At 44.6% G+C, this 144,179-nt stretch overlaps 1 long non-coding RNA gene and 1 other non-coding gene across 2 annotated transcripts; both read right to left on the minus strand.

Moving 5' to 3' along the window:
• Positions 1-44,372: 44,372 nt before the first annotated feature.
• LOC130358403 (uncharacterized) lies at positions 44,373-113,911 on the minus strand. The gene is made up of 3 exons (XR_008889512.1): positions 113,698-113,911; positions 111,435-111,531; positions 44,373-44,512 (listed from the first exon to the last, which is right to left on the minus strand). It is a non-coding gene; the product is annotated as an uncharacterized LOC130358403 (long non-coding RNA).
• On the minus strand, positions 76,024-76,130 carry LOC130359707 (U6 spliceosomal RNA). The gene has a single exon (XR_008890402.1). It is a non-coding gene; the product is annotated as a U6 spliceosomal RNA (small nuclear RNA).
• Positions 113,912-144,179: the final 30,268 nt, after the last annotated feature.

Below are 144,179 nucleotides of genomic sequence, written 5' to 3' on the forward strand. Positions count from 1 at the left end.
AAAAAGAATTAGAGACACAGTTCCAGAAATGGGAAAAGGAGATCCGTACAATTAAACAGAAAAAATTCCAACAGGATTTACAAGACCTAGAGCAGAACCAGGTCTATAGATGGCGACAGAATGATCTTAGCTCCAGATCTAGCTCTAGATCTTCATCTGTATCATCTAGAGTCTCTATGGATGAACCTTTGAGATTAAATGAACGTAGACCAAGTAGTGAGAGCCAAACTCATTCCCAGGCCCTGAACAATTGGAGAGGTCGTAGCACTGAAAAACAGAAAAAAAATCACCTCTGGGAAAGGGCGGAAAAAAAGACTAGGAATATGGAGGTAATTAATTTGTCTTCGCATGTCCTCACCGATGCCCAATATCAAGTTCTGTGTAAAGGGTTAAACTATTCACCCTCTAACCGCTTTGATTTTTTTCATTGCCTTAAAGGATTCGCACCTCTACTCAAGGAAACTCTTCCTTAAAAGAGTACATTACATAGTCCTGAGGAGAGGGAAATATTCCAAATATTGGAAGAGCTCTTATTAGAACAGCAATCCACAGGTGAGCCAGATCGCTTCCCAAAGGAAATCTTACATAGATCAAAGACATTTCCCCCCTTGTCCTTATGTCCATTGATTGATATCTTTACTAGATTAGTAACAGAATTTAAGAAAATCTCTTCCAGATTAACACAAGATAATTTGACAAAACAACAATTTGAATTAAAAGAATTACAGATGTATGATGATGTAGTGATAAAACCGGCGGACAAAGGGGGAAATGTCATGATCTGGCCCACAGTAATGTACGAGAGGGAGATCTTCCACCAGTTAAAGGACAAACATACATATGAGAAATTACCTTGTAACCCCCTCCCTAGATTTTCTAGGGAATTGAAATCCATACTCGACACTGCTTTAGATCAAGGAATTATTACCCAAAAAGTGTTTGATGGGTTGTGTAAAATGTACCCTCGAGTGCCAACCTTTTATGTGATCCCGAAGGTCCATAAAGATCCCCCTAACCCCACAGGATGTCTGATAGTATCGGGAGTAGATCGGTTATGTGACCCTGTTTGTAAGTTTATTGATTATTATTTAAAGCCTTTAGTGGAATGTGTACCTTCTTTTGTTAAGGATACAACGGATGTCCTGGGTAGGGTAGATGGGATCTTTATGGACTTGGACATGATTTAAGTTACAGCTGATGTAGAAGCATTGTACACCTGTATCACACATGAACACGGGTTGAGAGAAGTGGAGTTCTGAGGCCAGAAACTGGGATGCCAATCTCTGCAATTTGATTTTGATAAGATATATTCTCACTCACATTTTTTTACGTTCAAAGGCTATTTTTATTTACAGAAATACGGCACTGCGATGGTGGTGCCTGTGCCCCGTTGTATGCAAACCTCTTCCTGGGGTGTTTTGAGAGGGGGAGTTGCAGTGCGACGGGGCACGGGCCGTGGACCATGTGCACTGCAGGTTCCGCTATATCGATGACATTTTGGTTTTTGTGGCAGGGATCGGCATCCCAGTTGGAACAGTTTATACAAGAACTTAATCATAATGATATGAATATTAAATTATCATACATATACAGTAGTCAGATGATTTTTTGGACAACCGAATTGAGAAGGAATGTGATGGCTCTCTATCAACAGATGTGTACAGAAAATCCAGCTCAACCAACTCACTGCTATATGCAACATCAGCTCATCAACAATCCACAATTAAAGCAGTCCCAGTGGGACAGTTTTTAAGAATGAAGAGGGTCTGCTCCACTAGGGATACATTTGAAAGACAGAGTGAGGATTTGATCCAATGTTTCCTGGAAAGGGGCTACAGCAAAAGATCAGTAAATAAAGCGTACCACAGAGCAAGGTACACCCCTAGGGCAGAACTATTAGTGGCTAAGAGGTGGGAGGTGAAGCAGGGGCAAAATGTGACTAGGTTCATAAACTTCCTTTAATTGTCAATATGATGCAATGAGATAAGAAGTGTGTAAGAATAATCACGTAGCACTCACCATCCCCATCACTGAATACAGTGCTGGTAGCAGCAGGGAGGGTAAACAGATGTGGGAGGGAGCGAGACGACTAGTGTTGCTCGCGAATATAGCACTATATATTCGTAATTACGAATATTCTTTTTTTTTTCCACAGTAAACATCACAGTGATCATCCCTCTCTGCTTCCAGCTTGTGTGGTGTAAAGAAGGCTCTAATACTACTGTGTGAGACTGGCATGCGAATTTTCGCATATGCGAAAATTAGCATATGCTATTTTTCGCATATGCGAATTGTCGCTTATGCTAATTTTTGTATATGCTAATTTTCGGATATGTAAAAAAAAGGGCAAATATTTTGAATATGCGAATTTAGCGAATATATGCCGAATATTCGTCCATATATTCGCGAAATATCGCAAATTTGAATATGGCCTATGCTGCTCAACACTAGAGACGACAGAACTGTTTTGTTTCAAGTGACGCTTCTTCCGGCCTCCTCCTTTGGAGAAGTTTAAAGACAGATGTGAGTGCTACATGATTATTCTTATACACCTCTTATGTTGTTGAACTGTTATCCACACGTATCGCACCCCATACCACAGCGCTGGAATTACCGCACCTGGTTATCACAGTTGAAAGTCTTTCTGTGCCGAGGCTATATTTCCTGCTTTTGCCTTATGTTTGAGGGATGCAATTAAAGGGGTATTCCAGGCAAAAACTTTTTTTTTTTTTAATATATCAACTGGCTCCGGAAAGTTAAACAGATTTGTAAATTACTTCTATTAAAAAATCTTAATCCTTCCAATAGTTATTAGCTTCTGAAGTTTTCTGTCTAACTGCTCAAAGATGATGTCAAGTCCCGGGAGCTGTGCATGATGGGAAAATATCCCCATAGGAACTGCACAGCTCCCGGGACGTGAGTCATCAGAGAGCAGTTAGACAGAAAACAGCAACTCAACTTCAGAAGCTAATAACTATTGGAAGGATTAAGATTTTTTAATAGAAGTAATTTACAAATCTGTTTAACTTTCCGGAGCCAGTTGATATATAAAAAAAAGTTTTGGCCTGGAATACCCCTTTAACCCCTTAACGACGCAGGACGTATATTTACATCCTGCGCCGGCTCCCGCGATATGAAGCGGGATCGCGCCGCGATCCCGCATCATATCGCGTCGATCCCGGCGCTCATCAACGGCCGGGACCCGCGGCTAATACCACACATCGCCGATCGCGGCGATGTGCGGTATTAACCCTTTAGAAGCGGTGGTGAAAGCTGACCGCCGCTTCTAAAGTGAAAGTGAAAGTGACCCGGCTGCTCAGTCGGGCTGTTCGGGACCGCCTGTTCGAGCCCTTACCTGCCTCCTCGGTGTCCGATCGGCGAATGACTGCTCCATGCCTGAGATCCAGGCAGGAGCAGTCAAGCGCCGATAACACTGATCACAGGCGTGTTAATACACGCCTGTCATCTGTGTAAAAGATCAGTGTGTGCAGTGTTGTATAACAATGCAAAAAAAATGTAAAAAAAAGTGTTAATAAAGGTCATTTAACCCCTTCCCTAATAAAAGTTTGAATCACCCCCCTTTTCCCATAAAAAAAATAAAACAGTGTAAAAAAATAAAATAAAAATAAACATATGTGGTATGGTATGTCCGAACTATAAAAATATATAATTAAACCGTACGGTCAATGGCGTACGCGCAAAAAAATTCCAAAGTCCAAAAAAGCGTATTTTGGTCACTTTTTATACCATTAAAAAATGAATTAAAAGTGATCAAAAAGTCCTATCAAAACAAAAATCATACCGATAAAAACTTCAGATCACGGCGCAAAATATGAGCCCTCATACCGCCCTGTACGTGGAAAAATAAAAAAGTTATAGGGGTCAGAAGATTACATTTTTAAACGTATAAATTTTCCTGCATGTAGTTATGATTTTTTCCAGAAGTGCGACAAAATCAAACCTATATAAGTAGGGTATCATTTTAACCATATGGACCTACAGAATAATGATAAGGTGTAATTTTTACCGAAATATGCACTGCGTAGAAACGGAAGCCCCCAAAAGTTACAAAATGGTGGTTTTTTTTCCGATTTTGTCTCACAGTGATTTTTTTTTCCCCTTTCGTCGTGCATTTTTGGGTAAAATGACTAATGTTACTGCAAAGTAGAATTGGCGACGCAAAAAATAAGCCATAATATGGATTTTTAGGTGGAAAATTGAAAGGGTTATGATTTTTAAAATGTAAGAAGGAAAAAACGAAAGTGCAAAAACTGAAAAACCCTGAGTCCTTAAGGGGTTAAAGGATCATTAATCTTGGTATGATGGCCCCGGGTGGCCTAAACGAGCAATTGAGTTTTGCACCATTTTTATACTATGCATCCACCTTGATTTTGACTTGTTTTCTCTTATGTTTTTAGTAGTTTCTATGATTCGATTATTTTGTGATCTACTATTGCCCATGTTACAGATAACTTGGAGGGGCTGCCGGAATGGACGACTATAATGATAAAACAGGGGATGTGCAATAACTTTTTTAATATTGAAAGAAATCATGTTTGTTATGTAATAATAGAACAATCTGTACTGGGTGGTTTTAAGCTGCTGTATTAATGAATGGTTGATATGCATACTCTCTTTGCCATCTTTCATTTATTTAATATAATTCTTTTTCCCTTCTCTTTTATATACATATTTGATTTTTCACTTGCACTTATTTCACTACAAATTATTGACTTTTTCTATCACTTGGGTGTAATTGATTATTTTATTTATATTTTTATTTTTTTCGTTTGAGATGACAATTGAGTATGTAGTGGTTCACATTGTATGATTATAATGCCTGATAGGGTATGTTGTAGATTGAATGATATGGAAGGATATTCCGCTTATGACACATTTATGGTCACTGATATTTGTGTACATTGGTTTCACCTGACAGAATACATTATAGTTAAGGTATATCACTTCACTGTTAATGTGAGTTTATAGTAAATCTATATGTGTATGTATGTATATATGTATGTATGTGTGTTTATGTATGTATGTGTGTATGTATGTATATATGTATGTATGTGTGTATGTATGTATGTATGTCTGTGTATATGTATGTATGTATGTATGTGTGTATGTGTGTATGCATATATGTATGTGTGTATGTATGTTTGTATGTATGTATGTATGTATGTATGTGTGTATGTATGTATGTATGTGTGTGTGTATGTAAGTATATATGTATGTATGTATGTGTGTATGTATATATGTATGAATGTATGTATGTATGTATGTATGTATTTATGTATGTATGTGTGTATGTATATATGTATGTGTGTGTGTATGTATGTACGTACGTACGTACGTGTGTATGTTCCACAAAAACTTTCAAACGGCTAAAGATATTAACATGAAACTTGGCCACATGTTACTTATATGTCAACAACAAACATAGGATAGGTGATTTAACCCTTACGCACCCCCATTTGCCAGGGGCGGGGTTTATGTTTAAAGTCCCATGCAAGTCAATGGGAAATAAATGTTAGTGCATAACTTCCAAACAGCTGGAGATATTTCCATAATACTTGGTCACATGTTACTTATATGTCCAATTAAAATATAGGATAGTTAATTTAACCCTTAACTACCCCCATTTGTGAGGGTCAGGGTTTTTTTTTTTTAATGTCCCATGCAAATCAATGGGAAATGTATGTTCCCATCTAATTTCCGTTAGGCTGGAGCTATTTCATTACCTGGTACACATATTACGGGTCAGGATATGAGGACGGGATGGGAGGTCGGGATAGGAGGACGGGATATGAAAACGAGATATGAGGTCAGCATAGGAGGTCGGGATAAGATGTCGGGATAGGAGGTCGGGATAGGAGGACAAGATAGGAGGACGGGATATGAGGACGGGATAGGAGGTCTAGATAGGAGGTTGGGATAGGAGGTTGAGATAGGAGGACGGGACAGGAGGTCAAGATAGGAGGTCGAGATATGAGAACGGGAAAGGAGTTCGGGATAGGAGGACGGGATAGGAGGTCTGGATAGGAGGTCAGGATAGGAGGTCGAGATAGGAGGATGGGATAGGAGGTCAAGATAGGAGGTCGAGATATGAGGACGGGAAAGGAGGTCGGGATAGGAGGTCAACATAGGAGGACTGTAAAACAAAAGAAAAGACAGGCGCTCCCTTGTGGAGTATCAACGGGATCACAGGTGTGAGGGAGAAGAGGGTAAGCTAGGAAGCTCGCCCTGTCAGGTTGTGTACCAGCCCACACAACAAGGATAGTCGTTAGATTTAGAATGTAGAGGTCTGTAGCCTTCCTGAAGACAATAGGCAAACGTGGAGGATACTTCAAGATACCAGGAGTATAGGCGCTGACCAAGGAGAGGACGTGGAAGCCAGGTAGATTACAAACGGGTTTAATCCAATGTGACGCGTTTCACTGTGCTTGCGCGGTTTCATCAGACATAGCAACCGCTTCTCAGGGAGGGGTTTATATACCAACAGGTATTAACCCCTACCTGACATGGTGGGAAATAATTACAATATAAAACATTTCAAAGTGTAATATAAAATATACAGATTATACAATTATAGAGTGTTTTTATAGAGTATGGAGTGCTTTTTATTATTTTTTATTAGTTTTTAGTTTTTGTAGATTTATATATTTGTACACTCTATAATTGTATAATCTGTATATTTTATATTACACTTTGGAATGTTTTATATTGTAATTATTTTCCACTATGTCAGGTAGGGGTTAATACCTGTTGGTATATAAACCCCTCCCTGAGAAGTGGTTTCTATGCCTGATGAAACCGCGCAAGCACGGTGAAACGCGTCGCATTGGATTAAACCCGTTTGTAATCTACCTGGCTTCCATGTCCTCTCCTTGGTCAGCGCCTATACTCCTGGTATCTTGAAGTATCCTCCACGTTTAACATAGGAGGACGGGATAAGAGGTCGAGATAAGAGGTCAGGAAAGGAGGTTGGGATAGGAGGTCAGGATAGGAGGTCGGGATAGGAGGTCGTGATAGGAGGACGGGATAGGAGGTTGAGATAGGAGGTCGGGATAAGAGGTGGAGATAGGAGGACAGGATAGGGGGTTGAGATAGGAGGACGGGATAGGAGGTCGGGATAGGAGGACGGGATAGGAGGACGGGATAGGAGGTCGAGATAGGAGGTCGGGATAGGAGGACGGGATAGGAGGTCAGGATAGGAGGTCGGGATAGGAGGTCTGGATAGGAGGTCGAGATAGGAGGAAAGGATAGGAGGACGGGATAGGAGGACGGGATAGGAGGTCGGGATAGGAGGTTGGGATAGGAGGATGGGATAGAAGGTCGGGATAGGAGGACAAGATAGGAGGTTGGGATAAGAGTTAGGGATAGGAGGTCAGGATATGAGGACGAGATGTGAGGATGGGATATGAGGTTGGGATATGATGATGGGATAGGAGGTCTGGATATGAGGACAGGATATGGGGTTGGGATATGACAACAATATATGAGGACTGGATATGAAGTCAAAAGCCTTTGTTTTATTTTCCTCCACAACAAGGATTAGGAAGGAAAAACCGGGCAACGCCGGGTACTCAACTAGTATATTAAATACACTGGTATTTGTGCAATATATATATATGTTGAGGAGAAGGCACAGTGTTCGGCACAAAACCACAGGAAAGCTTAGACTACACACCTGTAAATCGCAACGCACAAGGGTGCACACAGTTCCTTTAGAAACCGCCGGTGAAATACTGTTATAATGGGTGCTGAACCAACCAGAGAGTACAGTCAATACAAAATTCTATAGAAGAAGGTGGCAGGACTCAGTAGAGAAATATTCTTCTTTATTTTAAAGGGCAGAAGTGAACATTCAGTGCAGCCGGACATGGATGCCAAACATCGATCAGCAGGATGGGTGACAGCTGTTGCGCATGCGCAAGGTACGCTTCATCAGACCCTGCCTCCTTAGTGCATGCCACACACCTATGAACTCCTCAGGTGTGACGTCAGCAAAGGTAGGCTTACAGATTAAAAAGAAAGTGTAGTGAAACATTGAAAACAATAATCTGTAGGAATAGATAACTTCACAGGAATACACTATAGTTTAGTCTATCATTAAGACCTAAATTTCCTTGCGCTTTAGTTTGCAGAAGGGCTCTATGTCTATCTTGACCTTCTTTAGTATTAACCCTTTCTATGATGTGAAAGACTATATATATATATATATATATATATATATTTATATATATATATATATATATATATATATCTTAGGGTATATATTGTAACATTTTGTTGAAGTAGGAGTTATATAATTCTAAATGTGCTTATCTATTGCGGCATTATTGGTGTAGTTATGATATTTAGGATTCTTCCTTTACAATTTCTATTAAATGTATAGAGGTACAACAAGCATGGTCAATATATAAGTAAGGCAATGACTGAAACTGTTTAAGCACTTCTCCGAAGTGGGCATGCGCAGTGTACCATTGCTGGAGCGCTGTCACTCCCAGCGTCTTGCATCGCAGTTCACATGTCTGTGTTATGGGATCGTGACATGCGCACTGGTATGGTGACGCCGAAGGGGGGTCGGCGTGATTCTCCAGCGGGGGAATCTGTACGTGCGCCGACGTCACCGGAGAACCGGAAGTAGGGTTAGGATTCTGGAAGTAAACAGAAGAGGGCCATACATAAGGAGGTAAGGAAAAAGTGAAAGCCAGCCCCCTGAGACAGGAGCGAAACAGCAGCTGTAGGGGTCCACGGTAGCGCTGGTCATATTATTACCATGGGTGAGTGTAATTGAGCTTACATGTTGTTTACTATATAGGATTATTCAGATGCCGGCAGCCTTACTAAGGATCACAAATTACTTGAGATAGACTGTTTGCTAGATAGTACACAAGTTAAGTGGTTATAACTAATATAGATTGTACCAAGCACTGTCTATTCATTGTGGGATATCTTCACCTAATCTTTATCCAGAGTGTTTACGCACCTTTATTAACCCCTTAACGACCCCGGATGTATATTTACATCCGTGGCCGGCTCCCGATCTATGAAGCTCGCTTAGAAGCTGAGCTTCGTATCTGCGGGGTCCCAGTTGCTATCAGCAACCAGGACCCATGGCTAACACTGGACATCGCCGATCGGGCTGATATCCAGTATTAACCCATTAGACGCCACAATAAAGTTGATCACTGTGTCTAAAACGGGAGAATACACTGCTGGTAGCTTTCGGCGACAGCTGAGAGGACAGCGGGAAGTTTCTTACCTTCTTCCCAGCTGTCCGATCAGCATTTTATTGCTCCAAGCCTGAAATCCAGGCTTTTGCAATCAAGCGCAAAAAACACTGATCAATGCATTTCTATGACAATGCATTGAACAGTGCCTGCAATCAGTGTATGCTGTATTATAGCCCCTAGAGGGGGCTATAACACTGCATAAAAAAAGAACGCTAACCCTACTTCCGGTTCTCCGGTGACGTCAGCGCACGTACAGTGCCCCGCTGGAGAATCACGCGCCCCCCCCCCCCCCCCCCCCTATAACACTGCATAAAAAAAAGTTTTAAAAAAAAAGTTAATAAATCAGAATCACCCCCCCCTTTTCCCAATTAAAAAAAAAGTGTGTAAATAAAATTAAAAACAAACATGTGTGGTATCGCCGCGTGCATAAATGTCCGAATCATAAAAATATATCATTAATTATTTCACACGGTCAATGGCGTATGCGCAAAAAAATTCCAAAGTCGAAAATAGCGTATTTTTGGTCACTTCTTATACCATAAAAAAAAAATGAATAAAAAGCAATCAAAAAGTCAGATGAAAACAAAAATGGTACCAATAAAAACTTCAGATCATAAAAAATGAGCCCTCATACCACCTCGTTCGTGGAAAAATAAAGTTATAGGAGTCATAAGATGACAATTTTAAATGAATTAATTTTCGTGCATGCAGTTATGATTTTTTCCAGAAGTACGACGAAATCAAACCTATATAAGAAGGGTATCAATTTAATCATATGGACCTACAGAATAAAGATAAGGTATCATTTTTACCAAAATGTACATAGGAACGGAAGCCCCCAAAAGTTGCAAAATGGCGTTATGATTTTAAAAATGTTAGGAGGAAAAAACGAAAGTGAAAAAACTGAAAAACGCTTGTTCCTTAAGGGGTTAAAATGTAAAAGTATTTTACCTATAATCTGTAGCCCAGAGTTACTCTGCTGTTTCTATATTGAAGAGTTTTTGTCTGTTTTACCTCAAATGCGACATTTAATGAGATATCAATAAACATCTTAAATTTACCGTTTATTGGAGTTTATAGCGCTATTCTTTTTCTTGGTGTAAAATAAAAAAGATCATTTAATTTTAACCAAGAAAGTCTGCCACCGCCGTATGGTGCCCAAAGAAAAACATACAAAACTGTGCACTGACTTCACTGCATGCATCCACTATCCAGACTTCCAATTGAAAAGAAGTAAAAATCAGTCCTTCCAGGGCAATTGACCACAATGATTTTTATGGCCCCCACCACTTCATCATGCACAAACAGGCCAGCCTCCATGCATTTCATTCACCCATATTACAATAAAATACCGACCCCTCTCCATTTCCCCTCCTTTACTACTCCAGCTTAAATACCCTTCCTCCTCTCTCCCTCTTACCTTCCCTTCCCATTCTATCCAATTCACCCCCCTCCCCCCAACCCCTCCCTCTCTGTCTTTTCCTAGACCCCCCCCCCTGCACCTCCCCCCCCCCTTGTCAAGACCTGTCAGGTTTGGTTTGGTTACCTTGTTGTTTTGTTAGTAGGCTACTTACGTGTGGATAGTGACCTTCCTCCCTCCTCTCATTTTCTTTGCTTGTGTGCTCATTCCGGTTCCAGACATATGGGGATATTTACGAACTGTTCCATTGGGTCTCTAGCTTTTTGTTTCATTTCTACCTTCAATAGTCACGTATTGTATAACTGAATCTGCCGAGTTTTTACCTGTTTTACTTTTCTATTGTTATGGAAAGCCTTCAATAAAACTTGAATTTGAAAATAACATGTCCCGACCTCAGTTCTCATGACCCAAATTAACATTCCATTAGTTTGGGTCATCACACCCACGGTTGAGTCGGGACCTGCATCAGTAATACAGGCGTAGAAATGTGCCTGTATTATGCTCTTGTGCAACTGGCCTATACCTGGACTACATACTAATAATTTCACAAACAGAATCCATATATCCCATGCTGTATTGTGGATGCGATTAGTAAAGTTCCCCGGGACACTAGTTCTTAGGAGAAAAAAGTCGGTGTCCAGAAGCGCTCTCTCCTCTGCGTCAGCTCATAGGTTTAGGATTCAGATGGTGGTCATATGAAGAAGTAGCCAGGCTCAGTGGAATAGGTTAATAGTTGGATTTTATTGATAGAAATCAATAAAATCCAACTATTAACCTACTCCACTGAGCCTGGCTACTTCTTCATATGACCACCATCTGAATCCTAAACCTGTGAGCTGACGCAGAGGAGAGAGCGCTTCTGGACACCAACTTTTTTCTCCTGAGAACCAGTGTCCCGGGGAACTTTACTATTTGCATCCTTCAGGCGTCCCGGATCCACAGGACGCCACGGTGTGAGCTGCACCTCCTAAATTCAGTGATTCCCGTCTTACCGGGATACAAGCGCTATATGGTGTTGTGTCCAGTGCACAACACCCCAAAGTGAGCAAGTTTTTCACATTTTGCTCTGTCTATTAAGAATAACATTTACGGCACATTGTTGCGCTATTTTTTGTGTTTCTATTTTTTTCATATATTGAGTATGCTGTATTATGGAGGTATTTTACTTTTCTTCAGAAGTTAGTTGACAAAATGTTGTGCGTGGAGCTTGTACAGCAGTGAATGGAGACTGTGCATTTTCCTGTTATGAAGCCAAATGGCCTTGTGGGCTTCTGTACAGGATCCAGCACATCCCACAAATGATTGATTAGATTGGGATCTGGGGAGTTTGTGGGCCAAGTCAACACCCTGATCTCTGTAATTTTCCTAAAACCATTCTTAAGCCGGAATGTGGCCAGTGTTGCCAGACGCAATATCCTGCTGAAAGTGGCCACTGAAGGGGATCCTTCTGCCATCATTGGAGAGGGGGGGTGGGTGGGCAAATTGGTCTGTACAAATGTATAGGTAGGTTGTACGTGTCTCAGTAACATCGACATGATGCCAGAATCCAAGGCTTCCACCTTCTTATATTACTCCATGATCCAGTTTTGATGCTCATGCTGGGTGCCTTGAGTTTGGAGGTTCTCTAACCACAAACCAATTCTCCTAGGGGAGACTACTTCCTTCCATGTGGAGCAATGGAACAGGCCACAATTTTGTTTTCTGTTAGATTTGTCCAGATTGAAATTCGAGGCACATGAAGGTAGAGTAAAACCTCTATTGGAGCTGTTTTGATTTTATCCACAAAAGACCCACAATACAGCTTGTATCCTGATATAACTTGATATAACTTGGGTGATATCACAATCCCATTTATCTAAACAAACATCCTTGAATCGTACAGTATGTTGACTTGTCATTGTGCTGAACTTGGAGCAGGGATTCCATGCACTGCTGCCTTTGTTCAGCTGTTCCTGTGATTTACTAAGAGACGACAAATGCCTGGTTAATAGATCTGACTAATTTATAGCAAGCGCCCTTCTGCTCATCTCCTGAAGACAGATTAGAGAAGCTTTTATCTATGTTTTCATAGACTTGGGATCAGAATATATGGGGCCTTGGTACGATGCTGGTTAATTCTGCTACATCACGCACACCTTTCAGAGGTGCAAGTTTCTGATTTGCCTTTATTTTCAGCACTATGTCACACCTGATATATTTTCAGACCAGTGACATTAAAGTTACGTACAGATCAAGGAGCTTCATGGGCTTCGTTTCTGTTATCACATCATTCCCTTTTAATACCAAAGTGATGCAATCAGTATATTTTACTGCAGTGCGGTGCCCAGAGAAAAATGAGAACCATAGTCCAGGGCAACTGAGCATAGTAGCCCCTCGAACAAAGCTATTGGTGCCACCTCTGTCCATGTCAGGAACTGTCCAGAGCAGGAGAGGTTTGCTATGAGCATTTTCTCCTACTCTGGACAGTCTCCTGACATGGAAGAGGCAGAGAGCATTGTGGTCAGACTAAAAGGAACTACACAACTTCCTCTGTAGTATACAGCAGCTGATAAGTACTGGAAGGATTAAGAAAACATTGAAAACATTTATTTCTTCCACAGTTCCCCTTTAAGGCCTTATTACATGGGCCGATTATCGATTGAATGAATGTCCCACGTAACATGGGCAGTGATAAAGTGACAAGAAAGTGCTCACTCATTAACTGATCACATCTTTTGTGTGGCCAATAAAATCATTGTACACAAGGGGATGTGTGGCCGACAATGATTGATCGAGCCTTTTGAGAGCTTAGTAAACAATCACTGATATTACTGTGATCAGCAGTCTGTTGACCCATGTAGACGGCCATTATATACCAGACTCTCTCTCTCTCTCTCTTTCAAGACTCTACTCTAAATATGTTGCAGTTTGGATTTTAAAGCTGATCTATTGAACTGAATAGGGCATCAGAAACAACAACATGTTGTAGGCAGATTCACACATTATAGTTCTGAGTCTTAACCTTATGAGTCCTGAGAGGGACAGGTTGTCACTTATTGAGTGAGCCCACCCTACAGACTCTTATTGAGTGAGCCCACCGTACAGACGCTTATTGAGTGAGCCCACCCTACAGACTCTTATTGAGTGAGCCCACCCTACAGACTCTTATTGAGTGAGCCCACCCTACAGACTCTTATTGAGTGAGCCCACCCTACAGACTCAAGAGTGTACACAAGTTCTAATAAATTATAGACATCTAGGTCCTGATGCAAAATCATTAAAAGAGACTCACAACTACATGTCATTTATAATATTGGTATCCTCAGAGCTGTAGATAGGTTGTCAAAAGCAAAGACTCAGTGTGCCCCCCCCCCCCCTTCCTGCACACAAAATCACACACACCTAGAACCTAAACTGGTAACCCTGATAAAATGTAATATACATAACCCCAATAAGTGTATCTAGTATTACACGTAGAATATAAGAAGGACGTGGCAGAACTGGAGAGGGTGCAGAGGAGGGTGACAAATTGATGGTATGGGAGTATTACAGGACCAAGACAGGTTATCAAGCTTGGGGTTATTTAGTTTGGAGAAAAGATGTCTTAGGGGCGATCTGATCACATTGTACCAATTTATGAATGGACAGTACAGATATCTTTCTAGTGATCTTTTATACCTAGGCCGGTAACATGACAAGGGTTCATCCTCTACGTCTAGAGGAAAGAAGGCTTCACCATCATCACAGACAGAGATTCTTTACTGTAAGAGCAATGAGTCTATGGAACTCTCTGCCGCATGATGTTGTGATGTCTGACTCAATAAACAAGTTCAAGTGCGAACTGGATGCTTTTCTAGAGAGTAATAACATTACAGGTTATGTATACTAGATTTATGGGGATAGAACATTGACTCAGGGATTTATTCTGAAACCATATTGTGGTCAGGAAGGAATCTTCCCCTGTCATGGGGCAATGGGCATCACCCTTATGTGTTTTTTTTTTTTTTGCCTTTCTCTGGATTAACACAGTAGGGTTTTAAGTTGAACACAATGTGTGTGGTAATGGTGTAATTAACATTATCGTGACGCCAGGGCATGGTTGACCTATACACAACCCAAGGTAGGTCAGCTTCTACTGTTCCAGGCACGGGGCAAATAATCACTCCAATGCAAGGTTAAGGTTAACTTGCTTGCTGAGGTTGTAAAGATGGTACAATCCTGTTACAGCTCAGATTAGCGTGAAGCGTTGGCGGGTGAACTTATAGAAGCTTATCGGCTTGCTGGGACTTATAGTTGATTGTGCTGCACATGACTGATTCAGCCCACGCTATACTTTAGAGATTTATACTTGATTAACTTGCTGGACTTGACTTGTATAATATCCCCAGGACTGTAGGCTTACCGCAAGGCTTTAACTGATAGAAGATGCTTGGTTGCTGGACTTAGGCCTCAGGCCTCCTTTAAGATCCACCTCACAGACAGACTTCACTCTTATCCAAACTGTACCTCAGCTCAACACTAGTCTGAACTCTGAATTTTAGCTACAGTATATAAGGGGACAAATTTGAGCCTTCCCATTGGCCGGATAAGTCACATGTTCACCTCGGCATACTCCCCTAAACAACAAGGACCTTAGCAACAATAGATTTACGGCAACAGATGCATAGATAATACAAATACATTAACCCTTATATGACAGTACATTAAATAGTGCTTTATATAAAGTTCTGAAAAGACGGGACCCATGACAGACATTGAGCAACATCTGCCACACAGGATGGGCAGGAGCACAGAAGAACATGTGATTCTTACAAACTATGTTACTGAATACAATATCACACATTCTGGATATCACTATATGGTACTAAACACAGTCCCGCTGTACTGCACACATATTTAGCACTGCTAACACTTACACATTGCTTAAAGGGGTTATCCACCATAAGGTGATTTTAGTACTTACCTACCAGAACTGGGTATTTCCTGTTGAATTTTGTTCTCTAAACTACACATCCCACAGTTCCATGCTTGAAAGTTTGAGATCACTTTCCTTCCTCCCATACATCAGCCACTCCACCCATTGAAAGTGTTTTTTTTTTCCAAATTAAAATGTTTTTATTTGTTCACATAGAATAATATTGACAATATCACAGAGCAAATGATAAGCAATAGTACATAAAGAGGGATTCAAATGAAATGTTTAACAACAATAGAAACAAATATGACATAGTAACAGGGAGCAGTAGTCCAATAGATCAAACACCATCCTCCATAGGGAATGGGAAGGGGAGGGGGGGTATAGGGGAGGGAGGTGGGCATAGTGAGGGGTGGGAATGCAATGGGTCCAGGAGAGACAGGAAGGGAAGGGGGAGAACATAAGAAGAGGGTAAGGGGGGGAGGAGAGGCAGGAACAGCATAGCAGAGAAAGGAAAGAGAAAGAATAGATGAAGAAAAGAAAGAGGAGAGCAAAACCACAGCACATACATGAAATAGATCAAGTAAACAACTTACCCCCTGTGAAGATCTTAGCTTCGAGTTCCCCCAAGGCTGCACTGGTTAGGGGAGACAGCTCAAGGCAGTCGGGGCGAGGAGTGGGCAGAAACCAGTGGGGGTGTGCAAGCAGGAATGTGAAGATAAAGATCCCTGAAATCTGAAGAAATTATCAAACCTATCCATGGGGTCCAAACAGCAGTGTATCTGGTTAACGTGCGGCGGGAATCCGCGAGTACTTCCTCCATTCTATGTAAATGAGCCACCTCCTGAAGCCAGGACGAAAGAGTAGGAGAAGTAGTAGACCTCCATAGATGGGGTATAACCATTCGAGCTGCGAGAAGTAGAAAACATAGAAGGGTCCTAGTCCCCCTAGGCACTGAGCTCGGCAATATAGATAAAAGCAGGGTGGCAGGGTCAAGGGTCAGGTGGACCGCAGTCATGCAGTGGATAAGATCCAGTACCTGGGACCAGAAAGAAGAAAGAGAAGAGCAGTCCAGCCAGATATGAGTGATAGTCCCCCCACATCACCAGGACACATTAGGTACCGATGGGTAGAAGCATGAGAAAAGGGCCTCCTCTCTATACCACCTGGTAAGAAGTTTATCATTTGTTTCCTGTGCCTTGCAGGAAATGGAGGTTTTATGACACATAGTGACCGCTTTTGTGCACCAATGGCCATTTCCCAGCTACGCCAGAAGGGGAGTTGCGAACCCTGAGTGAATTCAAGAAAAGATTATATATTACACTAATCAGGCAATAAACAGTGGAAGAAGAAGCACAAAGACGATCAAAGGGAGATAACGTGCGATGCAATTGCAGAGATAATCTAGAGGCCTCGTAGAAATAACTCCGCTGCACATGCTGAAAATTAGCAGCAGGGGATGGAGCACTGTCTTCCAGGATCATGTCAAGCGGTTTCAAGCTAGAGACATCTAATCTAATAGTCCATGCAATAGTCTAATAGTCCATGCAATTTGTGGGTGTCTTTTAGCCCAGACGAAGCCCGATAGAAGCCGTGCAAGTAATTGGGTCGGGATGCAGGAGAATAAACATAAGAGCCGAGGTAGAACATTCATCTTCAGAATGTTAATCCTCCTCAACCATCAAAAATCTTTACGCTCCCATCTGGCTAGGTCTGATCTAAGGGACTGGAGAAGGGGAGAGAAGTTGAGTTTGTAGGAATCGGAAAGGTTAGAGGGAACCTGAATGACTAAATACTGAAGAGCATATGATGTTCTTACTTGGTGGACCATGTGATAGTGGAGCGATATATTAAGGGCCTCGCTATTAGTTGGGATAGTTTTTTAATTGCTATACGTAGAGTTTCGGTGGAGGGAGGCCATCAAAGAGGGGAGAGCGGTAAGGGGAGAAGAGAGAAAGAGGAGAAGGTCATCTGCGAAGGATGAGCATTTGTAATGGAACGAGGGAGTGACAAGTACCTTGATGTCTGGGTTCTGATGAATATCATTGAGGAGATGTTCCATACAGAGAACATAGAGTAGCAGAGATAGTGGGCAGACCTGCCTCGTGCCATTATGAATCTCAGAGTGGAGAGTAGACCGTTTACCCTCAATTGGGCCTGGGGATGGGAATAAAAAGCCATTATTCGAGCCATCATCAGGGAACCCATACAAATTTCTGACAGGGTAGTCTCCAGGAATCCCCAATCCACCCAATTGAAAGCCTTCTCTACATCTAAAGAAAGCAGAAAAAGGGGGATCTGCTTTCTGAGAGCATGGTGTATTATCGAGAACACTCTCAAAGTATTATCTCGGGCTTCACGATTGCGTACAATGCCCACTTGATCAGGGTGAATTAAGGCCCCCAGGTGGCCAGCCAGCCGGCTGGCGATCAGTTTAGCATAGATCTTTGTGTCCGTGTTGAGCAGGGAGATCGGGTGATAGCTAGAGCATAGGGAGGGGTCTTTCTCTTCCTTAGGGATAACCGTGATGAAGGCACAAAGAAATGACTGGGGTGTTTTTTTTTGTTAACATACGAAAAAAGAGAACGGCTACTGGGAAAAACATAGTATTCTAGCAAATAGGTAGTCGTGGAGTTTCAGACATCAGTGTACTCAAGAAAAACATCCGCAGCTTACAGATTCATAGAAAAAGCACAGGTGCCAGGAAAGTCTCAGGTCTTGCGCTTTTGGCGCTGAGGTTCAGGAGGCAAGTCTCTGGAATTCTGCAAGACCGACAATGAGGTGAGTTGTGGTGGGCCAGAACGAGTCAGTCCTGGCAGCAATGGAGGCATCAGTGGAAGATACATTTGCTCCCAATAAGGCAACGGAACAGGAAGCAGCTTAAAAGTCTCCAGAAAAGCTTGCAGGTCTCCAGGATAGCGCAGTGTTGCAACAGTTGATCCATAGTGGACAATGAGGGAAATGGGGAAGCCCCAGTGATAAACAATGTTGGCATTCTGTAGTATGAGGAGAAGGGTGCATAAGGTTGCTCTAAGGTGCTGTGAGAGAGCAGGGAAAAGGCGGATTTCAGTCCCATTGTAGGTAACATGTTGAAGTGAGTGAGCGAGCGAGCATTTCTCATGATTTACTCTTTGATTTGATAGTGGTGCACTCTGCAGATAACATCTCAGAGCATTTTAGGATCCGGGTGTTTAGCTTTCAGGGCCCTATGTGCCCTGTCCAATTCCAGAGGTGTATCAGCCGGTTTCTGTAAAACCTCATTGACTAGTCTCTGCAAAGCACCGTCTTGACAAAGCACCGTCTCAGGAAGACTCTTGACCCTGATATTGTTCCTCCTGTTGCGGTCTCCTGTGGCGGTTGTCTAGGTCCTCAATATGCACCATAGTGGAGGCTTACCATGGATAGATGCAGGCAGGGGAGTGGAGATCAGCAACTTGCGTGGTAATAGAGGAGTGGAACTGTTCAAGCTCTTGAACTCTCTGCTTAAGTTGATTAACACTGATTTGAGGTCGTTCTTCCAGGCCATTTTAAGATCTGTGGCCAAGGTGAGCAAGTCCATCTTTGTGGGAAGTAGAGCCAAGAAAGTTTGGAGCTCAGAGTGGTTATGTAAGGTATGAGCCACCATTTCAGGTGACGGCAGTGGAGGAACTGGAGCAGAGAGAGAACTTGGTGCATCATCCCTCACAGGGGCCGTAGGTGTATGATTAAGGGAACGTCTACGATATTCTGGGCCCAGTATTCTAGAATTATCTGATGAGGAATAGTCCGAGCCACGTCTCCCTGAAGGGGGTTGTTTCAAGGGCGTCTTGAAAAGCTTCTTTTTCACTGGGGGGCTGGCACCCCAATATTCAGGCGGACTGGTACCATCTGATGAGTCGCCACTAGAAACGGAGGCTCCCGAATCCATATGCACAGCAGATACATTAGCTGCCACATAAGGAGAGTAGAGAGATGGGGTGAGGTGGGATGAAGCTGCTGAAAATCAGGGTTCCTGTTCAGATATGCACTGTGAAGGAGATGCTGAGCCGAAGCATGAAGCACAGCAGGGGCGGCAACCAGAGGCTGAGAGTGTGCAGGAGTGGAGGTACACCCGAGCCTGGGGGACAGAGCTGTTGGTGAGGAGAGGAACGAGCTGGCTGCAAAGCCTGGGTGGAATGGCTGTCAGAAGCAGGTGAGAGCTGTGTTGAGGAGGTGTACAGGACATGCCCCCCCCCCCTGTGCTCCCTGTGTCATGACTGTTGACTGCACTCTCTGTGGGGCTTGCAGCCAGGGAGCAGCTGTCTGGAGGGAGGATGATATAGGCACTTGAGGCTCCACTTGCTGGCAGATACAGAAGGCATCAGAGGTAGGTGTGGAGGGCTCCTGACTATTCAATAGAGGGAGGGAGCGTGGTATTATTGCCGCGGCACCTCCGGTTTCAGCAGTCCCCGGAGCTTCAGGTCCGGCGTTTGGTGCGCTCTGCAGTGGGATGTGAGTGCTGGGCGCCGCCATGACATGCTGCGCTATGCTCACAGTGCTGGGATCCGCCTCCAGCTCTGAGGAGGTGAGCGGTGAGGGGGCCCGATGCATTTGCGGGCAATTTTGTGCATCCCACTGGCGGAAGAAGGCCGCAATGTTGCCGGCAGATTCCTGGCAGTCGGAGGAAGGTTTGTCGGCCTTCTTATGTTTGTTCCTGCCGCTCATTATGCGTAAGGAAGTACGTGAAGCGGTGGCCTGGTCGGAGCTCTCAGCAAAAGCAGCCGCCCGCCAGCATGTGCTTTCTAACCAGGGGGGCCTACGGCTGTTGCAAAATTGAAGCAGTATAGGCTCCCTCTGATCACCTGACTACTGATGTCAGGTCTTGATGCACTGCAACCGGGGAAATCCTGAGACATGAGTAATTTTGTATGCTGTTAAAAATAAATATTGAGGCGATAATCACAGGAGAATTGTGAGATCACCGTCACACACAGGTACAGACACTATATTATCAACTACACTAACTTTACAGCCCCTGTAGCATAGTAAAATACAAAAATTTCCTGGAATACCCCTTTAAACTCACATTACAAAAATGTATGCATGCACTGTACATACAAATTACAAACACATAAATACACACATATACATTACACATATACTATACAGTCGTAGCTTTATAGCTAACATCATTTACTGTATCACAAAAAGTCACAAAACAGAGGAACATGGTAACACAGGGCTCAAAGTAAAGACTCTCCAGAATGGTTCTCTCATTTGTAATACAAGTATTTACTATAACAGGCACGTCAGGAGAGGTGACAGGTCTTCTATAAATCAGTGACTCACAGGTGACATCTTTTCTGATTATAGATATTACCTTTCCTTTTATTCTCAGAACAGCATGAAGTCTTATCCTGAAGACTGTAGAGTTCCCTGCCTAGACATCTTTAGCCCCTTACTTCTGCAGCGCAGCTTTCCTCAGCCTCAGACCAGACCCCTGAAATAATGCAAACCCCACTCCTCAAAGAAATTTATACCCCAAGTCAGACCCTTTAATTAATCCAAACCCCAGACCAGACACCTATAAAATATAAGACCCTAAACCAGATTTCCTAATAAATTCAGACCCTAAACCAGACACCTAACATTTAGTTTAAATGGAGGGCTCTATGCGAATGGATTTCACCGAGGGGTCATTGGAACAACCGACAGTAGTCTCGGAAAGTGTCTGTAAGCCCTTCTAATGGCACTGGTACAGTGGTGTGATGTTGTCCAGCCAGAGCCATAGTTTTTATGTATTTTGTATGTTTCTAATGTCTTATACTGTTTTGCAATGTTTTCACTGTAACTACCTCTGTGCCAGGTATGGCTGGGAACACGAACAGTTAACATCCACACTAGTCTGAAAACAAAAAGTTAGGCAGTAGTCTACTGTAGAGTATGGAGGAGAGAGGAGCACACAAGCCCTCTCCCTGTGTGACCTGGTCAAGCATGAAGGATAGTTTGGGGCACAACCTGCTATGAACATTGTCTTGTCATAACTTTAACCTGGTCCTACCTGAAAGCAGAGAAAGAGGAGAGGGGAAATATGAGGACCAGCTGAGGTAGTGGATCCACTGTACCTGTGTGGAAGATGACGTGGGCCGTACCAGGGAGAAGAGTCTATGGTGCCGATGGTTTTCACCAGAGCCCGCCGCAGAGCAGGATGGACTTGCTGCGGCAGGCGGCTCCCAGGTCGCTACCCCTGGAACAACTCGTCCACACAGGCTGCTGAGATGAAACGTAGCACAAGAAGGATGAGGCAACTTGTAGTCAGGACAAGCAGAAGGTCAGGGCTGGCGGTACAGATGCGTGGTCAGGAAACATAACAGGAGGCCAACAGACAGGCGGCACAGAAGCAAGGTCAGGTCACGGAGTGGAAGGTCAGAACACAGGCTGGGTTAAACACAGTAACACTTTCTCTTGGGGACAGGGCACACAAAGATCTGGCAAGGCGTTGTGGGAGATGCAAATACTTATAGAGAAAAGACAGGTGTAAACAATAATCAAGGGTGCACTGGCCCTTTAAATGACAGGATGCCGGTGCGCTTCAGGAATAAAGACAAAAGGACTAGCAACAAACACAAGAGCTAAAGTAAAAAGAGACTATTCACCAGGTACTCCGGTACACAGCAGCTTTGCGGGTTATCCTGCCTCAACCTTAAAGGGGTGTTCCAGGAAAAAACTTTTTTTTATATATATCAACTGGCTCCAGAAAGTTAAACAGATTTGTAAATTACTTCTATTAAAAAATATTAATCCTTTCAGTACTTATGAGCTTCTGAAGTTAAGGTTGCTCTCAGAAAACGCCCAGTTTAGAAGAGGTTTGCTATGGGGATTTGCTTCTAAACTGGGCGTTTCCCAAGACAGGTGTCAGCAGAGAGGATTTAGATAGAAAAGAACAATCTTAACTTCAGAAGCTCATAAGTACTGAAAGGATTAAGATTTTTTAATAGAAGTAATATACAAATCTGTTTAACTTTCTGGAGTCAGTTGATATATATATATTAAAAAAAAAGTTTTTTCCTGGAATACCCCTTTAACCTACCTGTTTGTTTATTTTTAGAGATTGTGCCAACTTTAGTGAAGGAACTAGTTTTTTTTCGGTAAAGACTGACCTCTTTAAGTTGCTACAGTGCATAGCCTGCTTACTGCAGCTGATCATCATGAACACCATACACACCATCAGCACAGACAGTATACAGGGCGTATATTAGGAGAACCTGCAAATACAATCACCAATAATGCAGTCCTCTCATCACTATGCCAGCCCACACATAGTAGGACGTTCCTGTGGAAGCCCTCAAGTCATGGTGTGACACAGTCCATGGTCAGAGTAAGGACTATGGGGGGTATTTATCAAAGGATTTATGTGTTTTTTTCTCACATTACTTTGGCGCAGTGTCTTTTTGCGCCAAAGTTTGGCGCATCTTCTCCACTGTCATTTTTACAACTTTCTCAAAATCACACGGTCCTGTGTGTGATTTTAACTTTAGTCAGTAATTCATCATTTGCGCCAATCGACCTTTGGTGCAAATTTGGCGCAAATCCCCACCAAGAAATTTTGCACATGGAAAACACATTGTAATGGTGTCAAAATACATTAAAAAAAATTTTTTGTGAAAGCAGCGACGCCTCCAGGGCTGCGCAATACTATCCTGCGACATAGTTGTCTCTGAGCAACCTTCACCCTCCGTTGAGCCAGCATTAGACATGGCCACACAGGTTCCGGAAAGGTAAGCACTAAAGCTGTGGTCTCCAACCTGCGGACCTCCAGATGTTGCAAAACTACAACTCCCAGCATGCCCGGACAGCCAACGGCTGTCCGGGCATGCTGGGAATTGTAGTTTTGCAACATCTGGAGGTCCGCAGGTTGAAGACCACTGCACACTAACGTAACAAAAAAAAAAAAAAAAAAAAACTACCCAACTTGAAAATAAAATCCATTTCACATGGTGACTATAAACCCCACAAAAGAAAATAACTCACGTTGCTTGCTGATATACTGCAGGAGGGACTCCGAAATGGCTTCTCTACAGGGTAAAATACGCTGTCCTCTCTGGTGGTAAGTACCTCCTCCTCTTCTGGACGTGATGATGTCCTGAAATGTCCTAAAAGGTCCTGTTACGATGTGTGCGCAGCTCTATGGGCTCTGTACAGCCTAAACAGCTATAGCACACCATTCACATTATTGCAATCGGCCCCATTTGCACAAAATTGCAGCAGTTCTTAGCAGAATTTGACAGCAATTTTGCACAAATTGCGGAAAAATTTTAGGTCATGCCTGTGGTCCTTATGCTGTTCTCGGGGCCCTTTTAGAGATGAACCCCCTGGGCAATTGCCAAGTTACCCCATCTTCCCCCTCCCCCAATGTCAGCCCTGGCTTTAGGCTGCTCTGGCACTGTCCAAATCTACTGTGCAAGCAAAAACAGTGGTACAAAGTTTTCAGTCATACACAGTACATGAGTCCTCATATGCATTATGGAAATTTTACCTGTAAAATAATATAACAAGTTGCATCTAAATGTTCTTAAATGTTTCATGCACATTCCTTACACAGTAAGAAATGTAAAGGTGTTGCGCAGTGCTGCATTATTAACCCTTTGTCGAAAATATATTAGAGGAGTTGTCATATTAGAGGCAACCATTTTATAATGCAGTTCCTGGAGTGATAATGCTTAGCTTTCCTAATACCCCTCTCGGCTTCCAATAAACAGCACATTTTGACAGGAAAGACAGGAGCCAGTCAGTCATTTCTCCTGCTGTCCATGGGATCAAAGCAGCAATGATTCACCTTAAAGAGGTACTCCACCCCTAGACATCTTATCCCTTGTGATCGAGGCTACAGCGTGACCAGCTGTCAGCGACTAATCACTACCATAACCCAATAACTAATAATGATAAACCATAATAATGATATAGTGATAATAACAGTCATAACGATGACAACAGTAATAACAATAACTATCAAATTATGTACCATTAAATATATAACCATAGTAACAGGAATAATGATAACATACTTATAGCGGTCAGAAGGGTGCCAAGAACCATGACCGTGGGCCTATGTAGGGCCAAAAAACCTGGCAGTAAGCAAGAAACCAATTATCACTTACCTCATCCCAAACTTGACCTAGAAGGATAATACCGAATACCAGGAACCGCATAACGTACCCTCCGCGTTGAGGTGCCAGGGGCGTACCAAGCCCGTGTAACATCTGTTCGACTGGCTGTAGATGTCATGTCTGTACCTGTCCGATTGATGACACTTAACATGATATTTAGTGATGAGCTATAACCTCTTGCAGGGCCCCGCCCATAAGGGCCAAAAACCCAAATGACTTTTGACTCCCTACCATCACCTACCCCTGATATGTTGCTCTGAACGCATGTCAGTAACAATGATTACGCAGTGCTTGACCCTGCAGACGTGGCAGGCATCACAGGTAAACTACCTCCTACTAGTCATGATATTACTCTGAGATGTGTTAACAATAATTACACAGTACATCCCCCTGCTGACTTGGCAGGTACAACTGGAATACTGCCTACTAAAAACCTTGACATTTTGCTCTGAAAACGTGTCAGTAGCAAATACATAGTGTGTCTCCCTGCTGACGTAGCGGGCGTACTATCATATACAGGATGTTTATTATTGCTCTGAAAACGTATCAGTAACAATGAGTGTGCGGTGCATCCCCCTGCAGACGAGGCAGGCACAACAGGTATACTACCACATAAAGTATATTATGCCACCTGCAACTTGTAATATTATTGCCCTGAAGAGGTGTCAGTAACAATAATGTGCAGTGTATTCCCCACAGGCGTGGCAGGCATAACGGGTATACTACCACCTATGGATCGTGACATTATAGTTACAATTACACAGTGCATCCCCCGCATAAAGTATATTATGCTGCCTGAAACTTGCAAGATTATTGCTCTGAAAAGGTGTCAGTAACAACAATACGCAGTGCATCCCTCCGTATGCATGGCAGGTATAACGGGTATACTACCACCTATGGATCGAGACATTATAGTTTAGAATGTGTCATTAACAATAATTACGCAGTGCAACCCCCTGCAGACGTGGCAGGCACAACGGGAATACTACCACACAAACTAGTAATATTATTGCTCTGAAGAGGTGTCAGTAACAACAATGCGCCGTGCATCCCCCCCGCAAGCGTGGCAGGCAGAACGGGAATACTACCGCCTATGGATCGTGACATTGTGTTTAGAATGTGTCATTAACAATAATTACGCAGTGCAACCCTCTGCAGATGTGGCAGGCACAACGGGAATGCTATTGCATAAACTTGTAAAATTGTTGCCCTGAAGAGGCGTCAGTAACAACAATGCGCGGTGCATCCCCCCACAGGCGTGGCAGGCATAACGGGAATACTATCACCTGTAGATCGTAATGTGATAATTCTGAATGTATCGTTAGCAATAATTATGCAGTGCATCCCCCTGCAGACGTGGCAGGCACAACGGGTATACTTTGCCCCTGAGTCGTGCTATTATTGCTCTGAAGACATGGCAGGTATGACAGGTATGCTGCCACCTGTGAGTTGTGATATCATTACCCTGAAAACGTATAACAATAATTACGCAGAGCCTCCCCATGCAGGTGTGGCAGGCCTGACATGAATGTTGTCATCTATGACAAACCTCCGAATATCGCTTACTAAGTAAGGCATCAAGCATCAATTATACCAACATGAAGCAGCAACTCTCATCTATGGTACCATAAGCAGAATGTCAGCTAGAATAACCTAAACACCGAATCCTCTATACTGAACAGTATGAATTATGAACATACGCACGTTCTGCGCCTTAACATAACACGGTATGTACTGTAAACGTGAACATGCCATAATGCTAGTGCTGCATATGAATACTATGGATATGCTGAAGAATACGCTCTGAATGCTATGAACCTATGAGAGTGTAATTCTAAAAGACTACCTCCCGAACATTTCGTGCTGACAATGCTATGAACGTATACACATTCTAATAGCATGGAATACTTACATATACTGCTGTAACCATGAACAAATTATTATTTTTTTTTGCCATGTATGAATTCTCACATATATATATATATATATATATATATATATATAGTAAACTATGTACCATATGAATGCAATGAACGTGTGTAGAGTCTAATGCTACGACCGTATGTACCGTATACTACTGCGTATGACTAATATGTTAAGAGTGTATGAACAGAATAACTGCTATGAACATCTCTACCTTGTAGCTATCAATATGATCCCAGCATAAACCAATGAGCTTATGATCAGCACAAGCTATGCACTCATGTACCGCACCACATTATCGCCCAAGACTGCTGTGGGCATATGTGCGATATACAACTATAAACGTGACTGCAGTACAAATGGCTAAATCCTAAGTGCAATAAAGGGCTGTGAGTGTGAGAGCAATATAACACTATGAGCGTGCATTCAGTGTGAATTCTACAAGCCTATGTGCAGTGAAAAGCTGTGAGCGTATGAAATGCAGTGATCGTATGTTCAGTGTCGTAGGTGCAGTGTAATGCTACGAGCGAACAGACTGTACTATGTTTTTTTTAAAAATATGTATGTATAGTATAACTGCTGCGAGCATACAGTATGTACAGAATAGATGTTATGAGCATACGAAACGTATGAACCGTATTAGCGTATGTACCATCTAAATGCCACAACCGATTGTAGCATATGCCACTAGCGTATGGCCAATAACGTTATGAGCGTATGGATGGATTGATTGCTATGAGCCTATGTGCCGTATGAAGCTATGAATGTATGCCTAGCCTAAATGCTATGCCCTACACACAGCACCAATGTCATGACCAGTGTAATGCTATGCAATTATGCACCGCACCACACTGTCGTGCATGTAACAGCACAAATGCTGTGGGTGCATGGGCAATGCCAGCTATGCGCCTATGTGCAGTGTGACGGCTAACGTAAGTGTGCAGTATGGAGCTATGAGAAAACGTGCAGTATGAACTATGAACGTACGTACCGGGTGAACCCTGTGATCATATGTGCGGTAGGAATGCTTTGAGCGCTTCTGCCGTAGAAATGCTATGAGCGTATGTGTAATATTAATATTATGAGCGTGTAGGCAATAAAATTCTATAAGCATGTGTGCAGTAAGATGCTATAAGCATATGTGTAGTATGAATGCTATGAGCGTATTTGTCGTGTAAAACCAAGAGCGTATGTACAGTAGAATGCTACGAGTGTATGTGCAGTGAAATGCTATGCGCGTCCGTGTGGTATAAAAGATATGAGCGTATGTGTGGTATGAATGCTATAGGCGTAAGTGAAGCATGAACATTATGGCACGTGTTCCACCCGGAGGGGCGTGATTACACGTTCTTTTCTCACCCCAGACAATCTTATAGTAGACTCGACTATATATTCTTCCCCCACCACCTCCTCGCTAATATTTCTAAGACTGACATAGGCATTGTGACGCACTCCGATCATGCCCCTGTCTTCTGCACCTTTTCTGTCCCCTCGTTTGCTAAGCCCGAGTCACAAGCTGAACGAGTCACTGTTATTGGATACGTTGTGTCTCCAGGAACTTAAATCCTCCATCCATCAATTTGCTCTAGATCATGCTTCTGACCCCACTTCTTCTACTATGAAGTGGGACACTCTAAAATGTGTACTCCGGAGGGTGTTGATGAAGCATGGGGCTCGGCTTAAGAGGGAAACATCCGCTAAATTTCTCTCCCTGACACGATCACTTCACAGGTTAGAGACACTACATAAAGCATCTCAACAGGAGGACCTGTACAGGGAACTGATTCGGGTGCGCCATGAACTGCTAGCTCTATTGAACGCTAAACATTGCTATTATAGACAACTCACAGGCAGGGTTTTTTATGAGTGGGGTAACAAGTCTGGTAAATTACTGGCCTCTGCTCTAAAGAACAAGCGTTCCACCACATATATCCCTGTTATCCAATCGGAAAATGGTACCACATCCCATCTCACCCCTGACATCTTAAATACGTTCCATAACTATTACAACCAGCTATATAATCTCCCTCGACCACCTGCCCTCTCCAACGCCACCACGTATCCTCAGCTATTGAGTGATTTTGTAAACGCTACGGCACTCCCGTGCCTATCACAGGATACAATCCAGGCATTGGAGACCCCTTTCTCCCAAGAGGAGCTGAAGTCTGTGATCTCTTCTCTCCCTTCAGGGAAAAGCCTAGGCCCAGATGGATATACTGCTAAGTTTTTTAAAACTCTTAGTTCAGAATTGCTGACTTTGCTCCCCTCAGCGATTAACGAGGTTGCGCCTGGATCCCCTCTCCCCCCCTCCTTTATGCGAGCATTTGTAACAATGATACCTAAAGATGGTAAGGATCCCTTACTATGCTCCAGTTACCGCTCAATCTCCTTGATCAATGTAGACGCAAAAATCTTTGCAAAACTGCTGGCAAACAGATTGGCGGACCACATGAATTCTCTCGTCCACCCCGATCAAGTAGGCTTTATCCTAGGTCGAGAGGCACGTGACAATACCCTGAGAACCTTCTCGTCCATATACTACGCCAAACGTCAAGGACTTCCTCTAATGCTCCTATCGTTGGACGCAGAGAAGGCCTTTGATCGGGTGGACTAGGAGTTTATGGAGTCCACACTGTTGCAAATAGGCCTAGGTCCAGTGATGAGGGGGAGGATCAGGGCCCTGTACACCAATCCCCAAGCGCAAATCCGCGTCAACGGTCAACTGTCTGCCCCTTTTTCTATTCGCAATGGCACGAGGCAGGGGTGTCCGCTGTCCCCTCTACTATATGTCTTGTGTATGGAGCATTTGCTGATTGACATCAGACAAAATGCCCACATATGGGGGATACCCCTTCCTTAGTGCCATTATAAATGCTCTGCCTATGCGGACGATCTTCTATTGTTCTTGTCCTCCCCACAGATCTCCCTGCCCTCCTTGTTGGCCACTAAACGTAAAGTTTTAGCAACTACAAACTGAACCCCTCTAAATGCGATGCGATGAATATTACGGTCTCACCCCAGGTCATGCAGTCCCTGAAGGCATCATACCCCTTTAAATGGCAGACGCACTCCCTTAAATATTTAGGGATCCAAGTACCCAGCGACTACGCTGACACATACCGCTTTAACTTCTCCCCACTTCTACAGACGCTGCGCTCCGACCTGGCCAGATGGGAGCGCAGAGACTTCTCTTGGCTGGGCAGAATTAACATTTTGAAAATGAATGTACTCCCACGCCTACTCTACCTCTTCTCATGTATACCATTGTACCTGCCCCGCTCCTTTTTCCGTGAGGTCTCTGCGGTTCTATCTTGCTTCGTCTGGGCTGGGCGTCATCCACGCCTGGCTAGACAGATCCTGACACGGAGGAAGAGAGATGGTGGTTTGGCACTTCCAGATCCGACCTCCTATTACCTGGCCTCAGTCCTCACCAGAGTGTTAGATGGTTTTCATAATAGACTTGACAAGCAGTGGGTGACTTTTGAAAGTAGAGCCATGCAAATGGATGTAAAATCCTTGTTATGGACGCCTGGTCTCCTGACTGCTGGGAAGGTCCCCCCTGACATGCCCCAATTGCGGCCTCTGTACTTAAGACGTACAAGTCCTATTTAGCTCGCCTGCAATTTCTCCCTTCACCAGGGCCGCTGACCCTGCTCTTTGGCAACCCAGCTTTCCCACCGGCGCAGCACTCCCACTCCTTCTTATCCTTTCATAGAGATGAGGCCCCTACATTTCGAGATCTAATGACCCAGACGGCCCTGAAACCCATTACTGATCTGTTTCATGACTCCTCTCCCTCTGTGGCGAAGACCTTTCAATACACCCAAGCTGCACACTTCTATGCATCTCAGAAAATACGATTGGCCCTACACAGGCCTCTCACGCCCTTTGAATCCCTGTATACCTCCACCTCCCAAGTAATTAAATCGGTCAGCACACTCTACACATATCTCCTTACAGCCACTTCTGTGGTGCCCGTTTCCTTTTGCTCGGCATGGGAGAGAGAGCTGGGTAACACGATTACGCCAGTGGAGTGGAAGGGGGCCTTTGAATGGTGCCATCGGTCCTCTGTATCGTGCAAAGCCCATGAGACCAACTATAAGATACTTACACGTTGGCATCGTGTTCCCTCACTGCTCGCTAGACTATACCCGGGAGTCTCTGATGTATGTTGGTGGTGCGGAGGTCCGGGTGGTACCATGTTACACATATGGATAACTTGCCCCAAGTTAGACTCGTTCTGGACTCAGATCCTGGACATTATGTCTAGGCTGACTTCTTTTGCGATTCCCAGGGACCCTAAGATACTCCTTCTATCCATTCTCCCAGACCGTATACCCAAGTCGACCTCGAGACTGCTTCATTTCCTCATATTAGCCGCTAAAACCATGATCCCGAGGTTGTGGAAATCTTCAGTCTCTCCCACGGTCTCGGTCTGGCTCAAAGAAGTTTCCCATCTCCATAGAATGGAGGAACTCCTGGCTGACTCCCACAATCAGTTAGATCGCTATTACAGTATTTGGAGGCCCTGGTCGGAATTCATGTCCTCGAGTGACTTCGAAGCCCTGTACACTACCTCACAGCCTCATAGCCCACTGTCTCCCGCCACTCACTGACCGTGATGACTGTCTGGGTGGCCCCGATGTTCGTGCCCCGCCTGGAGTGCCTCCGGATTGCTGGCCTGACCTCTTGCTCTACCTCCTGCTCCCTCCACCTCTGTTTTCCTTTCTGCTTTCTCCCCTCCTCTTTCTTCTTCTTTCTTCCCTCCCTTTTCTGTTACTCCTCTACTATGTCCTCTCCCATCCTCTCCTCCTCCCCCTACTGACATTTGATGCTCACCGACACTTGTACTCCTACCTAAGACCCGATATCGGGTAAGTTATTGCAAGCCTTTAGATATGAATCTCCTGAGTAGTGTGACCTCGCTCCTAAGTGACTTCAACCCTCGTACCTCCACTCCCCACGCAGGGTTGTCCATCTTCTATCTCTTTTCCGAACTTACTGCACGTGAAACCCTGGAGTGAACAGTCATACCTACTGAGTACTCCCCTGCCTATGTTTCTGTCATGCCGTATATTAATGACATCCCTGTTACAAATGTTGCTCCCCATTGGCAAAGCTTGCAATTACTGTTAATGTTTCTTGTTTATTTTTGAAAAATTAATAAACTCGCATTGGGAAAAAAAAAAGATATTATGAGCGTGCGTGCCTTGTGATACTGTGAGCTTGCGTGCAGTGTGCATGCTATGAGCGTGCATGCCGTATGTATGCTATGAGCCTATGTGCAGTAAAATGCTAATGAGCGTGCATACAGCAAAAACACTGTACGCATGAGTGCCATATAAATACTGTGAGCGTAGGTGCCGAAAAATGCTGTGAGCGTTCAAGCCGTATCAATGATTAAGCGTACGTACAATGTAACTGCTACGGGCGTACGTGCAGGATGGATGTTATGAACATACGAGCAGTGTGAATGCAGTGAGTGAACTAGCAGCATGCTAAGAGCGTGTGTGCATTATCAATTATATGAATGTGTGTTCATTGTACCTGCTATGATTGCATACTGAGTAAATGCTATCAGTATGCTAGCAGTCTGCTAAACATGTACGTGCAATAAGTTTGAGCGTACATACAGTGTAATTGATAAATGCTATGGACAAAGGTGCAGTATAAATGCAATGAGTATATTGCAGTTTAATTGCTACAAGTGTCTGTACAGTGTCCGTACAGCTGTCCCCGCACATACACTGCACGAATGCTATGAGCGCGTGTACAGAATAAATGCTGACAAACGCATGAACAGTATGAAGCTACGAGTAAGTGCACGTACAGCAGTGCACGTACAGCACAGATGCTAAGATACCAAAGTCCGCCGTAATAGGCCACGAAAAGCGACTCGACTGACACAATGTAACGGAAGTCAGCAGTGACAGACATGAAATTGCAACTGTAATGATACACTGTAACGGAAGTCAGCAGTGAGAGGACAAGTGTAAATACCCAATGTGATGCAAATCAACAGTGACAAAGTCTGTATATGCAACACTAGTGACACAATGCAACCGAAGTCAGCACAAATGTGAAATGTAACTTATGATGACCATGTAACGGAAGTCAGCGGTGACGGAAACCTATGTAATGCAACTACTATTAACAGGCTTCAGCCGAGTTCATTAGCGACTTCTCTGCTTGCCGTACAGGCAGCACCATTTACGCTCCTGTGCCGAGATCCAGCTGCCGGCAGCCGGGCAGCAAGCCACCCATAAGGTTGCGCCCTAGAAAAGCTTCCCAAAGCTTTCCCATATGGTCAGATACATATTAGCACAACACATAACCTACATTTGTCTGTTCCGCCCCGTCCCCACCTGGGGTTCGTCGACAAGGGGGGGGGGGAACGCCACGGCCGTCATGTCTTCACCCCCGCAAGGACGTGCCCGCTACCGCCAGGAGCTGTACAGGCAACCGAAAGGCACTCCAAAAGGAAAGCACCCCCTCCCCTCCCAGAACCTGCTCCCCGTCGGGACTTCACACGCCAAACTGCCTCATTGGTAGTTGGAATCTCCCGCCATCTGCCGAGGTGACGTCAGCGCCCATTGATCCCTGCAGCCGGCCTCGCTGGACGCCTGAAACGCCCCGGCCTGTACGCAGGGGGGCGTTATATACTCTTACGCCCCTCCCACAAACTCAGCCTTAACAGGCTTGCACTTATCCAAAGGATAGTGGATGAGATGTATGATCGCAGGGGTCAGCTGCGGCACTCCAGACAACTGGTGCATGGAGCAAACTTCGTTCAGTGCAGGATGACTGGAGATATGGGGGTGGAGGCTAATGACGTCACGGTCATGCCCCCTCAATGCAAGCCTATGGGAGGGGCGATGACGTCACGAGCTGAGCATGACCGTGATGTCACGAGCCTCCGGCGCTACATCTGACACTCTAAACAAACGCCGGATGCAGCAGGGAGATCTCAGAACCCCCCTTCCTTTATCATTTCCCCCTACCCCATCGGATGTCGGATTAGGGAAATAATGCAATATGCTATGTAATAAGTGCTTATTTTTTTTGCAAAGCTGACAGACTGATCTTTAGCTATGGAGGGCCGCCATTAAAGTGACCTAGAGAACATATTCCTTGTACATAATCCTTACACCACTGGTGGCTAAACTTCCTTACTCGAAGAATATGTTGCCCAGGGACGGTTTATGTGATTTATTCCTATGCTGTAAGCAGATACATTTTGCATCACTGTCACTATCAAAACTCTTTGATGTTATAAAGCAGTGAAGAAATCTTTTCTTTTTTGGATAAATTCCATTATATGCAGAAGGTGGTGGAGGGGGGGTAGTGGATGTAGCTGGATGCAGAATACTGATGAACGGAATCTTGCAACACATTTCAGTGCTGTTAATTTCACACATCATTCACTTTAATTGAATGATCACATACAATAGGGGGCTTTTAAGGAAATAGCTGCAACTAAATGCTCATCGCAGGCTACGAACAATTCGGGAAATTTATAAAAGAGTGAAGAGAGTAGCCATGGCGGATGGAGACTTCCCAGTCACTGAAAGGTAAAGTCTACATTCACTGAGCATTGAGATTGTCCCTTTCTTTACCGTCTTTATTCGAGCCTCATTAGTAAAGATATTGTTATTTCTATCTACACCCCAGGCCCCGTCACTCCCTATAGACTCTCTTATTCTCATGAATCTCAATGGGTGATGTCTTCATGTTGACCATCACTAATTTTCTTAGGCTAGTGTTGAACAATATCCTTTTTTTCTCGCATCTCAATGCAAGGACATGGAAAAATTCAAGGTAAAACATTTCCTCAAACTTACAGTCACCTGTGAATTATTCCATCATAGGGAACAAGTCATGAATTCGGCATGCTGTGCAAACATGCTTGTAGTCGTAGTCATAGTCTTTTGGGAGCTAGAGGAATGCGGCCGCTGTGATGCGGCCAATGCGCGCAGCGTCGACCTCACTGAGATTGATGGTATGCCCCCTCCCCAAACAGCTCTATGGGAGAGGCTGGGAGGCCTCATCCCCGCCTCTCCCATAGAACTACATGGAGGAGGCAGGAGATTGCAGGGGGCAGCATTCGGACCCTCGCGATCAAACACTTGATCCTGTGGATAGGGGATCAGTGTAGTATTTAGGCTGCAGATGTCCTTTAATGACCAGGCCCCACTTTTCAAATCTGGCATGTGTCTCTAAGGACCAAGCCCATTTTAACCTTAAAGGGGTACTCCGGCGCTTAGACATCTTATCCCCTATCCAATGGATAGGGGATAAGATCCCTGATCATGGGGGTCCCGCCGCTGGGCGACCATGGGTCCGGCGGTGTGTGACATCACGCCTCAGCCCCAGTGTGACGTCACGCTCCGCCCCTCAATGCAAGCCCATAGGCTTGCATTGAGGGGCGGAGCATGACGTCACTGGGGTGGAGGCATGACGTAACACGCCGCAGGCCCCGTGGTCGCCAGTAATCAGACCCGGATCGAACATGCTCCGGGGACTGTATTTAACTGGGGTGCTGTGTGCAAGATCACGAGGGTCCCCAGCGTCGGGACCCCCACGATCAGGCATCTTATCCCCTATCCTTTGGATAGGGGATAAGATGTCTAAGCGCCGGAGTACCCCTTTAAGGACCAGGCCAATTTTATTTTTGCGTTTTTCGTTTTTTCCTCCGCGCCTTCTAAAATCCATGACTCTTTTATATTTCCATCTACAGACTCATATAAGGGCTTGTTTTTTGCGTGGCCAATTATATTTTGTAATGAAACCTCTCATTTTACCATAAAATGTACAGAAAACCCCAAAAATATTTTTTTTAGGGAGGGAATTTAAATGAAAAACACAATTTTGCTAATTTAGGAGGGTTTCGTTTTCACACTGTACACTTTATGGTAAAAATGACATTTGTTCTTTATTCTGTTGGTCAATACGATTAAAATTATACCCATGACTAGATACTTTTATATTTTTTTACCGCTTTTTGTACAAAATCAGTAATCTAAAATTGCCTTATTCTGACAACCTATAACTTTTTCATTTTTCTGTGTATAGGGCGGTATGAGGGCTCATTTTTTGCGCTGTCATCTGTACTTTTTATCGATACCACATTTGCCTATATAAAACTTTTAGATAATTTTTTATTAATTTTTTTGGAATAAAATGGGACAAAAAAGCTGCATTTTTGGACTTTATTTTATATTTTACGTTTATGCCGTTCACCGTACAGGATCATTAACATTATGTTTTGATAGTTCGGACATTTATGCACGCGAAGATACCAAATATGTTTATTTAAAAAATTACGCTTTTTGGGGGTAAAATGGGAAAAACTGATAATTTCAATTTTCATTGGGTGAGGGGATTTTTCACTTTTCATTTACACTTTTTATGTCCCCATAGGGACTATCTATAGCGATCACTTGATTGCTAATACTGTTCAGTGTTATGCATAGGACATAGCACTGATCAGTATTATCGGCTATCTCCTGCTCTGGTCTGCTCGATCTCAGACCAGAGCAGGAGACGCGGGGAGACGGACGGATGCAGGTGAGGGGACCTCCGTCCGCCATTACAGATGAACGGATCGCCACGGCAACGCTGCGGGCGATCCGATCATCTATGTTAACTTGCGCATTGCCGCAGATGCCGTGATCTGTACTGATCACTGCATCTGAGGGGTTAATGGTAGACATCCACGCGATCTATAATGGTGGACATCAGCTCCAATGCTCGCGGTCATACACAGGACATAAATGTACGTCCTGTGGCACGAAGTACCGCCAAACCAGGACGTACATTTACGTTCCTGGTTGTTAAGGGGTTAATGGGGTACTCCTTCCCTAGACATCTTATCCCCTATCCTAAGGACGTTTGGACCCCCTGTGATCTCCGGATGCTGGGACCCCATGCAATCTCCGTACCGGAGCTAATACATAGCTGTCACGCATCCTCCCATTGACATGAGCGGAGGGGGAGTGACGGCTGTGGTCGCCCGTCATCCGGCATGGAGCGAAATTCGCTCTGTGCACCGGATGACTGGGGTGCAGCACTGGAGAGCGCAGGAGGTCCTAGCGGCCGGACCCCCGCAATCAGACATCTTTGTATTATTCAAAGAATAGGAGATAAGAGGTTCAGGGGTGGAGTACCCCTTTAAATGGTAATAACTTTAAAATGCTTCTACTGACCGAAGCGATTCTGAGATAGTTTTTCTGTGACATATTGCACTTTACATTAGTGCAAATTTTTTCTTATGCATGCAGTGGTTTTTAATAAAAAATTATATTATATTAAACTGACAGTTCGCCTGTGAGACCAAGCCTATGGTTGGACCTCAAAGGCTTCTGTATTTGGCAAACAGAAGACTATCATCTGGCCTCCGACTCCCATGGCAACCATCAGGACCCCGCAATCACATCAGTGGGATAGGGGGAGCCAATGAGGGGCAGGGGATCCCCCTTTCCCTGTCAATCCTATAGATGTGGTTGTCAGTACTGACCATGGCATCTATGGGGTTAACACTGCCAAGAACAATGCAGGGACATCTGACATCTGTGCAGGGATCTTGGCTCTGATTGACAGCTGATCTCCTGCGCTGCGTCCCGCAGAGCAGGAAATAGGCAGGAGCTATGGGTATATCCTGCTGCAAAAACTTATCCATATGCCCCAGGGAGAGATGGGGTTAAAAAAAGTTACACTTGGCAAACTATTCCCAGTTAACATGAATTAATCCATAAAATATATTACGAGGATACTTAAACCTGAACAATCTCTTTAATTTACTGCAGTAATAGAACAAAACACAAAAACTACTTTAAATAGAAATAGAATCCATAAACATCCAGCTGGTAAAACTAAAAAATACCCGGCATTAATGATATGACTGCTGTATATGACTGCTCCTCTCCACACTCTCCCAGGCGATCATTATGTGGTAATGTTTAACATATCTCACAACTTCACAATACCTGTAACCAGAGATGCAGGAAGGGAATGACAAATGAATGAAGGATAAGACAGGTATTAATGTTGCAGAACCTTCTTCTTGTCAAGTGTCTGCATTCAGTTTAAGACTGTAGGGAATCCAGTGATTAAAGTGTACCTGTCATTAGAAAAAACCTTTTATATAATGTACATAAGACTATTACCTGTGTATTTGTAATATGCATTGGTTAAAAAATGTCGATATTTTGGGGTGGAAAAATGCTATCCCTGGTGCTATTGTCTGTGTGTCTCTGTGAGGAGTCCAAAAACAGGAAGTGAGGACAGGACAAGCAGGGCTCTGTGCAGACTCCCAAATTGTCAATCATCCTGATGTGTGAGCCAGGAGCATGTCACAGAGCCTCACTGAACAGAGCCCTGCTTGTCCTCAGTGTACAGAGCCCTGCTTGTCCTTACTGCCCAGAGCCCTGCTTGTCCTCAGTGTACAGAGCCCTGCTTGTCCTCAGTGTACAGAGCCCTGCTTGTCCTCAGTGTACAGAGCCCTGCTTGTCCTCAGTGTACAGAGCCCTGCTTGTCCTCAGTGTACAGAGCCCTGCTTGTCCTCAGTATACAGAGCCCAGCTTGTCCTCAGTGTATAGAGCCCTGCTTGTCCTTACTGCACAGAGCCCTGATTGTCCTCAGTGCACAGAAACCTACTTGTCTTCAGTGTACAGAGCCCTGCTTGTCTTCAGTGAACAGAAACCTACTTGTCTTCAGTGTACAGAGCCCTGCTTGTCCTCAGTACACAGAGCCCTGCTTGTCCTCAGTGTACAGAGCCCTGCTTGTCCTCAGTGTACAGAAACCTACTTGTCTTCAGTGTACAGAGCCCTGCTTGTCCTCAGTGTACAGAGCCCTGCTTGTCCTCAGTGTACAGAGCAATGCTTGTCCTCAGAGTATAGAGCCCTGCTTGTCCTCAGTGTACAGAGCCCTGTTTGTCCTCAGTGTACAGAGCCCTGCTTGTCCTCAGTGCACAGAGCCCTGCTTGTCCTCAGTGCACAGAGCCCTCTATGTCCTCAGTGTACAGAAACCTACTTGTCTTCAGTGTACAGAGCCCTGCTTGTCCTCAGTGTACAGAGCCCTGCTTGTCCTCAGTGTACAGAGCAATGCTTGTCCTTAGTGTATAGAGCCCTGCTTGTCCTCAGTGTACAGAGCCCTGCTTGTCCTCAGTGTACAGAGCCCTGCTTGTCCTCAGTGCACAGAGCCCTGCTTGTCCTCAGTGTACAGAGCCCTCTATGTCCTCAGTGTACAGAGCCCTGCTTGTCCTCAGTGTACAGAGCCCTGCTTGAATTAAGCTTACAACAAAGAGATACATGTTGAGTGCTCCAATTTCTTCATTCCTCTTTGTTTTGAGATTCTATTTAGCTAATGTGGTGTCACGGTACCGTATTATATACGTTACCTATGTAGAGGTCCCCATAGTCAGAGTCCCTAGGACGTTGGGGTCCCTCTTTTATAGTTTTCCCCTTGTCACCTCTCACTTAGTCAATGTTTATATAGCAGTTCTACTTAATATAAATATAGGTATAAGTATAAATATGTACATATTTACTTATCTACCTGTTCGGAGCGTAGCAGGACCTGCGGGTCACGTGATTAGGTTAAAACTCTATGGTTTTGCTACATGACCTTAGGAGGTTCCCGTGACGTGTTCACCCACAATGCACTATAACGGGGAGTGACAGTCGTTACGGACCAATCCAATGCGGCTGGCCCCTGCCCATATAAGCGACCCACACCATCTTGATCCCTCTCTTGGGTTGCTGACTCTGGAAGAGGTAGGACCTCCGCAGCTTACAAGACGATTTACTAGGCCAAAGCCTTGTGGCCTAGGCCTCTAACATAGCAGATAGCTGCTCATCGCAAGATCACTGGACCTAAATACTCCCCTAAATCCAGCGGATCTCTGCTATACAATCCTTAAGAAGCTAAATTGGGCTTATCTGATCCCAACCGACTGTCAATCGCTGCTCAGCTATATGTAAAGAGACTCTGTTATCTGGACTGTTACTACTGTTACATGCATAGAAATTCCTAACAGTGGTTGTGGACAATCCTTTATTTCTGCATCACCTATTGCTCTTGGGAAGGGTGGCAATAGGCCTATCAAGAAACACAGCATTTAACCCTCACCTTGGCATCACGAGTGACAAGGGTTAACAGCGCCCTTAACTATCCCGAACAGCAACACCCTAAATACCCTACACCCCCACAAGACAGTATCCTCTCATCCGCCACCACAACTCTATTTGGCGTTTCACGAACAGGATTCGGGTGTGTGCCTACTGCTGTTGCCACTAGTGAAGTTGTACTCCCCCCAGAAAGTAACAGACTTTATTCATGTGTCGCAGACCGCATTATAGTGTACAAGAGCGGTGCGTGTGGTGCAACTTGCAAGGGGGCCACGTGAAAAGTAAGGGGGGAGGCAAAAATTTATGCGCAGCAAGAATGTGTAAAATGCGAAACAAATTCATGCTACGATCCTCTGGTCCAGTCAGCATGGGAGGAGTTAACCTGCTACCAGAGAAGCGCGCGGAAAATGCCTGCCCTGCGCCATGTCCCGCCCCTGGGCGTGGCTGCCAAGTTGCTGTGTCGCAACCGAAAGGGAACTTGGAGACACAGGAGTTATTTCTGGGAGGACCGGAAGTCGGGGCTGCACCGATGATGTCCTTCCCGCCGGCCGCCATTTTGGGGAAGCCCACTATAAAAGACACCACGCACAGCGACCTCTTCAGTCTGCACAGGGAGCCGGAGAGTACAGACATGGCGGAGAGCAGCATTCCACGTGGTGAAGAAAGCAAAATGGCGCCCGAACAGCGGAAAGTTGTGGCAGTCGCAGCCCGACTTTTCCAAGAACTTGCTGACCGTCTGCAGCGGTTGTCATTAGATGAAGAGGGGGCCTGCAATCTTCCCCCACTGCCTGATGATGACGATGATTGGCCAGACACACCTCCAGCGGAGAGCGCAGGGACACCTGGAGGTGCATCGCCGGTGAGATTGTCCCCTCACCACAGAACTTGGGGCTCGTGGGCCGAGATCCCATCGGAGGAGTCTGCAGTGAGTACCCCGGCAGAGGCGGCCTTTTCTTCCTCCTCTAGCCCTGAAGCTAAAATACCACTATCTACTTTGCCAAGTGCACGACCGTGCTCACCAGATTTGCCCCAGTGGATCTTTGGGGACGAGCCGGGACTCATTGAATATATGCACGCGGTTCTACAACCTATACCTGGGAAGCCACATTCCACCAATTCCAGCTGCACAAAGGGAAAGGGCCCGTCAAGAAGCCGAGCTGGCTGAACTGATGGATAAATTAAAGGCCTGACACAGAGAACTGTACACCCCTAAGCATGTGCATTTGCCTCCTGAGGAAAGAATTCGCTACCAGGAGAATACTAAAGAAATGGAAGCATTATTCATCCGCAAATGGGACGATCCCGAGAAGGGGAGGAGCCTCTAGAACGACGAAGAGCAACTGTGGCCAAGTTCGACAAGGTCAGAGGTTATGGGACACTCCTAGATGGCCACACAGGGCAAACCATCCTCGTAAACCGGCGAGCAGTACAGAGGCCATATCTTCATAAAAAGTTCTACTCCTTGGAGGTGGGTGCAATTGTGGTGTACACCCCCGTCCAAAGCTTGCGTGGAGAATGGGCTACAGCGGTCACAAGACCAACAGCCCCAACACAGCTTCCCTTCAAATACTTTCCGTCTACAGATTGTGAATCAGATCCCTTCAACTTGAGGCCGAAATGGTCTGCTCCTGATGCCTCCACCAACGTACTCAAGGAAAATGAGCCTCTACAGCATCAATCATCTTCTGTGTACAGTAAAGTGCCAAGTCCTGCTCAAGATCAAGAAAGTAAGCCTAAATTGCGGGCACCAAAGACCGTACCTAGACCCTCTTGGAGCAATGAGAGTTTGTCTGTTCCAGAGGTACCAAAGACCGTACCTAGGCCCTCTCGGAGCAATGAGAGTTTGCCTCCTGCACAGGTACTAACATATGTACTATGGTCCTCTTCTCACATGGAGAGTTTGCCTGCTTCCAGGGTACCGACGAAAGTGTTTTGCCCCACTCCTGATTTGGCGATGGTGCTAAAACCCTATGCACCAACTGTGACCCATTCTACTCTCACCAATGTGGTGTGGGAGAGTTACATTAACTCTTCGCCTGCTCCAGATGTTGGCAGATATAGAGGATCTACAAGAGGCACAAGAAGATTCAGAAGAAATGTCTTTTAAAGTCCAATGAATATGAGGTCTTTTTAGCGCAGAATACAATGCTAGACATTTTAGTAGATGAGTGAAGAGTGGGTCACTGTCTGTGACCCGCTGTGCCACATAAAGGTTTGACTTTGGGTCGAACTTGGGAGTGGAGTCTCCCCACAGACATCTGATACTCCGCCCACAAACATCTGATACTCCGCCCAGTGCCCACTGAGGTCTGATCCCGGGGGACTGTGATATTACTTAAGTCGAAGTTAAATCTATCTGTCTCCTGGTTAGATGCCCCTGGCAAGTTGTCCTTAGAACATACACTAAGGAATGAGGTTAAAGTGCCAAGGATGTAGTTTCCTTAGCATGTAATAGGAGGGCATTCAGAGTGTTTTCAGTAGGTGACTTGGTGTTACGCTCCGTTCCTGGATGTTCCAAAGTCTTGTCTATTTCGGAGTAGGGTTGCTTATCTATATCCCGGGATAGAAGGGCTGCTCCGTCTATTAGTTTCATAGCCAGCAATGGATACTCCTCCAGGACGGGTCCTTCAGGGCATATGTCCAGTTGGTTATTCTGGTCCTTGTTTTGGAATATCCCTTCTGATTTTTCAGTGCCAGGAATATTGGATCCCGTCGTTGAGTGCTTCATATTATAAGGTTTTTTTTTCTGTTCTTTAACACGAGGCGATTTGTCTCCTTGTGATATTTGCTGTTCATTAAGGCTCTACCTTTTTCCTTAAATGATTTAGTAAGGTCCCTGCTTTTGGTCTTGTTTGTCTGTTGTTGTTTTGGGGTAAATTGATGTTTATTGACAGTCCCTGCTTTTGGAGTTGTTGTTTTGGGGTAAATTGATGTTTATTGATGATCCCTAGTGTTGGTTTTGTTCAACTGTTGTTGTTGTTTTGGGGTAAATTGATGTTCAGTGCCCTGAAGGACCCGTCCTGGAGGAGTATCCATTGCTGGCTATGAAACTAATGGACGGAGCAGCCCTTCTATCTCGGGATATAGATAAGCAACCCTACTCCGAAATAGAAAAGACTTTGGAAGATCCAGGAATGGAGCGTAACACCAAGTCACCTACAGAAAACACTCTGGGTCCTGATGTGCTCCTTGTGCCTTATCAGTTGGCTCCATGTCCCCTTCTTCTGGTTTTTCTTTTTTCCAATATTTAATATTATTGGTATTATAGTCCAGAGAAGGAGCAAATCCTCACAGCAAACCTCTCCTGCTCTGGACAGTTCCTGACGTTGACGGAGGTGTCAGCAGAGAGCACTGGAGTCAGACAGAAAAAACATTCAAAAAGAAAATAATTTTGTCTGTAGTATACAGCAGCTGATAAGTACTGGAAGAATTAAGATTTTTAAATAGAAGTAATTTACAGTTCTGTTTAACTTTCTGGCAGCAGTTGATTTAGAATTTTATTTCCAGTGGAGTACCCCTTTAAACCAGCAGCTGCACTGCTGCCTTGCCTGTGATTGAGGTTTTTCCCCTTCAATAGTGTTTGTATCTATGTGCTAAGTCCCTGTCTGTTGACTAACCTGTCCTGACTCTTTGCCTGTATTGGACTCTTCTATTGCATACTCATTTTGTACTACGCTATCCTTTAAGTTTGACCCATTGTTTGTTCTGACTCCGCTTTTGTTTCTGATTCTGTGCCTAGTAGTCCTTCCAATTTGACCTTTGCAGGTCCTCTTGACATTGCTTTTGATTCTAATATAATACTGTGCTGCTCTCTTGGTATTTACTTTCTGGCTTGCTTTAAATTTAACCCCTTCTCTGCTGAGTTTATGTCTGTTCTGCTCATTTGTTACCAACCCTACCTGTCTGACTTTTCCTGATGCCCCTGCACTTAGTCCAGTGTAGGCTCTATATAGCAGTGGCTTCCAACTTTTTTTTTTTTGCCAAAGTACCCTTTAGCTGTCTATTTCCAAAAATTGTGCCCCCTATATTAGCATCATGTTTGTAATTAATATAGTTGCTGTAATTTCAAATGTATATGCTATTCTTTCATCCTTAGCTTCTCCCTAGGCCCCCTATTCCTCACCCTATCTCCCTAGGCCCCCTTTCTTCCTAAGCCCCCTATTCCTCACCCTATCTCCCTAGGCCCCATATTCCTCACCCTATCTCGCTAAGACCCATATTCCTCACCCTATCTCCCTAAGCCCCCTATTCCTCACCATATCTCCCTAGGCCCACTGACTTACAGGTGACGTCTCTGATCATAGTCATTCACTTTTCCTTTTCTTCACCATCCCGCCTAGACTCGCATTACGATTTCTCCTGAGCCAAGACTGCCACTCCAGCACAATGCCCAGCTCTTTACAAACCCCCCATGTGTATTGCCCCATGGTTGCAGCCGCCATTAATGTTTATTTTTTCTTTGCGTACCCCCAGGAGAACTTCTAAATACCCCTGAGGGTACATGTACCCTGGGTTGGGAATGGCTGCTCTATAGCTTCAATATAGATATTATTACCAGTCACATTTATGAATTTCTCCACATATTTGTGATATCAAACATGAACAGAAACAACAAACACAGTAAGATAAATGAGGACAAGTTTTTATTTCTCATTCTTCTTTTATCATTTGCTCCTTGTAGTGAGATTTTTTTTGTTTCTACATAGGAACAGAATTAGAAGGCGTCTGATTAAAAGCACGGCGTAAGAACTCGCTGGAATGTCTGAAGATGGTCCAAGAGCCTGGAGAGAGAGACAAGAACAAGGTCGGCCAATTGGAATTTTCTTGTGATTGATAAAGCACATAAACACTGGGGTGATAGTGACATTCTCTGTAGACTATAAATAACTGAGCGAAGATTTTGCAATTGTTAGGGCGTCATGTGGTATGTGCAATAGAAACAACACACACATATGGAGGGGCTCTTGTTTGACTATTAGGGGATATTTACACGTGGCAAATGTCTATGACTGTCTCAGCTATCTAAATGGGTAAACTCAGGTTTATATTTTTGTAATAAACCATGTGAACGTATCCTAAAGATAATACAATGATTTTTAAGATGGCGGCTACAACACAGTGCATAGGGTTTTGTCAGTCTTTCAGAACTACCCCTTTGCTGTCTCCTGATTGGCTTGGGAGCTGTATGCAAACAATGATTGGCTAACTTGAGTCATGTGATCTCATGTGCTAGCTGCAAGGTATTCTGAAACATAGCTATAGAAAAAAAAGGTGATATTTCTAAAACCTGTGTAAAGGAAGGTTGGGTTCACACTACGTTTTGAAGATACAGTCACTGGATCCAGCTGGGGGGTAGTGAAAACCGGGTGACTCCGGTTGGCTTATTTTTGCCATGTATCGGGTTTTGTTACCGGACCTAAAACCATGGTATGCCCATAACAACCAATCAGATTGCTTCTTTCATTTTCAGAGAACTTTTCAAAATGAAAGAAGCGATCTGATTGGTTGCTTATGGGCAACTCAGCAACTTTTCCTCTGGACAGGTTTTGATAAATCACCGTGTAGAGGAAGCATGGTGCAGTTGCCCATAGCAACCATTCAGATTGCTTCTTTCATTTTTTAGAGGCTTTGTTAAAAATTAGCCCCTTAAGGACCCAGCCCTTTTACACTTTTAAGACCCGGCTATTTTTTGCACATCTGACCACTTTCACTTTAAACATTAATAACTCTGGAATGCTTTTAGTTTTCATTCTGATGCCGAGAATGTTTTTTCGTGACATATTCTACTTTAACATAGTGGTAACATTTTGTGGTAAGTTGCATCCTTTCTTGGTGAAAAATCCCCAAATTTGATGAAAAATTTGAAAATTTAGCATTTTTCTAACTTTGAAGCTCTCTGCTTGTAAGGAAAAGGGATATTCCAAATAAAAAAAATTTTTATTCACATATACAAGATGTCTACTTTATGTTTTCATCATAAAATTAATTTGTTTTTACTTTTGGGGCTTCAAAGTTCAGTAGCAATTTTCCAATTTTTCACAAAATGTTCAAACTCACTATTTTTCAGGGACCAGTTCAGGTTTGAAGTGGATTGGAAGGGTCTTCATCTTAGAAATACCCCACAAATGACCCCATTATAAAAACTATACCCCTCAAAGTATTAAAAATTACAATCAGTCAGTGTTTTAACCCTTTAGGTGTTTCACAGGAATAGCAGCAAAGTGAAGGAGAAAATTCACAATCTTCATTTTTTACACTCGCATGTTCTTGTAGACCCAATTTTTGAATTTTTACAAGGGGTAAAAGGAGAAAGTTTATACTTACATTCGTAGCCCAATTTCTCTTGAGTAAGCACATACCTCATATGTCTATGTAAATTGTTCGGCGGGCACAGTAGAGGGCTCAGAAGCGAAGGAGCGACAAAGGGATTTTGGAGAGTACGTTTTTCTGAAATGGTTTTTGGGGGGCATGTCACATTTCGGAAGCCCCTATGATGCCAGAACAGCAAAACCCCCCCACATGGCATACCATTTTGGAAACTAGACCCCTTGAGGAATATAACAAGGAATTAAGTGAGCCTTAATACCCCACAGGTGTTTCACGATTTTTGCATATGTAAAAAAAAAAAAATAACTTTCACTAAAATGTGTGTTTTCCCCCCAAATTTCAAATTTTTGCAAGGGTTAATAGCAAAAAATACCCCCCAAAATTTGTAATCCCATCTCTTCTGAGTATGGAGGTACACCATAAGTTGACCTGAAGTGCACTACGGGCGAACTACAATGCTCAGAAGAGGAGTCATATTTGGCTTTTTGAGAGCAAATTTTGGTCGGTGGGCATGTCACATTTAAGAAGCTCCTATGGTGCCAGGACAGGAAAAAAAAACACATGGCATACCATTTTGGAAACTAGACCCCTTGAGGAACATAACAAGGAATAAAGTGAGCCTTAATTCCCACAGGGGTTTCACGACTTTTGCATATGTAAAAAAAAACATTTTTTCACTAAAATGTGTGTTTCCCCCCAAATTTCACATTTTTGCAAGGGTTAATAGCAGAAAAGATCCCTCAAAATTTGTAACCCCATCTCTTCTGAGTATGGAGGTACCCCATAAGTTGACCTGAAGTGCACTACGGGCAAATACAATGCTCAGAAGAGAAGGAGTCATATTTGGCTTTTTGAGAGCAAATTTTGCTCGGGGGGCATGTCGCATTTAGGAACCCCCTATGATGCCGGGACAGCAAAATAACCCCCACATGGCATACCATTTTGGAAAATAGACCCCTTGAGGAACGTAACAAAGGGTACAGTGAGCATTCACCCCCCCACTGGTGTCTGTCAGATCTTTGGAACAGTGGGCTGTACGAAATTTTTAATTTGCACAGCCCACTGTTCCAAAGATCTGTCAGACACCAGTAGGGTGTAAATTCTCACTGCACCCCTCATTACATTCCGTGAGGGGTGTAGTTTCCGAAATGGGGTCACATGTGTTTTTTTTTTTTTTTTGCGTTTGTCAAAACCGCTGTAACAATCAGCCACCCCTGTGCAAATCACCTCAAATGTACATGGTGCACTCTCCCTTCTGGGCATTGTTGTGCACCCCCAGAGCACTTTGCGCCCACATATGGGGTATCTTCGTAGTCGGGAGAAATTGCATTACAAATTTTGGGGGACTTTTTTCCGTTTTACCTCTTGTCAAAATGAAAAGTATAGGGCAACACCAGCATGCTAGTGTAAAAAATTAATTCTTTTACACTAACATGCTGGTGTAGACCCCAACTTCACCTTTTCATAAGGGGTGAAAGGAGGAAAAGCCCCCCAAAATTTGTAGTGTAATTTCTCACGAGTACGGCGATACCCCATATGTGGCCCTAAACTGTTGCCCTGAAATACGGCAGGGCTCCAAAGTGAGAGCGCCATGTGCATTTGAGGCCTGAATTAGGGATTTGCATAGGGGTGAACATAGGGGTATTCTACGCCAGTGATTCCCAAACAGGGTGCCTCCAGCTGTTGCAAAACTCCCAGCATGCTTGGACAGTCAACGGCTGTCCGGCAATGCTGGGAGTTGTTGTTTTGCAACAGCTGGAGGCTCCATTTTGGAAACAGTGGCGTACCAGACGTTTTTCATTTTTTTGGGGAGAGGGGCTGTGTAGGGGTATGTGTATAAGTAGTGTTTTTTTTACTTTTTTTTATTTTGTGTTAGTATAGTGTAGTGTTTTTAGGGTACAGTCACACGGGCGGGGGATTACAGCGAGTTTCCCGCTGCGAGTTTGAGCAGCTGCGCAAAATTTGCTGCATCGCAAACTTGCAGCCTGATACTCATTGTAAGCCCCCTGCCCATGTGAATGTACCCATTACATTCACAGGGGGGGGGGACCTCCAGCTGTTGCAAAACTACAACTCCCAGCATGCATGGTCTATCAGTGCATGCTGGTAGTTATAGTTTTGCAAGAGCTGGGGGCACACGGGTTGGGAAACACTGAGTAAGAAACAGACAATGTTTCCCCACCAGTGTGCCTCCAGTTGTTGCAAAACCACAACTCCCAGCATGCCCAGACAGCCGAAAGGCATATTGGGAGTAGTAGTTATGCAACAGCTGGAGGAGAACAGTTTGGGGACCACTGTGTAGTGGTGTCCAAGCTGTAGCCCTCCAGATGTTGCAAAACTACAACTCCCAGTATGCCAAAACTGTCCAGTTATGCTGGGAGTTGTAGTTCTGCAACACCTGAAGGGCCAGATGTTACAGAACTACAACTCCAAGCATGCCTGGACAGTAAGGGCATGCTGAGGATGTGTAGTTTTGCAACATCTGGAAGGGCACAGTGGTCTCCAAACTGTGGACCTCCAGATGTTGCAAAACTGCAACTTCCAGCATGCCCAGAGGTAAAGGGCTGTCTGGGCATGCTGGGAGTTGTAGTGTAAGGGGACCAGATGGAGCAGTCCAGATCGCTTTACGGCGGTCTGGACTGCTGCAAAGGTCCCACGACGCTGCCGAAGATCCACTCACCTGTCGCCACCACCACCGTCTCCGCCGCCGGGATCCGGGTCTACAGGGACGAGGTAAGTACTCCCCCGTCCCCCGCCACGTCCTCCAGTCTTCCTCCCGTTCTCTCCGGACTTCCAGGGGCCAGGCAGGGCGGGAGGAAGTAACCGCCCCCTCCCTGCGATTGGTCGGTTAGCTAACAGAGGAATCGGAGGGGATAGGAGGAGGTGGCAGGCTTGCCACCTCGCTCCTAGCCTCCAGCATGGTCCTGGCTGTCTGTGACAACCGGGATCATGCAAAATTATCCCAAAGACCTGATCAGCCCGGTAACGCCGCAGATCGCAGGGGATTTCCCTCACGATTTGCGATGATCGCCGACATGGGGGACCTACATGGCCCCCCTTGGCGTTTGAAGCATTTCAGCAGACATCCGCTTCCGATCTCTGCCCAGCGTGCGGCAGGGACCGGAAACCGCCAGGACGTCCTGAGACGTCCTGGGTCCTTAAAGCCCAGGGTGCCAGGACATCCCCTGATGTCCTGGGTCCTTAAGGGATTAAATAAGTGATCTAATTGGTTACTATGGGCATCTGCACCACTCTTCCTCTACACTGGTTTTGATAAATCTTCCCCAATGTTCCCAGTAGGTATGTAGGGCCCAGGAGGATAACGGAGGGGCCACATGGGATGAGCCCCCTCCCTGCCCTCCTTTTTCCTAATTAACTGCAGATATTAGCTATAGAGGACTAATAGCATAGTAAGGGTTAATGTTTGTTATGACTTACTCATGGTGGTGCGGAGATCTCTTACAGGCCGGCGGTTGCTGGGCAGATTGGAGCAGGTAGCTGATTGGCATTTACAGTGGTGGCGGGAATTCTGTAAGTGTTTGTAACCTGCACCGCTATTGCTGGGATCATTCCTGTGAAGACAAGAAGACACCCCCCCCCCCCTCTATTGTCACGGACGTTTTTGAGGGGTGTCGCCCAATTTCGGGTGGACAGCTGATTAATTTAGTTTGGGGGTCACCCAGAATGTTCTGGGTGGACAGCTGGTGGTTCTTTTATGGTGAGTTTATATACTCAGTCAATGGAGTTTTTTTTAGATCACAAACGTTTATGGTTTTATATGGTGAACTATTTAATACATTATTTAGTTATTTATTATCCCCTCAATAAAACAGCCATGGCCTTTTATCCCAAAAAAGGTTGTCTGTCTTATTTATTTATATTCTGGTAGTTGGGGGCTGTGGGGGGGGTCTCTACCCCATGGTTTATTTCCCCTAATTAGGTTGAACCCCCAGTAGGTAGGTGATTTCACCCCATAAAGTAGATGTCCCCAGTAGGAGGGTAATTTCACCCCATTAGACAGCTGTCCCAATAGCTCCCTAAGAGATTAAATCCTGCTCACTTTCCCTCCACTCTTTTCCCTGTCTGAAATGACATCATCATGGGCAGTATTAAATCTGTGTATCATCTGAAATGTGTATTATGTTCTGCAGCAGCTGAGGTGTGTACTATGTTCTGCAGCAGCTGAGGTGTGTACTATGTTCTGCAGCAGCTGAGGTGTGTACTATGTTCTGCAGTAGCAGAGGATTGTATTATGATGCTCAGCAGTGTCCGAATTATGTATTATGTTCTGCAGCAGCTGAGGTGTGTATCATGATGTCTGGCAGCAGCTGAGATGTGTATTATATTGTTCATCATCATCTGAGATATATAATGTGATGTGGTGTGTATTATGATGCATTATGAGGTTCTGCGGTATACAATATGGATATTATGAGATTTTGCATTATCTTATCTGATATAAATATTATATATATATATATACACATTTATATTATAGAACATGCTGGTCTTCAGCAGCTGAGGCGTGTATGTAATATGTGTATTATGACATTCTGCAGCAGCTGAGATGTGTAATATATTGTTTATCCTCATCATCTCAGGTGTATACTGTGATTTTCTGCAGCGCCTGTGGTGTTTATTATGAGATTCTGCAGCATCTGATATGTGTATTTTCAGAATCTGAAGTTTCTAATATATATGTGGTGTCCCGGTACCGTACTGCATACCGTACCTAGTGTAGAGGTCCCCAAAGTCAGAGTAACTACGTTCAGGCAGGGTTCCTCAGGTGGGACAGCCCCTAGTTGCCTCTCCTTAAGTTTATCTATAATGCTGATATATGTGGATATTTAATAACATATATATGTTATAGAAATGTATAGTTCTTACCTTGTTCAGCGTCGTAGGACCTTCGGTCATGTGACCATTCTAATAACCTCTATGGTATGTTGGAGGACCTTAGGAGGTCCTTGGGTCATGTTTTACCCACAAATCTCTGTAATGGTGATCGACATCCGTATGGACCAATCAGCATTAGTCCAGCCCCTGCCCATATAAGGGAGCTGTAGGCAATTATCGCTCTCTTGGGTCGCTGCTCTCGTGGATGCTGGACTAACAGGACGGTGCTACGCAACTTTCAAAGACACGCTGGGCCTCAAAACCTACGGCCTCAGCTGAACCAAAACCGTGAGTTCAAATCTAACTCCCTGCTAAAGCTAGCGTGACTACTGGACCGCAACTAACTCCCCTAAATCCAGTGGAACAACGCACAATACTAAAAGACTCTAAATGCTAAAGTCCTAACCTTTATCAATCTCCAAGGAAAGCCGTTGTTATGCTTAGAGACTGTTGTGTTATTGAAACTTGCAGAAAACCTTCAGTAAAAGTTAATACTGTTTCAGAAAACTCTCCGGTTGTGGACAATCTATTATTATTATTGTGAATTCGGGTAGAAATACAGACATGGTGCACATCTACAATCTTGTATAATGATCTGATTGCTTCTCAGCATAATATCAAAAACTAACAGGTTGTTAGTATACATTTTTGATCAAAAAGTACAAGCCCACTCGCCACGTCAAGGCCACCTATTGAGAGTGGGTCCCTAACGTCCCTAGCATAAAATGGCGCAGCACCGAGCGGCGACCACCACCGCCGCGACACCAATGCCCACAGGGGGGAACGACCCACCGGCAGAGCGGCCCCAATGCCACTCAAACCAGTCTATGGGCCGCACCTCCCCGCAGACACGGCGCCACGGCAGCAACGGGCACCGCACAGCACCACACCAGTGTGAACAAGGTGTAATGGCTCACTTACCATGCTCTCCCAGTCAGACTGGGAGGCTGCTAGGAAAGAAATGACCCATGTGTAGCTAACTACTACTTATATAGGGTTGGGCTGAGGGGGTGGGGAAGAGTGCAGACAACATGTTAAAAAAAAAAAAGAGGGGATAGAAATCACAGTGTGAATTCGGGTAGAAATACAGACATGGTGCACATCTACAATCTTGTATAATGATCTGATTGCTTCTCAGCATAATATCAAAAACTAACATGTTGTTAGTATACATTTTTGATCAAAAAGTACAAGCCCACTCGCCACGTCAAGGCCACCTATTGAGAGTGGGTCCCTAACGTCCCTAGCATAAAATGGCGCAGCACCGAGCGGCGACCACCACCGCCGCGACACCAATGCCCACAGGGGGGAACGACCCACCGGCAGAGCGGCCCCAATGCCACTCAAACCAGTCTATGGGCCGCACCTCCCCGCAGACACGGCGCCACGGCAGCAACGGGCACCGCACAGCACCACACCAGTGTGAACAAGGTGTAATGGCTCACTTACCATGCTCTCCCAGTCAGACTGGGAGGCTGCTAGGAAAGAAATGACCCATGTGTAGCTAACTACTACTTATATAGGGTTGGGCTGAGGGGGTGGGGAAGAGTGCAGACAACATGTTCAAAAAAAAAAAAAAGAGGGGATAGAAATCACAGTGTGAATTCGGGTAGAAATACAGACATGGTGCACATCTACAATCTTGTATAATAATCTGATTGCTTCTCAGCATAATATCAAAAACTAACAGGTTGTTAGTATACATTTTTGATCAAAAAGTACAAGCCCACTCGCCACGTCAAGGCCACCTATTGAGAGTGGGTCCCTAACGTCCCTAGCATAAAATGGCGCAGCACCGAGCGGCGACCACCACCGCCGCGACACCAATGCCCACAGGGGGGAACGACCCACCGGCAGAGCGGCCCCAATGCCACTCAAACCAGTCTATGGGCCGCACCTCCCCGCAGACACGGCGCCACGGCAGCAACGGGCACCGCACAGCACCACACCAGTGTGAACAAGGTGTAATGGCTCACTTACCATGCTCTCCCAGTCAGACTGGGAGGCTGCTAGGAAAGAAATGACCCATGTGTAGCTAACTACTACTTATATAGGGTTGGGCTGAGGGGGTGGGGAAGAGTGCAGACAACCTGTTCAAAAAAAAAAAAAAAAAAAAGAGGGGATAGAAATCACAGTGTGAATTCGGGTAGAAATACAGACATGGTGCACATCTACAATCTTGTATAATGATCTGATTGCTTCTCAGCATAATATCAAAAACTAACAGGTTGTTAGTATACATTTTTGATCAAAAAGTATAAGCCCACTCGCCACGTCAAGGCCACCTATTGAGAGTGGGTCCCTAACGTCCCTAGCATAAAATGGCGCAGCACCGAGCGGCGACCACCACCGCCGCGACACCAATGCCCACAGGGGGGAACGACCCACCGGCAGAGCGGCCCCAATGCCACTCAAACCAGTCTATGGGCCGCACCGGTGGTCGCCGCTCGGTGCTGCGCCGTTTTATGCTAGGGACGTTAGGGACCCACTCTAAATAGGTGGCCTTGACGTGGCGAGTGGGCTTGTACTTTTTGATCAAAAATGTATACTAACAACCTGTTAGTTTTTGATATTATGCTGAGAAGCAATCAGATCATTATACAAGATTGTAGATGTGCACCATGTCTGTTTTTCTACCCGAATTCACACTGTGATTTCTATCCCCTCTTTTTTTTTTTTTTTTTTTTTTTTTTTGAACATGTTGTCTGCACTCTTCCCCACCCCCTCAGCCCAACCCTATATAAGTAGTAGTTAGCTACACATGGGTCATTTCTTTCCTAGCAGCCTCCCAGTTTGACTGGGAGAGCATGGTAAGTGAGCCATTACACCCTGTTCACACTGGTGTGGTGCTGTGCGGTGTCCGTTGCTGCCGTGGCGCCGTGTCTGCGGGGGGGTGCGGCCCATAGACTGGTTTGAGTGGCATTGGGGCCGCTCTGCCGGTGGGTCGTTCCCCCCTGTGGGCATTGGTGTCGCGGCGGTGGTGGTCGCCGCTCGGTGCTGTGCCGTTTTATGCTAGGGACGTTAGGGACCCACTCTAAATAGGTGGCCTTGACGTGGCGAGTGGGCTTGTACTTTTTGATCAAAATGTATACTAACAACCTGTTAGTTTTTGATATTATGCTGAGAAGCAATCAGATCATTATACAAGATTGTAGATGTGCACCATGTCTGTTTTTCTACCCGAATTCACACTGTGATTTCTATCCCCTCTTTTTTTTTTTTGTTTGAACATGTTGTCTGCACTCTTCCCCACCCCCTCAGCCCAACCCTATATAAGTAGTAGTTAGCTACACATGGGTCATTTCTTTCCTAGCAGCCTCCCAGTTTGACTGGGAGAGCATGGTAAGTGAGCCATTACACCCTGTTCACACTGGTGTGGTGCTGTGCGGTGTCCGTTGCTGCCGTGGCGCCGTGTCTGCGGGGGGGTGCGGCCCATAGACTGGTTTGAGTGGCATTGGGGCCGCTCTGCCGGTGGGTCGTTCCCCCCTGTGGGCATTGGTGTCGCGGCGGTGGTGGTCGCCGCTCGGTGCTGCGCCGTTTTATGCTAGGGACGTTAGGGACCCACTCTAAATAGGTGGCCTTGACGTGGCGAGTGGGCTTGTACTTTTTGATCAAAATGTATACTAACAACCTGTTAGTTTTTGATATTATGCTGAGAAGCAATCAGATCATTATACAAGATTGTAGATGTGCACCATGTCTGTTTTTCTACCCGAATTCACACTGTGATTTCTATCCCCTCTTTTTTTTTTTTTTTTGAACATGTTGTCTGCACTCTTCCCCACCCCCTCAGCCCAACCCTATATAAGTAGTAGTTAGCTACACATGGGTCATTTCTTTCCTAGCAGCCTCCCAGTTTGACTGGGAGAGCATGGTAAGTGAGCCATTACACCCTGTTCACACTGGTGTGGTGCTGTGCGGTGTCCGTTGCTGCCGTGGCGCCGTGTCTGCGGGGGGGGTGCGGCCCATAGACTGGTTTGAGTGGCATTGGGGCCGCTCTGCCGGTGGGTCGTTCCCCCCTGTGGGCATTGGTGTCGCGGCGGTGGTGGTCGCCGCTCGGTGCTGCGCCGTTTTATGCTAGGGACGTTAGGGACCCACTCTAAATAGGTGGCCTTGACGTGGCGAGTGGGCTTGTACTTTTTGATCAAAATGTATACTAACAACCTGTTAGTTTTTGATATTATGCTGAGAAGCAATCAGATCATTATACAAGATTGTAGATGTGCACCATGTCTGTTTTTCTACCCGAATTCATATTATTATTATTATCTACCTCCCTATCGCTCTTGGGAAGGGCGGCGGTAGGAAAAGCATTATTGAGGAGCCCTCACCCTGGAGTCACGAATAGCAAGGGTTAACAAGCACCCTTTAATAACCGCACAGCTACAGTCCCCATACCCTACATCCCCAGGCTATCATATATATATATATATATATATATATATATATATATATATATATATATATATTATGCTGTTCTGCAGCAGCTAAGGTGAGAATTATAAGATTTAGCAGTATTTTTTATCTTTGTATCATGATGTTCTGCAGCATCTGAGATGTGTATTATATTGTTTAGCAGCATCCGAGGTGTATACTGTGATGATTTGCAGCATCTGAGGTGTGGATTATGAGGTTCTGCAGTATCTAATATGTGTATTAAGCTGTTCTGCAGCAGCCAAAGTGTGCATTATGATTCTCTGCAACATCAGAGGTGTGTGTTATAATGTTGTGCAGCATCTCATATGTGTATTATACTGTCGCAGTATAGACTGCAGCTGCTGCTGAACTTCTTATTTTTGAAGTTTTAGCACTATTCGGTATACCATTCAATCAGTAGTTGACACATAAAGAGAATATATCATACTACCTCTGCCAGAAGAGATCAGCGGTGCCTATGCAGAGCTGCCTATCTCTGTCTAATTGCCCAATTCTATGTTTTATGTTCTGCAGGAGCTGAAATATTGTCACGATTCGGCAGGCTGGAGGTGGATCCTCTGTGCCAGAGAGGGATTGGCGTGGACCGTGTCGGTGGACCGGTTCTAAGTTGCTACTGGTTTTCACCAGAGCCCGCCGCAAAGCGGGATGGTCTTACAGCGGCGGTAGCAACCAGGTCGTATCCACCGGCAACGGCTCAACCTCTCTGACTGCTGAGATAAGCGCGGTACAAGGGAGTAGACAAGAGCAAGGTCGGACGTAGCAGAAGGTCAGGGCAGGCAGCAAGGATCGTAGTCAGGGGCAACGGCAGGAGGTCTGGAACACAGGCTAGGAACACACAAGGAAACGCTTTCACTGGCACAATGGCAACAAGATCCGGAAAGGGAGTGCAGGGGAAGTGAGTTATAAATAGGGAAGTGCACAGGTGAAGGTACTGATTAAAAGCCATGGGCCAATCAGTGACGCACAGGCCCTTTAAATCGCAAAGATCCGGCGCGCGCGCGCCCTAGGGAGCGGGGCCGCGCGCGCCGGGACAGCACAGACGGGGAACGAGTCTGGTAAGCGGGTCGGGATGCGCATCGCGAGCGGGCGCGTCCCGCATCGCGAATCGCATCCCGGCTGGGAACATTATCGCAGCGCACCCGGTCGGCAGGTCTGACCGGGGCGCTGCGAATAGGAGAACGCTGCGAGCGCTCCGGGGAGGACCGGGGACCCGGAGCGCTCGGCGTAACAGTACCCCCCCCCCCCCTTGGGTCTCCCCCTCTTTTTGGAACCTGAGAATTTGAGGATAAGGTTCTTGTCAAGGGGTTGTCCTCGGGTTCCCATGACCTCTCCTCTGGGCCGCAATTCTCCCAATCAACAAGATCTTGGATGCCAGAATTTCTTTCGCCGAAAAGATGTCAGAGGACCCGGAAACTGGAGTGGGAGCAACAACCTTGGGAGAGAAGCGGTTAATGATGAGTGGTTTAAGGAGAGAGACATGGAAAGCATTGGGAATACGGAGAGAAGGAGGAAGAAGGAGTTTGTAAGAGACAGGGTTGATTTGGCACTTGATTTTGAAAGGACCATGATAACGTGGTCCCAGTTTATAACTGGGGACACGTAACCGGACATACTTGGCGGAGAGCCATACTTTGTCTCCGGGAGAAAAAATGGGGGGAATTCTTATTTTCCTATCGGCATGTTTCTTCATCCGGGATGAGGCCTGTAAGAGAGAATTTTTGAGTCTCTTTCCAGATGGTGGAGAAGTCCCGAGCCACCTCATCAACAGCGGGCAAACCAGAAGACATGGGAGTGGGAAGGGGGGGAAGAGGGTGACGGCCGTACACCACAAAAAATGGGGATTTAGCGGAAGACTCAGAGACTCTGAAATTGTACGAGAATTCGGCCCATGGTAGAAGATCTGCCCAGTCATCCTGGCGGGAGGAAACAAAATGTCGCAAATAGTCACCCAGAACCTGATTAATTCTTTCCACTTGCCCATTGGATTGGGGATGATAAGAAGACAAGAAGTTTAATTTGATTCTAAGTTGATTACAGAGGGCCCTCCAGAATTTTGACACAAATTGAACGCCTCTATCCGAGACAATATGCGTAGGAAGCCCGTGAAGGCGAAAAATGTGTATAAAAAATTGTTTCGCCAACTGAGGCGCAGAAGGAAGACCTGGGAGAGGGATAAAATGTGCCATCTTGGAGAATCGATCAACGACCACCCAAATAACTGTGTTGCCATGAGATAAAGGTAAGTCAGTAATAAAGTCCATACCAATCTGAGACCATGGTCGCTCAGGAACAGGCAGAGGATGGAGGAGACCAGCAGGTTTCTGGCGAGGGGTCTTGTCCCGGGCACAGACTGTACAAGCCCGCACGAAATTAACAACATCAGCTTCCAGGGTAGGTCACCAATAAAATCGAGAGATGAGCTGGATGGATTTTTTGATGCCAGCATGGCCTGCGAGGTGTGAGGAGTGTCCCCACTTGAGAATCCTGAGGCGCTGGCGTGGAGAGACGAAGGTCTTCCCTGGAGGAGTTTTTCTGATGGAGGCTGGAGAAGTGGAGATCAGACAGTCCGGAGGAATAATGTGTTGCGGGGAAGCTTCCACTTCAGAGGCATCCGAGGAACGAGAGAGGGCGTCAGCCCTAATGTTCTTGTCAGCAGGGCGAAAATTAATTTCAAAGTTAAACCGGGCAAAGAACAACGACCACCTAGCCTGGCGATAGTTCAGCCGTTGGGCAGACTGAAGATAAGAGAGGTTCTTGTGATCAGTGTATATAATAACTGGGTATTTGGATCCCTCCAGCAGGTGCCTCCATTCTTCAAGCGCCAATTTTATGGCCAGTAGTTCACGATCACCAATGGAGTAGTTTTTCTCCGCCGGAGAGAAGGTCCTAGAAAAGAAACCACAAGTAACAGCATGTCCGGAAGAATTTTTCTGTAGGAGTACTGCTCCAGCTCCCACCGAGGAGGCGTCTACCTCCAGCGAGAAGGGCCTAGATGGATCAGGTCTGGAGAGTACGGGAGCAGAAGAAAAGGCAGTTTTGAGATGATTGAATGCATCTTCCGCTTGAGGAGTCCAGGACTTAGGGTTGGCGTTTTTCTTGGTTAGGGCCACGATAGGGGCCACAATAGTGGAAAAATGCGGAATAAATTGTCTGTAATAATTGGCAAACCCCAAAAAACGTTGGATAGCACGGAGTACGGAGGGGCGTGGCCAATCCAGTACGGCTGATAGTTTATCTGGGTCCATTTGGAGTCCCTGGCCAGAGACTAAGTATCCTAGAAAGGGAAGAGATTGACATTCAAAGAGACATTTTTCCATTTTGGCATATAATTGATTGTCCCGAAGTCTCTGCAGAACCATGCGGACATGCTGGCGGTGTTCTTCTAGGGTAGCAGAAAAAATCAAAATATCGTCTAGGTAGACCACAACACAGGTATATAGAAGATCACGAAAAATTTCATTTACAACGTCTTGGAAGACGGCAGGGGCGTTGCAAAGCCCAAAGGGCGTAACCAGATATTCAAAGTGTCCATCTCTGGTGTTAAACGCGGTCTTCCACTCGTCCCCTTCCCTGATGCGGATGAGATTATATGCACCTTTTAAGTCCAGCTTGGTAAAGATGTGGGCGTCTTGTAGGCGGTCAAAGAGTTCCGAGATAAAAGGTAGGGGATAGCGTTTTTTTACAGTGATTTTATTAAGTCCGCGGTAATCAATGCAAGGACGTAAGGAGACGTCTTTTTTGGCAACGAAGAAAAATCCAGCTCCGGCAGGGGAGGAAGACTTGCGGATAAACCCCTTTTTTAAATTCTCTTGGATGTACTCCGACATGGCTTGTGTTTCCGGAGCAGACAGAGAATAGATTCTGCCCCGGGGTGGAGTAGTACCAGGGAGGAGGTCAATCAGACAGTCATAAGGCCTGTGAGGAGGCAAAGTCTCTGCTTGTTTTTTGCAAAAAACATCAGCATAGTCCAGATAGGCCTTGGGGAGACCAGGTATCGGAGGAGCCACAGGGTCTTGACTGACAGTAGAGGGAGCAGGCTTAAGACAGTTCTTGTGGCAAGTAGTACCCCAGTTCTTGATCTCCCCGGTGGTCCAATCAAGGGTTGGGGAATGGCGTTGAAGCCACGGTAGTCCAAGAAGAATTTCCGAAGTGCAGTTAGAGAGGACCAGAAATTCAATCTTTTCGTGATGGGGTCCAATGCACATTAAGAGGGGTTCCGTGCGGTAACGCACAGTACAGTCCAATCTTTCATTATTAACAGAGGCGATGTAGAGGGGTCTGGCGAGACTGGTCACCGGGATGTTGAACCTGTTGATGAAAGAGGCCAAAATAAAATTTCCTGCAGATCCGGAATCCAAGAAGGCCACAGCTGAGAAGGAGAAGGTAGAAGAAGAAATCCGCACAGGCACAGTAAGACGTGGAGAAGCAGAGTTCACATCAAGAGCTGTCTCACCTTTGTGCGGAGACGGAGTGCGTCTTTCCTGACGTGGAGGTCGGATAGGACAATCCTTAAAGAAATGTTCGGTACTGGCACAGTACAGGCAAAGGTTCTCCATGCGGCGTTGTGTCCTCTCTTGAGGTGTCAAGCGAGACCGGTCAACTTGCATAGACTCCACGGCGGAAGGCACAGGAACGGATTGCAGTGGACCAGAGGAGAGAGGAGCCGGGGAGAGAAACCGCCTCGTGCGAACAAAGTCCATATCCTGGCGGAGCTCCTGACGCCTTTCGGAAAAACGCATGTCAATGCGGGTGGCAAGATGAATAAGTTCATGCAGGTTAGCAGGGATTTCTCGTGCGGCCAGCACATCTTTGATGTTACTGGATAGGCCTTTTTTAAAGGTCGCGCAGAGGGCCTCGTTATTCCAGGACAATTTGGAGGCGAGAGTACGGAATTGGATGGCGTACTCGCCCACAGAAGAATTACCCTGGACCAGGTTCAGCAGGGCAGTCTCGGCAGAAGAGGCTCGGGCAGGTTCCTCGAAGACACTTCGAATCTCCGTGAAGAAAGAGTGTACAGAGGCAGTGACAGGATCATTGCGGTCCCAGAGCGGTGTGGCCCATGACAGGGCTTTCCCAGGCAGAAGGCTGACTACGAAAGCCACCTTTGACCTTTCAGTTGGAAACTGGTCCGACATCATCTCCAAATGCAGGGAACATTGTGAAAGAAAACCACGGCAAAATTTAGAGTCCCCATCAAATTTGTCCGGCAAAGATAAACGGAGGCTGGATGCGGCCACTCGCTGCGGAGGAGGTGCAGGAGCTGGCGGAGGAGATGATTGTTGAAGCTGTGGTAGAAGCTGCTGTAGCATCATGGTCAGTTGAGAGAGCTGGTGGCCTTGTTGCGCTATCTGTTGCGACTGCTGGGCGACCACCGTGGTGAGGTCAGCGACAACTGGCAGCGGGACCTCAGCGGGATCCATGGCCGGATCTACTGTAACGATTCGGCAGGCTGGAGATGGATCCTCTGTGCCAGAGAGGGATTGGCGTGGACCGTGTCGGTGGACCGGTTCTAAGTTGCTACTGGTTTTCACCAGAGCCCGCCGCAAAGCGGGATGGTCTTGCAGCGGCGGTAGCAACCAGGTTGTATCCACCGGCAACGGCTCAACCTCTCTGACTGCTGAGATAAGCGCGGTACAAGGGAGTAGACAAGAGCAAGGTCGGACGTAGCAGAAGGTCAGGGCAGGCAGCAAGGATCGTAGTCAGGGGCAACGGCAGGAGGTCTGGAACACAGGCTAGGAACACACAAGGAAACGCTTTCACTGGCACAATGGCAACAAGATCCGGAAAGGGAGTGCAGGGGAAGTGAGGTATAAATAGGGAAGTGCACAGGTGAAGGTACTGATTAAAAGCCATGCGCCAATCAGTGGCGCACCGGCCCTTTAAATCGCAAAGACCCGGCGCGCGCGCGCCCTAGGGAGCGGGGCCGCGCGCCGGGACAGCACAGACGGGGAACGAGTCTGGTATGCGAATCGCATCCCGGCTGGGAACATTATCGCAGCGCACCCGGTCGGCAGGTCTGACCGGGGCACTGCGAATAGTAGAACGCTGCGAGCGCTCTGGGGAGGAGCGGGGACCCGGAGCGCTCGGCGTAACAAATATGTATTAGGCCATGTTCACACCGCATAATTTCTGTGCAGAATTCAACTTGGAATGTCCACAGAGATTCTGGAGCAGCAGAGTCCCATTGAATTCAACAGGATTCTGCTGCTCTATGCACATGGCGGAATGTCCACACAGAGATTTTCCGTGTGGACATTCTGTGGTGTGTATATAGCCGTATATAGTTTATCATCATCTGAGGTATATACTGTGATGTTCTGCAGCAGCTGGGGTGTATATTATAAAGTTCTGCAGTATCTAATATGTGTATTATGCTGTTCTGCAGCAGCCGAGGTGTGAATTATGATGTTCTGCAACAGTGCTGTGTCATAATGTTGTGCAGTATCTCATGTATATTATACTGTCACCATAGAGAGTGTAGCTGCTGCAGAACTTCTTATTTTTTATAGGTTTTAGCATGACATGTCGTTCAATCATTGGTTGACACAAGAAGATAAAAGATCATACTACCTCTGCCAGAAGAGATCAGCGGTGCCTCTGCAGAGCTGCTTATTTCTGTCTAATTGGCCAGTTCTGTGTATTAAATGAGTTATCCACCATAAGGTGATTTTAGTACATACCTGCCAGAACTGGATATTTCCTGTTGAGTTTCGTTCTCTAAACTAAAAAGTCCAATAGTTCCATAGTTTGTAAGTATGAAGTCACTTTCCTCTCTCCCACACATCAGTCACCCCACCTATTGAAACACACCTGTGATCCCTTCAATGCAATACACCAGTGTTTCCTAATCAGGGTGCCTACAGCTGTTGCAAAATGATCTCTCTCCCATCCAGCGGTCGCTCCACCCATTGAAGTAGACAGACTCCCTCTGATCACCTGACTATTGATGTCAGGTCTCCACGCACTGCAACCTGGGAAATCCCGAGACCTGAGTAATTTTGTATGCTGTTAAAAAAAAATATTGGGGTAATAATCATAGAAGATTTACAAAACCATCAGGTACACACAGGTACGGACACTATATTATGAACTACACTAACTTTACAGCCCCTGTAGTATAGTCAAATAAAAAAAAATCCTGGAATAAAAAAATTAATTTTTATATATCAACTGGCTCCAGAAAGTTAAACAGATCTGTAAATGACTTCTATTAAAAAATCTTAATCCTTCAAAAAATTATCAGCTGCTGAAGTTGAGTTGTTCTTTTCTGTCTGGCAACAGTGCTCTCTGCTGACATCTCTGCTGATGTTTCGGGAACTGCACAGAGTAGAAGAGGTTTGCTATGGGGATTTGCTTGTACTCTGGACAGCTCCCGAGACAGGTGTCATCAGAGAGAACTTAGACAGAAAAGAGCAACTCAACTTCAGCAGCTCATAAGTACTGAAAGGATTAAGATTTTTTTATAGAAGTAATTTACAAATCTGTTTAACTTTCTGGAGCCAGTTGAGATATATATATATATATATATATATATATATATATATAAAAAAGTTATTTTCCTGGATAACCTCTTTACGTTCTAAGGTGTGTATTGTGGTGTTCTGCAGCAGCTGGAATATGTATTATATAGTTTATCGTCATCTGAGGTCTATATTGTGATGTTTTTTTTTTATGTATGAGGCTCTGTAGTATCTAACATTCTATTTATGCTGTTCTGCAACATCAGAGGTGTGTGTTATAATGTTGTGCGGCATCTCATATGTGTATTATACTGTTGCAGTACAGACTGCAGCTGCTGCTGAACTTCTTATTTTTTTTATAAGTTTTAGCACGACAGGTCATTCTGGTTTTCACTGGTTTAAACAAGTAAAGAAAATCCCTTCAAGTGCACCTGTCGTCAACAAAAACAGAGCCCTGCTTGTCCTCAGTGTACAGAGCCCTGCTTGTCCTCAGTGTACAGAGCCCTGCTTGTCCTCAGTGTACAGAGCCCTGCTTGTCCTCAGTGTACAGAGCCCTGCTTGTCCTCGGTGTACAGAGCCCTGCTTGTCCTCGGTGTACAGAGCCCTGCTTGTCCTCGGTGTACAGAGCCCTGCTTGTCCTCGGTGTACAGAGCCCTGCTTGTCCTCTGTGTACAGAGCCCTGCTTGTCCTCGGTGTACAGATCCCTGCTTGTCCTCAGTGTACAGATCCCTGCTTGTCCTCAGTGTACAGAGCCCTGCTTGTCCTCAGTGTACATAGCCCTGCTTGTCCTCACTGCACAGAGCCCTGCTTGTCCTCAGTGTACAGAGCCATGCTTGTCCTCACTGCACAGAGCCCTGCTTGTCCTCAGTGTACAGAGCCCTGCTTGTCCTCACTGCACAGAGCCCTGCTTGTCCTCAGTGTACAGAGCCATGCTTGTCCTCACTGCACAGAGCCCTGCTTGTCCTCAGTGTACAGAGCCCTGCTTGTCCTCAGTGTACAGAGCCCTGCTTGTCCTCAGTGTACAGAGTCCTGCTTTTTCTTAGTGCACAGAGCCCTGCTTGTCCTCAGTGTACAGAGCCCTGCTTGTCCTCAGTGTACAGAGCCCTGCTTGTCCTCAGTGTACAGAGCCCTGCTTGTCCTCAGTGTAAAGAGCCCTGCTTGTCCTCACTGCACAGAGCCCTGCTTGTCCTCAGTGTAAAGAGCCCTGCTTGTCCTCACTGCACAGAGCCCTGCTTGTCCACCATCACGTCCTGTATTTTGACTCCTCATAGAGACACACAGGCAATAGCTGCAGGGACAAAAATCGACATATTTTTTAACCAATGCATATTACAAATATACATATAATGGTATTATCTACATTATATAAAACGTTTTTGTTGATGACAGGTACATTTAAAAAAAACAAAAAAAAACTGATCTGTAGCAAACTACCCCTGCCAGAAGAGATCAGCGGTGCCTGGGCAGAGCTGCTTATCTCCGTATATTCGTCCAGCCCTGACCTCACAATGTCACATTTAATTACGACAACAGGATGTGTAATCTCCATTATTTATTAATAACGAACGAATATACGATCCAGTAGAAATACAATGCTAATGTAGTGTATGATTCTAATGATATTTACCAAGAGAGGAGACTGTAATGATGACAAATATTTAAATGCATGGAAACCGATGACGGATACGGACCATAAAGCCTGGCAGCAGCGGCGGCTGTACATATACTGGGGGGGGGGGGGGGGTTAATGGAACAGAATCTCCACTTGTGCCGTCTTACTGGAGTGACACATAGACAATTCTTTGTATGGCGGCGGTGCATAACCTCATACTGCAGTGCTGAACGTCTTCCTGTGCAGTCATCAGTAACACCACGTCGGGGAAGTGCTGGCAATCCGAATTGAAAATCAATTTTCAGCTTTAGTTGCTTTAAACATTATGGTTAGAATTATCTGTAGAAATAGATTTTTTTTTTATTTCTTTCTTTATTTTGTTTTAATTTAGTTTTTTTGTTGCCTTAAAAAAAACACAAAAATAACCGTCAGCCGCAGTCATGATCTCGGTATTAGGCTAATATTTCGATGGCTGCACCGTCTACAACCTGATGCCTTCACGCATATTGATTCCCTTCCCTGAGGAAACATGAAAAGCTGCATTTACCTCTGCAGTCGAATGTGATCTGGAGCACACAAAGGATATCCTTGTTCACTTTATCACATAGGGTTTTTGCATGCAGAAAGAATAGCCGCCGATGAGTCAGTATGGGGGGGGGGGGGGGGGTAATCCAAGGAATTTTACTGAAAATGTAAACTCGTTTTTAAATATTTCTAATTTGTAAATAATCTATAATTCTAGCATTCATGTTCATGCACGGCAGTGATCCTTTACTCCAGTGGACTCCAAACTGTGGTCCTCCAGCTGTTGCAAAACTACAACTCCCAGCATGACCGGACAGCCGTAGGCTGTCCGGGCATGCTGGGAAGTTGTAGTTTTGCAACAGATGGAGGGCCACAGTTAGAAGTCCACCCCTTTACTGCAATGAGATCTCTATTAATGTTCCTCCAATAAATTTGGATCAGTGAATAAAATGCAGGGACGTCAGTGAAGACTGGCACGCAATAAAAGATGGTGAATAGGTGGAAAAGAAAAAAATCAGTGCCCAGACAGAAGTCATGTATAATAGTTACTTTTATTTGGGATCCATTTTAAAATAATACAAAGCAAACGTCACAGAAGAACAAATGCTTGATGGGTTTTGAAAGGGTCACCCTATAGTTATTGGCTCATGACTAAGGGCTGACCCCCTAAAACGCGTCAAAAATTTGTCCTTCTGTGTCATCTTCTTGAGGCATTTCAGGGAGTCATAATCTTGAGTCATGAGCTGATGAACCCCCCCTCCCCCTTGAAACATGTCAAGCATTAATGTTGAGCGGCATAGGCCATATTCAAATTTGCGATATTTTGCAAATATATGGACGAATATTCGTCATATATTTGCAAAATTCACATATTCGCAGACTTTTTTTTTTACTATGCGCTATAAAATTTGCATGTGCAATACCGCGTGATAAATGAGCTAAAAGAAGGGAGGGATCAATCTGCGCAAAAATTTGCATGCGCAAAAATTCGGGCGCCCGCCAGTCTGACACAGTAACTAGTATTGGAGCCTTGTTTACACCACGATCTGGAAGCAGGGAGGGATGATCACTGTGATGTGTACTGTGAAAAAAAATGCGACTATTCGTAAATTGCGAATATTTAGCGCTATATTCGCAATATTCGCAAATTCACGAATATGCGATATTCGCAATAAATATTTGCATTTCGAATATTTGTGCCCAACACTATCAAGCATTTGTTCTTCTGTAAAGTCTGCTTTTTATTATTTCAAAAAGGGATCACGCAATACAATAGGGTAAATAGGTACAGGGATGTAAACGCAAGTAGAAATGGAAAATTCCAGCACCCAGACAAAAGTCCTGTATCTATAACTTGCTTTTATTATACAGGGTGGGCCACTTATATGGATACACCTTAAAGGGATACTCCAGTGAAAAACTTTTTTTTTTAAATCAACTGGTGCCAGAAAGTTAAACAGATTTGTAAATTACTTCTATTAAAAAATATTAATCCTTCCGGTACTTATTAGCTGCTGAATACTACAGTGGAAATTCTTTTCCATTTGAAACACAGAGCTGTCTGCTGACATCATGACCACCGTGCTCTCTGCTGACCTCTGCTGTCCATTTTAGGAACTGGCAAGAGTAGGAGAAAATCCCCATAAAAAACATATGCTGCTCTGGACAGTTCCTAAAATGGACAGAGATGTCAGCAGAGAGCACTGTGGTCATGATGTCAGCAGACAGCTCTGTGTTTCAAAAAGAAAATAATATCCGCTGTATTCAGAAGCTAAAAAGTACTGGAAGGAGTAAGATTTTTTAATAGAAGTAATTTACAAATCTGTTTAACTTTCTGGCACCAGTTAATTTAAGAAAAAAAAAAGTTTTCCACCGGAGTACCCCTTTAATAAAATGGGAATGGTTGGTGATATTGACTTCCTGTTTGTGGCACATTAGTATATGTGAGGGGAGAAACTTTTCAAGATGGGTGGTGCCCATGGCGGCCATTTTGAAGTTGGCCATTTTGAATCCAAATTTAGTTTTTTCAATAGGAAGAGGGTCATGTGACACATCAAACTTATTGGGAATTTCACATAAAAAACAATGATGTGCTTGGTTTTAACGTAACTTTATTCTTTCATGAGTTATTTACAAGTTTCTGACCACTTATAAAATGTGTTCAATGTGCTGCCCATTGTGTTGGATTGTCAATGCAACCCTCTTCTCCCACTCTTCACACACTGATAGCAACACCGCAGGAGAAATACTAGCACAGGCTTCCAGTATCCGTATACACTGCTATATACTACTATATACACCGCAGGAGAAATGCTAGCACAGGCTTCCAGTATCTGTATACACTGCTATATACTACTATATACACCGCAGGAGAAATGCTAGCACAGGCTTCCAGGATCCGTAGGTTCAGGTGCTGCACATCTCGTATCTTCACAGCATAGACAATTGCCTTCAGATGACCCCAAAGATAAAAGTCTAAGGGGGTCAGATCGGGAGACCTTGGGGGCCATTCAACTGGCCCACGACGACCAATCCACTTTCCAGGAAACTGTTTACCTAGGAATGCTCGGACCTGACACCCATAATGTGGTGGTGCAAGATCTTGCTGGAAAAACTCAGGGAACGTGCCAGCTTCAGTGCATAAAGAGGGAAACACATCATCATGTAGGTCACTGGATATGCGAAATTGCTACATGATGATGTGTTTCCCTCTTTATGCACTGAAGCTGGCAAGATGGTGTTTTTCCAGCAAGATGGTGACCACCACATTATGGGTGCCAGGTCCGACCGTTCCTAGATGAACAATTTCCTGGAAAGTGGATTGGTCATCGTGAGCTAGTTGAATGGCCCCCAAGGTCTCCCGATCTGACCCCCTTAGACTTTTATCTTTGGGGTCATCTGAAGGCAATTGTCTATGCTGGGAAGATACGAGATGTGCAGCACCTGAAACTACGGAGACTGGAAACCTGTGCTAGCATTTCTCCTGCTGTGTATATAGTAGTATATAGCAGTGTATACGGATACTGGAAGCCTGTTCTAGCATTTCTCCTGCGGTGTATATAGTAGTATATAGCAGTGTATACGGATACTGGAAGCCTGTGCTAGCATTTCTCCTGCGGTGTATATAGTAGTATATAGAAGTGTATACGGATACTGGAAGCCTGTGCTAGCATTTCTCCTGCTGTGTATATAGTAGTATATGGCAGTGTATACGGATACTGGAAGCCTGTTCTAGCATTTCTCCTGCGGTGTATATAGTAGTATATAGCAGTGTATACGGATACTGGAAGCCTGTTCTAGCATTTCTCCTGCGGTGTTGCTATCAGTGTGTGAAGAGTGGGAGAAGAGGGTTGCAGTGACAATCCATCACAATGGGCAGCACATTGAACACATTTTATAAGTGGTCAGAAACTTGTAAATAACTCATGAAATAATAAAGTTACTTTAAAACCAAGCACATCATTGTTCTTCTTGTGAAATTCCCAATAAGTTTGATGTGTCACATGACCCTCTTCCTATTTAAAAAAACAAAAGTTGGATTCAAAATGGCCGCTATGGTCACCACCCATCTTGAAAAGTTTCCCCCCTCACATATACTAATGTGCCACAAACAGGAAGTTAATATCACCAACCATTCTCATTTTAGTAAGGTGTATCCATATAAATGGCCCACCCTGTAGATCCATTTAACAATAATACGAAGCAGACGTCACAGAAGAACAGATCCCTGACGTGTCACGTTTCAGGGTAGGAGGATGTCACCCCTTAGTCATAAGCAAGCTCATGGCTCAAGCTTATGGCTAAGGGGTGAGCCCTTGAAACGCATCAAGAATTTGTTTTTCTGCGACATCTTCTTGATGTGTTTCAGGGGGTCACCACTTAGTCATAAGCTTGAGTAGTGAGCTTATGACTAAGGGGTGAAACTACCCCCCCCCCCCCCCCCTGAATCACCCAATACATTAGGATAAATGAAATTACCAAAATGACAAACCAAAGAAAATATACAAATGACACAGGGGTGTGTGTCTAACTAATCTACATGTACACCCTACCAAAACAAAAAGTATATGGTGCAGCTAAAGTAGCCACTGTGATATCATATAGTACAATATGACAAAAGGTAAGGTGAACTCCATATCAAATATATACCAAACCAAAGAAACCAAAGGGGTCACATGTAAGTATAACCTATGTAAAAACAGCAACATTTTATTGAAACATGATTAAAATGAGTGCATACAATAAAAAAAGAGAAATGGGGACATCAAGAAATAGGGCGATATCTCCGGAGCCTGCACTTAAAAATAATTAATATATGAAGATATGATTATATATACAACATAATTGTAACTACAAAAGTAGAGGATAATTCATCTGTATCTTATATATTGAAATGGAAACACAACAGGCAACATAATGTATGCCATGATAAAGTAAATAACGTACATCTCAAAAGGGGAGGAGGAGGGAGACCATTGGCTCATCTCATGACCCGAGCTTATGACTAGTCGGGGACCCCCTGAAATGTGCATTTGTTCTTCTTTGACACATTTCAGGTCCCCCCCCCCCTTTAAGTTGTAAGCTTATAACTAAGGGATGACACTCCCCCTTCCTCGAAACGTGTCAAGTATTCTTCTGTGACATCTGCTTTGTATTATTTCAAAAAAAGATCACGCTATGCAATAGGGTAAATAGGTACAGGGATGAAAATGCAAATAGAAAAGGAAAAATCCAGAACCCAGACAGAGCAGAAGTCACGTACAAAACCTGCTTTTGTTTCAGATCCATTTTAAAATAATACAAAGCAGACATTATAGAAGAACAAATGCTTTATGTGTTTCAGTGGGGCACCTCTTAGTGATAAGCTTAAAGGGGTACTCCTCTGCTCAGCATTGGGAACAAACTGTTCCGAACGCTGGAGCCGGCAACGGGAGCTCGTGACGTTATAGCCCCTGTGCCTCATGACGTCACGCCCCAGAGTGACGTCATGGGGGGGGGGGGGGGGAGCTATTACATCACGAGCTCCCTTCGCTGGCTCCAGTGTTTGGAACAGTTTGTTCCCAACGCTGAGCAGCGGAGTACCCCTTTAAATCGTAATGAGCTTATGGGTGACCCACGAAACACAGAGGGTGCTGTACGAGGAATCTGCACAGCATTTCTGTAGCTTGAATGGGAGCTTAGGGGGAGATTTATCAAAACCTGTCCAGAGGAAAAGTTGTTGAGTTGCCCATAGCAACCAATCAGATCGCTTCTTTCATTTTTAAGAGGCCTTTTCAAAAATGAAAGAAGCGATCTGATTGGTTGCTATGGGTAACTCAGCATCTTTTTCTCTGGACAGGTTTTGGTAGTCTTTTTCTCTTCAACAGAAGCAATAGCTCTTGGATATTGTCCGCCCATCCACTTCAGGAAATGACGTGCTGATATTTGGCCACTGTTTGCTATCATTTGCAGTATTCTCTGTACACTGCACCTTCTGGAGGTTATCTATCTAATGCTATCCACAAAAACATCTGTTTTAACTTTATATTTGCAGCTTTTTTGGATAGCCTGACATATTCTACTCATAACTCTCTGAGTTGCATTTACTTGGATGAAGTGAACCATTAAGCAGACAAGGTGTGCGCCGTCCTGCTCCCTTAGCAGTTTCATCATTATTGAATCTATTATTCAGGTGCAGCACTTGGATGCGGTCCAGGAGGTGACACAAGGAATAAGTTCTTATTTTATAGGCCTAGAGATCTTGTTCTCTGTGTCGCTGTTCAGAATGAAGTCATATTCCGGACTTTTTAACAGCTGTGACATTTATAGAATATATATTTTTCATGTGAGATGTAGACTATCTGTTTATTGCTGTGGTACCAGTGTTGGGCCGGGATTTTTTAGTGCTTTGTAAGTCTGATGATTCTGGTGATACTGATCTCCCCTTATAACTGCTTTATAGTCATCTTACTGGATCAGAGGCCTCAATTGTAGGTTCAATGCTCCAATGCAAAATCTGTAACGGGGCCGCATGTCTACCATGTGTCATTCATACTACTGGTGTCTTCTCATGGGTCCCGCTCAGTCACAGGGCCCGGATGGAACTGCTACCTCTGCCCCCCCCCCTATAGTTACCCCCCTGCACATAATACATCATTTATAAGGCCTGGTAGATAATTTGTCAATGATCCCATATGCAGTAGACCCTAGTGAATGTCTCCATTGTGTTCACTTAAAGGGGTACTCCAGTGGAAAACTTTTTTTTTTTTTTTTTAAATCAACTGGTGCCAGAAAGTTAAACAGATTTGTAAATCACTTCTATTAAAAAAATCTTAATCCTTCCAGTACTTTTTAGGGGCTGTATGCTAAAGAGACATCCAAAAAAGAAATGCATTTCCTCTGATGTCATGACCACAGTGCTCTCTGCTGACCTCTGCTGTCCATTTTAGGAACTGTCCAGAGTAGGAGAAAATCCCCATAGCAAACATATGCTGCTCTGGACAGTTCTCAAAATGGACAGCAGAGGTCAGCAGAGAGCACTGTGGTCATGACATCAGAGGAAATGCATTTCTTTTTTGGATTTCTCTTTAGTATACAGCTCCAAAAAAGTACTGGAAGGATTAACCCCTTAACGACGCAGGACGTATATTTACGTCCTGCGCCGGCTCCCGCGATATGAAGCGGGATCGCGCCGCGATCCTGCATCATATCGCGTTGGTCCCGGCGCTAATCAACGGCCGGGACCCGCGGCTAATACCACACATCGCCGATCGCGGCGATGTGCGGTATTAACCCTTTAGAAGCGGCGGTCAAAGCTGACCGCCGCTTCTAAAGTGAAAGTGAAAGTGACCCGGTTGCTCAGTCGGGCTGTTCGGGACCGCCGCGGTGAAATCGCGGCGTCCCGAACAGCTGATCGGACACCGGGAGGGCTCTTACCTGCCTCCTCGGTGTCCGATCGACGAATGACTGCTCCGTGCCTGAGATCCAGGCAGGAGCAGTCAAGCGCCGATAATGCTGATCACAGGCGTGTTAATGCACGCCAGTGATCAGCATTAGAGATCAGTGTGTGCAGTGTTATAGGTCCCTATGGAACCTATAACACTGCAAAAAAAATGTAAAAAAAAAGTGTTAATAAAGGTCATTTAACCCCTTCACTAATAAAAGTTTGAATCACCCCCCTTTTCCCATAAAAAAAATAAAACAGTGTAAAAAAAATAAAAAATAAACATATGTGGTATCGCCGCGTGCGTAAATGTCCGAACTATAAAAATATATCATTAATTAAGCCGTACGGTCAATGGCGTACGCGCAAAAAAATTCCAAAGTCCAAAAAAGCGTATTTTGGTCACTTTTTATATCATTAAAAAATGAATAAAAAGTGATCAAAAAGTCCGATCAAAACAAAAATCATACCGATAAAAACTTCAGATCACGGCGCAAAAAATGAGTCCTCATACCACCCCATACGTGGAAAAATAAAAAAGTTATAGGGGTCAGAAGATGACATTTTTAAACGTATAAATTTTCCTGCATGTAGTTATGATTTTTTCCAGAAGTGCGACAAAATCAAACCTATATAAGTAGGGTATCATTTTAACCGTATGGACCTACAGAATAATGATAAGGTGTAATTTTTACCGAAATATGCACTGCGTAGAAACGAAAGCCCCCAAAAGTTACAAAATGGCGTTTTTTTTTCGATTTTGTCGCACAATGATTTTTTTTTCCGTTTCGCTGTGCATTTTTGGGTAAAATGACTAATGTCACTGCAAAGTAGAATTGGCGACGCAAAAAATAAGCCATAATATGGATTTTTAGGTGGAAAATTGAAAGGGTTATGATTTTTAAAAGGTAAGGAGGAAAAAACGAAAGTGCAAAAACGGAAAAACCCTGAGTCCTTAAGGGGTTAAAGGGGTATTCCAGGCCCAAACTTTTTTTTTTACATATCAACTGGCTCAGGAAAGTTAAACAGATTTGTAAATTACTTCTATTAAAAAATCTTAATCCTTCCAATAGTTATTAGCTTCTGAAGTTGAGTTGTTGTTTTCTGTCTAACTGCTCAATGATGATGTCACGTTCCGGGAGCTGTGCAGTTCCTATGGGAATATTCTCCCATCATGCACAGCTCCCGGGACGTGACATCATCATTGAGCAGTTAGACAGTAAACTTCAGAAGCTAATAACTATTGGAAGGATTAAGATTTTTTAATAGAAGTAATTTACAAATCTGTTTAACTTTCCGGAGCCAGTTGATATATAAAAAAAATTTTTTGCCTGGAATACCCCTTTAAGATTTTTTAATAGAAGTGATTTACAAATCTGTTTAACTTTCTGGCACCAGTTGATTTAAAAAATTAAGTTTTCCACGTGAGTACCCCTTTAAGATGAGCAGGTTCTCAGAACTTGGCAGCTTCTGTTTGGAGTTCTTTCCAGCACGGAGATATTGGCTCTGATTTACCATTGTAAACCCGAAAAAAAAAAAACTCTCCATTTTACTGCGAAAACCAGGAAAAGGGGCGTGGCCATCAGGGGAAGTGGGCGTGTATGCCAAAAATGGGGCGTGTTCCCGGCATTTTAACAAAAACCCAACATATTTACTAAGGTTTCCACAGAAAATAGGGTTGATTTGAGCTGAGGAAAACCAGACAGATCAGAGCATGTGTAAAAAAAAACAAAGTGTATGGAAAAGTGCAAAATGTGGGGGAAACCTTAGTAAATACCGTGGAAAACAAATTTTAGGGGATTAAAACCCACAAAAAAACCTACCCTCCACTCTTAGAAAATCAGGGCCATTATCCTTTTTGTAATTTTTCAAATGAGGCTCAAGTGCCCAGGGGGTGTTCCCCTGCACAGCAAAAGCACAGGTAAGTGCAAACCATGGGGGGTATTCATGAAAGTGATGCAGATGAATGTCTTTTACTCAATTAATTCATGTGTTGGAAACTGTTTGCTTGCGCCAAATTTATTACATGGTGCAGGGCATGTGATAAATCTGCTGATCACATTTATTACATCAGTACTCAACTTTGTATGGTGTTTTTGTGCAACTTTTTAACCACTGCAACAATTATGGGGGAGATTTATCAAAACCTGTCCAGAGGAAAAGTTGCCCAGTTGCCCATAGCAACCAATCAGGTTGCATCTTTCATTTTTAACAAGGCCGCTGCAAAATGAAAGAAGCAATCTGATTGGTTGCTGTGGACAAATGGGCAACTTTTCCTCTGGATAGGTTTTGATAAATCTGTGTGACTTTATAAAAATGCAAGCCCCCTGAGGAAGGAGCGAAACAGTGGCTGTAGGGATTCAGTGGTGTACTGACAGCTTACCAAAATGGGTGTGTGCACATAGTATCCCAGACAGAGGCGACTCTCTAATTAGGCGATTTAGGCAGCCGCCTAAGGCCTCGAACTAAAAGGGGCCCCACGGCCGTCTAAATCATGTAATTAGAGAGCTGCAGCCCAGGGGTGGACTGACCGGACGCTCCATTTGGCCGTCGTCCGAAGGACCGGCCGGGAAAAGGGCACGCTTTCCGCCACCAGTCACATTAAATCCCCCCCAAAAAATTTTAATTGCCCGCTACTCCCGGGCCCAGCACACACCCGGGGCCGGAGAACCATGCTGCTGGCTTGCATCTCCCACAATTCACTTGTTGAAGATAAAACTGTATGGAGAAAGACCAACAAACCAGCAGCAACTGAAGGTGACTGTAGTAAAGACTTGGCAAAGCAATTCAAGGGAGGAAACTCAACTATTGATAATGTCTATGGGTTCCAAACTTCAGAGAGTCATTGACTGCAAAGTATTTGCATCCAGGTAACAAAAATAATCAGAAACTCCCCATAGTTAGGCAAAGTTTCCACTTGCTTTTTTTTCTGGCAGTTTTTGGATATCTGCCACTGCAGTTTTTGAACCAATGCCAGAAATGTATTCAAAAGGAATAGGACATATAAAGGAAGGATTTACACTTCTCCTCTCTTATGGATCCACTTCTGACTTTGGCTCAAAAACTGCAGTGGCAGTTTTCCAAAAACTGCCAGAGAAAAAAACAAGTGGAAACTTAGCCTAATGCAGAAAATGCTGGTGCAACTCCATAACCAAGAGGGTACAAAGAACATTTGTGGATCTACCATGCCAGTGGTGCATTTGTAACCCACCTATGCTGTATAATGTCCAGGGTGAATAAAAAAATCAAGAAAATTAGATACAAAATATAATCCTTATTTGTGTATTTATTTTAAAATATCTGTAATATCTGAAAGGTTATTGCAATTTGTTTGTTGAACCCTTTAAATTAAGGTTTGAACGTTTCCACCTTAGTCAGCTATAGACGGCTTTGTGTCATCCATTGTGTTGTTGTACGGAGGCGAAATGATGACAAAAATGGTTGTCACTGTCCAAATACTTCTGGCCCCAACTGTAATTAAGTTCCAAGCATGAAGCATTAAGTGTATACAATTAAGTTGGACGCATCAATTTGCATAATTTATAACTTAGCCGCTCACCGCCAAACAATAGACGGCCAACTTATCCAGCGTCGCACCACAGGATACGGAAGTAACGAACGCGAGATATCGGCAGAACTAATAAACTCGTCATTAAATATTCATAAGTACAACACTCTCTCACTTTAACTAAATACTTGGACCACAGATCCCGACATATTTTCTTTTTGACAATTAGTCTGGGGATTATTTTTGAGTTAGTTATTTAGAATTATTCTTTTAATAATTTAATGATACACATTTCTCTAAAGTATAAACATGATAATGAGAAAAATTTCAAGATAGTAAGTCTCCAGTGATTAAAGGGGTATTACAGTATTATTTTCTGTAACAGTCCTATGGGATTTTCAAGATTTCTGCTACAGTAAGAACCTTCATTGTTTAATTCCAGGCGGTAAAAAATCTATTCTGTTCATATGATGGACATACAGGATCATAGCTTGTTACAGTAAAGGTATCGGGAAAGAATTATATCTACTAGAAGTAAACTATGAAGGTTCCTATAAATTGTCAGCATGTAGAATTTTATTCTAATTAATAACATTTGTTTACTGCAACCAGAACTTACCTTCACAAATTTGAGTGTCATCCTTGAACAGGGGCTATGCTAATCTTCTCTGTATCGTTCCAATTTTAGTATATGTGCTGCAGAAGTAAGCACGCAACCAGAATTTACCCTTTAATTAAATCTTACACCTTTGAAAAGTAACTATGTTATATTAGAAAGTCCTTAACCAGTCTACTGGTGGGTCATCTTTGCTTCTGGAGAGATTTATGACTTGGCATACAATCCCAGTCATGCACCACGGCTCCTAGTCAGAATGAAACACTACCTCTGAAAGGTGGTATCTGGGAGCTGATTTGAATATCCTTCTTCACAGAATTCCCAGTGGAGAATAAATGGCCTTGGTCCTCTCTGAGGTAAGACAAGGCTGCCCTTTTTCACCTCTTCTTTTTGTTTGTGTTACAGAACTACTCATAGAGTCTAATTGGCAAAATCCAGAGGTTAGCTGGATCACCGTACTGGGACCAGACTGTCAAGTGGCCAAGTGTTCACTGTACATGGACGACTGACGTGACCATCTTCTGTGCTGACCAGCAAAGAATAAGCAAAGGTCAGCTGCTCAGAGTCGGAGAACATGCTCTTCGGAGAGTCGGCTCTCACCCTCAGTGACCCACTACCCTTCTCCACCCAACTAGACTTTATCAAGATCTTGGGAGTCTTGTTAAGGAAGGAAGGATCAGCCCTGAAGCATTGGCAGGATCATCTGGCCAAAGTCATTTTCAAGAATGGACTGTGGACCATCAGACAATTTGCCTTGAAGGAAAAGACTCTTGTGCTGCGTAATGAGATTTTACCTGTAATCCAATACACAACGCCAGCCTGGTTCCCTCATTTCACCATATTCCGGGCTGGTACCAGGACTGTCTTTCACTTCATTTGGGGCTCCAAATTGCACTGAGTAAAATGGACAGTCAAGTACAAGGAGCCATGTAAATGAGTTATCCCCATTCTTCTGACGAAACAGAAGGCTCAGCCTAGTCCATGTCTCGTTTTTTCTCTTGCCTCTCTGGAGGAGGCTGGGATGGAAAAGTGGCCAAACTCCTAACATTATAACTGGGAACACCCTGGGTACTACCAGGAAGTTTCCAAGTTTGTGAGAGTCTCAAGCCCAAGCAAAAGATTCAGTGGAGAGAGATGTACAAATACACATTTTCCTCCTCACATGAATTCCACACAGAGAAGCCAATAACCCTTATTCTCCCGATTGTAACCTTCACCCATCTGACAATAATGCCAAATACGGTCTATAGGCAATAAATGTCCCAAATGGGAATACCCCTTTAACCCCTTAAGGACTAAGCCTATTTGGGCCTTAAAGGGGCATTACTGTGACGTCATGAGCCTCTGCCCTGCATCACCAGTCATTCGGCATGGAGCGAAGTTTGCTCCGTGCACCGGATGTCTAGGGTGCCTTAGCCGAGACCCCCGCGATCAGACATCTTATCCCCTATCTTATGGATAGGGAATAACATGTCTAGGGGTGGAGTAACCCTTTAAGGGCTAGTCATGCAGTACTCCTGCTAATGGGAACTGCGTTTCTGCTGTGGAAAAAGTGCAGGAGCTCTGTTCCCATGAGTTTCTGCAGGATTTGAGCCCTGACTGTGCCCCAACATAACTGTGTCAACTACACATTGCCCCACTATAAAAGTGTCACCTAAACACATAAAAGTGTCAACCTCACCTTGGCCTCTACTCCATGTCCATTGTTATTGTCAAACAGTGGTAACTATTAATGTGCTCTTTTTTGACAAGTATGTCTGTCTCCCAATCATTGGGGACCATTTAGGACAGAATCAAGGGCCACAGGTCATTAACCCCTGATTTAGAACCTAATCATAAATCTAAAAGTTAAAGCATGAATGGTTGTGTATGAATATGGCTAAAAAATTGAGCACAGCTAGTAGTGTAAATTCTCAATATCTTACTCTTGATATTCAGTCAGCCAAACATAATCTAAATGCTGTAGGAGAGGAATGGAAGTAGGATAGATCCACAGGGACTGACAATATGAACATATCCTTTCCATATGGACAAGCATATGACGTTTGATTTCTAAGCTTTTTTTGTTATACTGTGTATGTGACTAGAAAATCATTGCTGATTACTTTTAGAAACAGTGCCACTTTTGTCCACAGGTTGTGTTTTGTACTGCATTCATTTGAATAGGTTGAGATGTAATATCACATGCAAAAGCAGCTTTTTCACATTTTAGATACATTCTTTGTAGGAGCTTTACATTTTTAAACATCGTTCCTCCATTTCATAGCCTGTTGATCTTTAAAATATTTGTATATGACTTTCTTAACCAAAAATTATTCCTTACTCCAGAAAAAAAGTCTTGTCTTATAGATGTCTTCCTTCTTCACAAATTGTTGTTGTTAGGGGAATTCTATCTCTAGTAACATAAAAACCAAGACAGAACACAGGATGTGGAGTTAGGGCATAACTAAGGATATCTACAGGAGAGAGAGCCTCGACTGTAATCTGAACCTGTCTGCCTCCTCCGTAGGAGCCACACTGTTGCTTAAAGGTAATTCCAGGCTTCCTGTTTATCTTTTTCCACCCACAAAGTTCTTTGTAGCGGTCTCTTATGAAAATGTTTGTCTTTGTACTGAGTATACAGAGTGCTGAACGGAAACCATCTCCCATCCCTTTAGTTATCTTCATTATTAGCAGCAGCAATTTATTGCTTAGACCAGGGATGCTTTTGGGATGTAACACCTTCTTTACTGTGGTGCTGTTGTTGTCTTTCTGTCGGTAAACCTCATTTAGGCTAGGGTCATATATAGCGTATACACAGAATATTTGATGCTGCATATTTAATGCTGTGAAATTGACGCTGCTTATTGTTGTGCCAGAAAACTCTATGAAAGGGATAATAAATACCCATAAACTTTGGTAGCACTGAAATATGCCGTGTCAAATATGCAGCATCAAATACATTGTGTATACGCTTCGTGGGACCCTACCCTAAAGGTCTTATCTTTCAACAACTCCTTTCCATATGCCCTATAAGGGTATATAAACTTTATAGAATAATCAGGACAGGGGCTTTCCACTATGGCCAACCTTCAATATCCATACAGAAATATATGACCACATCCATCATTCCTTCATAATCTGGGCCAATAATCACATGGCTTGTTCATGAAATATTTTTTTTAAATTAGTTGTCTTTATAAAACAAAGTATATAAGAAAACCAGAGACACTGAAGTGATGGTGCATTTTTTCTTTAGTTTACCTTGAATGCTTTTGTCAAACATTACCCTCATAAACAGGTGAGATGAGATGGTGTGTTTCTTTATAGAGGTCCAGGCATTATAAAAAAAATGTATATATGTCTGTGGGTGAATTAAAAAAAGGAAAAAAAAAAACTATACTCACCTCTCCCAATCCCCACAGCTGCTGCACTGACTCTCCTAGTGCCTGGTCCTCACCGGTACTTCCTTCTTCCTAATGACATGTTCAGCAGAAACATCCCCTGTCAGCCAATCACTGGCTGTCACTCTGTCCTGCCTCAGCCATTTATAGGCTAAGTGGTCACTGCATGTCGAGAAAACACACCACCAGGAAGTAGCAGTTGGACTGGACACCAGGAAAATCAGCGCGGCAGCTGTGGGGAGACTGGGGTAGGTGAGTATATATATATATATTTTATTTTTTTTGTAACCTAATTATGGCCATTTATAAATTTTCTAAATGCCCAGATAATTCCTCTAACATCATATAGCCAAGAGAGCATTCGCTATATGATGACATGGAGAAGTAGAAATTTAATATTCCAGTAACTTAGTGTGGTCTAACTCCTTGAGGGTAGACTCTGTGAACACGTCCTACTACATACAGTTGTTGTTTTTCTATTATATTATTTCTATTTTAATCTAATATACTCAATTTTATCATGTTATAATAGACTGGAAAATGTAAATTTTTACCACTTTAAAATAACATTCGGGTCAGATTAACATAGAAAAGAAAAAAAAAAAGATTTGTTCCGTGTCTGCAGCCCACCAATATTTGTGTATGATTTATTGGTATACAACGCGCATTATTTGAGAAAGTACTTGGAGATGATTTAAATGTACTTATAAATATGTCATTCGTCTCATTAGGGGAAGATGGATGGTGCAATAAACAAAAGCTTATGAAGAAAATCTGAAAATTTAATTTGTATATTAAAAATATCTGTAGATAGACGGCATCGCAGAATACCAATACGCGCACATAATGGCAGATAGTCACGTCTTGACGGTGTAGCATAGTACTTTCAAGTAGCCATTTGCTGAAGACAGATCTGGTAATCTTCTGGATGGTTTTCTTTGCCATCTTGAGGAGTTTTTGATACCTAACGCCTAAGCCTATCTATCAAGCTTTAAATTGTTTATTTTGCAAGTTTACTGCCAAAAAGCACATATTTCGTTTTACTCATTTCACCAAATGGCATAAGATTTATCATAATACTATCCGTCACTCAGGTTTTTTTTTTTTCTCCTTTCTTGGATGTAATTTAGTCTGTAAAATAATATTTTCATTTATTTGTTCAGGCTGTGCTACTTTAGGTGATAAGGTTTTAGTTAGGGTTAGAGTTGCCATAGAGGTGGCCACACACTTTAGAATAAAGTCAGCTGAACCCACAAATTTTTACAGTATTGTCGGACTCTTTAATGTGTATAAGAGCCTCGTGTTGGGGTAGAAAAGGAACAATTAGATTTAAACATGCTGCTTTTGTTCTCATGGAAATAAGTCTCCACTAGAGGACTCTGGCCAGGGCCTCTCTGTCCATGAGGCAAGTTGAGGTTCTTGCCTCAGGAGTAGCTCTGCTAACACTGCCAAAAAGCACAGCAAAAACTACCATATAACCACTATGTACAACATTGGTCTCAAACTGTGTCCCTTCAGATGTTGCAAAACTTCAACTCCCAGCATGCCCGGATAGACGTTGGCATGCTGGGAGTTGAAGTTTTGCTACATCTGGAGGGACAAAGTTTAGGACCATTGATCTACAATGATCTCAAAGCATAGATGATTGAAGAAGAGGACTTAAAGGAGTACTCCAGTGGAAAACATATATATATATATATATATATATATATATATATATATATATATATAGATATATATATATATATATATATATTTTTTTTTTTTTTTAATCAACTGTTAAATCAAGTTAAAGGTGCCAGTACTTATCAGCTGCTGTATGCTCCAGAGGAAGTCGTATTTCTTTCTGGAATTCTGTTCAGTCTGACCACAGTGCTCTCTGCTGACACCTCTGTCCATGTCAGGAACTGCCCAGAGTACAAGTAAATCCCCATAGAAAATCTCTCCTGTTCTGGACAGTTCCTGACACGGACAGAAGTGTCAGCAGAGAACACTGTGGTCAGACAGAAAAGAACTCCAGAAAGAAATACAACTTCATGTGGAGAATACAGCAGCTGATGAGTACTGGAAGGATTAAGATTTTTAAATAGAAGTAATTTACAAATCTGTTTACCTTTGTGGCACCAGTTGAGTTAAAAAAAATTTTTCCAATGGAGTACCCCTTTAAGGACCTGCCCCATTAGTCACTTTCCTGCAGCTCCTCAAGACTAGAGTGCTAAGCAGCATTACTATAGAAAGGAAGAGGGGAAGACTGTGTGTGTCAGTAGTGTGTGTGTGGTGTATGTTTGTCTGCTTGTGTGTGTGTATGTGTGTGTCATTGGTGTGTGTCTAAGTGCTGCGTATGTGTATCTGTGTCAGTTGTGTTTGTTTATGTGTGTGTATATAAGTGTGTGTGGTGAGGAACTGTGAGGAAAGCCTTGTGGGGTGTAGGTTAGTTGGGGTGTTGCTGTTCTAGATACTGAAAGGGCACTTTTAACCCTTGTCACTCGTGACGCCAGGGTGAGGGTTAAAACTCTGTATTGATGCTGGGCCTATCGCCACCCTTCCCAAGAGCGATAGGTGAGTGTGAAATAAATAGAATGTCCACAGCAGTGCTGAACTTAAAACTTGCGGAATCTTTACTGAAGATTTTCTGTATTTGCAATTACGGTAACAGTCCAGATAACAGAGTCTATTGAAACAGCACAGCAGTGATTGATAGATGCTTAGGACCGGAAAGTTTGCTTTAGAGGATTGTATTTGCATAGATCCGCCGAATTTAGGGGTTTGATTAGGTCCGGAGATCTTGCTGAGGTAGCAGAGAATTGTATGAACTATCCGTCTCTAGCGCAGTCTTAGGCCGCAAGGCTTAGGCCTAGTAATTTGTCTTGTAAGCTGTGGAGGTCCTACCTCATTCAGAGTCAGCAACCCAAGAGAGCGATCATGATGGCACAGCTCCCTTATATGGGCAGGGGCTGGCCGGTTTGGATTGGTCCAACCAGCTGTCACTCACCATTACATTGCATTGTGGGTGATCACATGTCATGAGAACCACCAAAGGTCCTTCAGCAAACCATAGAGTTCTGAACTAAGTCACATGATCTTTAATAGACATATTTACATATTTATTCACATAAATATTAACTAACTATGGGGTGACGAGGGACTAGCTAAGGTAGAGGACCCCCACTGTTCCTAGGGACTCTGTCTTTGGGGACCTCACCACAAGGTAATGTATGAAATACGGTACCGGGACACCACATGTGTGTATGTGTGTGTTTCAGTGGTACGTGTGTAAGTAATGTGTATGTGTGCGTGTGTCAGTGATGTTTGTGTGAATGTATGTGAGTGTGAGTGGTGTGTGTGTGTGTATCTAAGCCCTAATGGTGTGATAATAGTGCATCTGAACTTCTTAGGATCCAAAATGGCCATCCGTGATTACTAGTTCCTGTCTCTATTTATAGTAGAATAGGAAGAGCTGCTCTAGAGCAAAAACTGCTCTGTCATATTGTGATGTCCCAGTACAGGTACATGGTCCTGTACTACCTGTAGGCCCTGTCAGGTTGAGTCCCTCAAGTTGAGTGACCTGGGGGCTCCCCTGCAGGGACTCCCCTTGTTCTCCTGTTAGTTTAATAAATGTGGTGTGTGTTCCTTTAATGCATAGACAGGACCCTATGTCTAGATAGTCTCAAGGACATGTGGGAGGTCTCAAGGACCTGAGAGTAAGCCTGTCACCTGTTATGTTAAGTCACATGATCTGTTGTCACATGTTCTCCCAGAGAGCGCAGCTTTAACCTATGACCCACAGCTTGACCAATGGGCTTTAGTCCAGCCCCCCCCCCTATATAAAGGGGTGGCCATTTGCAATTCTCTCTCTCAGACCCTACCATCTGATCTGAGAACAAGTCTTTGCTGAAGCAGCAGCTAGTAGAGATCTCAAGACAAGTGATCAGCATCTGGAGTAACCCAAAAGCTACAAGTCTCTCCAGTAAGTCTCAAGTCTATGTCTGCTGTCACTACAAGTAGTCAAGTCCTGCATTACAGGTCACGTTAATTACAAGTATTGGTCCAGCAAGCTGCGAGGTCCTCTGGGTCCTGGCCACCTTTCTGGAAAATCTGGCCTGGTCTGTTAACTCTAGAGTTCTTGACGCCAAGTTGAGGGCTGGTATGCTGAATCAATGTTCCGGCCTATTGCCGCCCTTCCCAGTAACGATAGGTGCATAAAATAACTGAAGGTCCACAAGGAGATTTGAACTTGAACTTGGATAACTTTTACTGAAGTGCTTGCAATATTCTCTGCACAGTAACAGTCTCATGCAAACAGTCTTTAGGTTGCTTAGTGACTTGCAGTAGTTGCGGACCTTGAGCTAGATATACAGTCTCTGAATTTAGGAAGAGATTTGCAGATCCGTCCGGGTTTAGGGGAGTTATTAGGTCCGGTTATGCTGCAAAGTTTTTGGGGAATTGATACACTCTATAATTAGATTGTTCAGCCGTTGCCGCAAGGCTCAGGCCTAACTCACTGCGATAATTGCTGCGCAGATCCTTCTCTCATGACAGCCCACGGGGTAAGAGAGAGAAAAATGGCCGCCGCTCCCTTATATGGGCAGGGGGCGGGGCGAATCTGATTGGTCTGAACATCTGCCATTCACCATTACATGGTGTAATGGGATTGCTTACGTCACAGGGCCTCCAAAGGTCCTTAAGCCTAATACCATAGAGTTCACCTAGTCACATGACCCGCAGGTCCTGCAACGCTACTGGAAACAAGTAATTAACCATTTATTTACATATGTTATTCTATTTACATTAACCTTTGAATAACTTAGTGATTTATACACTAGAATAGAGGCGACTAGGGGTTAAATAAGTGACTATGTCTTAGGGACTCTGGCTATGGGGACCCAAACATACATAGGTACCGTATATAATGCGGTACCAGGACACCACAAATCCCTTTACTAGAGATAAGTCGGCCTCGACGTCTGTCCCCTGAGACAGAGGGATTAGGACTAGAACAGGATGCTGTAGAACAGGATGATCTATACTTTTGCTATACATCCTAAGTAGACTAAACACATTAGAAATCTATCTAGGCATATAAGGCTATCTAGACATTAAATGATATCTAGACATTTAGTGCTATCTAGACATTTAATGCTATCTAGATATGTAATGCTATCTAGACATTTAGTGCTATCTAGACATTTAAAGAAGCTATCTATACTTTAGTTTCTAGCTTCCTATACAACTTTGTTAAACTTATTATACATTTTGAAGCTTACTAGGCAATTAGGTCTCACTAGACAATTAGATAGCCGCCTAAGACACTTTTATTAGCTCTCTATACATTTTGATGAGGCTAAACTGAACATTAGCACATACTTCTGTACATAAGGCTAGCTAAACATTAGTACAGCTCTATTTACCTTTTGCATCAAGCTGACTAGACATTTGTATTATCTCACACATTTTATATGCCAAACAATAAGTTACTTGTTAGTTAGTACACAAAGTGTATACTGGCTAGCTGGAAGCTAGGTCACAGTAAGGGTGGCTGCTAGGGTCTATCGACTACACGCTACTTACCCCTAGAGCACTTCCAAAACAACCTATCCAGGTTATTCTTAGGATTACGTGTTTATTTTTTTTGTACTAGCAAGAGCATCTACTGGCCAGGCAGAGCATCTCACACACGCAATGAATAAAGATGAGAAGAAGTGTACCTAACAGTGGCAGGAATTGGGTATCAATATGCTACAATTCCTTAAGTGTTTTTCTGAAGTGAGATATTTATTTTGTTTTTGTGTATATACTAGAGACATTTTGAGGTAGTACATTAAGTGAGTAATCTAGGGTACTGAAAAGTGATCGGCAGAGCATTGAAGTGGGTTATTAAAGGTACTATGTGTGCAGGCACTAAATGTGAGTCCTGGTACCTGATGGGTAATTTTCCCTGTGTAGTCCTTTGAGAACGCCGCAACACCACCTCCGAGTCATTAGGAGTTCCTTCACTTGAGGATTCTTCAAGAACTTCAGTCCCCGAGGGACCAGCTGGAGGGCTGGAAACAGGAGCAACTTCTTCGGTAGAACTGAGGGGTTCTCTTAAGACAGATAGAGTAGTGGCTTCAATGTCCGGAGCGGTCACTGGAGCAGGACTGAGGTTGGGTGTAGCGACCAATGGTGGTTGACATGGGGCAACAGCTACTGGCAACTGTCTGGTTGGTGCGACTAGTGTCGGCTGACTGGATGGAGCTGGGAACGGTATGCCCCAATACATCATAGGCTGCTGAGATGGGAACAAAGGAACATCCATGGTGGGATGAATTCCTTCACCCGGCACATACTCTCTCACAGGCCTTGTCGGAGGTGGAGTAGAAGTAGCAGGAGGATCAGGAGGAGTAGGAGGAGATGGGCCAAGCATATCTTCTTTCCGGCACACTTTTATCCTATTCCGGTGAACCACTTGTGGCTCGAACCGATCTTTTTGTATCTCATACAGGTCCATTTCAGGGTAAGGAACTGCAGTGATGGTGTATGGCTCCGTTTCCCAGAGGGAGTCCAATTTATGGGTTCTAGGAAATTTTCTGAGCCACACTTTATCTCCAAGCTGCAAGGGCTGAGCTGAAGCATGTCGATTATAGTCTTTCTGCTGGCGCTCATGAACTTCACCCATTTTCTTCTCAACGATGTCCTTAGCTTCCTCAATTCTTCGTTGTTGCTCTGACACCCAACCTTGGGAATCCTGAGGAGAATTGTTGAAAGGCGCCTGTAACCCAAAGGTTCGATCCTTTGGCAATTGGCCGTGTCGGTCCATCATCAAGAAAAAGGGCGTATACCCCGTAGAGCAGTGAACAGTGTTGTTGTAGATTTCCAGAAGTTCTGGCAGCAGCTGTGGCCACTCTTCGTGCTTCGAGATCGAGGCTGCTCTGAGCATCTGGATGAACACTTGATTGATCCTCTCACAGATTCCCTTGGGGATGGTAGGCTGTTGTCCTGAGCTTCTTGCAATCATGCAGCCGGCAAAGTTCCTGGAACAACTGGGCTTCAAAGGCGGTTCCCGATCCGTGAGGACCGACTCGGGACACCCCAACGGTTGGATCCAATGCCGATAGAAGAGTTGAGCAGCAGTCTTGGCGGTAAGATCCTTGACGGGGACCACGACCACCAACTTGGAGTAATGATCCACCATTGTTAGGGCATGACAATAGCCAGATCGAGTGGGGGCCAGCTTCACATGGTCCAATGCAACAATTTGCTTCGGTCTTTCTGTACAGATGGGATGCAAAGGGGCTCTTGCGTCCTTCCGGGGGTTCTTTATCACAATGCACATGGAGCACTCGGCACACCATTTCTCGATGTCTCCCCGCATCCCAATCCAGTAGAATCTCCTTCTGACTTTGATCTCCGTCTTATGTACCCCGAAGTGTCCAGATTGGTCATGATAAGCATTCAGAACCATGGCTGCATCCCTCCTGGAGACCACAATCTTGTGTATGCGGTCTCCGGAGACTGGGTCCAGGGAATTTCAGTAGACCAACCTCTTGTGCAGGAACAGGCGGTTTCTCTGCCGCCACAGCCGCTTCAATTCGAAGTCTCTATGGGCCTTGCGCACCCGAGGCACTTTCTTGTGGAGGCAATAGTCGAGGAGGTCCCCGAAAACTCTGCTCTCATCCTGAAGTGTCTTCCAGGTAGACAGATCTTCAGAGACCTTCAGAGACGCTGTTCAAGAGCTCCCAACTTAGCGGTGTTCAAATGGGCCAAGGGGTTGTTATCAGTGTAGACCGTGAAGGGAGTAGCAGCCAGATAATCTTTAAACTTCTCAGTAATAGCCCAAACCAGGGCCAGGAGTTCCAGCTTGAAGGAGCTGTAGTTAGCATCATTCTTCTCAGCACCTCGAAGATGCCGGCTGGCATATGCAATCACCCTCTCCTTGCCATCTTGTACTTGAGATAAGACCGCCCCCAGACCTTCAAAGCTAGCGTCTGTGTATAAACGGAACGGCAGGCTGTAATCAGGATACGCCAATATGGGGGGTTACGTGAGGAGATACTTCAGGGCTCGAAAGGCATCTTCTTGTTCTTCGGCCCACTGGATGGGAAGCCTCCCATTATAATTATCCCGGGCAGTCCCTCTCAGTAATTCGGTCAAGGGTCCGGCAATTTGAGCAAAATGAGGGATGAAATGCCGGTAATATCCAGCAAACCCCAGGAAACTTCCGACGTCTCGCACCGTCCTGGGTGTAGGCCATTCTTTCACAGCACTCACTTTGTCTGGATCAGGCTGGACCCCTTGAGCACTGACGACATGTCCTAAGTAGTGCACTTGAGGCTTTAGCAAGTGACCTTTGGAAGGTTTAACCTTGAGTCCATGTCAGATGAGAACTTGGAAAACTTCTTTCAGGTGATCCAGGTGTGATACGTTCGAGAGTAGACTATGACGTCATCTAGATACAACAAAACACTCTGGAAGTTAAGGTGCCCTAAGCATCGCTCCATTAGGGTTTGTAAAGTAGCTGGTGCGTTGCACAGTCCAAAGGGCATACTTTTGAACTTGAAGAGACCCATGGGGGTCACAAATGCAGTCTTCTCTCTGTCCTCCTCTGCCATTGGCACCTGCCAGTAGCCGCTCGTCAGATCCAGTGTGGAAAAGTAGGCGGCAGACCCCAACGCAGTCAAGGATTCTTCAATGCGTGGGAGAGGATAGGCATCCTTATGAGTTATGTTGTTTAGCTTCCGGTAGTCTACGCAAAAGCGGATGGTGCCACCTTTCTTTTTCACCAAGACCAAAGGTGCAGCCCACAGACTCTGGCTTTCTTGGAAGACATCGGCCTCTTTCATCTCCACCAGCATTTTCTTTATGGTCTGATACATCCCAGGAGCCAAAGGGCGATGTCTCTCTTTAATAGGTGGATTGTCTCCAGTGAGAATCCTATGTTTGATCATGGCGGTCCTGCCAAAGTCTGTGGGAAATTTGCTGAAAGCTTCTTGATGTTTCTTAGCCACCTGGATGACTCCTTCCACCTGTTCCTTGGGGGTATCTTCGTCTCCTATCTGCAGCTGGTTCCACCAAGGTTCCGCAGGGCTCTGATCAGGTCCAGGTTGGACCACCTGTGACTTCGAGACTACATCCCTGACATCTAGATGGTGTAAAGTAGCCACTGGGGTGTACTTGGGTAATTGGACAGGAACTTGAGAGAGATTGATAAGCCTCACCGGGACCTTCCCATTCCGTACGGTTACCAGGCTTCTGGCAGCTCTCACCAAGGGACAATCTTCCAGCAGAAGGGGCTCCAAGAGCGCTTGGTAATCTTGATTTTTCACCCCGGGTCGGGAACGGCACCAAATAACTGTCTCTGTCTGTGGCTGTAGCCTAATGGCTCGGATATCTTGAGTCCTTACTCGACAGATTTCTCCATGATGATTTACGAACTTCTGTTCTGCTTGGAGGGTTTTGAGGTGGTGTTGGGCAGCTCGCCGGCCTGGGGGTGACAAGTGAGGGAGAGATGCATGCAGTGCACAGACAATATCATCAAAACAGTGCCTCATAATATTCATGCCTAAAATGAAATCGGCTGCTCCCTCATCTCTAACATTTGTGACGATCACCCCTTGCCTTCCTAACACCACCTGCACCGTGGGCTCCCAGTAACCATGTCTGGGTACTGGTTTCCCGTTCCCTGCAATTACTCTGAAGTCCGCTTCCTGAGGGTCACACAACCTTTCTGGGTCCCAGTACTTATAGAAAAACCCCTGTAGGATAGTGGATACCTGAGACCCCGTATCTATCAGAGCTTGTAATCGGACACCTTCAATCATCACCTGTACATAAGGGCAAGCAGCAACATACATAGACAGTCCTTTCTTATTGCTGGTTGATTCTGGACTTTCGATCTCTACTATTGGGGTGCGGTCCTCGACCCCAGGGGACGCCCGTTTAAAGCCCAGCATTGGCTCTTCCAGTGTCCATTCTTGTTACAATAACGACAAACGGGTCTTTGGCTCCCAGGTGGTCTCACAGGAGGAACACTAGGTGGAGTGACAGGGCGAGGGTCAGCCTTCTTAGGTGGTGGTGTTGCAGATCTGGAAGGGTTTGGCCGTACTGCCATCTCTTTAAAGGCCTTGGCTAACTATTCAATGTCCTGTTTAATGTCTTGTAAGTCAGTTGTCCAAATACTAGGAGAAGGTGTTGGTGGGGCAGATTCAGAAGGGACAGGCGGTTGGGGCGAAGGACCCTGAGAGTCTGTAGCAGGAACACTAATTTCTTCTGTCTGAGGTCCCGACTCTTATTTTCACCGCGAGTCTCTTAAAGGCTGGGAATGCCATGTCGGGATTCTGCACGGCCAGCATCCTAAGTTGGGCATTGTCCCATTTGTTTAGTGCTCCTTCTATAAAACGGTCCATCAGAACTCGATTGCCCTGATCAGGCGTGATGCTGTCCAACTTCTGTACCGCCTCTAATGCGCTCTGTAAAGCCACTGCATATGCTCGGAGGGTCTCACCTGGCTTCTGGCGTCGTTCATAAAGTCGGAGGCGTACCTCTGAGGGGGAGTGAGATTCAAACACTTGAAAAAGTCCTTCAAAAATCTGTCCCACTGTGGCCTTATCAGCCACTGGCCATGTGCGAAGTTCTTCCAAGGCGGGCCCCTGGAGTTGTCCCAGAAGCAGTTGTATCTGTTGATGAGGGGGAAGTGCATAAAATGCAAAGAGGCTGTAGAATTTTTCTTTAAAGTCTCTTAGTGTAAAAGGATCACCATTGTAGGTGGGAAGCACAGGATTCCCCAAGAAGACAGGTGCAGCAACTGGGGCTCCCAACACATAGGGAGAGACTGAGGGTGGACTGGTTGGGTCCTGTTCCGCCGGTGTTGGAGGTCTTGCCGGCATCACAGACAGGGCGTGCCCTTGGGAGGTCGAGAGTGTTGGCGAGGGCGGCAACATTCTTCTAGCTGCGGGTGGAGACCGCGTTCGCTGGGCCGCTGGAGCCTCGCCCTCTTGCTGTTCAGGTGGTTTAATCTGAAACTTGAGAGCATAGATTTCAAACTTGAGAGCGGTGACCTGAAACTCAACAGCCTTTAATTGGAACTTGAATGTGTTGATCGGCAGCTGAAGCGATTCTATGCAGGACTTCAATTCGGTAATCTGATGTTTCAGAGTTCCGTACTGTTCCAGTTCTTCACAGCTTCTAGCCTGTTGGTGCACTCTGCGCCTTTTCCCACGCTGGGCTGTCTCTCTTTGTTGGTTTCTGGCCCTAGGCTCAGACAAAATGGCCACCGCAGCACCGAGGTCTTCGGTGGGCGGGGTCTCTGGATCACGTGCTTCGGGATGTCCCGCGCTGACTTGTAGCCCCGCAGTACTGTTCGCCTCCCCCCTTACTTTACATGCGCACTTCCTCCACACAGCACCGTGCGCGCAACCCCTTACTCCGGAGTATAAGTCACAGTACATTAATAAAGTTCACTTCTTAGGGGGGAGTACACTTTCACTAGTGGCAATGGTAGGCACACACCCGAATCCTGTTTGTGTAACGCCAAAAAGGCTTTGTGGTAGCCCTTGGGGGGTGTATGGTAGTGGTGGTAGGGTATAGGTATAGAAGGGGTCCATTTTAACCCTAGAGTTCATGACGCCAGGCTGAGGGCTGGTATGCTGAATCAATGTTCCGGCCTATCGCCGCCCTTCCCAGTAACGATAGGTGCATAAAATAACTGACGGTCCACAAAGAGATTTGAACTTGAACTTGGATAACTTCACGACAGCGTCACGACAAGAAGGGATTAATAGTGTTGCTCGCGAATATTCGCAATTCGAATATTATTCGCGAATATCGCATATTCGCGAATTCGCGAATTTCGCGAATATAGCGCTATATATTCGTAATTACGAATATTCGTTTTTTTTTTTTTTGTTTTTTTTTTCTTCACAGTACACATCACAGTGATCATCCCTCTCTGCTTCCAGCTTGTGTGGTGTAAAGAAGGCTGTAATACTACTGTGTGAGACTGACGTGCGAAAATTCGCATATACAAAAATGCGCATATGCGAAACTTAGCATATGCTAATTTTCGCATATGCGAATTTACGCGCGTGTTAATTTTGTATATGCCAATATTCACATATGGTAATTTTCGCATGCGCGAAATATGCGCATACGCGAAAATAAGCGAGAATATGCGAATATTCGCGAATATATGACGAATATTCGTCCATATATTCGCGAATATTCGCGAATTCGAATATGGCCTATGCCGCTCAACACTAGGGATTAATACCATCTACCCCTGGGGCCATAACATCTTCCCCCTTACACCTCACATCACACCCCATGGCACCAGATATATTTTTGTATATACTATGTTATTATTTTATTTATATATTTTTTTATCTAGTGGGCAATTTGCAAGGGCCCTGCGATCTCTCACTCTTTAATAGAAAGGTATTATTATATTGTATTATATTTTATATATCAATTATTTTAAAAATAAATTGCACTTGTTATTTCCTATAACTTAGAGGACTGCATAATCAGTTTATGTAGATTTTTTTTCTTTTGGGTGTTGGATTTCATTGCAGACACCTCAGTTATAGGAAGATTAAGAGAGCTGCACCCTATCTTTGCTTATTTCATGTGTGTATTTGTGATAAAGTGAAAAAGCTTGGTGACTATCCTTTATTTTTCAGGGGACTGTAGGCACTGTACACATGGTTCTAAGAACAATAGGAACTGTTTGAAATGTAATAATATTAATATCATCAACAACAACATCATCAACAACAACAACAGCCACAACAACAATAACACCCAAAAGCAACAACAACCAAAGGATAGGGGATAAAATGTCTGATCACGGGGTTCCCGCCACTGGGGACCCTCACGATCCCTGCTACACCCAGTGTTCGTTTAGAACATCAGATGCAGCTCCAGAGGCTCTTGACATCATGGCTGCTCCCCGCTCGTAACATCACGGCCACTCCCCCTTAATGCAAGTCTATGGGACTTGCATTGAGGGGCATGGCTGTGACGTCACGAGCAGGGCATGACCATCGCGAGCCTCCGCCCTGCATCGCCAGTCATCCGTGCATGGGATGTCTGGGGTGCCGCAGCCAAGATCCACTGCTGGGGACCCCCACGATCAGACATTTTATCCCCTATCCTTTGGATAGGGGATAAGATGTCTAGTAGCAGAGTACGCCTTTAAGGACACAGACAATTAAATGTTAGCATTTTCCATTTTTGCTCTTCATTTTCTAAGAACCATAACTCTTTTATTTTTCCATCCATATCCAGATCCATTTGAGGGCTTGTTTTTTGCACGACCAATTGTTCTTTGTAAAAACATGACTCATTTTACCATAAAATGTACAACAAAACCAAAACAAAATATCATTTGGAGGGTTTCGTTTCACGCTGTACAATTTATGGTATGGCTTTACTGCCTTGTTTTCTTTATTCTGTGGGTCAATACATTTAAAATGATACCCATGTTACATGCTTTATTATTATTGTACTGCTTTTTAATTTTAAGTATGTTTAAAATTGTCCTTTTTGGACCCTCTATAACTATATATTTTTCTGTATATGGGGCTGAATGAGGGCTATTTTTTTTGCGCTGTGATCTCTAGTATTCATCTGTACCATTTTTTTTGGATGGAACTTTTTGATCTTTTTTTTATTCATGTTCTTTCTGACATATGATGTGACAAAAAAACAGCAATTCTGATGATTCCATTTACGCTCTTCACCGTGTAGGAGAATAACCATATTTTAATAGATTGGACTTTTGCCATAGCTGGGGCCACGCTTGGTGGGAAACACTGGAGTACAGACTTGCATAAACAGGAGCCTATAGTCTGCTGATACATATAACAACTGCAGTAAACCTAACATCCCGTACAACACTGCATTAGGAGCAGTAATACCCTAAAATGTGTGTATCCAGCCAAAAGGGCAGCACCAATCCTGGCAATATATAGGAGTCATCATTCACGTAATGAGTTCACCCTAGGTCCTGGCTTCTACGGGTCCGGGAGTTCTTAGGCAATGTTGATGACTCTATAATGATATGGCCTCAGAGATAGATCTGATGTTCCTTTCTTGCTCCTAATCTACCTTATGTTCCTCAGGAATTATGTCGGGGCTCTTTTAGGATGTAGCTCAATGTATTCTGCAGACACATGAGCCGTACATAGTATCTATAATCAAGTTATTTGTATTAGACGTTTTACCTAAACTGCTCCCAGGCAAATTGCTTTTTCCCTCCTTGGCAATTCTAATACATCCATAATTCAGACACAGTGCTAGCTGCAGGCACTACGGTAATACATGACGTTAACTACATTTTAACAACGTCAAGACAACACGTATTATGAATATCACTGTCATCTTGGAACCTTGTTTTGGAACCGGTGGTGTAGATGAGTTCTTGTTTTAATTTAGTCACTCCCTCAGTAGATGAAAATAAGTCATCTTCTGGCTAAGTAACATAGTAACATAATAACATAGTTTGTAAGGTTGAAAAAAGACAAGAGTCCATCAAGTCCAACCTAAAGCCTTACTGTGTTTATCCAGAGGAAGGCAACCCCCCCCCCCCATGAGGCTGATGCCAATTGCCCCATGACAGAGGAAAAATTCCTTCCCAGACCCAATGTGGCATCAGAATAAATCCTTGGAATTATTTGAAATATTCCTTGAAAATAAAAAATATTTATGAAAAAAAAAAAATAGGACTGATCTGTTATACCAGGCAGGGCTCCCTACGATGAGTTGTGCAAAACAAAAGCAAAAACCACAACCGGTTTAACCCATTAGGGCCTCAGCCCATTTTCACCTTAAGGACGCAGACTTTTTTTTGCAATTCTGACCACTGTCACTTTAAGCATTAATAACTCTGGGATGCTTTTACCTTTTATTCTGATTCCGAGAATGTTTTTTCATGACATATTCTACTTTAACATAGTGGTAAATTTTCGTCATTACTCGCATCCTTTCTTGGTGAAAATTCCCAAAATTTCATGAACATTTAGAAAATTTTGCATTATTCTAACTTTGAAACTCTCTGCTTGTAAGGAAAATGGATATTCCAAATAAATTATATATTGTTTAACAAATACAATATATCTACTGTATGTTGGCATCATAGAGTTGACATGTTTTTACTATTTGAAGACATTAGAGGGCTTCAAAGTATAGCAGCAATTTTCAAAATGTTCAAGAAAAATTCTAAATCTGAATTTTTCAGGGGCCAGTTAAGTTTGAAGTGGATTTGAGGGGCCTTTCTGTGAGAAATCCCCCCTAAATGACCCCATTATAGAAACTGCACCCCTCAAAGTATTCAAAATGACATTCAGAAAGTTGTTTTTAACCCTTTAGGTATTTCACAGGAATAGCAGCAAAGTGGAGGATAAAAATCAAAATCTGCATTTTTTACACTAACATGCTCTGCGGGCTCAAAACATGGCTCAAGAGGGAAAGAGCAACTGTGGGATTTTGGAGTCATGGCTGTCATGGTTTTTGGGGCCATGTTGCATTTAAGAAACCCCCATGGTGCCAGAACAGCAAAAATAAAAATAAAAACACATGGCACACTATTTGCGAAACCACACCCCTCAAGGAACGTAACAAGGGGAATAGTGAGCCTTAACATCTCACAGGTGTTTGGATGAGAAAATGAAAAATTTGATTTTTAACACAAAAATGATGGTGTTACTCATGTTTTAATAGGAGAAAATGGACCCCAAAATTTGATGCCCAATTTCTCCTGATTAAGGAAATGCCCCATATGTGGACGTAAAGTGCTCTGCTGGCGCACTACAGGTCTGGGAACAGAAGGAGCGCCATTGGACTTTTGGAGAGATAAATTTGCTGGAATTGAAGTCGGGAACCATGTGCATTTACAAACCTCCCATGGAGCCAAAACAGCAGAAATCCCCCACATGTGACACTATTTTGGAAACTAGACCCCTCCAGGAACGTAACAAGGGTTACAGTGAGTACTTACACTTCACAGATTTTTTGAATGGAGATATGGAGGAGAATACACCGCCCAGATGAATGCAGTCACATGATCGGGTTGCTAGCATGTGACCGTGACATCAGCCACGTCAAAAGCTTTAACCCCTTAAGGACCGGAGGTTTTTCCGTTTTTGCATTTTCGTTTTTTGCTCCTTGCCTTTAAAAAATCATAACTCTTTCAAATTTACACCTAAAAATCCATATGATGGCTTATTTTTTGCGCCACCAATTCTACTTTGTAATGACATCAGTCATTTTGCCCAAAAATCTATGGTGAAGCGGGAAAAAAAATCATTGTGCGACAAAATTGAAAAAAAACCCGCTGTTTTGTAATTTTGGGGGCTTCCGTTTCTACGTAGTACATTTTTCGGTAAAAATGACACCTGATATGTATTCTGTAGGTCCATACGATTAAAATGATCCCCTACTTATATAGATTTGATTTTGTCGGACTTCTGGAAAAAATCATAACTACATGCAGGAAAATTTATACGATTAAAATTGTCATCTTCTGACCCCTATAACTTTTTTATTTTTCCGTGTATGGGGCGGTATGAGGGCTCATTTTTTGCGCCATGATCTGAAGTTTTTAACGGTACCATTTTTGCATTGATAGGACTTATTGATCAAATTGATTTATTGATTAAATGATATAAAAAGTGACCAAAAATGCACTATTTTGGACTTTGGAATTTTTTTGCGCGCACGCCATTGACCGAGCGGTTTAATTAATGATATATTTTTATAATTCGGACATTTCCGCACGCGGTGATACCACATATGTTTATTTTTATTTTTATTTACACTGTGGTTTTTTTTTTATTGGAAAAGGGGGGTGATTCAAACTTTTAATAGGGGAGGAGTTAAATGATCTTTATTCACTTTTTTTTTTCACTTTTTTTTTGCAGTGTTATAGGTCCCATAGGGACCTATAACACTGCACACACTGATCTTCTATGTTGATCACTGGTTTCTCATAAGAAACCAGTGATCAACGATTCTGCCGCATGACTGCTCATGCCTGGATCTCAGGCACTGAGCAGTCATTCGGCGATCGGACAGCGAGGAGGCAGGTAGGGGCCCTCCCGCTGTCCTGTCAGCTGTTCGGGATGCCGCGATTTCACCGCGGCTATCCCGAACAGCCCACTGAGCTAGCCGGCATGCTTTCGGTTTCACTTTAGACGCGGCGTTCAACTTTGAACGCCGCGTCTAAAGGGTTAATAGCGCGCGGCACAGCGATCAATGCCGCGCGCTATTAGCCACGGGTCCCGGCCGTTGTTAGAGGCCGGGCCCGAACCGCTATGACGCGGGGCCACGCCGTGGCCCCGCGTTATAGATCGGGAGTGGACACATGACGTTCCAGTACGTCATGTGTCCTTAAGGGGTTAAACAAGGAGGGTGATGGGCAACAGCAGACCTATGGGACCACATGATCGGAACCCGATCATCTGACCGCATAGAGGCGTCTGCAAGGGCACTGTGTTGGAATAACCACCGGCATTCACTGAGGACGGCGGCTAGTGACGCCATGTACCCAGGCGAATACATACATTTAGGTGTGTTAGGTTATACATTTAGTATGTTGGGCCCGGATCAAGCAGCTAAAGGTGCTGCAGACCCGCGGACGTCTACAGATGGTACGCCACAAAAAAAAATATAAATATTTTTAACTCCTAAGAAACTATCCCTGCCTAACTAAAGCTGTCCCTGCAATCTAATGTGCCAAGGGGCACAGAAAGGATGCCATGTGGCACTTTTATCACTGTGAGGGGGGAGAAGCCGCACGGGGCTCCTTCCTGTACACCACCAGAACACATATTGGTGGTGAGCAGAGCACAGCAACGAGCTCCTCCTCTCATTCCCCCTCCCCATACTGCTGTGATTGGTGCCGTCACTACAACCGCCCAATTACAGCTGTCCTGGGGGGTGGCAACACTGCGACCTCCCAGTTCAGTACAGAGGGTGATTGGTGGTGTATATTATACCACTGGTCACCCTCCTATTCCGGGTCATGACCGGAATTGACACAGTTCGCCAGTCTGAATTGACAGCGATGTGCCAGGATGCCTGCTGAATGATTTCAGCAGGTATCCCGGTGCGATCCCCGCTCGGCGAGCAGCAGGGAACGGAATTGCCGCAGAATGCCGGTCTGAATTGACCGGCGATTTGCGGTGATCGCCGATATGGGGTGGTCTCAGGACTTTTTTTTTTCACAGTACCAAGGCACAATATGCTTGGTGGTTACAACTCTCATACGGGGCATGTTGGTTGTCATTCATTTAAAGTACTACTGTTTCTTAAACATTCCACTATACTCTCTAACAGTTTTTACAATCCATCTAGTATAACTAGACATAAGCAAATCAATTTGTTTAGAATCTTTTTACTCTGAATTTGCCCAAAATTTGGAAATGTTCAAGCATATTGAGTACAGGAGCAAGGAATTCTGTCAAAGGTGGAAGTGCCTGCTCCAGTACACTGATAATAATAATTCTTTATTTATAAACCCCACACAGATTCTGCAGCGCTGTACACTCAGATGGGTCCCTTTCTTGCAATCTAAATTCACCTTTTAATCTGTTCTGAATTGTGGGAGGAAACCGGAGTACCCGGAGGAAACCCACGCAAACATGGGAAGAACATATAAACTATCAAGGCTGTACTGACCATGCAGCTGTTATAGTGCCCTAGGAGGGAGGGGACCCATTCTGATTGGTTCCACTTCTTTTAAATTGTTTTAAAAAATTGTGCTGAACTCCTCTCTCCATAAAAATTAATTGTCAGCAAATTATTGGCAGCCAACCAATGGGTCATGAAAAGCAACGGGAAATAAAATAAACAGCAGACCTTTCTGTCCTGGGGGCAAAATCAGACACCATTATAGGAAGCACATTTGGATATTTTATGTGGCCACCTTTCCTCTTTGTAGGTCACTGCCAAATTTGAATAAAATGCAATGGCAGATTTAGTAAAATCTTCAAAAACTAATTTCAGGAGGTTTGCTCATTGGACTACCCATTCCAGCCTCTATAGCTTACCTATCATTCCTTCAGTGAACAAGTCCACAACAGTTCGCCATCATTTTTCAATGGACAAGAGGAATGGGGCAGTTGCACCAATTTTTGTAACAAATCTTCTCCAATGGCATCATGTATTCATTTCAGTGTAGTATATTATGTCTTCTTACACAATGATGTTCACATCATCATCTATTGAAGGTGATTATTTTTAAATGTAATTAAAACAAGGTGATGCATACTAAAGATGTAGACCATGTGCTACCATGGGATCCTTGACGAGAAATGGTCCAGGCCTGGTAGGTCCCATACCTTTTGCAGTAGTTTGCCAAGTTTACATGGAACAGGTGTGGCAGGAAAAACAAAAACTAAGACCTTCTGTCCTGGATAGCAAAACCCCAAACCTTATGGAGGGGCCAATTTGGATCTTAGCCCTTCATCGCTACTGCTTAAAAAAATAAAGGCCAAAGAACAATTAGAAAAATCTATTTTTGTTTTTATATTATGGATATTACTCAGAGGTGATAGCCACTTTCCCTGTCTACTTAGGTATCCGCTCAAAGCATTGGATCTACAGCAGGGCTGCAGCCCCTGTACTGAGTAAGCATGAAGGCATAAAACGGTCCAAAACAATAAACAACACTGTACGGAGGTCAGGGAAACAGCTCAGGACACAAAGGGTTAACAAAATCACAAACCAGGGAGCACAATACAGCAAACTGGAAAAAATAAAGCAACAAAGCAATGTCAGACAGGCTGGATCAAACCAGGATAGCTCGCCGTACCGATATGGAAGACAGGAGAATGACAAGAGCTAGTGCAGATATAAACAAACACAAGCAATGAATGGCAGGCTGACTATACACAGTAAATGGCTTATTTTCATAAAATAGGGATGTGGACACAGAGAACAGATGTAATAGGCTCTAAGTCCAAGCCTCCTGATAAGACCAGGCATTACCACAGCTATGCATTATGCCTCAGCTAAACACCAAGAAACGTATCACTTTGGCCAAAACCAAGTTGAGTCATTACAAGTGAAGGTCGGATATCCCTCTGATGGAAAAAATTATTTAATTGAACATTTCACGTCAATCTATGAATGAGTAGAAAAAGTTGAACTTCATTTTGAGAGATCTATCCCAGAATGTCACACACCAAGAGTAATGATGATGAGCCTGAGGAAGCCGATGATGATAAAACATCAACCAAAAATAAGATGTAATTGCCAAACCCAAATTAGCATGCCTAAAAAGAAGAGTTATTTCAAAGATTGTAAAATATGGCAATAATGCTGATTTACAGTTGTATACTTCACAAAAATTTCCCCATGGTAACCTTACTTTGCCCTAACATTTTATTATGATATATCACATAATTTCAGATTGTTTGTGCTATTAATAACAAATTAATTTTTCAGGGTAAAGAAAATTTTCAGAGGATGTAAATTTCTTCTCATAGCGGGAGCCAGGCGGATCATGGATAATAATTGGAGAATGATGCCTCGGGGGTTTGTATGTCTCATACTGTTCCCACAATGATATTTAATTTTAAGGCGGCAAACACGAGGAAAGCACGTTACATGGGGACTTCATATGGTCACTAGTGATGAGCAGCAGGGGCCATATTCAAATTCGCAATATTTGATATATTGAATATATGGATGAATATTCGTCCTTTGTTTGCGAAATTCGCATATTTGCTATGTTCGTTCTCTTTTTCCATACGAAAATTCGTAATGTAATTTGCATAGTGCGCATGCGCAATTATATCTTTCACCTAAAAGAAGGGAGGGATCAGTTTCCAGTCTGGAAGTGCCGATATTCGCATAAATATTTTCATAAATATTCGCATATGTAACGGAACTGGATGTGGATCCTCTACTTGTGTGGCTGATTGTTACGCCGAGCGCTCCGGGTCCCTTCTCCCCCCTGGAGCGCTCGCGGCGTTTTCCTCTCTGCAGCGCCCCGGTCAGACCCGCTGACCGGGAGCGCTGCACTGACACTGCCGGCGGGGATGCGATTCGCATAGCGGGACGCGCCCGCTCGCGAATCGCACCCCAAGCTACTCACCTGTCCCGGTCCCCGGCTGTCACGTCCTGGCACGCGCGACTCCACTCTCTAGGGCGTGCGCGCGCCAGCTCTCTAAGATTTAAAGGGCCAGTGCACCACTGATTGGTGCCTGGCCCAATCACTGTAATTAGCTTCCATCTGCTCCTTGCTCATATAACCTCACTTCCCCTTCCCAGCATTGCCGGATCTTGTTGCCCTTGTGCCTAGAGAAAGTGTTTCCTGTGTTTGCAATACCAGTGTTTCCAGACCTTCTGCTATCACCATTGACTACGAACCTTGCCACCTGCCCTGACCTTCTTCTACGTCTGACCTCGCCTCTGTCTAGTCCTTCTGTCCCACACCTTCTCAGCAGTCAGCGAGGTTGAGTCGTTGCCGGTGGATACGACCTGGTTGCTACCGCCGCAGCAAGACCATCCCGCTTTGCGGCGGGCTCTGGTTAATACCAGTAGCAACCTAGAACCGGTCCACTGGTACGGTAAACGACAATCCCTCGCTGACACAGAGGATCCACATCCAGCCTGCCGAATCCTAACACTGATGACTCGGACCGTATCGGGGAGCAGAGACTAAGGTGCCGCTGGTCTTCAACAGAGCCCGCCGCAAGGCAGGATGGGCTTGCTGCGACAGGCAACACCCAGGTTGCTACCCCCGACACGGCTCGACCACACAGGTAACTGGGCAAGGTGAGGTACCAAAGGAGGAGGCTGTAGGTTAGTCAACATAGCAGAAGGTCAAGGCAGACGGCAAAGGTTCGTAGTCAAAAAACGTAGCAGGAAGGTCTGGATACGTGGGTATGGCAAAACAGGCAATAGGGAACACTTTCTCTCAGGCAATAGGCACTGAAGATCCTGCAGGGGGGGTTGGGAGGTGCAACAACTTATAATGTGCTGTCAGGTCGTTTACTAATTATGGGCATACTGGCCCTTTAAATTTCAAAGCTCCGGTGCGCACGCGCCCTAAGGGACGGGGATGCACGCGCCGGAGCTGAGAGAGTGAGAGAGCTGCAGGAGCGGGATGAGGTGAGTGACGGGCTGGGATTCACATGTGGGCGCGTCCCACGATGGGAATCCGGCACCAACAGCGGTCGGGGACACTGCACTCACAGCCGATGCTTGTGGCCAGAGCGCAGTGTGTAACAGCATAAATATTTGCCTACATTTTGCAAAAAAGAAAACGAATATTCATTATTACCAATATTTATCACTATATTCTAAATATTCGCTAAATCGCCAAGTGCCGATATTCGCGGTAAATATTAGCATTTTGAATATTCACGCTCAACACTAATGGTCTTAAAGCCTTCTTGAAGGAGAGAGGGTGAACAGGAGGCCAAAAAGACATTGGTTAATAATCTAATTAAATGTCATTCAAAATAGCAATACAGCTATGACTCACATGATAAAGATATCGCCTTGTGATTAATTGAAGCTAAACTTTATTATAATCCATAACTAAGACAATCATTTCCTATATACAGTATTTCTGTGTTCTGGGGGGGCAAGGCTGGGGATAGCCCTCTATGACTCCCATTGTAAGAACCCAGAGGGGTTAATCTGCTCTGAGGTCTTTTGTTATTCTGGTTACTGTGGATACGCCCTGTTCTCTGGATGGTCAGCTGACCTTGTTGGCTTTTCACCTGCTTAGCTCCCTATTTAAACCCTCAGTATTCATCCAGGCCTTGTCTGCGAAAGAGCTCATACTCCTAGCTAGCGTTTTTTAGTATCTTGAACTTCTGGCATATTTGACCCATTGGCTTCGCTCTCTGACTCCTCTCCTGTTTATGCGATTTGGAGTTTCTATTATCTATTGGTACTGACTTGGCATGTTGACTGTGACTTATTGTGTTTTTTTGTTTAGTTATTATTTCTGTTAGTGTGTGTGATTCCATACAGTGTCCCGACCTCTGTCTGTATTGTAAGTTTATTTTGTTGACGTTCTACTCCCTGCACTTATTCAGGCAGGGACTTTCACCGTGGTTGTGGACCCGTCACCTAGGCCGGGTACGTAAGTAGGCAGGGCAAGTGGGAGCAGGTGAGTTTAGGGGTTCACTCTTCCCTGCCCATATGTCACACCCATATACCCTAGTAGGGCATATAGACAAAAGGTATCTTGGTGAGAAAACCCCTTTAAAGTTTGGTCTTGACTGCAGTTTAGTCTAATTCAGTGGTCTCAAACTGTGGCCCTCTAGATGTTTGGGTTTCACAGCTGCCAGGCCCACCAAACTTGGTGACTGAAAAATCAATTCACCAGAAAAAGATTGGTTAGGCTTTGTTTACACTTCAGGAATGTCTCTGTGAGGAAAGGAAAATCTCTGTGAGGACATTCTGTAGATTGTGAGTGCCGGAAATTCAGAAGTGTGAATGGGAGTGTGGAATCCCATAGAAGTCTATGGGCTTTAATTTGAGGCGGAATTCCGCAAGCGGAAATTCTGCCACGTGAATAGACCCTTAGAGTAAATCATGCCTTAATGAAAACTTTTAGAAGACCTTAGAAAATGTATTGGATATATGAAGATGGAAAAGTATTCATTGCTAAAGACCTCGGTCTACATAAGTCCACAGTTAGTCAAATTATCTACAGATGAAAAAAATGATGGACTGTAATTCATACAGAAATCCAAGTAATGCCAAAGAGTTCACCTATGTTTTCTTTAACCTGTATGTAACTTTATGACATGGATGAAATAAGAATATAAGGCTAGACCATGGGCAAACTTAAAGTGGTACTCCGGTGGAAAACATTTTTTTTTTATTAACTGGTGCCAGAAAGTTAAACAGATTTCTAAATTACTTCTGTTTAAAACTCTTAATCCTACCAGTACTTATCAACTGCTGTATGCTCCAGAGGAAGTTGTGTAGTTCTTTTCTGTCTGACCACAGTGCTCTCTGCTGACACCCCTGACTGTCTCAGAAACTGTCCAGAGCAGGAGAGGTTTGCTATGGGGATTTTCTCCTGCTCTGTACAGTTCCTCACATGGACAGAGGTGTCAGCAGAGAGCACTGTGGTCAGACTGGAAAGAACTACACAACTTCCTCTGGAGCATACAGCAGCTGATAAGTACTGGAAGAATTAAGATTTTTATACAGAAGTAATTAACAAATCTGTATGACTTTCTGGCACCAGTTGATATACAAAAAAAATTGTTTTCTACCGGAGTGCACCTTTAATGTGGCTAGAATCAAACACAACATTTAGGTCAATATGTCTTTGTGTTGTCAGATGTGATTTTTTTGCCCATTTTTGTTTCCTAAAAACACAGTCTAATGTCTGCTGATAGTAGCATAATATCAGGTTATTTTTTTAGATCTAGTTCAGTTTTTCAAAAAAGGCAGAACACTCGGAGTGTAGCATGTATTTTCCCACATACTTAAATTTTTCAAGATTTTACATTACAGAAAAAAATAAAAAATAACACACAAAAAATTCAAAATTAAAAAATTTGGTTATTTTTACATGGCAGAATTTCTGCACGGAATTCTGCACGGAATTCATAGTCAATTCCCTTCAATGGAATTCCTACAGCAGAAATTCTGTTGTGTAAATGGGATAGCGGAATCCTATTGAAGTGTATTGGCTATAAATTCATGCAGAATTCAATGCAGAAATTGTGCAGTGTGAACACGTCCTTAACCCCTTAAGGACACATGACGCTCTCATACGTCTCCATTTCCGAGTCCTTAAGGACACATGACGTATGAGAACGTGACGTGTTTTACCAGCCCCCCGCAACCATCTGGAGCGGAGCTGGCGCCCGATGCCTGCTGAAATGGTTCAGCAGGCATCGGGGCATATCGCCCAGGGGGGTCATGATGACCCCCCATGTCGGCGATGGCCGCAGATCGCTGGACAATTCAGTCCAGCGATCTGCAGCGGATTCCGGGTCAATCGGGTCTCCAGTGACCCGGTGACCCGGAATTATTGGCTGATCGGGGCCGCCAGAGACCGGCCGACCAATCAGGGCGCCTGCTGCGGGTGTCACTCCCGCAACCCGCTCCGCCCCTCTTCCGGAGGACGTGAGCGGGTGCAGGACGTGCACCCCGGGTGCTGGGGACCCCGATCCCCGGCGTCCCTGTTGGGATCGGGGCCCCAGGAGCAGCGGCGACGACGAGGGACTGACCTGATGCGGCTGGATCGTTGGAGGTGAGTGACAGCCTACTGCTGTTGCTTAGCAACAGCTCCCAGCATGCAAAAAGGGCATGCTGGGAGCTGTAGTTATGCAACAGCAGGAGGCAGACCACCACAACTCCCAGCATTCCCTTATGGGCATGCTGGGACTTGTAGTTTTGCAACAGCTGGAGGCACATTCTTTCTATGGAAACGTGTACCTTCAGCTGTTGTATAACTACAACTCCCAGCTTGCACAATCAGCTAAAGTGCATGCTGGGAGTTGTAGTGGTGCATCTGGTGGTTGCATAACTACAACTCCCAGCATGCCCGTTGGCTGTCTGACTGCTGAGAGTTGTAGTTTTGCAACAGCTGAAGGCACACTGAGTTAAGTAGCAAATCAGTGTGTCTCCAGCTGTTGCATAACTACAAGACCCAGCATGCCCTGTCCGTACATGCTGGGGGTTGTCGCTTTTGCAACAGGTGAAGGCACACTGGTTGCAAAACACTGAGTTTGTTACCAAACTCGGTGTTTCACAACCAGTGTGCCTCCAGCTGTTGAGAAACTACAACTCCCAGCATGCACTGATAGACCGTACATGCTGGGAGTTGTAGTTTTGCAACAGCTGGATGCCCCCCCCCCAATGTGAATGTACAGGGTACACTCACATGGGCGGAGGATTACAGTAAGTATTCGGCTGCAAGTTTGAGGTGCGGCAAATTTTCTGCCGCAGCTCAAACTGCCAGCGAGAAACTACTGTGAACCCCCGCCCGTGTGACTGTACCCTAAAAACACTACACTACACTAACACACAATAAAATAAAAAGTAAAAAAAACACTGCGTATACACATTTGTTTGAAGGACTTATAAGGGATTACATACAGGAATACATAGGGGATAATTGTATTATAAGTGATAGCCAGCATGGGTTTACTAAGGATAGAAGTTGTCAAACCAATCTAATTTGCTTTTATGAAGAGGTGAGTAGAAGCCTTGACAGAGGAATGGCTGTGGATATAGTGTTTCTGGATTTTGCTAAAGCGTTTGATACTGTCCCTCATAGACGTCTGACAGGTAAGTTAAGGTCTTTGGGTTTGGAAACTGGATTGAACACTGGCTCATGGATCGTACCCAGAGAGTGGTGGTCAATGATTCGTACTCTGATTGGTCCCCGGTTATTAGTGGTGTACCCCAAGGTTCAGTACTGGGACCGCTGTTGTTTAATTTATTTATCAATGATATAGAGGATGGCATTAACAGCTCTGTTTCTATCTTTGCAGATGACACCAAGCTTTGTAGCACAGTACAGTCTATAGAGGATGTGTATAGGTTACAAGATGACTTGGATAGACTAAGTGTCTGGGCATCCACTTGGCAAATGAGGTTCAATGTGGATAAATGTAAAGTTATGCATCTGGGTACTAATAACCTGCATGCATCGTATGTCTTAGGGGAGATTAAACTGGCAGAGTCACTGGTAGAGAAGGATCTGGGTGTACTTGTAGATCACAGACTACAGAATAGCATGCAATGTCAGGCTGCTGCTTCCAAAGCCGGCAGGATATTGTCATGTATAAAAAGAGGCATGGACTCAAGGGACAGGGACATAATACTCCCCCTTTATAAAGCATTGGTACGGCCTCACCTGGAATATGCTGTTCAGTTTTGGGCACCAGTCCATAAAAGAGACACTGCGGAGCTGGAAAGGGTGCAGAGACGCGCGACTAAACTAATATGGGGCATGGAACATCTTAGCTATGAGGAGCGATTAAAGGAGTTACAATTGTTTAGTCTTGAGAAGAGACGTTTAAGGGGGGATATGATAAACGTATATAAGTATATTAATGGCCCATACAAAAAATATGGAGAAAAACTGTTCCAGGTTAAACCCCCCCAAAGGACGAGGGGGCACTCCTTCCGTCTGGAGAAGAAAAAGTTTAGTCTCAAGGGGCGACACGCCTTCTTTACCGTGAGGACTGTGAATTTATGGAACGGTCTACCTCAGGAACTGGTCACAGCAGGAACAATTAACAGCTTTAAAACAGGATTAGATACATTCCTGGAACAAAATAAGATTAATGCTTATGAAGAAATATAAAATCTCATCCCTTCCCCAATATTGCGCCACACCCCTACCCCTTAATTCCCTGGTTGAACTTGATGGACATATGTCTTTTTTCGACCGTACTAACTATGTAACTATGTAACCCCTACACAGCCCCCCTCCCCTCCCCAATAAAAATGAAAAACGTCTGGTACGCCACTGTTTCCAAAACGGAGCCTCCAGCGATTGCAAAACTACAACTCCAAGCATGCACTGATAGACCGTACATGCTTGGAGTTGTAGTTTTGCAACAGCTGGATGTCCCCCCCCCCGTCCCCCCCCCCCCCAATGTGAACGTACAGGGTACACTCACATGGGCGGAGGATTACAGTAAATATCCGGCTGCAAGTTTGAGGTGCGGCAAATTTTCTGCCGCAGCTCAAACTGCCAGCGAGAAACTACTGTGAACCCCCGCCCGTGCGACTGTACCCTAAAAACACTACACTACACTAACACACAATAAAATAAAAAGTAAAAAAACACTGCGTATACACATACCCCTACACAGCCCCCCTCCCCTCCCCTATAAAAATGAAAAACGTCTGGTACGCCACTGTTTCCAAAACGGAGTCTCCAGCGATTGCAAAACTACAACTCCAAGCATGCACTGATAGACCGTACATGCTGGGAGTTGTAGTTTTGCAACAGCTGGATGTCCCCCCCCCCCCGTCCCCGTCCCCCAATGTGAACGTACAGGGTACACTCACATGGGCGGAGGATTACAGTAAATATCCGGCTGCAAGTTTGAGGTGCGGCAAATTTTCTGCCGCAGCTCAAACTGCCAGCGAGAAACTACTGTGAACCCCCGCCCGTGCGACTGTACCCTAAAAACACTACACTACACTAACACACAATAAAATAAAAAGTAAAAAAACACTGCGTATACACATACCCCTACACAGCCCCCCTCCCCTCCCCAATAAAAATGAAAAACGTCTGGTACGCCACTGTTTCCAAAACGGAGCCTCCAGCGATTGCAAAACTCCAACTCCAAGCATGCACTGATAGACCGTACATGCTGGGAGTTGTAGTTTTGCAACAGCTGGATGTCCCCCCCCCCCCCGTCCCCGTCCCCCAATGTGAACGTACAGGGTACACTCACATGGGCGGAGGATTACAGTAAGTATCCGGCTGCAAGTTTGAGCTGCGTCAAATTTTCTGCTGCAGCTCAAACTGCCAGCGAGAAACTACTGTGAACCCCCGCCCGTGTGACTGTACCCTAAAAACACTACACTAACACAAAATAAAATAAAAAGTAAAAAACACTACATATACACATACCCCTATACAACCCCCCTCCCCAATAAAAATGAAAAATGTCTGGTACGCCACTGTTTCCAAAACGGAGCCTCCAGCTGTTGCAAAACAACTACTCCCAGTATTGCCAGATAGCCGTTGACTGTCTAGGCATGCTGGGAGTTTTACAACAGCTGGAGGCACCCTGTTTGGGAATCACTGGCGTAGAATACCCCTATGCAAGTCCCTAATTTAGGCCTCAAATGCGCGTGGCGCTCTCACTTTGGAGCCCTGTCGTATTTCAAGGCAACAGTTTAGGGCCACATATGGGGTATCGCCGTACTCTGGAGAAATTGCCCAACAAATTTTGGGGGGTATTTTCTGCTATTACCCTTTTTAAAAAAGTAAAATTTTTGGGAAAACAAGCATTTTAGGTAAAAAAAACATATATTTTTTTACATATGCAAAAGTCGTGAAACACCTGTAGGGTATTAAGGTTCAAATTACCACTTGTTACGTTCCCCGAGGGGTCTAGTTTCCAAAATGGTATGCCATGTGTTTTTTTTTTGCTGTTCTGGCACCATAGGGGCTTCCTAAATGCGGCGTGCCCCCAGAGCAAAATTTTCTTTCAAAAAGCCAAATGTGACTCCTTCTCTTCTGAGACCTGTAGTGCGCCAGCAGAGCACTTTTCACCCGCATATGGGTTTTTTTCTGAATCGGGAGAAATTGGGCTTCAAATTTTGGGGGGTATTTTCTGCTATTACCCTTTTTAAAATTGTATAAATTTTGGGAAACCAAGCATTTTAGGTAAAAAAAATATATATTTTTTTACATATGCAAAAGTCGTGAAACACCTGTAGGGTATAAAGGCTCACATTACCCCTTGTTACGTTCCCCGAGGGGTCTGGTTTCCAAAATGGTATGCTATGTGTTTTTTTCTTGCTGTTCTGGCACCATAGGGGCTTCCTAAATGCGGCATGCCCCCAGAGCAAAATTTGCTTTCAAAAAGCCAAATGTGACTCCTTCTCTTCTGAGACCTGTAGTGCGCCAGCAGAGCACTTTTCACCCCCATATGAGGTGTTTTCTGTATCGGGAGAAATTGGGCTTCAAATTTTGGGGGGTATTTTCTGCTATTACCCTTTTTAAAAATGTAAAATTTTTGGGAAACCAAGCATTTTAGGTAAAAAATATATATTTTTTTTTACATATGCAAAAGTCGTGAATCTCCTGTGGGGTATTAAGGTTCACTTTACCCCTTGTTACGTTCCCCGAGGGGTCTAGTTTCAAAAATGGTATGCCATGTGTTTTTTTTTGCTGTCCTGGCACCATAGGGGCTTCCTAAATGTGACATGTCCCCCAAAAACCATTTGTCGCTCCTTCCCTTCTGAGCCCTCTACTGCTCCCGCCGAACAATTAACGTAGACATATGAGGTATGTGCTTACTCGAGAGAAATTGGGTTTCAAATACAAGTAAAAATTTTCTCCTTTTTACCCCTTGCAAAAATTTAAAAATTGGGTCTACAAGAACATGCGAGTGTAAAAAATGAAGATTTTGAATTTTTTCCTTCACTTTGCTGCTATTCCTGTGAAACACCTAAAGGGTTAATACACTTACTGAATGTCATTTTGAATACTTTGGGGGTGCAGTTTTTATAAGGGGGTCTTTTATGGGGTATTTCTAATATGAAGACCCTTCAAATCCACTTAAAAACTGAACTGGTCCCTGAAAAATAGTGAGTTTGAAAATTTTGTGAAAAATTTCAAAATTGCTGCTGAACTTTGAAGCCCTCTGATGTCTTCCAAAAGTAAAAACTCATAAATTTTATGATGCAAACATAAAGTAGACATATTGCATATGTGAACACCAAAAAAATATATTTTGAATATCCATTTTCCTTACAAGCAGAGTGCTTCAAAGTTAGAAAAATGCAACATTTTCATTTTTTTCATCAAATTTTGGGATTTTTCACCAAGAAAGGATGCAAGTTACCATAAAATTTTACAACTAAGTTAAAGTAGAATATGTCACGAAAAAACAATCTCGGAATCAGAATGATAACCAAAAGCATTCCAGAGTTATTAATGTTTAAAGCGACAGTGGTCAGAATTGCAAAAAACGCTCCGGTCCTTAAGGTGTAAAATGGCCTGGTCCTTAAGGGGTTAAACCACATTCAAACGGCAGAAATTCTACACGTCGGCATCAATCCCACGTCCGCACTCATTTTGGCTTCAATCTGTCCAGCATTTGTGGAATTGATGCGGAATTGATGCAGAATTGATGCAGAATTTCTGGATGCTTTCTGCATGATTCTGCAGCACAGTTAGAAAGGTGTCCTTTTTTTAAAGCTAAGTTTAAAGTCCCCACGAATTCCGCATGCATTTTGCACAATTTCTGCAACAATTCTGCATTTTTAGCATAAATTTAATCCCCATTGACTTTAGTAGGATTCTGCAACCGAATCTGGAAAAATATAAGACCAGAGACCAGACCTATATTGTTCCGGAGCGTGGAAAGTGAGATTTCCGCATCTAATATTCCGCAGCAGAAATTCTGCTTTGTGAATGATCTTTGGGAATTCCATTAAAGTGAATGGCCGCAAAATTTAGGCAAAATTCCATGCAGAAAATTCATGCGAAATTCCATTCGGAATTTCTGCCATGTGAACGCTGCCTTACACTGCCTTGGTGTTTTTTAAATGTAAAAAATATGTGTATGAAGTAGGCATCTTAGTGTGGCAGCAGGGTGTGAGGTGCAGGGTAGATGTTATAACTCAAGGGGTAGATGTTATTAACCCCTTATTGTTGTGATGCCAGGGCGTGGTTTAGCCTTAACCACCCGAAGGTAATACCGCTGGTCCTGGGCTAGGCACGGGGGCAATGAAGACACCGACGCCAAGTTACGGACAAACAGTAGCTTTACTGAGGGTAGACAGGTGGTACAGTCTATGCAGTACAGCCAGGGCCCAAGGAGGTGACCAGTGACACAGGGGGACCTCGCAAGCTTGCTGGGACTTGCAGTTGTTAGACAAACTTTGGTGCAGGCCACGGTGACTAGACAGTAGACTTGACTTGACTGACTTGATGACTGAAAATTAGAAGACTTGAGCTTACTTGCAATCAGGGGCGTAGCTACAAATCACAAGGCCCTGATGGGAAAAATTGTCCTGGGCCCCCCTACCCCTCGACGACACGCTTCCCCAATCCCTGACAAACTCCTTACCCAGCCTCGACCACACAAATATAATAATGAATGACAGGCAGGGCCGTACTGGGACCAAAAATAAGCCCAGGCATTTTAAAATAAGCAGCCCATTTTTATGGTGGGGTCCGACTGCTTAGACCCCCACCAATCACCTTGGCTCAAGTGGCTCTCCAGCTGTAATAAAGCTACAATTCCCATCGTGTCTGGAGATCCTCAGGATTTATGGAAGTTGTTGTTTTGCAACAGCTGGAGAGCCACAGATTGGGTCAGACAGAACACACAGTGATATCAGTGACCTGAGTGACATCTTCTCTGTTGTCTTCTCTTTCTCATCTCATACGGGCACCAGGTCTTCATCATTGATTCCTCAGCTTGTAAGCAGATCCTCATTCTCTATATAAAGACATTATTCATTATAACCCTGCCAAATACTGGGTCCCCTGAATATAATACTGCCACCCACTGTACCCTCTAAATATATTATTGCTACACACTGTACCCCTGAATATAATACTGCCACCCACTGTACCCTCTAAATATATTATTGCTCCACACTGTACGCCCTGAATATAATACTGCCACCACTGTACCCTCTAAATATATTATTGCTACACACTGTACCTCCTGAATATAATACCGCCACCACTGTACCCTCTAAATATATTATTGCTACACACTGTACCCCCTGAATACAATACTGCCACCACTGTACCCTCTAAATATATTATTGCTACACACTGTACCCCCTGAATATAATACTGCCACCACTGTACCCTCTAAATATATAATTGCTACACACTGTACCCCCTGAATATAATACTGCCACCCACTGTTCCCATAATAATACTGTCACACAGTGTTTCTTCTTAGTCCGGCTGAATCCCCCACCTGCACTATCCTCCTCCAGGCTTCTCAGCCCCCTAAATCTTTACCTAAGTCATTACTGCATACACCGCCACCCACGACCCCCCCCCCATACACCATCCTCAGTCTCCTTCTCATCACCTCATACACTGCCACCCAGCCCCCCCCCCGTTCCCCATCCTCAGTCTCCTCATCACCTCATACACCACCACCCAGGCCCCTCCTGCACCCCATCCTCAGTCTCCTCATACACCACCACCCAGCCCCCCCGTACCCCATCCTCAGTCTCCTCATACACCACCACCCAGCCCCCCCCATACCCCATCCTCAGTCTCCTCATCACCACCACCCAGCCCCCCGTACCCCATCCCCAGTCTCCTCATCACCTCATACACCACCACCCAGCCCCCCCATACCCCATCCTCCGTCTCCTCATCACCACCACCCAGCCCCCCCCATACCCCATCCTCAGTCTCCTCATCATCACCACACATCCCCCCCAGTACCCCATCCTCAGTCTCCTCATCACCTCATACACCGCCACCCAGCCCCCCCACCCCATACCCCATCCTCAGTCTCCTCATCACCTCATACACCACCACCCAGGCCCCTCTTGCACCCCATCCTCAGTCTCCTCATCACCTCATACACCACCACCCAGCCCCCCCCCATACCCCATCCTCAGTCTCCTCATCACCTCATACACCACCACCCAGCCCCCCCCCCCATACCCCATCCTCAGTCTCCTCATACACCACCACCCAGCCCCCCCCATACCCCATCCTCAGTCTCCTCATCACCACCACCCAGCCCCCCGTACCCCATCCCCAGTCTCCTCATCACCTCATACACCACCACCCAGCCCCCCCATACCCCATCCTCCGTCTCCTCATCACCACCACCCAGCCCCCCCCCATACCCCATCCTCAGTCTCCTCATCATCACCACACATCCCCCCCAGTACCCCATCCTCAGTCTCCTCATCACCTCATACACCGCCACCCAGCCCCCCCACCCCATACCCCATCCTCAGTCTCCTCATCACCTCATACACCACCACCCAGGCCCCTCTTGCACCCCATCCTCAGTCTCCTCATCACCTCATACACCACCACCCAGCCCCCCCCCATACCCCATCCTCAGTCTCCTCATCACCTCATACACCACCACCCAGCCCACCCCATACCTCATCCTCAGTCTCCTCATCACCTCATACACCACCACCCAGCCCCCCCCCATACCCCATCCTCAGTCTCCTCATCACCTCATACACCGCCACCCAGCCCCCCCCCATACCCCATCCTCAGTCTCCTCATCACCTCATACACCACCACCAAGCCCCGCCCCCCAGTACCCCATCCTCAGTCTCCTCATCACCTCATACACTACTACCCAGTATAACCCCCCCCAGCACCCCATCCTCAGTCAATCCCCCCTGCACCCCATCCTCAGTATCCTCATTGTTAGGTACCCCCACCATCCATGGTCTCCTCATCAACCCCCCCCCCCCAACATCATCAATGACTAACCCCCACACCCTCAGTCTCCTCATCAGTCAGTCAATCAATCAGCCCCCCCCCCCGCCCGCCCTCCATCTCCTCAGACTCCTCATCAATGAAACACACACACACAATGTCCTCAGGAATTTATCACCCCCAGCAGCCCCCTCCAGCAGCCCGTCCCATGTCTCCTCACCTTCTCACTGCAGCAATGTGGGGCAGGCGGGCGGCTGCACCTTCCTCTGCCTGGTATCGATAACACAGGGTCAGAGGCAGGGATGCGTCAGGGGCTTTGAGCTGACGTGCGTGCGTGCCTGCGCGGAGCACGTCTTCTCCCATCAGCCCCTGGCCTCCCATCATGCCCCTGACCCTGCGCTGAGTTTTAAAGGGCCTGCGCTCAGGTAATTGAAAAAAAGATAATAAAGATTACTGGCAGCGACGGGCCCGGGCCCGAGCGATGGACCTGTTGCTGCAGCTGCACAGTGTAGTGGCATGGGGGGCCCTGCGGGCGTGGCGTCATGTCATGTCCCCGTCTCGGAAGCCCGGATAGAATGCGGGCTGCTGCAGGGAGATCGCGGGGGGGTCCCAGCGGTGGGCCCCCTGCGATTAGACATCTTATCCCCTATCCTTTCGATTGGGGATAAGATGTTTTTGCTCAAAATACCCCCTTAAAGTAAAGGCTGGGTTTACACCATGTTTGAGCTGTGTGTTGTCTATACATGTCGGCATACTAGCAAAAAGGTATTAGGATGTACAATGCAGCATACCCACTACAGACCCATTCACTTAATTAAATCAAAAGTGGTGTATTAGTTAAAGGGGTATTTAAAAAATTCACAGATTGCTGGGACCATAAAAAAAATAAAAATAAAATAAAATAAAGAAAAGCTATACTTACCTATTCCTAATCTCCCACAGGTCCTGTGGCAGTTCCCATTTTCTTTGCTTCTGGTCCTCTCCTGTTCCTGTCTGTAATGCCCCAATCACAGTAAGTGCCCCTTAAAGGGGTACTCTTCTGGAAAACATTTTTTTTAATCAACTGGTGCCAGAAAGTTAAACAGATTAGTAAATTACTTCTATTTAAAAATCTTAATCCTTCCAGTACTTATCAGCTGCTGTATGCTCTACAGGAAGTTCTTTCATTTTTGAATTTCCTTTCTGTCTGACCACAGTTCTCTCTGCTGACACCTCTGTCCATTTTAGGAACTGTCCAGAGTTCCTGACATCGATAGAGGTGTCAGCAGAGAGCACTGTGGTCAGACAGAAAAGAACTACACAACTTCCTCTGTAGTATACCGCAGCTGATAAGTACTGGAAGGATTAAGATTTTTAAATAGAAATAATTTACAAATCTGTTTAACTTTCTGGCACCAGTTGATTTAAAAAAAAAATGTTTTTCAGCGGAGTACCCCCTTAAACGCCCAACACACATTAAGTTCCCCACACAGTGCCTCCACACACACAGTAATGCCCACACGGCCGTTATGCCCCTCCCATAGACATGAACGGAGGAGGCGTGACATGATGTCACAAGGGGGCGTGGTGTGATGTCACATCTCCGGCTGCCCAAACCCAGCGTTCCAAACATACTGTTTAGAATGTCAGTTGCAGCACGGGTGCTGCACGGAGAAAGCAGGGGGTCCCAGCGGCGCAACCCCGCAATCAGTCATCTTAAGTTGTCTGTGGGTGGAGTACCCCTTTAAAAACAATTAATAAAAGAATTTTAAGCATTCTGCAAACATTTTGATTTACAGCCCAATAGGGCATTTATTTATTTTGCCACTGCAAGCGTTTGCGGTCAGTATTCACACCCATATTGTCTGATACCTAAGCAGGTTAATATGTCATGACAGTCTGGCTATTCAGTAATTCTATGTTTTATATTGCGTGTGACATATAGCGCAATATACAGAATGCATTTAATTGCCATTGACATGCCTAACAAAACACAAGTGGTTGTTTAAGAATCACTGAAATGTTCCACCTATAAAGTAAACTGAATGCAAGGTAATTTCTCACAATGCCAGTCCGTGCCAGCCGAATCTTTATGAAAATCTGCGAGTCGTGAAAGCTCGAAGCTGTCATTGAGTGCTGGCTGGTTAGAGTTATAGGATGTGTTTACCTGTTCATGAAATTATACTTTAAAATTGCGAATCTATTTCAAGGAATTTTACCTGGATTTAGAATTTTGTTGTGGATTTACAGTTTAACCCCTTAAGGACTCGCCCTTTAAAAGCCATAACTCTTATTTTTTCATCTGCACACCCATATAAGGGCTTGTTTTTTGCGGTACCAATTGTACTTAGTAATGCCTTCCTTCATGTTTCCATAACATATGCTCCAAAATCCCCCCCAAAATTTTATTTTTGAGGTGAAATTGAAAAAAAATAAAGCAATTTTGCAAATTTGGGGATTTTCTTTTTTTACACCATTCACCTTGCAGTCAAACTAACATGTGATCTTGATACATTAAAACAATACCCAATCTGTATAGTTTGCATCATGTTTTACTAAAAAAGTTTTAATAAAAATATTGACTTATTATAAACTTTTTATTTTTCCGTTTACTGGATCTATGACAGATTATTTTTATGCACCATGATCTGTAGTTTTTATCTATTCCATTGTGGTATTGAGCTGTCTTTTTGTTCTCTTTTTACTTGGGGTAAAAAAAAAAAAAACATAAATAATGGGATAAATAATATTATATTTTAATAGTTGGGACAATTACGCACACGGTGATACCAAATATGTTTATTTTTATTATGTTTATATATTTTTTAAATGGAATTTGGGAAAAGGGGGTAATTTAAACTTTAAATATGGAAGGGGTTAATTGTGTATAGGTTAAACATTTATTCAAATTATTTTTTTTACACTTAATTGGTCCCTTAGGGGACTTTTAGGAGGAATTGTTGGATTCCGCATACAGATCAATGTAGTTTCATAGAACTGCATTGATCTGTGTGCTCTGCGCTCGATTGATAGAGCCTGGTCCAGCCAGACTCTATCAATCCTAGAGCCACAGACGGCACAAAAGGAGAGGTAAGCCCTCTTGCTACCTCAGCAGCGCATCGCCTCTTCATCCAATCACTTCAGGCTGCTCTGTAACCCCCTCCTCTCTGTTTTAATGCTGCAGTTTGATAGATAGGACAGGAGTGAGCACAGCGGAGCGTTAGTCCCGCCCTCACTTCCTGGACTTTGTCACTGCCTGTGCTTCAGCTGGGACAAAGATGATTCTGCAGTCGGACAGGATTTTTTTCTGAATGGGAGATTTTATTTATCCAGTTATTCATTGGGTCATGGTTTGGCTAAAACTACAAAGGGGAGAAAATGTGTCAAAATATACAAGATAATTTTATAGGCCAGTTTGTGGAGGACCCAACAAGAAGTGATGCTCAATAGGATCTGGCCATTTATACCAATGCAGAGCTTTTTGGAAATGTAACTGTCTATGAAAACCTCGGTAATAGTGACCACAATATAATCACATTTAGCCAAAAGTTTAGAAAACAAAGACATGTTGAGAGGGTAATTTTTTCCCCCCAAGATTAAGGGCTGCACTTCAGAACATAGACTTGAAAGAGTTGTTGTCGAATACTGATATAGAGGATAAATGGGAGATCTTCAATTCTATTCCAGATAACTATATTGCTACATTATTCCTATGGGGCATGAGTATAAATAATTAAAGCTAAATACTAAACACATGGTTGACGACTGATAGGGATTAAAAGGGCAACAGATGACAAAAAAACATTTAAAACAGAGGGCTCGGTTTTAGCTTTTGAAAAAATACAAAGAGATTTATAAAGCCTGTAAAAAGTTTAGCTAAAGTACAAAATAAAGTTATATATATGTTATATATATATATATATATATATATATATATATATATATATATGTTATATATATATATATTTTTTATACTACAGGGGCAGACTGACCGGTCGGTCAATTCGGACGTGGTCCGAGGGCCCGGCCGGGAAAGGGGCCCGCAGTCCGCCACCTGTCACAGAATTATTTTTTTTTTAAACACCCCGACCTGTGGAAAAGGCCCGCCACAGCCGCTGTGCTATTTCGGAGATTGCCTGTGTTAGAGCCGAGCCCGGAGCTGGCTGTCACTATCATTCATCTTCCAGACAGCCACTGTGGTGGCGGCCCTTTAAGAGAACCGCAGTGGCTGTCTGGGAGAGGGGCTTAGGTCACACCCCACATGTGACCTTGTATAAGGAAGTTATATGGCAGTTTCCCTGCAGACATTTTTGCTGGGTAAAAAAAAAAAAATTCATAAATGATGTAGTAGTGATGGTAGAATTTTTAAAGAACACATTTTTTTTTTTTTTTTGAACAATTTTTTATTTTCATTTTTCTATCAGGGAATGATTTATCTGTGCATGTAGGGACGTGAAAATGTAGCCAGCAATAAAACAAATGGCAAAGGGGTCAATGTGAGTTTGAAATTAAATATTTTCTTAAAATTTTTTGTTTCATTTTTTATTAATATATTTTTTGCCTTTGCTTTCTAAACAATACAGTGTATTGAAACCCGTTGCTATCGTAATATATAATCCATTGAAGCTGTCCCGTCCGCATCCCTGCTATGTACTCTGGCCGGCCAGTAATGTGAATAGAACTTCACATCACTGATTCATATTTGCCGCTGAGAGTCTTGATTGGCCGGGTCTGTAAATCAATGACGTGAACATAAATTCTGATTGCAACGGGTCTCAAGAGTGACACCTAGTTTTATCTGTCCCTCAGTGCAGGTTCTACTGCTCCCAACATGGAACAGACTCTGTTCCATGATGGGAGTAGTAGTAGTACCACAATAAAGTACAGACATATAGTGGAGAATGGATTGTATTGTAACGAAAACATTTTTTTTTTTAATTAAATTAATATTTAACGATAAAATATTTTAATAAAAAAATCACATGGACCCCTTTGCCCTTTGTTATAATGTTGGCTGCATTTTCACGTCCCTGCACACTCACAAACTGATAGAAAAAAAAAAATTGTCATAAAAAAGATAAAAAATTAGTTCCCTATAATTTTTTCTAACCCTACTGCATCATTATTTTTATTTAAATGGCAACCTATGAAATGTAATCAAAAAATGCTAACTCCATCCCTTTTTAGATCGCTAAAGTCAAAAAAAGAATAAAAACCACCCCTAAAAACCTCGATGTTAAAACCCACATGGTGTTTTTAATGGCGTTTTTTTCACTCCCACAGACTTCCATGAGAGAAAAACGCCAATATTTCTGTAAAAAACCCGCCAAAGTCTCAACATGCTGCAATTTTGAAAAATTGCCAAGGAGCAGGTAAACGCCAAAGAGGGGTGAAAAAAATCAAAAGAAAAGCCAAAGAGGAGTGTTCAAAAGATTGAACTTGTACTCTGATATGTAGGGGGGGGGGGCATAAGGCGTTGTTTAGACTGGAATAGGGGTGGGGGAGAGGTGGGGCCAGGGGTGGAGTCTTACTAGGTGCCCTTGCTTTATTTGGTCCGGGGGCCCTGAGTGGTGTCAGTCCGCCCCTGAACAGCTATTCTTATGAAAGGTGTTTGTCATTACATAGCAAGGGTCTATTTTGTTTCATTATACAGCACCCCTACTGTCCATGGGCTGTGTCTGGTATTGCAGATCAGCCCCTTCACTGAAAATGGTGCTAAGTTGTAATACCGGACACAACCTAGGAACAAAGGTACAACTCAAAACTGACTCCCTAGAGGGTCCCAGGGTACACTTATTAAAGGGGTTATCCACCATAATGTCATTTTGGTAGGTACCTGCCAGGCAGTAATGGACATGCTTAGGAAGGATCTGTGCTTGTCTTGGTGCTAAATGTTGTGAGATCTTTTTTTGAACTGACTATTTCCTGTTTGAGTTCGTTCTCTTAACCCCTTAAGGACAAGGACATTTTACACTTTAGGACCAGAGCGTTTTTTGAACATCTGACCACTGTCACTTTAAACATTAATAAATCTGGCATGCTTTAACCTATTATTCTGATTCCGAGATAGTTTTTTCGTGACATATTCTACTTTATGTTATTGGGAAAATTTTGTCGATACTTGCATTGTTTCTTAGTGAAAAATTCCAAAATTTGATGAAAAAATTGAAAATTTAGCATTTTTCTAACTCTGAAGCTCTATGCTTGTAAGTAAAATGGATCTTCCAAATATATTTTTTTTATTCACATATACAATATGTCTACTGTATGTTTGCATCATAAAGTTGACATGTTTTTACTTTTGGAAGACACCAGAGGGCTTCAAAGTTCAGCAGCAATTTTCCAATTTTTCAAAACATTTTCAAACTACTATTTTTCAGGGACCAGTTCAGGTTTGAAGTGGATTTGAAGGGTCTTCATATTAGAAATATCCCATAAAAGACCCCATTATAAAAACTGCACCCCCCAAAGTATTCAAAATGGCATTCAGTCAGCGTTTTAACCCTTTAGGTGTTTCACAGGAATAGCAGCAAAGTGAAGGAGAAAATTCCCACTCTTTATTTTTTACACTTGCATGTTCTTGTAGACCCAATTTTTTTTTATTTTTACAAGGGGTAAAAGGAGAAAATGTATATTTTTATTTGTAGCCCAATTTCTCTCGAGTAAGCACATATCTCATATGTAAAGGTTTCGGCGGTCGCAGTAGAGGGCTCAGAAGCGAAGGAGCGACAGAGGGATTTTGGAGAGTACGTTTTTCTGAAACGGTTTTTGGGGGGCATGTTTTTTTTTCACTAAAATGTGTGTTTCCCCCCGAATTTCACATTTTTGCAAGGGTTAATAGCAGAAAATACCCCCCAAAATTTGTAACCCCATTTCTTCTGAGTATGGAGGTACCCCATAAGTTGACCTGAAGTGCACTACGGGTGAACTACAATGCTCAGAAGAGGAGTCATATTTGGCTTTTTGAGAGCAAATTTTGGTCGGGGGCATGTCACATTTAGGAAGCCCCTATGGTGCCAGAACAGCAAAAAAAAAAAAAACATGGCATACCATTTTGGAAAATAGACCCCTTGAGGAATGTAACAAGGAATAAAGTGAGCCTTAATATCCCACAGGGGTTTCACGACTTTTGCATATGTAAAAAAAATATATCTTTTTTTTCACTAAAATGTGTGTTTCCCCCAAATTTCAAATTTTTGCAAGGGTTAATAGCAGAAAAGACCCCCCAAAATTTGTAACCCCATCTCTTCTGAGTATGAAGGTACCCCATAAGTGGACCTGAAGTGCACTACGGGCGAACTACAATACTCAGAAGAGAAGGAGTCATATTTGGCTTTTGGAGAGCAAATTTTGCTCGGGGGGGCATGTCGCATTTAGGAAGCCCCAGTGGTGCCAGGACAGCAAAAAAAAAACATGGCATACCATTTTGGAAACTAGACCCCTTGAGGAACGTAACAAGGGCAACAAGAGCATTTACCCCCCACTGGTGTCTGTCAGATCTTTGGAACAGTGGGCTGTACAAAATTTTTTATTTGCACAGCCCACTGTTCCAAAGATCTGTCAGACACCAGTGGGGTGTAAATTCTCACTGCACCCCTCATTACATTCCGTGAGGGGTGTAGTTTCCGAAATGGGGTCACATGTGGGGTTTTGTTTTTTTTGCGTTTGTCAAAACTGCTGTAACAATCAGCCACCCCTGTGCAAATCACCTCAAATGTACATTGTGCACTCTCCCTTCTGGGCCTTGTTGTGCGCCCTCAGAGCACTTTGCGCCCGCATATGGGGTATCTCCGTAGTCGGGAGAAATTGCATTACAAATTTTGGGGGACTTTTTTCCCTTTTACCTCTTGTGAAAATGAACAGTATAGGGCAACACCAGCGTGTTAGTGTAAAACATTTATTTTTTTACACTAACATGCTGGTGTAGACCCCAACTTCACCTTTTCATAAGGGGTTAAAGGAGAAAAAGCCCCCCAAAATGTGTTAGGCAATTTCTGCAGAGTACGGCGATACTCCATATGTGTCCCAAAACTGTTTCCTTGAAATACGACAGGGCTCCAAAGTGAGAGCGCCATGCGCATTTGAGGCCTGAATTAGGGATTTGCATAGGGGGGGGACATAGGGGTATTTTACGCCAGTGATTCCCAAACAGGGTGCCTCCAGCTGTTGTAAAACTCCCAGCATGCTTGGACAGTCAGCGGCTGTCCGGCAATGCTGGGAGTTGTTGTTTTGCAACAGCTGGAGGCTCCATTTTGGAAACAGTGGTGTACCAGAGGTTTTACATTTTTATTGAGGAGGGGAGGGGGGCTGTGTAGGGGTATGTGTATATGTAGTGTTTTTTACTTTTTATTTTGTGTTAGTGTAGTGTAGTGTTTTTAGGGTACAGTCACACGGGCGGGGGATTACAGCGAGTTTCCCGCTGCGAGTTTTAGCTGCCGTGCAAAATTTGCTGCATCGCAAACTTGCAGCCTGATACTCACTGTAAGCCCCCTGCCCATGTGAATGTACCCTGTACATTCACGGGGGGGGGGGGGGGGGGGGACCTGCAGCTGTTGCAAAACTACAACTCCCAGCATGCACGGTCTGTCAGTGCATGCTGATAGTTATAGTTTTGCAACAGCTGGAGGCACATGGGTTGGGAAACACTGAGTTAGGAAATAGACAATGTTTCCCAACCAGTGTGACTCCAGTTGTTGCAAAACCACAACTCCCAGCATTCTCAGGCATGCTGGAAGTAGTAGTAGAGCCAGATGTTGCCGAACTACAACACCCAGCATGCTTGGAGTAGTAGTTTTGCAACATCTGGAGGACTGCAGTTTGCAGACCACTAATACAGCGGTTCCCAATCTGTGCCCTTCCAGATGTTGCAAAACTACAACTCCCAGTATACCAAAACTGTCCAGACATGCTGGGAGTTGTAGTTCTGCAACATCTGAAGGGCCAGATGTTACAGAACTACAACTCCCAGCATGCTTGGACGGTAAGGGCATGCTGAGGATGTGTAGTTTTGCAACATCTGGAAGGGCACAGTGGTCTCCAAACTGTGAACCTCCAGATGTTGCAAAACTGCAACTCCCAGCATACCCAGACGCCATGCTGGGAGTTGTAGTGTAAGGGGACCAGATGAAGCAGTCCAGATCGCTTAACGGCGGTCTGGACTGCTGCAAAGGTCCCGCAACGCCGACGAAGATCCACTCACCTGTCGCCGCTGCCGCCGTCTCCGACGCTGGGATCCGAGTCTTCAGGGACGAGGCAAGTACCGGGGCCGGTCCCCAGCACTCCCCCGTCCCCCGCCGCGTCCTCTGGTCTTCCTCCCGTTCTCTCCGGACATCCAGGGGCCAGACAGGGCGGGAGGAAGTAACCGCCCCCCCCCCCCCCCCTGCGACTGGTCGGTTAGCTAACCGAGGAATCGCAGGGGATCGCACTGGTTTCTCATAGGAAACCAGTGATCGATGATTCTGCCGCATGACTGCTCATGCCTGGATCTCAGGCACTTAGCAGTCATTCGGCGATTCGACAGCGAGGAGGCAGGTAGGGGCCCTCCCGCTGTCCTGTAAGATGTTCGGGATGCCGCGATTTCGCCGCGGCTATCCCGAACAGCCCACTGAGTTAACCGGCATGGTTTCACTTTCGCTTTTAGCCGTGCGGCTCAGCTCTGAGCGCGCGGCTAAAGGGTTAATAGCGCACGGCGCCGCGATCGGCGCTGCGCGCTATTAGTGGCAGGTCCCGGCTTCACTATGACGCCGGGCCCGCCGCGATATCACGGGAGCAGGTACGTCCTTGGTCCTTAACCCCTTCAGGACGGAGCCCATTTTGGCCTTAAGGACCGGAGCGTTTTTTGCACATCTGACCACTGTCACTTTAAACATTAATAACTCCGGAATGCTTTTAGTTATCATTCTGATTCCGAGATTGTTTTTTCGTGACATATTCTACTTTAACATAGTGGTAAATTTTTGTCGATACTTGCATCCTTGAAAAATCCGTAAATTTGATGAAAAATTTGAAAATGTTGCATTTTTCTAACTTTGAAGCTCTCTGCTTGTAAGGAAAATGGATATTACGAATACATTTTTTTTTGGTTCACATATACAATATGTCTACTTTATGTTTGCATCATAAAATTGACGTGTTTTCACTTTTGGAAGACACCAGAGTGCTTCAACGGTCAGCAGCAATTTTCCGATTTTTCACAAAATTTTCAAACTCAGTATTTTTCAGGGACCAGTTCAGGTTTGAAGGGGATTTGAAGGGTCTTCATATTAGAAATACCCCATAAATGACCCCATTATAAAAACTAAAACCCCCAAAGTATTCAAAATGACATTCAGTCAGCGTTTTAACCCTTTAGGTGTTTCACACGAATAGCAGCAAAGTGAAGGAGGAAATTCACAATCTTCATTTTTTACACTCACATGTTCTTGTAGACCCAATTTTTGAATTTTTAAAAGGGGTAAAAGGACAAAATTTTTACTTGTATTTGTAGCCCAATTTCTCTCGAGTAAGGACATACCTCATATGTCTATGTTAAGTGTTCGGCGGGCGCAGTAGAGGGCTCAGAAGGGAAGGAGCGACAAGGGGATTTTGGAGAGTACGTTTTTCTGAAATGGTTTTTGGGGGGGCATGTTACCTTTAGGAAGCCCTTATGGTGCCAGAACAGCAAAAAAAAAACACATGGCATACCATTTTGGAAACTAGACCCCTCGGGGAATGTAACATGGGATAAAGTGAACCTTAATACCCCACAGGTGTTTCACGACTTTTGCAAATGTAAAAAAAAAATAAAAAAATTTACCTAAAATGCTTGTTTTCCCAATTTTTTTTTATTTTTAAAAAGGGTAATAGCAGAAAATACCGCTAAAAATTTGAAGCCCAATTTCTCCCAATTCAGAAAACACCCCATATGGGGGTGAAAAGTGCTCTGCTGGCGCACTACAGGTCTCGGAAGAGAAGGAGTCACATTTGGCTTTTTGAACGCAAATTTTTCTCTGGGGGCATGCCGCATTTAGGAAGCCCCTATGGTGCCAGGACAGCAAAAAAAAAACCACATGGCATACCATTTTGGAAACTAGACCCCTCGGGGAACGTAACAAGGGGTTAAGTGAACCTTTATACCCCACAGGTGTTTCACGACTTTTGCATATGTAAAAAAAAAAATTTTTTTTTACCTAAAATGCTTGTTTTCCCAAAGATTTTACATTTTTAAAAAGGGTAAAAGCAGAAAATAGCCCCCAAAATTTGTAACACAATTTCTCCCGAGTACGGCGATACCCCATATGTGGCCCTAAACTTTTGCCTTGAAATACGACAGGGCTCCAAAGTGAGAGCGCCATGCGCATTTGAGGCCTAAATTAGGGATTGCATAGGGGTGGACATAGGGGTATTCTACGCCAGTGATTCCCAAACAGGGTGCCTCCAGCTGTTGCAAAACTCCCAGCATGCCTGGACAGTCAACGGCTGTCCGACAATACTGGGAGTTGTTTTGCAACAGCTGGAGGCTCCGTTCTGGAAACAGTGGCGTACCAGACGTTTTTCATTTTTATTGGGGAGGGGAGGGGGGCTGTATAGGGGTATGTGTATATGTAGTGTTTTTTACTTTTTATTTTATTTTTTGTGTTAGTGTAGTGTAGTGTTTTTAGGGTACAGTCGCACGGGCGGGGGTTCACAGTAGTTTCTCGCTGGCAATTTGAGCTGCAGCAGAAAGTTCGCGGCAGCTCAAATTTGCAGCCAGATACTTACTGTAATCATCCGCCCATGTGAGTGTACCCTGTACGTTCACATTGGGGGGGACATCCAGCTGTTGCATAACTACAACTCCCAGCATGCCCGTTGGCTGTCGGTGACTGCTGAGAGTTGCAGTTTTGCAACAACTGTAGGCACACTGGTTATGTATCACTGAGTTTGTGACCTAACTCAGTGTTTCACAACCAGTGTGCCTCCAGCTGTTGCAAATCTACAACTCCCAGCATGTACGGTGCATGGTGTACGGTGACTGCTGAGAGTTGTAGTTTGCAACAGTTAGGTAAAAAAAAACTCTGAGTTTCACAACCAGTGTGCCTTCAGCTGTTGCAAAACTACAACTCTCAGCAGTCACCGACAGCCAACGGGCATGCTGGGAGTTGTAGTTATGCAACCAGCAGATGCACCACTACAACTCCCAGCATGCACTTTAGCTGTTTGTGCAAGCTGGGAGTTGTAGTTATACAACAGCTGAAGGTACACTTTTCCATAGAAAGAATGTGCCTCCAGCTGTTGCAAAACCATAAGTCCCTGCATGCCCATAAGGGAATGCTGGGAGTTGTGGTGGTCTGCCTCCTGCTGTTGCATAACTACAGCTCCCAGCATGCCCTTTTTGCATGCTGGGAGCTGTTGCTAAGCAACAGCAGGAGGCTGTCACTCACCTCCAATGATCCAGACGCTGCAGGTCAGTCCCGCCGCCGCAGCTGCTCCTGGGGCCACGATCCCTCCAGAAGAGGGGCGGAGCGGGTGCGGGAGTGACACCCGCAGCAGGCACCCTGATTCGTCGGCCGGTAATCCGGCCGACGAATCAGGGCGATCGTGAGGTGGCACCAGTGCCACCTCACCCCTGCAGGCTCTGGCTGTTCGGGGCCGTCAGAGACGGCCCCGAACAGCCAGTAATTCCGGGTCATCGGGTCACTGGAGACCCGATTGACCCGGAATAGCCGCAGATCGCTGGACTGAATTGTCCAGCGATCTGCAGCGATCGCCGACATGGGGGGCATAATGACCCCCCTGGGCGATATGCCGGGATGCCTGCTGAACGATTTCAGCAGGCATCCGGCTCCAGTCCCCAACCGGCTAGCGGTGGGGGCCGAAATACCCACGGGCGTATGGATACGCCCTTGGTCCTTAAGGACTCGGGATGCAGGGCGTATCCATACGCCCTATGTCCTGAAGAGGTTAAGGGGTTAAAGCGGTACAATTAAAAAAATTTGGCCACCGGTTCAATGGCGGGACCACAGGTGTTGCAGTGAGAGTGATGGGATCAGATGTTATTAACACGGGGGTCGGATGGTATTAACCCCTATGTGTTTGTGATGCCAGTGTGGTTTTCGGGTTCCCAGATTCTCCACTATCCCACGGGCTAGTAGTGAATAAAGAGTCCACAACCAGTTGAGGGTAAGCGGAGGCTTTACTGAATAGAAGACAGGTGTAATTATCTTCACAGCTAAGCCCAGATTGTCCCAGAGAGGTGACCAGGATCCAGAGGACCTCGCAGCTTGCTGGACCAATACTTGTAATTAACATGACTTTTAATTAGACTTGACTTGTGATTAGACATGACTTGTACTATGTGCAGGACTTGACTAACTTCAGTGACAGCAGACTTACTTGTAGACTTACTGGAGAGACTTGTAGCTTTGTGGTACCCCAGATGCTGAACACTTGTCCTGAGATCTCTGGTAGCTGCTTCAGCAAAGACTTGTTCTCAGCAGCAGGTAGTAAAGCTAAGAGAGCTAATTAAAGATGGCCACCCCTTTATATAGTGGGGGGGAGGGGGGGCTGGACTATAGCCCATTGGTCCAGCTGTGGGTCATAGGTTAAAGCTGGTGCTCTCTGGGAGTGCATGTTGCAACAAATCATATAACTGCATAACATAACATGTGACAGGCTTACTCACACTGGTTCTTGAGACCTCCACAGGTCCTGTATACTATCTAGACATAAGGATCCTGTCTATGCTCTTAAAGGAACATATACCCCATTTATTAAATTAACAGGAAAACAAGGGGAGTCCCTGCAGGGGACCCCCCAGGTCACTGAGGGACTCAACCTGACAGGGCCTACAGGCAGTACAGGAACTACAGTGTACCTGTACTGGGACATCACAAAAAGGCATATAGCATGGGTATCATTTTAATCGTATTGACCCATAGAATAAAGAAAACATGTCATTTTTACCATAAAGTGTACAGCGTGAAAACAAAACCTTCCAAAATTTGCTAAATTGCGGTTCTCTTTTCAATTTTCCTGCATAAAAAATATTTTTTGGGTTGCGCCATACATATTATGGTAAAATAAGTGATGTTATTGCAAAGTACAATTGGTGACGCAAAAAAGCAAGCCCTCATATGGGTCTGTGGATGGAAATATAAAAGAGTTATGATTTTTAGAAGGCGAGGAGGAAAAAACAAAAATGCAAAAATAAAATTGGCCTGCTCCTTAAGGCCAAAATGGGCCTGGCCCTTAAGGGGTTAAAATTACAGAGAGTGTAGTCTGATTTTCCTATATATGTAGTGGGGTCATATATTACACTTGATATAGGTATCTATCCGGTTCTCACAATCCAATATCAACTGCCTCCTCACTATATCATCACACTGGGCAACCGTTGGAACCCAAACTCAGTTTTTTATCCCTATATTTATTTTTAAACCACACTCTTTGCTATTAAAACAAAAGGACTGGGGACCTCCCTGACGTTTCGTCAGCCAACGCCGGCTTTGTCAAGGAATGAGGTACAAAGCTTTGTACCTTGGTCCTTGACAAAGCTTGTGTTGGCCGGCAAAACGTCCGGGAGGTCCCCAGTCCTGCTGTTTTAATATCAGAGAGGTTTAAAAAGAAATATAGTGTGGTTTAAAGAGAAATATAGGTACAAAGGGGGCACTGTTTCTATGAGGGGGGAAGTAGCAGACAACCCCTTTGAATTCCTCAGCAATCACAACAATGTTTGTTACGCAAGCATCTAGCAAGGTTGCCCGATTCCATATTAAGGACCTGTTCTGAATGCCTTGTTGCAATAGGTTGATGTCAACTTGAAGCCGGGAGGTGAAAAATGAAATGTCCCCAAGAATCAATTGGCTTCAGGTTTGAATTATTACTTATATGCACATTTCAATTACTTTTCGCCAGGCAATGAGTCCAATCAATGTTTACATCCTCCTAAAACACGCAGAGGAATAGAGCAGATGGGGGTTAAGGCACATTGACCTAATGCTGAAACATTTCCATAAAAATAAATACATGTCATGGGATTATTACATATATGGATTTAGAGACTCTTCCTCTTTAAATATGAATGACTCCCGAGGTTAAACAGTCAATTACAGCGCGGACATTGTTTGCACCGTCTTTTAATAATCTCCCTTATTATGTTCTGTATGCACCAGGTCATCTGAAAGAGCTCCTTTTTAAGACATGTTCACACATAGATGTGCTGCAGGTTTATTGCAGGTTAAATCTGCAACATGTAGTCAGAGGGTTTGTCTGTATAAAATTTACACCCAATGACGCAGACTTGATGATAAGGACTTAATTGCTAATTTTATGTGGTGTCCAATGACTGAAAGAAGAATAAAGGGAATGTTGAGGCTCATTGCCTACATGCTGTGGACTTTACCTGCTGGTTTCCATGAGCGAAATCTGTAGCTTATTCCTTAGTAAACATACCCTTAAAAAGTGAATTCAAGTAGAGAAAACAGACATGGTCGCACATCCACAACTTGCATTTTGATCTACTTGCTTCTCAGCATAAATTCAAAAACTAACAGGTTGTTATTATACATTTTGATCAAAAAGTACAAGCCCACTCACCACGTCAAGGCCACCTATGGGTCCCTAGCATAAAGTGGCGTAGCACTGGCGACGACCACCACTGCTGCAACACCAGTGGCCGCAGGGGGAAATGACCCACTGGCAGAGCAGCCCCTATGCCCCTCAAACCAGTCTCAGGGCTGCGCCTCCCCACAGACATGGTGCCACAGCAGCAATGGATGCCGCACAGCACCACACCAGTGTGAACAAGGTGTAAACGCTCACTTACCATATGCTCCCAGTAGGACTGGGAAAAGAAAGAGCCCTGTGTAGCTTCCTGCTAATTTATATAGGGTTGGGCTGAGGGGGTGGGGTAGAGTGCAGACCAAGTAAAAACAAAAAAAGAAGGGGATAGAAAACACAATGTGAATTCAAGTAGAGAAAACAGACATGGTCGCACATCCACAACTTGTATTTTGATCTACTTGCTGCTCAGCATAAATTAAAAAACTAACAGGTTATTCCCCCTGTGGGCATGGTGTCTCGGAGACAGTGGTCGCCGCCCAGTGAGTGTTAGGTTAGGGACCCACTCAGACCCACTCTGACTAGGTAGCTTTGACAAGGCGAGTGGGCTTGTACTTTTTGATTAATATGTACTGTATAATAACAACCTTTTAGTTTTTTTTAATTATGCTGAGAAGCAAGTCGATCAAAATACAAATGGTGGATGTGCGGCCATGTTTCTCTATTTGTGTTGTACATTTGTAGTCTCTCCCTTCCATGGCCAGCACTCCACTCCAACCATTCGGCCCAGGCATTTTTAATTAGCAGGAGACTGCATAAATGTTTCCTCCTTACATTCTCCCAGCCCTCTGGCAGTGAGCACTTGGTAAGTGTTCACACTGGTGTGGTTCTCTGTGGTGGCCATTGTTTCTGTAATGCTTTGTCTGTAGGGTGGTGCAGCCCAAAGCCAGGGGCTTGGTCGGGAAGCAGTGGGGCTGCCTGGCCACTGGGTCGTTCCCCTATGGGCTTGGTGTCTCGGAGGCAGTGGTCGCCGCCCGGCGCCACGCCAGTCTTAGGTTAGGGACGCACTCTGACTAGGTGGCCTTGACATGGCGAGTAGGCTTGTACTTTTGATCAAAATGTATACTAACAACCTGTTAGTTTTTTAATTATGCTGAGAAGCAAGTAGATCAAAACACAAATGGTGGATGTGCGGCTGTGTTTCTCTATTTGTGTTGTACACCATTAAAAAGGTTGTCCATGATAACTTCACACGTCAGAATTTCCATGCCGGATTCTGCATTGTAATCCGGCACGGAATTTCCGCTGCAGATGAGTCCCATTGAATTCAAATGTGCACACGGCGGAATTTCCGTGCCAGATGTTGAAATTCCATTTTCCGTGTCCGCACGCAATGCATAGCTGACTATGAGATGACGTATTCCTTTGTGGCCCTATCATCTGCATGTTTATGCTGGCGACCGCAGTTTGCAAAATGTCAGGACGGAGATTCTCCTCACGGACATACCGTCGTGTGAACATAGCCAAAGCTACAATCCCTTAGCAGAATTTCTGCACATCCGCACCAATTCCGCGTCCGCATTCATTTGGTTTCTGGCTTGTGAAGATTTCGTGCAGAATAGCTGCAGATTCCGAGTGGAATCCATGCGAAATCTGCATGCAGAAATTCTGAAGTGTGAATGGGAGCTCGGAATCCAATTGAAGACTATTGGGCCTTAATTTGATGCGGAATCCATGCAGAATTCCACAATGTAAAAATTCTGCTGTGTGAATATAAACTTAATGTTATGTGAACAGCCCCTTAGACATAACATAAACACATCTAACATAACATAAAATATATCTCAATATTGGTTTTTGAGATGTTAAAGGTACATTTCAGGACCTACTACCACTGGAATTCCATTTTAACATCTCATAAACCTGCAGGCAAAGAATGCCTGGCAACATAGACACCCCCTTAAAGGGGTACTCCAGTGGAAAACAATGTTTTTAATCATCTGGTGCCAGAAAATTAACCAGATTTTTTAATTACTTCTATTAATCTTAATCCTTCCAGTACTTATCAGCTGCTGTATACTACAGAGGAAGTTATGTCCTTTTTTCCAGTCTGACCACAGTGCTCTCTGCTGACACCTCTGTCCATGTCAGGATTTGACCAGAGCAGGAAAGGTTTGCTATGGGGATTTGCTTCTACTCTCGGCAGTTCCTGACATGGACAGAGATGTCAACAGAGAGCACTGTGGTCATAGAGAAAATAAATTCAAAAACATTTTTTTATTAAATAGAAGTAATTTACAAATCTGTATAACTTTCTGGCACCAGTTGATTATAATTTTTTTCCCCACTGGAGTACTTCTTTAAGTAGGTTATACCTTAAAGCATTCTCCTCTGTAGCCCCTTCCTGATCCATGGAATAGAGGTATATGATGGGTTTGTGGGAAATATGAGTCCACTCCGTTGGAATCCAAACACAGTTTTTTATCCCTATATTTATTTTTTAACCACACTCTTTTCTATTAAAACAAAAGGACTGGGGACCTCCCTGACATCTCGTCAGCCAACGCCGGCTTTGTCAAGGAATGAGGTACAAAGCTTTGTACCTCGGTCCTTGACAAAGCTTGTGTTGGCCGGCAAAATGTCAGGGAGGTCCCCAGTCCTTTTGTTTTAATATCAGAGGGGTTTCAAAAGAATATAGTGTGGTTTAAAAAGAAATATAGGTACAAAGATTCACTGTTTCTATGAAGGGGGAAGTCGCAGACAACCCCTTTGAATTCCTCAGTAATCACAACAATGTTTGTTACGCAAGCATCTAGCAAGGTTGCCCGATTAGATATTAAGGACCTTTTCTGTATGCCTTGTTGCTATGGGTTGATGTCAACTTGAAGCCGGGAGGTAAAAAATGAAATGTCCCCAAGAATCAATTGGCTTCAAGTCTGAATTATTACTTATATGCACATTTCAATTACTTTGGCTTCAGGTCTGAATTATTACTTATATGCACATTTCAATTATTTTGGCTTCAGGTCTGAATTATTACTTATATGCACATTTCAAATAATCAACTGGTGCCAGAAAGTTATACAGATTTGTAAATGACTTCTATTTAATAATCATAATCCTTCCAGGACTTATCAGCTGCTGTATACTACAGAGGAAGTTGTTTTCTTTTTTACTTTCTTTTCTCTCTGACCACAGTGCTCTCTGCATTTAATGAATAAATCCACCACAACTCCCGGCGTTTGAGAGCTACGGTGCGGTTACCACCTTTCTTTATTGGGGGTACATGGTCTATGATGGTCAAAACCAAATCTTTTTCTGTATGACCAAATTCAATAAAATGACCAAATTCAATACATGTAAGTCAATGCGTTTTTTTCTTATTGAATAGCAATGTTGGTTTATTTTTGTTTTTACGTTGTGGGTAGTTTCACCTACATATAACAGCTGACATGGACATTTTAGAACATAAATTACATGGCCAGTGTCGCAAGTGAGATAAAAATGTATCCTGATTTTTTTGAGAGTAACAGGATGGACGAATTCAGTGTGTTTTTTTTTTGCATATAAGAGCAATTGATACAGGATAAGCATGGAAAAGAGCCTTTTTTATATGCAGTTAAATAGTGCTGTCCAGATTTTTTAAGAGACACATCAGCCTTGACAATTTTGTCCTTTAAGTTCGTGGCCCGTCTAAAGGCCATTGTTGGAAGATTGGCAAATTCTTGAACCTGTTTGTGACAGCTTTCAAGGACATGCCAATGTTTTCTCAAAACACCTGTGATCATATGTGACATGGCTGAATATGTGTTGACAAAAGTAACTGATTTTTTTGTCTATCTGGACCCTTAGATGGAAGCAAGGATGTCCTATTGATGGGTAATATTCTCTGTCTACATTTGTTCAACACTCTTTGTTAATAACCTCTTGTCCTGAAATTGTACATAATTTTTTTTCAAGTTTTTTGTATGCACATGTTACTGTACACGGAGATTCTGGTGGTTGCAGTACTTTTAAAATATGTTCTTATGAATAATTTTCATGCACTTTTGTACACTGGAAATTATTTCTATGCACAACAATTAATGTTTTATACTTTATTGCACAATTTATTGTATAATTGTTTAATAGGTCCTGTGTGATCATGAATATGTACTCTGTTCACTCATTTACTGCTTGAAAATGGCTTGGTGAGCAAGCCGAAACGTCGCATCACATTATGTGAATAAAGACACTCATTTTTTCACCTGAATTGGAGTTGCCACTGTGTATTCGTATTGTATTACTGGAGGTCTCAAGCCAGGACCTAACTGTAGTGTGCACCCAGACACCATTGAGGAGTGCTGCTCTTTCTTTTGGAGTTCATATGTATATATATATATATAAAGGTTTATTTCACCCACTTTTCAAGATGGAGAGTACCACTAGTGTTGCTTGAGAATATTCACAATTTGAATTTTATTCGCGAATATCGCATATTCGTGAATTCGCGAATATAACACTATATATTCGAAATTACAAATATTCGCTTTTTTTTTTTTCCACAGTACACATTACAGTGATCATCCCTCTCTGCTTCCAGCTTGTGTGGTCTAAAGAAGGCTCTAATGCTACTGTGTGAGACCGCCGGGCGATTATTCCCATATGCGAATATTCGCATATGTGAATATTTGCGAATATTGATCCCTCCCTTCTGCTGCTTCTATCAAGTTACACTGGTATACTTGCTATAAAGTTCATAAGTTTTCACATATGCGAAAAATGCGAATATTACGAATATGCGAATTTAGCGAATATATGACGAATATTCGTCCATATATTCGCAAAATATCGCGAATTCGAATATGGCCTATGCCGCTCAACACTAAGTACCACATCCACAATTTGCGAGACTAACTCGGGAGACAGTCCCATATTCCTCAGTATATAGCTAAATTACTCATAGTTCTGCTTGTCCTATAGGTAGTTATTATGTTCATCCACTGGAGGGCTGTACAGATAATAGATTGTTTTAGTGCTAAAAAGTTATCTACATAATCTCCCTCTAACAAGTGTTACGCCGAGTGCTCCGGGTCCCCGCTCCTCCCCGGAGCGCTCGCAGCGTTCTCTCATTCGCAGCGCCCCGGTCAGACCTGCTGACCGGGTGCGCTGCGATATTACTCCCAGCCGGGATGCGATTCGCGATGCGGGGCGCGCCCGCTCGCGATGCGCATCTCGGCTCCCGTACCTGACCCGTTCCCCGTCTGTGTTGTCCCGTCGCTCGCGGCCCCGCTCCTTAGGGCGCGCGCGCGCCGGGTCTCTGCCATTTAAAGGGCCGCTGCGCCACTGATTGGCGCAGCAGGTCCAATCAGTATTCTCACCTGTGCACTCCCTATTTATACCTCACTTCCCCTGCACTCCCTCGCCGGATCTTGTTGCCATTGTGCCAGTGAAAGCATTTCCTTGTGTGTTCCTAGCCTGTGTTCCAGACCTCCTGCCGTTGCCCCTGACTACGATCCTTGCTGCCTGCCCTGACCTTCTGCTACGTCCGACCTTGCTTTTGTCTACTCCCTTGTACCGTGCCTATCTTCAGCAGTCAGAGAGGTTGAGCCGTTGCTGGTGGATACGACCTGGTTGCTACCGCCGCTGCAAGACCATCCAGCTTTGCGGCGGGCTCTGGTGAATACCAGTAGCAACTTAGAACCGGTCCACCAGCACGGTCCACGCCAATCCCTCTCTGGCACAGAGGATCCACCTCCAGCCAGCCGAATCGTGACAGTAGATCCGGCCATGGATCCCGCTGAAGTCCCACTGCCAGTTGTCGCCGACCTCACCACGGTGGTCGCCCAGCAGTCGCAACAGATAGCGCAACAAGGCCACCAGCTGTCTCAACTGACCGTGATGCTACAGCAGCTACTACCACAACTCCAGCAACAATCTCCTCCGCCAGCTCCTGCACCTCCTCCGCAGCGAGTGGCCGCTTCCGGCCTACGATTATCCTTGCCGGATAAATTTGATGGGGACTCTAAGTTTTGCCGTGGCTTTCTTTCGCAATGTTCCCTGCACTTGGAGATGATGTCGGACCAGTTTCCTACTGAAAAGTCTAAGGTGGCCTTCGTAGTCAGCCTTCTGTCTGGGAAAGCTCTGTCATGGGCCACACCGCTCTGGGACCGCAATGACCCCGTCACTGCCTCTGTACACTCCTTCTTCACGGAGATTCGAAGTGTCTTTGAGGAACCTGCCCGAGCCTCTTCTGCTGAGACTGCCCTGCTGAACCTGGTCCAGGGTAATTCTTCTGTTGGCAAGTATGCCATCCAATTCCGTACTCTTGCCTCCGAATTATCCTGGAATAATGAGGCCCTCTGCGCGACCTTTAAAAAAGGCCTATCCAGCAACATTAAAGATGTGCTGGCCGCACGAAAAATTCCTGCTAACCTGCATGAACTTATTCATCTGGCCACCCGCATTGACATGCGTTTTTCCGAAAGGCGTCAGGAGCTCCGCCAGGATATGGACTTTGTTCGCACAAGGCGTTTTCTCTCCCCGGCTCCTCTCTCCTCTGGTCCTCTGCAATCCGTTCCTGTGCCTCCCGCCGTGGAGGCTATGCAAGTTGACCGGTCTCGCTTGACACCTCAAGAGAGGACACGACGCCGCATGGAGAATCTGTGCCTGTACTGTGCCGGTACCGAACACTTCTTGAAGGATTGTCCTATCCGTCTTCCCCGCCTGGAAAGAAGTACGCTGACTCCGCACAAAGGTGAGACAGTTCTTGATGTCAACTCTGCTTCTCCACGCCTTACTGTGCCTGTGCGGATATCTTCGTCTACCTTCTCCTTCTCTACTATGGCCTTCTTGGATTCCGGATCTGCAGGAAATTTTATTTTGGCCTCTCTCATCAACAGGTTCAACATCCCGGTGACCAGTCTCGCCAGACCCCTCTACATCAATTCTGTTAACAATGAAAGATTGGACTGTACCGTGCGTTACCGCACGGAACCTCTCCTAATGTGCATCGGACCTCATCACGAAAAAATTTAATTTTTGGTCCTCTCCAACTGCACTTCCGAAATTCTTCTTGGATTACCGTGGCTTCAACGCCATTCCCCAACCCTTGATTGGTCCACAGGAGAAATCAAGAATTGGGGTACTTCTTGTCTCAAGGACTGTCTTAAATCGGTTCCCAGTACTCCCTGCCGTGACCCTGTGGTTCCCCCCGGTCTTCCTAAGGCTTATATGGACTATGCTGACGTGTTCTGCAAAAAGCAAGCTGAGACTTTACCTCCTCACAGGCCTTATGACTGTCCTATTGACCTCCTCCCGGGTACTACTCCACCCCGGGACAGAATCTATCCTCTGTCTGCTCCAGAGACTCTTGCCATGTCAGAGTACATCCAGGAAAATTTAAAAAAGGGGTTTATCCGCAAATCCTCCTCTCCTGCCGGAGCTGGATTTTTTTTTTGTGTCCAAAAAAGATGGCTCCCTACGTCCTTGCATTGATTACCGCGGACTTAATAAAATCACGGTAAAGAACCGCTACCCCCTACCTCTCATCTCGGAACTCTTTGATCGCCTACAAGGTGCCCACATCTTTACCAAACTGGACTTAAGAGGTGCTTATAATCTCATCCGCATCAGGGAGGGGGACGAATGGAAGACTGCATTTAACACCAGAGATGGACACTTTGAGTATCTGGTCATGCCCTTTGGCCTGTGCAACGCCCCTGCCGTCTTCCAAGACTTTGTTAATGAAATTTTTCGTGATCTCTTATATTCCTGTGTTGTGGTTTATCTGGACGATATTCTGATTTTTTCTGCCAACTTAGAAGAACACCGCCAGCATGTCCGCATGGTTCTTCAGAGACTTCGAGACAATCAACTTTATGCCAAAATGGAGAAATGTCTCTTTGAATGTCAATCTCTTCCTTTCCTAGGATACTTGGTTTCTGGCCAGGGACTACAAATGGACCCAGATAAGCTAGCTGCTGTATTAGATTGGCCACGCCCCTCCGGACTCCGTGCTATCCAACGTTTTTTGGGGTTCGCCAATTATTACAGACAATTTATTCCACACTTTTCCACTATTGTGGCTCCTATCGTGGCTTTAACCAAGAAAAATGCCAATCCCAAGTCCTGGTCTCCCCAAGCGGAAGACGCATTTAAACATCTCAAGTCTGCCTTTTCTTCTGCTCCCGTGCTCTCCAGACCTGACCCATCTAAACCCTTTCTATTGGAGGTAGATGCCTCCTCAGTGGGAGCTGGAGCTGTCCTTCTACAAAAAAATTCTTCCGGGCATGCTGTTACTTGTGGGTTTTTTTCTAGGACCTTCTCTCCGGCGGAGAGAAACTACTCCATCGGGGATCGAGAACTACTGGCCATTAAATTGGCGCTTGAGGAATGGAGGCATCTGCTGGAGGGATCAAAATTTCCAGTTATCATATACACTGATCACAAGAATCTCTCCTATCTCCAGTCTGCCCAACGGCTGAACCCTCGCCAGGCCAGGTGGTCGTTGTTCTTTGCCCGTTTTAACTTTGAAATTCATTTTCGCCCTGCCGACAAGAACATTAGGGCCGATGCCCTCTCTCGTTCCTCAGATGCCTCTGAAGTAGAGCTCTCTCCGCAACACATCATTCCTCCTGACTGTCTGATCTCCACTTCTCCAGCCTCCATCAGGCAAACTCCTCCAGGGAAGACCTTCGTTTCTCCACGCCAGCGTCTCGGGATTCTCAAATGGGGACACTCCTCCCACCTCGCAGGCCATGCGGGCATCAAAGAATCCTTGCAACTCATCTCTCGTTTTTATTGGTGGCCGACTTTGGAGACGGATGTTGTTGATTTTGTGCGGGCCTGTACTGTCTGTGCCCGGGATAAGACTCCTCACCAGAAGCCTGCTGGTCTCCTTCATCCTCTGCCTGTCCCCGAACAGCCTTGGTCACTGATTGGTATGGACTTTATCACAGATGTACCCCCATCCCGTGGCAACACAGTTGTTTGGGTGGTCGTTGATCGATTTTCCAAGATGGCACATTTTATTCCTCTTCCTGGTCTTCCTTCAGCGCCTCAGTTGGCAAAAAAATTTTTGTACACATTTTTCGTCTTCACGGTTTGCCCACGCAGATCGTCTCGGATAGAGGCGTCCAATTCGTGTCTAAATTCTGGAGGGCCCTCTGTAAACAGCTCAAGATTAAACTAAACTTCTCTTCTTCTTATCATCCCCAATCCAATGGGCAAGTAGAAAGAATTAATCAGGTCCTGGGTGACTATTTACGGCATTTTGTTTCCTCCCGCCAGAATGACTGGGCAGATCTTCTACCATGGGCCGAATTCTCATACAACTTCAGAATCTCCGAGTCTTCTGCTAAGTCCCCATTTTTCGTGGTGTACGGCCGTCACCCTCTTCCCCCCCTCCCTACCCCCTTGCCCTCTGGTTTGCCCGCTGTGGATGAAGTGACTCGTGATCTTTCCACCATATGGAAAGAGACCCAAAATTCTCTTTTACAGGCTTCATCCCGGATGAAAAGATTTGCCGATAAGAAAAGAAGAACTCGCCCCATTTTTGCTCCCGGAGACAAGGTATGGCTCTCCGCTAAATATGTCCGCTTTCGTGTCCCCAGTTACAAACTGGGACCACGCTATCTTGGTCCTTTCAAAGTCTTGTGCCAGATTAACCCTGTCTCTTACAAACTCCTTCTTCCTCCTTCTCTTCGTATTCCCAATGCCTTCCATGTCTCTCTCCTTAAACCACTCATCATTAACCGCTTCTCTCCCAAACTTGTTTCTCCCACTCCTGTTTCCGGTTCTTCTGACGTCTTCTCCGTGAAGGAGATTCTGGCCTCCAAGACGGTCAGAGGAAAAAAAAATTTTTGGGTGGATTGGGAGGGCTGTGGCCCAGAATAGAGATCCTGGGAACCTGAGGACAACATCCTGGACAAAAGTCTTATCCTCAGGTTCTCAGGCTCCAAAAAGAGGGGGAGACCCAAGGGGGGGGGTACTGTTACGCCGAGCGCTCCGGGTCCCCGCTCCTCCCCGGAGCGCTCGCAGCGTTCTCTCATTCGCAGCGCCCCGGTCAGACCTGCTGACCGGGTGCGCTGCGATATTACTCCCAGCCGGGATGCGATTCGCGATGCGGGACGCGCCCGCTCGCGATGCGCATCTCGGCTCCCGTACCTGACCCGTTCCCCGTCTGTGTTGTCCCGGCGCGCGTGGCCCCGCTCCTTAGGGCGCGCGCGCGCCGGGTCTCTGCCATTTAAAGGGCCGCTGCGCCACTGATTGGCGCAGCAGGCCTAATCAGTATTCTCACCTGTGCACTCCCTATTTATACCTCACTTACCCTGCACTCCCTCGCCGGATCTTGTTGCCATTGTGCCAGTGAAAGCGTTTCCTTGTGTGTTCCTAGCCTGTGTTCCAGACCTCCTGCCGTTGCCCCTGACTACGATCCTTGCTGCCTGCCCTGACCTTCTGCTACGTCCGACCTTGCTTTTGTCTACTCCCTTGTACCACGCCTATCTTCAGCAGTCAGAGAGGTTGAGCCGTTGCTGGTGGATACGACCTGGTTGCTACCGCCGCTGCAAGACCATCCCGCTTTGCGGCGGGCTCTGGTGAATACCAGTAGCAACTTAGAACCGGTCCACCAGGACGGTCCACGCCAATCCCTCTCTGGCACAGAGGATCCACCTCCAGCCAGCCGAATCGTGACAACAAGTATCCCATACAAGCGTTAGGGCATTATGTGCATACCAGATACCTGCTATGTGTCACTGCTTGTTAAGTCCGTTCCGTCTGTGGTATCTCAGTGCATCTTGCGTGACACGGGAAGGTAGATTGTCTGGTGCGGGAGTCCGGAGTGTCAAGAAACTATACGCCGAGAGATCTTCCCCCGGCCGGAGGTGTCTCACCGGCTTGCTTCACTGACTGTGTTGCGATGAACCGTAAACCAAAAATGGATAGTGATGTCACTACTGTGGGAGCACAGGGTCAAAAAGGTAACTGACGCGTTTCAGAAAGAAGGCTTTCCTTTCTGATCTCAGATACCTTTCTGGCCCTGTGCTTGTGTGAACTTTTCACCAGAATCACAGTAAGTGTCATTTAATATAATAAAGCTTCATCCTTCATTGCGCCGATAAACAATCTATGTGTTATATCTTATAAACCTCTTTGGGTGGAACTACAGGGATCCGCCTTGTTGTATCAAGGCAGCTGGAACAGATATCGACTGCGCCGGTGTTATATTTATTTATTTTAGTATTAGATATATACTTGTTTTCTATGGCTCTATTGTTTTTAAAAATATAGTTTTGGTGACAGTGGCCATGCTGGGCACCACTGATCAGCCTGATGCCCGGCATTAACCCTATAGATGAAAGTGAAACTATCCTGGCAGCTCAGCGGAGCTGATCAGGACTATCACAACAAAATTGTGATGTCCTGATCAGCTTACTGGATGACAGGAGGGTGCTCACCTGCCTCCTCCTCGTCCGATCGGCGATCTACTGCTACAAGCCTGCTCAGCAGGCTGGAGCAGCAGAGCACCGATAACAATGATCAATGCTATGCTATGGTATAGCATTGATCAGTATATTCAATCAAAAGATTGCATGGTATAGCCCCCTGTGGGGGCTAAGAAAAACAATTAAAAAGTGTAAAAATAAAAAAGTTAATAAATGTGAATAAGCCCTTCCCTAAAAAAAAAAGTTTGAATGGCCCCCCTATTCCTATTTTTTAAAATAAAATAATGTAATAAAAAAATAATCATATGTGGTACTGCTATGTGCATAAATGTCCGAATTATTAAAATATAAGGATAGCTAAACCGCACGGTCGATGGCGTATATGTAAAAAAATACAAATTTTTGGTCACTTCAAGTACCATAAAATTTTTCATAAAAAGCGATAAAAAAGTCCCATCAATTAAAAAATGGTACCGATAAAAAACTACAGATGACGGCGCAAAAAGTGAGCTCTCATATAGCCTCATAACCGGAAAAATAAAAAAGTTATAGGGGTCAGAAGATGACAATTTTAAACATACTAATTTTGGTGAATGTAGTTAGGATTTTTTTAAAGTAGTAAAATAAAATAAAAATCCACATAATTTGGGTATTCTTGTAATCGTTTGGACTTACAGAATAAAGATAAGGTGTAATTTTTACCAAAAATTGCACTGTGTAGAAACGGAAGCCCTCAAAAGTTAAATGGCATTTAGGTTTTCTTTTTCAATTTCACTACACAAATAATTTTTTTTATTGTTTCACCTCAGATTATGTTATAAAATAAGTGATGCCATTACAAAGTACAATTGGTGATGCAAAAAACAAGCCCTTATATGGGTCTGTAGGTGCAAAATGTAATGTGTTTTTAGAAGGTGAGGAGGAAAAAATGAAAGTGCAAAGATGAAAATTCCTTAAAGCGATACTCCGCCCCTTAGACATCTTATCCCCTATCGAAAGGATAGGGGATAAGATGTCTGATCCCAGGGGTCCTGCCGCTAGGGACACCCGCAATCTCTCCTGCAGCACCTGCTTGTCATGAGCTGAGAACACTGAGAACGCTCTGTGCTGAGGACTCACGATACAGGGGGCCGGAGTATTGTGATGTCACAGCCCCACCCCCTCAATGCAAGTCTATGGGAGGGGGCGTGGCAGCCGTCATGACCCCTCCCGAAGGCTTGCAGTGAGGGGGGCAAGGCGCGATGTCATGAGGGGGTGGGGCCATGATGTCACGATACTCTGGCCCTGTATTTGCTCCGTGCAGCTCATGACAAGCGAGTGCTGCAGGAGAGATTGCAGGGATCCCCAGTGGTGGGATCCCCACAATCAGATATCTTATCCCCTATCCTTTAGATAGGCAATAAGATGTCTAGGGGCAGAGAGGGGCATTTTCACCCCATTAAGGTGAAAATGGGCTGAGCCCTCAACCCCTTAAAGACCAGGGGTTTTTCCTCCTTATCTTTAAAAAAATCATAACTCTTTCAATTTTGCACCTAAAAATCCTTATGATGGCTTATTTTTTGCGCCACCAATTCTACTTTGCAATGACATCAGTCATTTTAAAATCTACGACGAAACAGAGAAAAAAATCATTGTGCGACAAAATTGAAGAAAAAACACAATTTTGAAAATTTTGGGGGCTTCTGTTTCTACGCAGTAAATTTTTTGGTGAAAATGACACATTTTCTTTATTCTGTAGGTTCATATGAATAAAATGATACCCTACTTATATAGGTTTGATTTTGTCGTATTCTGGAAAAAATCATAACTACATGCAGGAAAATTTATACGTTTAAGATTGTCATCTTCTGACCCCTATAACTTTTATATTTTTCTGCGTACGGGGCAGTACGAGGATCATTTTTTGCGATGTGATCTGAAGTTTTTAGCGGTACCATTTTTGTATTGATTAGACTTTTTGGTCAACTTTTATTCATTTTTTCATGATATAAAAAGTGACCAAGTTTTCCGCGGCGGTCCCAAGCAGCCCACTGAGCTAAGCAGGGGTGGTTTACTTTAACTTTAGACACGTCGGTCAACTTTGAACGCCGTTTCTAAAGGGTTAGTAGCACACGGCACCGCGATCAGTGCCTCCCTCTATTAGCCACTGGTCCCGGCTGCTGTTAGAGGCCGGGCCCGACCTCGACCTGCGTGGCCCCGCATTATAGAAAGGGAGCGGACTCAGGGCATACAGGTACGCCCTATGTCCTTAACTGGTTAAGGGGTTAAACTTTATTCTCTTTATTTTATGCATTATTTAGGTACTACTACTACTCCCAGCATGGAACAGACTGTTTAATGCTGGGAACTGTAGTACCTGCACTAAGGACATCTCCTTTATGTTCCTGAGATCTGCAGTGCTTGTATCTCTGCTCTGAACTCCCCTTTTTTTTCATGCGAAATACGTAATTGAAATTTGCTAAATGCACATGCGCAATTATATCTTTCAGCTAACTACTTTCCTATTCGTTGCTAGGGATGTTGATAACCTCTGACAACTGTATTTGCATCCTTCTCATTGGCCCACAAGCCAAAAGAAGGGAGGGATTGGTGTCCTCTGGAAGTGCCGATATTTGCACATTTTTGCATATTCACCATCTTTGGACCATAAGCTGGAAGCAGGGAGGGATGTTCATTGTGATGTGTACTGGGGAAAAAAAATATTCATCATAACAAATATATTTTGTTATATTCGAAATATTAGCAAAATCGCGAAGTGCCGATATTCGCGATACAAATTCACTATTCGAATATTCGGCCTCAACACTAGTCCGGAGTGACATCCGCTACGATCTGTCCCTTATTGCCGGTACTACTGCTCCCAACATGGCGCACACTCCATCCTGGAAGTTGTGAGAAGAGAACTTCACATCACAGAAGAATACAATGCCAGACAGGGGAGCAGAGAAGTGCGGCCGTGCCACCGGCTTCTATAGATTATACAGGAGGATCACAACAGGTGTCAGGAGTGATATCTGCTGCGATCTGTCTATTAGTACAGGTACTACAGCTCCCAGCAGGGAACCAGTGGCAGATCCGGGGGGGGGATGTCCCGTTTACCTCTCTGTGGCCCCGTGATAACCTTATAAACGCAGGGGCTGCTGGGAGCTGACATCCTGTGCTTGCGCCCATAGAAGCAGAGTGAAGCAGAGCAGAATGACGCGCGCATGTTTAGTTACCAGTAGCACGTCAGCTTCGGTGGGGGAACTAATGTGGGGGAACTATACTGCCAACCTAATGTGATGGAACTATGCTGCCAACCTAATGCTGGGGAACTATGCTGCCACCATAATGCTGGGGAACTATGCTGCCACCATAATGCTGGGGAACTATGCTGCCAACCTAATGTGGGGGAACTATGCTGCCAACCTAATGCTGGGGAACTATGCTGCCAACCTAATGTGGGGGAACTGTGTTGGCAACCTAATGTGGGGGGAACTATGCTACCAACCTAATGTGGGGGAACTATGAAGCCACTATAATGCTGGGAAACTATGCTGTCAACCTAATGTGGGGGAGCTATACTGCCTACCTAATGTGGGAGAACTAATGTGGGAGGACTATGCTGCCAGCCTGCCACTATAATGCTGGGGAAATATACTGCCTACCTAATGTGAGGGAACTATGCTGCCAACCTAATGTGGGGGAACTATGATGGCTATCTAATGTGGGAAAACTATGCTGGCTACCTAATGTGGGGGAACTATGCTGGCTACCTAATGTGGATAAACTATGCTGC

This window comes from Hyla sarda, chromosome 2 (assembly GCF_029499605.1).
Source record: "Hyla sarda isolate aHylSar1 chromosome 2, aHylSar1.hap1, whole genome shotgun sequence".
NCBI classification, from domain to species: domain Eukaryota; kingdom Metazoa; phylum Chordata; class Amphibia; order Anura; family Hylidae; genus Hyla; species Hyla sarda.